This window comes from Panthera onca, chromosome D1 (genome assembly GCF_046562875.1).
Source record: "Panthera onca isolate mPanOnc1 chromosome D1, mPanOnc1 haplotype 2, whole genome shotgun sequence".
NCBI lineage: Eukaryota > Metazoa > Chordata > Mammalia > Carnivora > Felidae > Panthera > Panthera onca.
In genome coordinates, this window is record NC_138348.1 from 110445090 (window position 1) to 110589268 (window position 144179).

General features: G+C 41.9%; 5 long non-coding RNA genes across 10 annotated transcripts; 2 read left to right on the forward strand and 3 right to left on the reverse strand.

Moving 5' to 3' along the window:
- The first annotated feature begins 49953 nt into the window (after positions 1-49953).
- LOC132660803 (uncharacterized) lies at positions 49954-59699 on the forward strand. The gene is made up of 9 exons (XR_009601904.3): positions 49954-50065; positions 50893-50931; positions 51276-51369; positions 53168-53306; positions 55336-55392; positions 56326-56386; positions 56501-56529; positions 56715-56896; positions 59619-59699. It is a non-coding gene; the product is annotated as an uncharacterized LOC132660803 (long non-coding RNA).
- On the reverse strand, positions 51379-97145 carry LOC132660798 (uncharacterized). 5 transcript variants are annotated; one of them, XR_013550000.2, is made up of 11 exons: positions 96743-97145; positions 96526-96650; positions 95596-95699; positions 78081-78341; positions 77523-77639; positions 77226-77412; positions 76941-77010; positions 61127-61205; positions 58402-58544; positions 56665-56830; positions 51379-51708 (listed from the first exon to the last, which is right to left on the reverse strand). It is a non-coding gene; the product is annotated as an uncharacterized LOC132660798 (long non-coding RNA). The 5 variants fall into 5 exon arrangements; XR_013549999.2 differs by having other exon boundaries at positions 58402-58561; XR_013549998.2 differs by having other exon boundaries at positions 58402-58573.
- On the forward strand, positions 60301-74145 carry LOC132660805 (uncharacterized). Its single transcript, XR_009601907.3, has 5 exons — positions 60301-60465; positions 61998-62154; positions 63889-63937; positions 72259-72313; positions 74057-74145. It is a non-coding gene; the product is annotated as an uncharacterized LOC132660805 (long non-coding RNA).
- A 5953-nt stretch (positions 97146-103098) lies between the features above and the next one.
- Positions 103099-107263, reverse strand: LOC144612887 (uncharacterized). Its single transcript, XR_013550004.2, has 4 exons — positions 107125-107263; positions 105515-105669; positions 104808-104884; positions 103099-103219 (listed from the first exon to the last, which is right to left on the reverse strand). It is a non-coding gene; the product is annotated as an uncharacterized LOC144612887 (long non-coding RNA).
- A 918-nt stretch (positions 107264-108181) lies between these two features.
- LOC132675845 (uncharacterized) lies at positions 108182-114521 on the reverse strand. Of its 2 annotated transcripts, XR_009608879.3 has the most exons (5): positions 114420-114521; positions 111874-112724; positions 111582-111759; positions 109047-109151; positions 108182-108343 (listed from the first exon to the last, which is right to left on the reverse strand). It is a non-coding gene; the product is annotated as an uncharacterized LOC132675845 (long non-coding RNA). The 2 variants fall into 2 exon arrangements; XR_009608878.3 differs by having other exon boundaries at positions 111582-112724.
- Positions 114522-144179: the final 29658 nt, after the last annotated feature.

Here is a 144179-nt window from a genome sequence, read left to right on the forward strand (position 1 = left end):
GTGTTAGGTTGTGTCTAGTCTATTTTCCTTATCTATTGAGATGATCATGTGGTTTTGCCTTTCTCTTAATATGAGATACTAATGATTTCCAGATGTTGAACTCAAAATCTTGAGATAAATCCCACTTGGTCATGTATATGTTGTAAACGTTTTTATATGTTGCTAAATTTGGTTTGCTGATGTTTTGTTAAGGATTTTTGCATCTTAGTAGATGAGAGATATTGGTCTGTAGAATTTTTCATTTCTTTAAAAAAAATTTTTTTTTGCAATGTCTTTGGCCTCAGAGAATGAGTTGGGAAGTGTTTGTTTGTATTCATTTTCTGAAAGACTTTGTGTAGGATTGTTACTATTTTTTTTCTTTGAACGTTTGATGACTAGATATTGTTTACATGGTGTATATATATATATATATATATATATATATATATATGTACAATCTTTTCACTTTCAACCTGTGTTTGTCTTTGAACTTGAAGGGTGTTTATTTCAAATAAAGTTGACTTTCACTTTTTTAATACACCCTCATAATCTCCGTCTTTTGACTGGATTGTAGTATATTCACATTTAATGTAATTGTTGACTTGTCTGGAATTACATGTACTGTTTTGTTTTCGATGTGTCTCATGTTTCTTTGTTCCTATGTTCCTATTTCAAAAATAATTCTTTTGTATTAAATGAATATTTTATCATGATACTTAAATTCCTTATTGATTTTACAAATATATTTTAAAATTATTTTATTAGTGGATGCTCTAGAGATTACAATGCATAATCTAGCTTGTTACAAGCTCTTTCAAATTAATACTGCCCTGGTGTTGGTAGACAGTTCTGTTCTTAGATAGTTCCATTCCTTCTCTCCCACTACATTTTGTGGTGTAGTTTATGTGTTATAAACCTAGTTATATGTAATAATTGTGACTATTATGTATAAGATAATAATTACATATAATAATTACAACTGTATGTTTTTTAAAGGAATTAGGAAAAGGAAACAAAACTATATTCCACTGTACTATATACTCTCTATTTTTTTAAGTTTTAATTTAAATTCCAGTTAACAAACAGTATGATATTAGCTTTAAATATACAATATAGTGATTCAACATTTCCATGCATCACCTGGTGCTTATCATGACAAGGGCTCTCCTTCATCCCCATCACCTATTTTACCCTTCCCCCACCCACCTCCCCTGTGCTAAACATCACTTTGTTCTCTATAGTTAAGAGTATGTTTCTTGGTTTGTCTCTCTTTTTTTTCCTGAAAGCTCATTTTTTGTTGTTGTTGTTTCTTAAATTCCACATATGAGTGAAATCATATAGGATTTGTTTTTTCTCTGACTGACTTATTTCACTACCATAATACATTCTGGCTTCATCCATGTTGTTGGAAATGGCAAGATTTATTCTCTTTTATGGATGAGTGATATTCAATTACACACACACATGCACACACACATGCACATATACTTACATATGTATACATATACCATATCTTCTTTATCCATTCATCAGTTGATGGACAGTTGGGTTCTCCATAGTTTTACTATTGTTGATAATGCTGCTATAAACAGTGGAGCAATAACTGAGGGCTGATGGGGGGTGGGAGGGAAGGGAGGGTGGGTGATGGGTATTGAGGAGGGCACATTTTGGGATGAGCACTGGGTGTTGTATGGAAACCAATTTGACAATAAATTTCATATATTTAAAAAAAAAGAGTGGGGCATACAATTTAATTTCTTACTTTCTGTCTTTCTTTGTTTCTCTCTCTCTTTCTTTTTTTAATGAATAAAACTACATATTTTTTTGGCTACTGAAGATTTTTCATCACATTATTTCAGTCTGTTACTGGAATCTTTTTATTAAGTTTTTTATTATGAAATAATTTATACTTTGTACAAAATGCAGATCATGAAAAAAATCTATTTTTATTATTAGTACTTTGAAATAATACTGATAAAATTTTGATATACTTATTTTTACTTTTTCCTATAAATCTTTTTTATATAGTTTTAGATAATTTGATTTAAAAATTGTTTCTCTGATAAAAGAGTAACATGTGCCAATTTAGTCTTTATAGTTTTTTTTTCAGATAGTCATTAGTGCAGTTACTCTTTTGCGTGTCATTTTTTGGTTACTCAGTAACAGTCTAACATACTTTAGCACATCTACTAACTCTATCCCTGTTAGTTCTCATGTAATTGTCTTCTGTGATCTTTCATTTATTCTTCTGTAAAAAATAGTTACAGAGAAACTTCTGCCCAGGAACTTCTGTTCTGCACAAATAAAAGTCTACTCTTTATCAGTCAACACTATTTGCGTATTTCAATATCTCCTACTCTTCTACTTAACTTCATCCTTTTTTATAAATAACATTGGTTGAAATCACAGGTGTATCTCTGGGTATATATATATTTTTATGTGCTTGTGTGGGAACCCAGAAATTGCAGTTGAACCACAAGGCCAGTATGTACCTTTACACATCCTTTTTTTTCTCTGAGCAGCAACTGAACCTGGAAGTTAATTGAATACTCCAAGATCGTTAGACAAACACTATTGACATGTCAGTGTTGTTATGACTAACACAGGATGTGTCTCCTAAGAGAACACACATCAGTTGTCTTGGCAAGCTTCACCCTGTAGTCATCAAAAGAGGGCCACAGAGCCTGCCATTTACTATGTTACCTGTGTGGTGGGAAGGCAGCTTAAGTGGTCCTGCCTTCCTGAAGATTTCAGAGGCATGAAAACACAGTATACTAGATTTTCTTTTCTTCTTTATTCACATTACATCTTTACCCTTCAAGGATTCTGAGAGTTGTTATAATTGAGTTCCAGAACACTGATCATGACTGACTTCTTGACTATGGAGGCAACTTGTAAGCCATTCTTTAAACTATATCTTCTTTATTTTTTCAAGTGGATTTTAGGATAATACATAATGATTCTGATTCTGATTGAAACAATTAGCTCTATATGTGTCTTGTTGGGCATCCTCCTTGAGTAAGCACAGAAGGGGTGTTGAGAGGCAGTATTGTGTGTGATGAAGAATGTCATCTCTACAGCAGAACTTTCCAAGTTTACACTGTCTCTGTCACTTACAGAATGAATATATATTCATTCATTCATGCAAAGCACTCAAAATAGTACCTGGACTATTGAAAGATATTAAGTCCCTTGCATGAAAATATTCATAAGAAAGATGTGGAAACTGCCTTCAAGTATTTGAATAGTTATCAAATAGAAGATACTATTTATGCCACTTTATTTCAGAAGGCAAAGCCGGGATAGAGCTGTAGATTATAAGGGAGTAGATTTGGTTTAGGATTAAGAGGAACCTTTCAATCATTAGATACATTTACAGTGGAGTGAGGTGCCATTTGAGATAATCAGCTGCATAATACTTGGGAATTCAAAAATATATTAAATGATAACCTCTTAGAGATATTTTATCAAAGATTCAGAGAGGGAACCCAAAAATCTTCAGAGGTAAATAATACCACATTGTTTTTAAAATGCTATTTTATGGAATAAGAGTAGTACCTATATTTTTCTTTTTGTCTGTCAGTAACACCAGCTGACATTTGTTGCACTTACCATTTGACGGGTGGCACTCTGCTAAGTTTTTTTTTTCCCTAATTATTTTGAATATGGTTGACACATGATACTATGTTAGTTTCAATGCACAGCATGATGACATGATGAGTTTGAACATACCACCAGCTCACCACAGGTGCAGCTGCCATCTGACTGGAACACTGCTTTAACCCATGCCCTCTACCTGTGTTGCCTACTCCCCTCCCCTCTGGGAACAGGCAGTTTGTTCTCAGGGTTTACATATCTGTTTCTGCTTTATGTTTGTTGATTTAGTTGTTTTGTTTCTTTAGATTCCACATATGAGTGGAATCGTACAGTATCTTTCTCAGTCTGATTTATTTCACTTAGCCAGAGTAGTATATATCTTACAGACATTCTGTGCTCTTATGAAGATAAGCTTTGATACCATTTTATTTGCACTCCTGAACGACTGAAGAATTTGTGAAATAGACATTTTTGTAAAAGCTATAATTCTAGTTATCAATTATTTTTCTTTTATTTTTTAAAATTTTTTTAAAGTTTATTTATTTTGAGGGAGAGAGAGAGAGAGAAAGTATGCAAGTTGGGGGGAGGGGGCAAAGGGAGAAAATCCCAAGCAGCCTCTGCTGTCAGCACAGACCCTGATGAAGGGCTCAAACTCAGGAACCTTGAGATCATAACCCAAGACGAAATCAAGAGTCAGATGCTTAACTGACTAATCCATCCATGCATGCCAACAATCCTTCTCTTTTATAATGTAGTCTACGGTGTCCTTCAAATTTCAACTCACTAAAGTATCTTTGAAATGCCCCCTATATTTGGGCTCCAAGTTTAGCAGCCAGTTTCTACTCCTCAAAATGCAATGAAAATTTGATTTGTATGAGCTATTTTCTTTTTTTTTTTTAATGTTTTTATTTGTTTTCAAAGGGGAGAGAGAGACAGAGCATGAGTGGGGGAGGAACAGAGAGAGAGGGAGACACAGAATCTGAAGCAGGATCCAGGCTCTGAGCTGTCAGCATAGAGCCCAATGCGGGGCTTGAACCCACGAACTGTGAGATCATGACCTGAGCTGAAGTCGGACGCTTAACTGACTGAGCCACCCAGGCACCCCCGTATGACCTATTTTCTATTATGAATAGTAAAACATAGGAAAAGCTACCTTTACAACATTTTCAGCTTACAGGAGCACTGTATAAGAAAGTATTTATTTATGCCTTTTAGTATAAAAATTGAACCTCTAGGAAATCCTGAAATAGTAAATAATTCTTTAGAATATGAGTCTTTAGTAAGTTTTCTTGAGGCTTTTTAGTTATTAGAAAATCACAGTTTTCATTTTCTAATATATTGGTGATTAAAGACTCTGATTTCTTATTAGGTTGATTTTATTCTGTCGTACTTAAAAAATATGAACTAGAGCCCTTGCTCATGTTTAATAGTGTTCCCCTGTTTTGTGAGAGAATGAGTAGAGTTCACCACACTGTGTTTTTCTGAAAAGAATCGAAGTATTTATGTTTGAATCACATGATTGTCTTGGTTTGTTCTTTTCCTTTAAGACAGTGTCTATGTTTTTCATGGAGGCTCAGAGGAGTCCAAACCTGATTTGAGTGCCAGAGACCAGCACATAAACAGAATTGATCTCCAAACTCTGTCCCTTTGGAGGAGACATCTAGAACTGTATTTCTTGTCAAGACAGACTAATCTGTGATGTTGTTTGTCACAGACTGAGTCTGGAGTTCTTCCTTGTCCAGCAAGAGAGTGGATGCAGAATTGAATATGAGAGAGGCTAATGTCCAGGAGGACATGAGAGCCTTGAACAAGGGTTTCATCTCTGTATTTTTTGAGCTCACAAGATATTACCCACGTGGTGAACATGAGGAAAACAAGATCTTACACATGTGAACATAAAGAAAACAATCAGACAGTAACCATTAACTTGTGTGTGTAAGAAGCAAAGGGTCTGGGGGACAAGTGGAGTTTGTGATCAAGGTACATTGATACCAGATGGAAAGTAATTTCCTGCAAGTGATATAATAGGTTACTCATGATCCCAGTACAATATCTCGCTAGCTTGTCTTGGGTGCTTTCACCCATGGTGGCAGCTTTGCACCCCAAGTTTTTTTCCTAATCCATTTATGTAAGTAGAACCTATTTCCCCACAGTTGTTGATGGTTAATATTGAGAATGCTTATGATAACATGTACAACTCCTTAAAAGGATTGAGACTTTAAGTTTTATGTCTCAAAATTATGAGTGAATGAATGGAATAATTCTCTATGGACTGCTGAACACCATCTTCAGACATACTTCTACTTTAGTAAAGATGTCATGGAATCTCTATATATGGAGAATTTATACTATGATTCTAGTACCTTGCATTTCCGTATTTTCTAATTTAGATGATACTAGAAATACGATAAATGGACCTTTAATACTAGAATTTCAGTAAACAAGAGCAAGAAAGTAACTTTTATAAGTAATTTACATTAAAAGGGTTCTGTCCTATTCTGATGCATTTTCTAGGTAGGTTATACATTATTCTATTCTTAAGGTCTTTCTGGAACTATTTATGACAAGTAATTTTCAGTGATTTAATTTCCATTCAACTCTGGTCTGTAGTTTTGTCCATACTATGAGTTTATTATTCTGTGAAATAATTTACACTTTATTTTATACATAATGTTTGTAATTTATGTAAATTCAAAAGGACAAAGTTTTATGAAGTTAGAGTCCTTATTTATTCCTTCCCAATTTACAGAAAGAAATAATATCTAATAAATTATTTACAGGTTCTGTTTTCAGTTTCTCTATAATCTTCTTGATTTTATGGGATTATGTATTTCATAGATTTTACATTGCAGTCTGTCAGTTTTTCCATTCATACTTTTAAAAAAATTTTTTATTGTGGTCAGAACATTTAACATAAGATCAACTCTCTAACAGATTTTTAAGTGTATAATACAATATTGTTAACCACAGGGCAGATCTCTAGAACTTACTGTTCTTGTATTACTGAAGCTTTATTCCCAAGGCTATGCCTTTTTAAACTTGAATCCATATTACTAAATTACAGAAGAGAATGAATAATTTCATCTCTATATGAGAAAAAGGATTCCAATGTTTTGTTTCTGATAGGGATGATTGGACACTATAAAAATGTGTTTGATTTTCTTAAAGAACACTACCTGAAGACATTACATATAGTTTGGTATATTTAACTTTCTTTAGACATTTCTTTGAAGAGATCAGCTCTTCTATAATGAGACCTTGTGAGTGCTGCCAATATTCAATTTATAGGGCTGCTTCTCACCCCTATGATATAACAACTTAAAGTAATTTAATCCCTGGGATGAAATGTTCTTTGTAATTTGAACAAGGGTCTGATCTCATGTTTCCTGGAGAAAAAAAATTTCTCATAAATTTTGAAATGATTTTGTTATTTGTACAAGAATTTACTTCAGCACTTCATTATTTTCCTGTTTTTGCCCTTGATAATTCTTGAGTCATAATACCTAAATTAAATTTACTTTTACCTATCTTAGTATCAAAGGTTTGAGGATTTTGTGTGTTAACTTTTGGATATGTTACTTCAGTCCATCTTTAATTTTTAAAAAATTTTTTTAAATTTTGAAAAATTTTTTAATGTTTACTTTTGAGAGAGAGCATGAATGGCGGAGGGTCACAGAGAGGGGGGAACCACAGAATCCAAAGCAGGCTCCAGGCTCTGAGCTGTCCGCACAGAGCCCAACACAGGGCTTGAACTCATGAACTGAACCGTAAGATCATGACCTGAGCTGAAGTCGGTCACTTAACCAACTGAGCCACCCAGGCACCCTTCCCATCACTCTATCTTAATAGTAATTGCTCTCACCAACAAAAATGATTTATTTAAAACTTTTCAACTTATTTTATTTGAGCTACTCCATTCCCCAATTTGATCTGTTTCCTTTGTCATTGTTTGTATTCAATGGTAGGGTTGGTTTTCTTGGTTTGGCATAGTCGGGTTGACAATGACACTATTTTTACATATTGTAAGTTTGAGTATATTTTTCAAAATCACACTTTATGATAGAGAAGAAGCCTTCTAGTATTGATGGCACTAATGCCAAAAAGTCAGCTATTAGACCAACCATTGATTTACTTGTGAACTATTATGTATCATAGTATAGAAGTTTCTCTTTATTTTTAGTGTAAAGTGTCAAAAATCATTCCAGTCACCCTGTTAAAAATTAGGGTAAACAATTATCTAATTATTTATTCCATTTATTTTCCCAGCAGAATTAATGAACATTATCAGCATATTCTGCTAAGGGAATATCAAACAGTGTATACTTTTTGAGCATTTATTGCAAAAGGGGTTGTTACAGGTACTCATAAGGTTCATATTCTCACAGATCAACTCACAGAGAAATAAGATAAATTTTTACCAAGGTCATAATTAGCACAAAAGATACAGAAAAGTTCTTCAATAACTTAACATCAATCTGAACTTAGAATACTTTCTTTGAGAGGAGCTAATTTTGTTTTTAAATATCACATTTAGGTTATTCTTTTGATTGCCCTAGGAGTATAACTGTAGATGATAACAAATTGTATTATTGTTTTTATTTTTGAGTGGTATGAGCAAATTGTGCTAATTTAAGTTTCTTTCTCATTTGTTATCAAATACAGGAAAATCTAATACTACCTTGATGTATTTACATGATATCCTTAAAGTCTTTTTTTTATTTATTTTTATTTTTTTCCTTAAAATCTTAAGTCTATCATCCCCCTCCCTGTTTTATTCAGTAGAGTTCTGATATATTGTTACCCCCCCCACCATTTCACATTTTAGTAGTTACTAAAATAAAAATTTTTTTAGATGTTGCTTCCCAGTGCATCTTTTTTGTCATATGTTTTTTAGAAAGTTTCTAAAAGTTTGCATTTTCTTCCCATAGTTAATGTCCTCTTGACAATGGCATGTTTAGGCAAATGTGGCTTTGGGACCTCAAAAGTGCTGGCCTGGGACTACATCTGAGCCAGTCACATATGTATGACTGGGCATCATACCTCGTCCTTTAGCTTCACGTGTGAGTCAGGCATGTCGACTTCCATTCGTGACTCCATCCCCAACCTTGAGCCCCTGTCTGGCATGTCACAGGCACTCAGGAAATGTTTGCTGAGGGAGTGATTGAACAATTTTGTAATTCACTCTGTATTGTTAAGGCCAAAGTGTGAGGATACATGTGATGGCATTTTGTAAAGTACTGTTGGATTGGGAGGTACTTTTAGATAAAACCAATTCACTCTTTAACTAGTGGTCATATTTAAACTTTCACTGTTAACATAAAATAATTGGATTAATTAGACAATACTTCTCTAATTTACTTGCCATCACAATATGCCTGGCATAAAATGAAAGGGGAAAAAAAGGATTACAAGTAAAATCTTAAGATTTTCAGTTTCAATCATTGCCTAAAACATAAATAATTCAAGCTTATTATATATTTCCCCTTCTTTGTCTAACATGTTTCTACAATGAATATTCAGAATTTTGACCTTAAGTCCCTCGTCATTTTTCTTTGCCTTCTTTCCTTTCCATTACTGCCTGCATCTCTTCAGTCATGGTTCAGCACAAGACCATTAAGTGAACACTTACTTCATTTCAAGCCTTTGGAAGTACATATCTGAATAAGACACATTTCCATCCCTTAAAGACTCTTATCACTCATTACTCATATTACATATATTTTTTAATTGTTGTCCGTTTCTGTGTGTCTGTCTCTCTCCTTGAATCATGAGTTTAAGAACACAAACTCTATCTTACACACCTGCATTTCTTTAGAACCCCATACAGTGCCTGGCCTAAAATGGGCCCTCAGTCATTGATCAAGTGAATAAGCTCACAGAGAGTTTATCCTTTATTAGAAAGGCCCATGTAAAACCATTTCATGCATAAGCCTCAATTCAAATTCTTCTTTCAGCTCATCAACTTGCAGTAAGAGGGCAGGTCTTTGTTATCACTATTTTATAGTTGAAGAAACAGAGGGCAGATGATAGAAATAATGTACCACGTGCTGTGCTAATCCCAGAATCATTTTCATTAAGAAAGCAACCTATGCAAAAGCTAATTGTTAAGAGTGTAGAGAGTTCAGCGCTTTTCAAACTTTTATGGAATAAATATGTTTTTGGAGATGCACTAATGGGCACCTGATGACAAGATCCTAACTGGAAAAAGAAATGAGCATCTTTCTTAAATTCAGTAACTTGATTAATTCTTGAAAATGTACTGTGTAGTAATCAGCGGGTTGGGCTTGACGTTAAGGACACAGTGATGAATAAGCCATCTGTTGTTAGTGAGTTTCCACCCCTGGAGAAGGGCAAGACCAAATTCAGTGTGGCAAATAGCCAATACATTGTGGTAATCCTTAAATGGAAGGGGTTGGTTTGTTCTTGGCTTGTCTCCTTGGTGACTGTTTATCAAGTTCTTACTATGAGCAAGGCCTTGGCCTAAATGGTTCCAACAGCCCTGTAAGGTCAAACCACTATTCCCATTTTACAGATAAGAAAATTAATTGTGTGAATATTACTTTGTAAGCTCATCAAAGACGGGATAACATGTAGAGGAATTGGAGGAGGCAATTGAGAATAGAAGGATGACATGATTATACTGGTCAAGAAAGACCCCTGGAAGTTACTGAAAGCATATTCTTAATAAAAGAGTGGCAGTTTTACACCAGAATTGTTCTAGTCTTTTAATGATCTTTGAAGCCACGTTTGGATTGCATTTTGTCTTGAGGATCACGTTTCTGGCACGAATCCCTGGGAATATGAGGAAAGGCCATCTTAGAATGTTCCAGTTGGCTGTAAATGTGGAAACATCTGAGGGATTTTTCTGGTCAGGTCCAGTAGGAACAGAAGTCATAATCCAAGTTCGAGTCTTGGAGCATTTCAGGATATGGGTAATTGAGTTCAGTGAACTTGGAAATAATGATGAGAAATCCATAAACAAGGTTTAAAAATAGGTGACTTCCATGCCCTGTCCCTGGCTTTTCCCTTGGTGTCACATAATCACATTACAAGGCACATGGACTATGTAAGACAGGGTAGGTATATCACAGTTGGTCTTATGATACTTTACTGGCTTTAGGACATGTTACATGTATTGAATCGATTATAAAATATGAAAAGAAAAATAAAAATTAGGTTCATCATAGGATTCTGAATATAAGGTACATTTCAGAAAAGTGGAGGCTCCATTTTTTTTTATTACTAGAATGTCATTGTGTTTGGTAGTTAATGAAGCACTGAAGTGTCATTATTTGAGCGTAATTGCAATAAGGACAGTCTGAATAAGAGAACTCATTAAATAGATATATTTTTTAAAAAGGAATGGAATTTTCTTATGCTCAACTTTATTTGGTGTTTGAAAGAAACCACCAGGTTAATGTTTTGCTAGTGAGAGGCATCTTGCAGGACTGTTGGAGCGGCTATAAAAGAGTCCTGTGTAATTATATTATACAAATGGCAAACAATTGGAAATATTTAAGCCATTAAACAGGGTTGAGTTCCTTTTAACAGATTAAAATTGCCCCGAAATAGTAATCCTGTTTATACTTTTAATGTGATTTAATAAACTTACACTTCACCCACACTCAATGATATATATTTTAAATTTTGAATTGGTGCAATGTGGTTTAATGACTTTTTGATTTTATTTCCCAGTGATAGAAATATAGCATTTACTCTGCATTTTTCCATGCTAATTATTCCAGTTCCACTCTAATCCTGGGTTGATCCGTCTGTCTTGAGTTTCTCTTCTTGTCCTGGGTAAATATGGAAGAGCCTGACCTATTCTCAAGTTACCTGTTGAAAGATCATGAAACTAGGTGTAACTGTAACTCATTGGGGGGGGGGATTAATTAAGAATTGTTGATTTTTTAAGTTCTTGCTTGTGTGGTATGATTTTAAGAAGTTGCATCCTCCAGTGTGCTCACCAATGGACAGGCTCTCATTTTGCCACTTGGTCCTTAAATGAATGCCATAGTCTACATGTGGTCTGGCCTGGAAGGATTGGTAGTATTTGAGGTGGAAATGAGGCTTCTTCCATTAATGAAGCTAGTGATTTTTCTCTCTCCCCGTCCCCACCCTGTCCCAGGAAACAGGTGCTTTGGATTGGTAGTCACTTTCCATGCCCAGATCATTTTGTAGCAAATTGTTTTAAATAAGGTCTTCTGTCTGCCCTTGAATTTTGTTTTTGTATAAATTATTTTTCACTGTTCAGTCTCATCATCTTAGCTTTAGGTCATTGCTCTAGTTATTGGGATATTTTTGCAGACTGATTCTGTCATTAGTGTATTATGAATTCCTTCTGGAAGGCTGTGTTTTAGCATGTCTTCAAGAAGAGAAGGGAAATGGGGGAAGACACAATAGGGAAATCCTATTAAAAACCTATCAAGTGATGGCATTATAAAGGTTGTAACAAAAAATTTTGGTATTTTATAGTGTTTACTTCCCATTTCCAACACGGTAAAAATCTCCATTCATATTTGCATGTGCTCTAAGAGGTAATTACTAACAATGCATCACAATTACATGATACATCTATTCAGAATACACACAACATCATTACTAAATATTCTTTCTTCCTACCAAGGTAACATACTTTCCATACTTCAATTATTTATCAATATTTTTAAGTGAATTTAGTAAATGCATTTATGTGATTGTAACCATGATTGACAGTTGAAAGCTCTGGTCTATATTAGTGATGGATTTAACAGTGCTTTTAGTTTTCTTCAAAAAGTGCTCATAAATTGTCAGTATTAAGCAAGAGAGTTACCTTTTTCTCTATAGTCTCTGGTTACATACTCTTGAATTTTTACTATTTATTATTATTACTATTGTCTCCTGTAATTTAGTCCCTAGGGCTTTAATGTCTGTTTCTGTGGTCTCTGAAGTTCCAGGAAAAGGTTTAAACCAAGAAACTGTATTGGATTATGCTCTACCTCCTCCAACCACATAGTGGTGAACTGGTAGCTATTTTTCAATATTCATTATCGCCTCCTCTATGAAACTTTTCCTGACTCAGGTAAAACTAAACAAACACTCCATCTTAAAGTCCCCATATTTCCTACAGAGTACCAATGTAATACTTGATTACATTCCTTAAGTATTCTTGTTATAAAGCAGAGTATAAACATTCTCACGTCTGTTTATGTATAAATTATCCAGTGTCCCTTCACCCAGTGATGAGTTATGTCATAGTCCTCTTTTTATGCCAGTACATAAAAAGGTCACTTTTTATGGTCGCTTTGACTTATTCCTGGTCTACAAGTTTCCCATGTTTCACCACTTTTTAATTCAATTTTACCTCATTTTCCAATAGGAGAAAAATTTATTCTCGCTTTTTCTTGATAAATGTGAGTCAAAAAGAATAAAATAATTCTTGTGCCACTATATATATTTTTTTGTTAAGAAAAATGTTTTTCCTTTTTCTCTTGAAAAGTTTACATTTGCTTTAAAATGTTACTGGATCAATAAAGTTGGCTAAGAGATATTTGTGGACCTGTGTACACTAGGTGCCCCTGGATGGGTCATTTCTTTAGACCTGCCTCTTTTAGCAAGAATGGTTGGTTATGGAACGTATTTTTTAATACTTAATAAAGGAATTTTTCACCTTTAAAATAATGTAAACCTCTTACACTTTGAACAATAAGCATGCTGTACACTTGTTATTTTAAGGAAGGTTTTTAGTTTTCAGGAGAAAATAGGGACTTGTCAGGAGTGGACAGAATAGGGGGGAACAGAATAGCCAGCTGGCAGAATGCACATGGTGAGAAACTGTGTGAGTGACCTTCTAAGGCACACATTTGCCCAATAGGCTGGGCAGGCACTTGGCTGGGAGAAAGGATCCCCAACATGTGGCAGATTTTTGCAGATAGATGTAAAAGTGCTATTTGAACAAGTTCAGCAGCCTGTGGTGAACAGGTGCAACAAACAGGCAATTTTCAGGGAGCCATGAGGACTCAGCCTGAGGCACTATGGGAATGGTCACCAGAGGAGGTTTATGAGTAACCGGTGAAAGTGTGAGCCTTCTCTTCTGCCCAGGACAATCAGCAGCTGTTTGTTTGAGTCAGCTTTGTAACAAGAGGTAGGTAAGTGGAAGGCTGTGACATAAATAGAAAGGAAAGGGACGGAGGGAATGAAATCCCATTAAAGCACTGCCCCCTGCCAGGTCTTTAATTCATTCAATATGTACTAAATAAATCCTCTGGGTCAAGAAATGGTACATATACAAAATGTGACTAATTCTTAAAACATTGGTATGAGGTTTGAAATTTTGTTCTTGGTGAACAAGGAAATTGGAACTCAAGAAACTAATGTCCTTTCTTCAGGCTTCTGAAAACAGTAAACTGTAGAATTAGGTATTAGTGCCCTTCTGCTGAAGCCCTCACTCAAAATTGCAGGATTTATAGGCACTAACACTTATAAGGAATCCTTCTTTAAACTCTAGATGGAAGACGTACTAACAACATGTGTGCTTTACTTTGAAAGCCAGGAAGGCAGCCAAATATAGTCCTGGCTTGGAAGACTCAGAAGTGCTCATGTTCATCATAAGATCTAGAAATACCACCACAAAAGGGAAAAAAAATTGAATAGGTGAACCAGCACACAGAATGAAATCCGAATCAAGTTACATCTAGTTTTCCCTAGAACTCAAACTATGAAGCACTCTATAATCTCTTGATTATGAGGAATACTTCTTTAATATATTGTTGGATCTGGTTGGCTAGTATCTTGTTGAGTATTTTTGCATCCATGGTCATCAGGAAAATTGGTCTGTAGTTCTTCTTTTAAATGGGGTCTTTGTCTGGTTTTGGAATCAAAGTTATGCTGGCTTTGTAGAATGAGTTTGGTAGCTTGCCTTCAATTTCTATTTTTTGGAAAAGCTTCAAGAGAATAGGTTTAACTTTTCTTTAAATATTTGGTATATTTCCCATGGAAAGCCATCTGGCCCTGGATTCTTGTTTTGGGGAGATCTTTGATTAATAATTCACTTTCTTTACTGGTAATGGGCCTGTTCAAATTTTCTATTTCCTCCTATTTCATTTTTGGTAGCTTATAAGTTTCTAGGAATTTCTCCATTTCTTCCAGATTGCCCAATTAAATGACATATAATTGCTTGTAATATTCTCTTAAGACTTTTTTATTTCTGCAGTGTTCATTGTGATCTCTCCTCTTTCATTCTTAATTTTATTTATTTGGACCCTTTCTTTTTTGTTGTGATCAATCTGGCTAGGGGTTTATCAATTTTGTTACTTCTTTCAAAGAACCAGCTCCTGGTTTCATTGATCTGTTCTATTGTTTTCTTGATTTTGATATCATTGGTTCCTCCTGTAATCTTTACTATTTCCCTTTTTATGCATGTTTTGGCCTGTATTTTCTGTTCTTTCTCCAGCTCTTGAAGGTGTAAGGTTAGACTGTGTATTTGAGACCTTTCTTCTTTCTTTAGGCTGGCCTGGATTGCTATATACTTCCCTCTTATGAACACCTTTGCAGCATCCCAGAGGATTGGGGCTGTCATGTTATCATTTTCATTGGCTTCCATGTACTTTTTAATTTCCTCTTTAATTTCTTGGTTAGCCCATTTATTCTTTAGTAGGATGTTATTTAATCAAAGTTTTCGTGGTCTTTCAAAATTTTATCTTGTGGTTTATTTTGAGATTCATAGCATTGTGATCTAAAATTATGCATGGTATGATTTTGATCTTTTTGTACTTGTTAAGGGCTGATTTGTGACCCAGTGTGTTTTCTGTTCTAGAGAATGTTCCATGTGCACTCAAGAAGAATGTGTATTCTTCTGCTTTAGGAAGAAATCTTCTGAATATATCTGTTAAATCCATCTGGTCCAGTGTGTCATTCAAAGCCATTGTTACCAGTTGATTTTCTACTTAGATGATTGGTCCACTCCTCTAAGTGGGGTGTGGAAGTCCCCTACTATTATGGTATTATTATCATGGAGTTTCTTATGTTTGTGGTTAATTGATTTATGTATTTGGGTGTTATCACGTTGGGGGCATAAATGCTTACATTTGTTAGCTCTACTTGGTGGGCAGAGCCCTTAGTTATGATATAATGCCTTTCTTCATCTCTTCTTACAGTGTTTATTTTAAAATATAGTTTGTCTGATATCAGTATGGCTACTCTGGCTTTCTTTCAGCAACCATTAGCATGATAGATCATTCTCCATCCCCTTACTTGCTTTCTTAAAAAAAAAAAAAAAAAAAAAAGGTTTATTTATTCTTGAGAAAGAGAGAGAAAGAGAACATGAGCCAGGGAGGGGCAGAGAGAGAGAGGGAGACACAGAATCCAAAGCAGGCTCCAGGCTCTGAGCTGTCAGCACAGACCCCAATGCAGGTCTCGAACTTGTGAGCTGCGAGATCATGACCTGAGCTGAAGTCAGACGCTCAACAGACTGAACCACCCAGGCACCAATCCTCCCCTTACTTTCAATCTGAGGTGTCTTTAGGTCTAAAATGGGTGTCTTGTAAACAGCATATAGATGGATCTTGTTTTCATATCCATTCTGATACCCTACATCTTTTGATTGGAGCGTTTAATCCATTGACATTTCGAGTGAGTACTAAAAGATACAAATTTGGTGCCGTTGTGTTGCCTGTAGAGTTGGACTTTCTGGTGGTGTTCTCTGGTCCCTTCTAGTCTTTTTTTCTTTTGGTCTTTTTTGTTTTGTTCCATCTTTTCTCCCCTCGGGGAGTCCCCAGTAACATTTCTTGCAAGGCCGGTTTAGTGGTCACAAACTCCTTTAGTTTTTGTTTGTCTGGGAAACACTTTATTTCTCCTTTATTTTGAATGACAACCTTGCTGGATAAAGAGTTCTTGGCTGCATATTTCTCTGATTCAGCACGTTGAATATATTCTGCCACTCTTTTCTGGACTGCCAGGTTTCTGTGTATAGGTCTGATGCCAACCTGATCTGTCTTCACTGGTAGGTTAAGGACTTTTTTCTTTGCTTCTTTCATAATTCTTTCCTTTTCTATGTATTTTTTTAAATTTGACTGTGATATGCCTTGTTGATGGTCAGTCTTTGTTGAATCTAATGGGAGTACTCTGTGCTTATTTGATTTTGATGTCTGTGTCCTTCCCCAGATTAGGAAAGTTTTCCATTATAATTTGCTTACATAAACCTTCTGCAGCTTTTTCTCTCTCTTCATCTTGTGGGACTCCTATTTTTCAGATGTATGCACATGCATGCGAGAGGTGAAAACGGCATCATTCATCTTCCTAGTTTCTGGCACAGGAACTCTGTGTTCTCACCCAACCACATTTAAGCACCCCTCCTTTGTCTGAGGAGTCTGTCCACTCTCTGCTTCTACACTGTCTGTGTCCAAGCTGTCAGCCTGCCAGGCAGCACCTCCCTCTTGAATTTTATCTCAGATGAGGCTGTGTTTCCAAACCCCTCACTTCTGAGAACTCTGCAGCTTGGACCTGCTCCAACCATCTGGGGAAGTCTTGTTGAGCAATGGCCAGGTGCCTGCCTGCCCCAGAAAATGTTCATGCTATCCTTGCAGTGGCAAAGTTTCAGAGATTATGCCACATCACAACACATCACTGGTACCAGGTTTCACCATACTCTGACATTTTTGTTCTAATACCAGCAAACATGGCTGCTCTCTGGGGTCTGCTGGGACCTTTGCCTGTGGAGAGGCTGTATGGCCTCTACCAAATGCCCTCCAAGCAGGGGAACCACTTCTCCCCATGTGGCCCACAGACCCCTCAGACCTCATTTTCTGCTCCTGGGGATTCATTCTTCCTACCAGGTATTGGGCTCTGTGCTCCCCTGTTTTTATAGAGTCATAATAGTATTGAAACCCTCTCTTTTCTCCCCATCAATTATTTTGAGGAACAGATTTCTTGTTCAGTCCCTCGTGGGTGTTTACACTCTTTCTCTTTCTCTTCAGCTGCTTTTGGGAGAGTGTTTTTCCTATACTCTCCCAGTGCACCACACTCTCCTCCAGTTTCTCTGTCCTCTCTCCCCCAAAACAGCTCCCTACCCTCTATGGTTTCACTGTCCCCCACTTCACCTCTCTGCACTCATACCTGCCAAATTCCGTAGCTCAAATCATGCACATTGTTGTGTTAATAACAAGATCAATTTCCTAGGTGTGCATAGTGGTTTGGTGCTGACCTAGCTGCATTTCAAGGATGAGAGAAGCCAGGAAACTCCATGCTGCTCTGCCATCTTGGCCCCACCCGGAGAAGTTTCTCCGTTTCTGTAAATCTTGTTCAGGGTGTTCCCAGTGGGTGAGTTTCAAGGAATATTTGGCCTACCTTTCAGCAACAAGCATGTAAACCTACTGATAAAAATCTTAGAAACCAGGTTGGTAAGTTGGAATAAGTATGTTAAATTCTTCAGCAAACATATAGGGGTCCTCAGTCACTTTAGGAAATGCTTTAACTCTAGTTTGAAATTCAGCTTTAGTCTTATGCACATAAAATACTTGGGGTCTGTTTATTTTGATGAATTTCCAATAGCTTATTTTTGCTTTTGATTCCTTTACCTTAGGAGACGTATCTAGAAATATGTTGCTGTAACAGATGTCAGAGAAATTACTGACTGTGTTTAATTCTAGGATTTTGCTTGGATTTAGGGCTGTAAGCAATTTTGAGTTTATTTTTGTGTATAGTGTTAAAAGTAGTCCAGTTTAATTCTTTTATATGTAGCTGTCTACTTTTCCCAGCGGAATATATTGAAAAGACTATCCTTTCCCTATTGTATGTCCTTGTCTCCTTTGTCATAGATTAATTGATCATCTACATGCGGGTTTATTTCTGGGGTCTCTATTCTGTTCCATTGATCTATGTGTCTGTTTTTCATCTAGTGCCATGCTCTTTTCATTACTACGCCTTATAGTATATTTTCAAATCTGGGATTGTGCTGTCTCCAGCTTTGTCTTCTTTCTCATTATTGCTTTGTATATTTGAGTTCTTCTGTTGTTCCATACATATTTTTGGATTATCCTAGTTTTGAAAAAAAAAATGCTTTTGTTATTAAGATAGGGATTGCATTGAATCTGTAGATTGCTTTGGGTAATATGGACATCACAACAATGCTCATTATTCTAATCCATCAGCATGGAACATCATTCCATTTGTGTTATCTTCAGTTTCATCAGTGTTTTATAATTTTCAGAACACAGGTCTTTCACCTCTCATAAAGAGCTTTTGCACAGCAAAGAATATCATCAACAAAACAAAACAAAACCTACTGAATGGGAGAAGGTATTTGCAAATGAAATATCTGATAGGAGTTACTATCTAAAATACAAAAAGAACTCCTACAACTGAACACCAAAAATACAATCCAATTAAGAAATGGACAGAGGACCTGAAAAGGCATTTTTCCAAAGAAGTAATATAGATGGCCAACAGACACATGAAAAGATAAGATGCTCAACATCACTCATCATCAGGGAAATGCAAATCAAAACTGCAATGTGATATCACCTCATGCCTGTTAGAATGGCTAAAATCAAGAACACAAAAAACAAGTGTTGGTGAGGATGTGGAGAAAGAAGAACCTTGTGCACTGTTGTTGGGAATGTAAATTGGTACAGCCACTGGGGAAAACAGTATGGTATTTACACAAAAAATTAAAAATAGAAATACCATATGGCCCAATAGTACCACTATTGATATTTACCCAGGGAAAAGGAAAACACTAACTAGAAAAGATACACACACCCTTATGTTTATTGCAGCACTGTTTACAATAGCCAAGATATGGAAGCAACCTTAGTGCCCATTAGTAGATGAATGGATAAGGAAAAAGTGGCATACATATATGATGAAATATCATACAGCTTTAAAAAGTGTGAGATCATGACATTTGAGACAACATGAAAGGACCCAGAGAGCATTATACTAAGTGAAATAAGTCACTTATTTGTCCTGAGAAGGACAAATACCATATGATTGCACTCATAAATGGAATCTAAAAAAAATTAATAAGAAAACAAGCAGAATCAGAACTATAAATACAGAGAATAAAATGATGATTGCCAGATGGCCAGGGGGTACAAAATGGGAGAAGGGGAGAGGGAGATATAGCCTCCAGTTGTGAATTGAGTAAGTCATGGGAATAAAAAGCAGAGCATAAGGACTACAGTCAAAGATACTGTAATAGTGATGTAATGGGATAGGTGGTATCTCTCTGGTATCTATCTGGTATGGGATATGGGAATGTGGGAGAGGGCTTCTCAAAACAAAGGAAGGCAGTATGGCCCAATGAACTCCCATACACATATGAATAACTCTGACATAACTCTTATACCCTGCTGCACTCAGGGCTCTGTTTTTCAGGTACAAGCCCACTGAGCCTGTGCAAGCACAACAAATAAAGTTGCTTCCTGGACAAAGAAAGCCTCAGTGTCCTGTTTCTCTGTGCGAGAATCCTGCTATATTTCTTGGGGGCTTGCTTCCAAGATTCGAGGATGGTGCATTCACACTTCGTTTACCACTGGGGTATGAACCTCGGAGCACCAGGGGAAGTGACCTCACCTGGTGCCAGCAGACCACTTGATTCATAGGAGACTAGCCCCTCCCGACGCACTGGGGCAAGGACCCCAGATGCACAACAGAACCAGTGAGGCCCAGGAACCAGCTCAGGGAGCACCAGTGGTCAGACTGGTAAAACCCAGGTTCATTTTGGTAGACCTGCCCCTAAGAGACAGAAGGGGAGCCTGATCACCTCCCAGAGTTACCTGAGTAGTTCCATAAGGAATAAGGAGTGAAGCCACAATTCTAAGGTACTGGGCACTAGGCAGCAGGTTGGAGTCACTCTATGACTGTGTGTGAATGAGACAGACAGTGGAAAGGTTCTGACCTGACCAAGGGACTCAAGCGAGTGTTGAATCCCAATCTACGATTCCATGGTGAGTGACTTCATACAGCTGAAGGCGGTGTCAGACTTCCCTGGGAGTCTTATCCAGGTCAGGGCTTGATACTGGACCTGCCAATGCTAAGAGGAGCCTGAAATATCTCCTGGAGGATGGAGATTCCTGGCCTCCTGAGGGAGACATTCAGTCAGTACTATCTTAAAGTTAGATCTATACTGTAAAAGAGAGGGTAAATGGTTAAAATTTCCTCATGTAAGAGTTGTAAGTTAGGTGCCAAACTTCTGGCCCTTAACAGGAGCAGGGAAAGCAAGTTCTTGCAGGCTTGTCCTCTGAGGGCTCTTCTCAGGAAAAGCCACATAATAGACCCTCATGCCCTCCTTATCCAGGATTATCAGAGATGAAAAGTCATCCCCTTAAAAGGAAGGCACATTCAATGTATCTATTGACTAAAATGCTTCATGGTGAATTTGATCCCATGAAGGTTCCATTTTCCTTGAAAGATTCTAAGCAAATAAAAAGTACCTGGAAAATTTGCAGACAACCCAGATCAATATATAGAAGTATTCCAAAGCCTAACCCAGATTGCTGGGAAACAATAACAACAATACAGGCCATCCCTAACAAAGGGGACTCTAACACTCTTTCTCTGTTTTTCCTAATACATTACAGCGACTCTAACTGTATGTGGGGGCTTCTCCCTCGTTCATTTCCTGGGTCAATGATTATGATGATTAGAGCCAACTGTCTCTAGTTAGTCTACCTCGGGATGGATACTTTAAGGAATATTTTCAAGCAGCTGCTAAAACTCCTTTTGTTTCAGGGAAGATCCCTCTCTTCTCTAGCCTGGCATGGAGTGCCTAATTCTACTTGTTAGTGGACAAAATCTGGCGTCTGCTCATCTGTCCAAGTTGACAGGCTTTAGGACCAGGAGACATCTCTCTTTTCTCTCTGGGCTTTTATCTGCCTTCAGGCTTTTAGGCTGAATCTCACCTCTTCTGCCTTCCTCTCCCCCTCCTGTTTATGTATCACCTTGGGTAAGACCTACAAAACTGGTTCCTATACCATGCTCAGTGCCTGGGGCACCATTGGCTCCTCCTCCCACCCTCTGATGTCAGGGAGCAAAGAGCACTCCCTTGGGACACCCACTTCAGAGCTCCCTACCAGTGTCCCAGGTAAAAACTGACAATAGGGAACAAGTTGATTGCCTTTTAAGCGGATGCAAGAGAAACGTAATATTTAAACTAATGTAAGTTTATTGGTTTAATTAAAAATAGAGTTATTGGCATTAAATAGAAAACTTTTTATTCTATCTAGGTTTACTAAAGGTCAAATAAGCTCATGCTGTCTCTGTTGCAATTTGCTAGCAAAAATGACTTAAAATGATGGTTAATTCTTTCTCAAAGTTTTCGTGGGTAATTGTTAAGATAGCTTTCAAAGTCTTTGACAACCTGAAACTTGTAAGTTTTGCTTGGATGATAAATTGAAATTGAATTCATTGGACATCTAGGTCTTTTCCAAATGAGATAACATGCCACAACATTGATTGCTAAACATAGGTTTGTGCTTTTGACTTCTTATTGCACAGAAACAAAGGATATTTGGATCTTTTGGAAAACATGATTTTGCTTAATTGATAAATTTGCCATCTAAAGAATTCTGCTGTAGCCATTCACAATTGGTTACTGCTTAGTTTTCACTGGAGACTAAGTTTTCTAAGAGTTAAAATTCTGCTAAATGCAATTAATACTGATAAAAATAAGGAAATTTACTATATAGAAAAGTAGGAGATATGTAAGAAAGACATAAACAATGGGAACACATTTTTGTTGAAGGTAAAAGAAAGTAATTTTGTCCAAAATGAGACTGGTTGTTTGGAGAAAAGGGGCTTAGGTCACAATCTGAAAGCAAGGAAAGCCTTGTAGAGGTTTGTGAAGGGAAATCTTTGGAAAGAAATTTTATATGTGGTCAGGACAGACTAAGGTTAAAATAAATGGATTTTAAAAGTACACTGGTATAAGATTAAAATTCTGCCCTACTCTGTTAAAAAGGCAAAGGTTTCTTGGATTGTTGGTATTCTTTTGATTTTAAAAAAAAGGTAAACGAAGGGTTGTTTTTTCCAATTTTATCTGTCCAAAAACATGGGAAAAATATGATTTTAACCAAAAGGGTGGACAGCATGCTCTTTTGAGTTGTTTTACTCAAGCTTTGGTTGAAATTTCTCCTCCTTTGATCCAAAGGCTGGAGAGATGATGATGATGTCCTTGCTGCCAGAAACCAAATGCTCCACATTTGTGTTGTTTCTCTTTAGCACAGGAATGGATGTCTGTGCCATTTAAGGGATAGATGACTATAATACATAAATGGCTTTTACTGGAATACATAGGAGTCATTTTGCTACACTTAGTCCAGTTTATGCCAATTTCTAACAGCCTAGATACTCTAAAATGGATATCCACATAGCTGGAACATATTTCTGTGGGCACTGCTGAAAAAAGCAAGGGAATAGACCTCTACTTTGGCCCTTTTAGCCCTCTCAACAGCCAATTTTGTCCTCACAAAAAATGGTTTTCATAAGCCTTTTAAAATATATTTGTAAAGATGATTACTGTTGGGCCAAAATAAAATTAGTGCATCCTTCTACAACCAGGCAAGTCTTGCTTGGTCACAGTCTATACCCCCAAAGTCCTGCAGGAGGAAAATGGAGGAATAGGAGAAATCAGGGAAGACAAGGTCACCTCTCAGAGGTAGAGTCAAGCCTGGATAAGAGTGACTGCTCCCAGCACCTCATGAGATTGACAAAGCTTTTGGCTGCCAGTTGAATAGCCAGCCAAAATGCAGGACCAGGAGATAAGGCTTCTTCTCCTGTCCAACTATCAGGGTCAGAACATGAGGATTCTCTTGGCCAGCTATGGAAAATTAAGATAAGGGATGCCTCTGCCCCATTTTCCTATAGATGGGCAACTCCCCAAACAAAGCCAATACTCATTTGGAATGCATTCTGAAACGTTGGGATGATTTTGATCCATAAATTCTGAAAGAATAAAATAAAGACAGTTCAGTAATTATCAGGGGCTGGAGGTCCTATAGGGAATGTCCAGTTTCCTACTGGGACCCAGGTAGTTATATCCCAAGATCCTAAATGGGACTGTGACCATCCCATTAAGAAATGGTATTGCCACCACTTCCAAGCTTGTGCTTTAGAGAAATTAAGGAGGTCTAAGGTTAAGCCCTTAAATTATATTAAATTAGCCTCTACTTTACAGACACAAAATAGGAGCCTGAAGGCCTTCCTGGAGAGGTTGAGGGAGGCTCTCATTAAATATATATCTATTTCTGCTGGCACCCCTGAGGCTGAGATGATTTTAAACGACAAATTTGTTACTCAATTGGCCCCAGATATTCAGAGGAAGCTGCAAAAATTGGCTGTTGGCCTGGAAGGGACCCAGGAGGAGCTCTTAGGAGCTGCCAATCAGGGGCATTACAACCTAGATAAAAACAAAACAAAACAAACAAACAAACAAACAAGCAGGAAAGGAGCCTTAAGAAAAATCTGAGACCTTAGTCATGGCCTTACACATTATGTCAGACAGAGGAAGATGGGCACCAGAGGCAGGGTCTGAGGTGTGGCCTGAACACAAGGTGGTTGTCTCCCTTCTGTAGACAGAGAAGGTGGGGGAAGGGAAGAAGAGGACTCAGAAGCCCCTTTTTGTCTTTTTAATCTATGCTTGCATCATTTAGTTTGTAAGTTGTATTTAGAGAGATGTAATTTTTGATTCTTGATAGATTTGGAAGCTTCAAATAGGCATCCCATTCAGTTTTGTCATTTTTAGGACCATGGTTGTCCAGTTTAGCTTTGAGAAAATTAGGTTGGAGATGACCAAAAGCTCCCCATCATGGACATTGAAGTTCTACATTATTTCTGGTTAAGTCAGTCTATTTATTTATCAGTGTGCATACATAGAGGGACCATAGTTTTTAAACATAAAACCATCCAGAGTCCCAGTAGGCAGGATGCCCTCAAACCATTTTGATGTCTGGGATCCCATTTCTTAAAAGGTTTTCAGGGACATCCTGTTTCTAGAAGGAATCAGACCAAAGGCCAGCACAGTTCCAGAGAGAACAGTCAAGCCCCAAACAGATCACAGACTGAGGTTAGCACAGTTCCAACAGGCAGAGTTCCAATGGGAACAGCCCTGTTGCAAAGGGGAATAAGAACAAAGGTCTTCACAATCCCACCTGGCACCATTCCAACTGGAAAGGTCTGATTTTGAAAAAGACTCAGACTGGGGTGCCTGGGTGGCTCAGTCAGTTAAGCATCTGGCTTCAGGTCAGGTCATGATCTCACGGTTTGTGTGTTCAAGCCCCACATCCGGCTCTCTGCTGACAGCTCAGAGCCTGGAGCCTGCTTAGGATTCTGTGTCTCCTTCTCTCTCTGCCCCTCGCCCACTTGTGCTCTGTCTCTTTCTGTCTGTCAAAAATAATTAAACATAAGTTAAAACAATTAAAAAAAAAAGAAAAGGACTTAGACTGAGGGCTAGCCCAGTTCCATTAGGAGCTGTCTCATTCAAAACAGAAATTAGACCAAAGGCTGGTGCAGTTCCTTTAGACTGAAGGCCAAATGAGTACCCTCTGAGATACATTTTTTTTTAATCATAAATAGTTCCCAAATCCTGGAGAAGTGAGACATGAGGTGTGGAGCTTGAAATCCAGGAGAAAAGCCCAGGTGGGCAAGAAAGCAGCTCAAACAGCTCCATGGATACTGTACCTGTTAGCTAGCCAGCTCTGGAGTAGTTGGGGTCTTCTCTGGAGCCCATTTCTGATCACCAAGAAATGTTAACCTTAAAAATAGAAACTGCCAGTTATTTTACCAGAAGAAGATGGTTTTACTCAGGAATGAAAGAGAACTGTAATCTGGGACACACAAGCTGTCACAAAACCATAAGCAAGTACAGAAAATAAAGGGCGGACAAGCTTTTTTAAGGAGAAAGGGGTAAGTAAGAAAGGCTGATTAAAAGTCCATTGGAGAAAAATGGAGGTTTGAAATGTGGTGGCTTCTCATTGTCTGAGCTGTTGCAGAGATGGCGGTGGTGAGGAAAGAATTTCTTCCCTCTGGCTAGAGTAGTAGATTAGTATCCACATGCAATGTCAAGTCTTTGTAAGGTCAAGTCCTTCTCTTCCTATTGTGTCTACAATCAACTTGCCATGGTTGGGTGGGAGAGCTGCCCCTACCATAACATTCTGTGTCCATTTTATAAAGTTTCCCATTACTAATTTTCAAAGTTCATACAAGCTTTTGATGAAATGTGAAAAAAATTTTGAAGGTTTGGGTTTGAGAGAGTGAATGGCTAAGAATTCTTGAGGTGTTTTTGGTGCAAAAAGGTGATTTTATTATAACGCAGGAACAGGACCTGTGGGCAGGAAGAACTGCACTGAGATTTTTTTAAATTTTATTTTAAAGAGAGAGAACACAAGTTTTGGAAAGGGGCAGAGGCAGAGGTGGGGCAGGAGGGAGAACCCCAAGAAGGCCCCATGCTCACCCTGGAGCCTGATTGAGCTCTTCCCAGTCTGGAAGAGCAAACATGAGAGAACCAGTAATGGTTCAAACAAAAGTCATAAAAATCATATTTTTTTTTCAGCTTACTTAGTGTCATGTTACTAATCTTTTGTTCAGTTTGAATTAAACTTTTTAGTTCTAGAAATCTTGTCCATTTCATTTTTATGATTTTAAAGATATCAAAAACCTGTATTTTTTTTTAAAGTTCTTTTTATGAACCTTGTTGAAGATGAAACTCATTTTGCAAATGACAAAAGACTGCAATGCAGTTGACAAGAAAATCCAGTTTTTTTTTTGACACTGAACACTTCAATAATTAGAATATCAAGTGATGACTTTATTATCAAAACATATTAAAACTTCAGGAATTTCGTTTATATATTTGAACAGTGACAACATTAACCCAAGCAATACAACTTAAAGTTCATCATTATTTGTTTGACAGTTCTTTCCATGTAATTTAACATACCAAATAAACAAGCCTAATTAGTCAAAAAGACTTCATTTACAAATCAAATCTTAAGGAAGCTTGTTAAAAGCCTCAAAGTTTTTTTTTTTTTTTTTTTTTTTTTTTTTTTTTTAATATATGAAATTTACTGTCAAATTGGTTTCCATACAACACCCAGTGCTCATCCCAAAAGGTGCCCTCCTCAATACCCATCACCCACCCTGCCCTCCCTCCCACCCCCCATCAACCCTCAGTTTGTTCTCAGTTTTTAACAGTCTCTTATGCTTTGGCTCTCTCCCACTCTAACCTCTTTTTTTTTTTTTTTCCTTCCCCTCCCCCATGGGTTTCTGTTACGTTTCTCAGGATCCACATAAGAGTGAAACCATATGGTATCTGTCTTTCTCTGTATGGCTTATTTCACTTAGCATCACACTCTCCAGTTCCATCCATGTTGCTACAAAAGGCCATATTTCATTTTTTCTCATTGCCACGTAGTATTCCATTGTGTATATAAACCACAATTTCTTTATCCATTCATCAGTTGATGGACATTTAGGCTCTTTCCATAATTTGGCTATTGTTGAGAGTAAAAGCCTCAAAGTTTTAAAGTACATGTCTAAATAGGATTATGGATCATTATAAAACTTGAAACAATTATTTATTTAACCAATGTGCCAATAAGATTTTAAAGGCAAATATGTAGGGTTATATAGCTGTGAGTAAAACTTAGCTCCTTTAATATTGTGAAGTTTTAACCTTTTTTAAGCAACCAAGGACCTGATAAAGACAAAACATAGAAACTTTGGTTCTCTATGGAGACAAAAGAGAAGAAAAAAACAACTTTGTTTACACTTTTTTCATCAAGAGCTGACCAACAATCCAAGAAACCTTTGTCTTCTTTACCAGAGAGAAAAGAATTTCAATCTTCTACCAGTGTACTTTTTAAAATCCATTTATTTCAACTTTGTTCTGACAGCACATAAAATTGCTTTCGAAAGATTTCCCTTTATGAAACTTTTACAACCTTTTTTAAAATTCAGAGTTGCTTTCCGTATTTCCATGAATCTTAATTACATTTAGCAGAAGAATTTTAACTCTTAGAAACCTTAGTCTCCAGTGAAAACTAAGTAGTGGCCAATTGTGAATTGTCTGTTACATCAGAATTCTCTTGGATCTGAAATTTTAAAACATGGGTTTTTCCATAGTACCATCTTTCCATAAAGCACATAGAATATTTACCAACAAATCCAAGTATCCTTAGGTTCTATGAAATAAGAAACCAAAAGCACAAAACTACCTTCAGTAATCATTGCTTTAGTATTTTATCTCATTCGGAAAATACTTAGATACCAATGAATTCAACCCATTTTATCATTTAACTTAGCAAAACTTCAAACTTTCAGGTTACCAAAGCTCTTGATAGCTGTCTTAACATTTACTCATGAAAACTCTGAGACACGAAATTAACCATCATTTCAAGTCTTCCCTTTGCTAACAAATTGCAACAGAGAAAACAGCTTATTTGACCACTTATTTGACCAGGATATTGGTGGGGAATCTGAAGTGGGCAGTGTAAGTCCAAGGTGGTGCTCTTTGTTCTTTGACAGTGAAGGGAGCAGGAGGAGCCAATGGTGCCAGAGGCACCCAGGAGGATATAGGAACCAGTTATGCAGGCAAAATCCAAGGTGGTACAGAAACAGGAGGAGGGGGAGGGGAAGGCAGAGATGGGAGGTTATCTTCCTGCTGCCAGGAAGTCTGGAGGCAAGTCAAAGCCTAGAGGGCAGAGAAAGAGCTTTTCTGGTTCTAAAGCCTGTCATCTCAGAGAGATAACCAGATACAGATGTTTTCTCCCCACCAGCAAGGGGAAAAGGGCAGTCCAAATCTGGCCAGAGAAGACAGGACATTCCGTGAAACAAAAGGAGTTTTGGCAGCTGCCTGAGAATATTCCTTAAAGTCCCTGTCCCCAGGTAGATTCACCAGAGACAACTAGCTCCAATTATCATAGCCATTAACCTGGGAAATGAATGAAGGAGAAGCTTCCACTTAGAGCTAGAGGAACCTGAGTCTATAAGGAGGAACAAAGAGTGTCAGCATCCCCTCTGTTAGGGATGGCCTGTGTTTCCTCCAGCAAGCTGTATTTCTTCAGAGGAGGCATGTTTAGACAATCATCCAATATATCAGGAGGGAGTTCATTAACCTGGTTAGTGGCCAAACATATTCTGCAAGTGGTCCTTAGATCGGGGTCCTGACTTAGGGCCATTCAGGCCTAGACATTGGCTCCTCCTGCTCCCTTCACTGTCAAAGAGCAGTCCATTTTCCCTTTTTCCTGCAGAAGAGATATAACGGAAAGTTTATACTGAAGCTTAGTGTCCCATTATTGGGTGATTTTTCCTCATATCCTAAGGAATAATGAGTCTTTGCAGTGTTACAGAAGACCAGTCCTTTTTTAAAGCTTGCAATCCTAATTGGTTCCAGTGGGTTGAAAGGCATGCCAAAGAAGAGTCCCTAGAACCAAAGAAGCAGCCTAGAGAAGGTCCATTACCAAAAATCCACACCATCCCCACCTTCTGACTCCTGGGTGGTGTCCCACACAGGATATGTCTTTGACACTAGGAACCTGTGACGTACCATGGTTTTCATTTGGGTTCACTCTTGGGTTGTGCATTCTGTGGAACTGGACAAATTTTTGATTACATGTATCCACCATTATAGTATCATACCCACTGGTTTCACTGCCCTAAACATTCTGTGTGCTGCACCTATTCATCCTTCCCCCTCCCTCTGCCCTATGCCCTGACAGTCACTGACCTTTTACTGTCTCCATCATCTTGCCTTTTCTAGAATGTCATATAGTTGGAATCATAGTGTATGTAGCCTTTGCAGATTGGCTTCTTCCCCCTAATAACATCTGTTTAGGCTTTCCTCCATGTCTTGTCATAGCTTGATACCTTCTTTTATTATAGCCCTGAATAATAATCCATCGTCTGAATGTACCACAGTTTTCTTATCCATTCACCTACTGACAGACACGTTGGTTACTTCCTACTGTTGGAAATTGTTATTAAAACTCCTCTAGTGATCCATGTTCAGGGTTTTGTGGGTAAAAGTTTTCAACTTTGTGGACAAATACGGAGGAACACAATTACTGGATTATAGGATAAGAGTTTTGTAAAAACCACCCAACTCTCTTCAAAATGGCTGTACCATTTTTCATTCCCCGCAAGAATGATTGAGTTTCTGTTGCTCAACATCCACAACAGCATTTGGTGTAGTCAGTGTTCTAGATTATGGCCATTCTAACAGGTGTAGTGGTATCTCCTGTTGTTTTAATTTTCATCTACCCTGTGACATATGATGTAGAGCACATTTTCATATGCTTATTTACCATGTGTATATCTTTCTGTTGTGACATCTGTTAAAGTCATTGCCCATCTTTCTATCAGGTTGGTTGATTTCTTACTGTTGAGTTTGAAAGGTACTTGGCATATTTAGATAACAGTCCTTATAGGTGTGTCCTTTACAAATATTTTCTACCAGTCTTCGGTTTCTTTTTTTGTTCTTTTGATGAGGATGACTTCTTACATGTTTTTGTTCCTTAATATTTTATTTGAGTCATTGGAGTCCAAAACTTAATACTAGGGTTGAGAAAAGAAAGCAAAACTGTTTGAGAATTTGCCCTGAAAACATCTTGTGTATTTTAGCTTACTTTATATAATAACTTTGAAGCTATAGTTGTAACTATATGCACATTCCTGGCATAAAGACATACTGAGTCAAGTGTTGATGTAGGAGAGTTTGGATGCAAATTTTCTGAAAAAAATTATATGCCAACTATAATTTAATGTTTTGAAATCCATTCCTACTTGTACAATACTATTGTGAAAATGGTTCTTTTTGAAAATTTTCTTTTGAGAGCTCACATGACCAGGGGTGGAGGAGCAGAGAGGGAGAGAGAGAGAATCTGGTGCATGCTCCATGCTTACTGTGGAGCCCAATGTGGGTCTCCATCCCTTGACCCTGGAATCATGACATGAGCCAAAATGAAGTCAGACGCTCAACCAACTGAGCCACTCAAGCAACCCCAAAATGGTTCTTTTTCAGTGAAAAATATTTGAGGGCTTCAGAAATGTTCTCAGGATGCTGGATCTCCTCGTTATCCTTTTTTCTTAAAGGGCTTATCACATCATTCTTCCCGTTCATTTTCTCTCCTTCAGATGTTTCTGATCTAACTCTCTGACATCATCCTTTGTCATTTTATGAGTGATTTTCATACTTTCCAGCATCAGTACTCTTAGCATCTTGAAATCTTACACCTCATAGACCATTGACAGCAGAGGCCAACATCAAGAATATCACAAGGAGGGTGAGGAATCACCACTTGAATGAATTAGAGAGGAATACTTGAGAACATTACCCAGGACAAAACTTTTTAGGGAAAGAATTTAGTGTGTTTTCAGTTGTACAAGGTTTAGTTGGATCCTGGGGGAAGCATGACTTTGTCATTGCATTTATGTGGAGGTTACATGTGGGTTTAGAAAATGTGTGTGGTGCTGTGCTGGTGCATGACAAAGCCATCACAGTGATCAGTGGTACATGCAGCAGGTTCCTTAGGAAATATCATTGTGTTAGTGGCCAGTGCTAGTTCCCTCAGCATCATCCTACCCCTGGATCCTAATGAGGATCCAGATGACCCCTTCCTGATAGTTCAGTCTGAACCAACTGACTGTTTGAGGGCTAAGATGAAATTTTCTAATGCCCACACCACCAGGGCCACAAGAGTTGCTGCTTTCATCCCTTCTGAGATGGACAAGGCCTCTCAGGACTTTTCTACTCACTTCTGAGGAGGAAGCCTGTTTGAGGGAGCAAGGGAGGATCTCATCAGCCCTCTTTGCTGCATAGCATGTTGGATTAACACCTGACCCTTCTAAGTCATTGCCTTTTTTTTGTCTACTATAAGGGGCTTTAAGAATGGTTAGTGGTCATTCTGGGGGGCATACGAAGTGGGAGAGGCCCTGGGGAGCCATCCAGGTGGCTAAAGGTGTCCTGAGCATCTTGATGTGGTAAGGGGTTCCACAGATGAATGCACATGTAAAAATTTCATTGCAAATTAAATTGTGTATTTTATAAACTCAATTAAAATATTATTTTAAAATAATTTTGATAAGAATGAAGAGTACTTAAGAGCAAGTATATCTAGCAGTGATGGTTGTAGAACCTTATGAATATACTAAAATCCACCATGATAAATTTCATGGTGTGCAAATATCTTTTTCTCTTTTTTTCTAAAAAAAATTTAACTGAAGTATAAAATATCTACATAAAAGTGCTCAATGAATTATCTGATGGTGTGTCGATATCTCAATTAAAATATCCAACCCAGAGTGATTCTGTGATCATTACAAGTTGTTCAGCTTCTCTGGAGCCTCAGATTAATTATCTTAAACTCAGCTTGTTGTCTTACTGTGACAGAGAAGGGGGAATGGATGTTGGCTGACAATTATCATCTTGACTCTAAATGGCCTGGAAGGTCTAGACCAAGCCCACTTCTCAGTGACCCCTGGTATCCAACCCCCGACACTCAATAGTGTGTGCATGACCCTTCTGAGAGTTCCTCTGGTGCGAGCTGTCCCCCCCCCTCCACTTCCAGGATGCCCCCCTTCACCTGGTGATGTCCCATTTGTCCTTCAGATGTCAGGGCAAGTAGGACTTTTTTGGGGAAGGGATCCTTGTTCTCCTAAAATAGGTAATTTCCTTCTAAAATGTATCTTCATGGCCTTATCTGGTCCTTCCCTTAATAGCACTTATTTCAGTTTGTGGCTATATTATTACAACACTGTTATTAGACTAAAATTTTGTTTTTGCTCTGCTGTATCTGATTCCCATGAGGCTGGGCTGTGTGTTCTAGCTCACCACGATGTACTTTGCTTAGAAGAGAATAGGCTTTCCGTTAGTACTCATGGAGTGAGTGAATTAATGAGTGAAAGAATCAGAAACTTGGATACAGAAAAGGATGCAGGGGAATCTTTGCATGTTCCTTAAGTTGTTCCTTAGCACACAGGAAAACTAGGTCTTGGATCTCAACTTCAGAGTATCTCCACATTATTTTAGAAAATACTTGAAAGTATAAGAAATATTGATTTTGTTCATACCTCTGTGTGTTACCTGCCTACACACTGGAATGAGGCATATTTTTTTAAGTTTATTGACTTATTTTGAGAGTGCAGGGAAGGGCACAAAGAGAGGAGGAGAGAGACAATTCCTAGCAGGGTCCACACTCAGCATGGAGCCTGATGTGGGGCTCGATCCTATGAACGTTAAGATCATGACCTAAGCTGAAATCAAGAGTTGGACGTTTAATGGACTGAGCCACCCAGGTGCCCCTAGAGTAAGACATATTAATTAACCTGAAAACTCATAAGCTGAGGTAGTAATGCAATAGGACATATAGGAGATTGCCTTCAACTTCAGATCAGAAAATCTTACTGACTTTGTTACAATTAGAGTCCGTGTGCCAAAAAAAAAACATGCAGCCTGAACAATAGAATGAAACAGGTGATAACTCAACTCTGAGACCCCAACACTAGCTGGTGACATGGGACAAATTATTTCACCATTTGAGTCTGTGTTACCTTAGAGAAACTGGGGAAGTAACTGTGTACTTTCTAATCCTTTATGAAGTGTAAGAGTCATGATGTGTAGAAATGAATCTGCACCATGCTTGCATACTATAACAGCTTAATCTGTGGTAACCTTCTTATCATTATGAGAATGTGAGTTACTGAGAGCAGGGACCCTGTCTGTTTGTTCTCTACTGTGTCCCTAAGACCATGAATCATGTCTGACACATAGCAGATACTTAACATTTGTTGAATGAATATTTGGCAGTCTTGGAGAGAAGGCAGAAGGAGGAATGGGACATATTTGTAAAATAAAGTGATTTTTCTAGGAAAAAGTTTACATTATCCTACAGCACCCCATTTCCATGTATATTTAAACAATAGAGAATCTTTTCTTCTTTTTCCTAAAACATGCTCATATAATGAGGAATAGGATGCAGAATTTGCCTGAAGGTTTCAGATTAAGCCCCAGAGCTCAGGGAAGACTAAACATGTGCCCTCTTCCCTGACCAGAGGCAGTGAGGTAAGAAACTCTGGGGAGCATGTGACTATCATATTTCTTTCTTTTTTAATGATTATTTATTTTTGAGAGGGCATAGAGAGTCAGAGTGTCAGCAGAGAAGAGGCAGAAAGAGAGGGAGACACAGAATCTGAAGCAGGTTCCAGGCTCTGAGCTGTCAGCACAGAGCCCCACACAGGGCTCAAAGTCACAAACTGCTAGATCATGACCGGAGCTGAAGTCGGATGCTTAACCCACCGAGCCACCCAGGTGCCCCGTGACTGTCATATTTCTTACCTGGAGTGCCCATTCTTCATGTTTGGGGCCCAAGAAAGAAGCAGGTCACAGGTATCTGGGCTCACTGAGACAGTTATCCTACATACCAAATTAAGATGTGATACTCAAAAATATGACACTTGATGGCCTGGGTCACCCAGCCCTGCCAGTTGCTCAGAAACTGAGAAGGAGTCATTGATCCTCCAGGTACTGGATCAGGCCAGTGAGGTCAAGAATGCCCTGGTAGAACATCTGGCAGTAGCTGAATCAGCTGTGGTGAGCAACCAGACCCGATTCAAAAGGAGGGAAGGACGAGGACACAGAAGTCATCATGTCTGTGTGTGGGCACCCAGAAGGCAGGAGCTGGAAAAACATTTTCCAGGCCATATCTCCCCAGCCTCCCACCTAGGGTGGAGGAAGGGTAGAGTGCATGTGCATGTGCATTTACACTATGTGGTCACCAGAGGGCACTGTGGCCCTAACTGTGTGCTGACAGAAAATGATGCTTGTGAATGCTGCTCCTGCTGCTGCTGCCAATCTCCTATTGAATGAGCCCTTACTATGTGCAAGCTCATTTCCCCATCACAACAGCCTAATTCATTAAGGATTCTGATACCCTTTTTTAAATAGTAAAGAAGCATAAAGAGATTAAATAACTTGCCTAATCACAAAGCCCTTAAATGGTGGAGGTGGAATGGGAATCTGAGAGGTCTGGCTTCAGAGCATGCATTCATTGATTCAACAAGTTTGTGCTGAGTACTTACTATGTACAAGGTCCTATGTCCCATAACAGGGACATAAATATTCTAAAAAGAGTTAATTACCAACATTTATTTCATGCCCACATCACTCTATCTATAATAATAGTAAAAATAGTGATGATAATGATAGGAATACAAATAATTTAAACTGGCTTCACGTTTTCCATGTATGATCTCAATGAATCTTGACATAAATGCAATGAGGGGTGAAGCTGTGCTATCCCCACATCACAGAGAAGGAAATAAAGGCTGAGAGGTTATTTTCTAAGGCAAAGAGTAGACATTGGAAGTATAGAAACTGGCCCTGTTTTTTCCAAAGGCTCAACTCTCAACTCTCAACTTGTTTTCACATTTATTTAATAAAAATTTACTTTTTAAATTATGCAACTGGTTGCCACTCACCCTGAACTTCCACTCTGGTTCTGCACTGCAGGTGGTGAAGGCATTTATTGTCCTGACCCCAGAATTCCTCTCCCATGGCCAGGACCAGCTCACTCAAGAGCTGCAGCAGCATGTGAAGTCAGTGACATCTCTGTATAAGTACCCAAGGAAGGTGATTGAGGGCAGATGGATGGGATCTGGTACCCTCCAGTGGTTCCTGGGGTTCTGCTGCCCCAAATCCCCTTGGGTGGCTGGGGTGAAGCTTATGGAGCCAACGGAATGAACATTTCCCTAAGCAGAAGAAGCAGTTCAACTTAGGGATTTGGGGGAAGCAACTCAATCAGGTGGAACCTCTGTCCTATGTCAGAAACATGGCTGGCATGTCAACATAAAGAAAAGATGAAGCAAGTGCCCAGAGGTATCAAGATTATTTGTGTGGAGTTAAGATGACAGAGGTGCATGGATATCCTGATCTTGCCTCATCCCTGAAACACAGCCAGATCAGCATGAAACAATTTCTAACACCTAGGAAATTGATCTGAGGACAATAACAATTGGCATAACTTGAGCAACAGAATTCGGCATGTACATGGTGCAGAGAGGTAAACTGGGGGAGAGAAAAAATGAGAAGGGTAGGGAGATGTTTTTCCGGAGAGAGGACAGAGAAAGAGAAGGGGGGAGAGTGTGGTGCAACAGGATCATGCAAGAAAAGCACTCCCCTGAAAGTAGCTGGAGAGAGAGTACAAATGCTCACAGGAGAATGAACAAGATATCAGTTCCGTAAGACCTTTGACAGGAGGACAGGAGAGGGTCAGTGGAGTGCAGAGTCTGAAGTTTTGGAACTCAATGCCTGGCAGTGCTCTGGTGAGGAAGTATGGCAACTCCCCAAGAACAGGCAGTGGGGCCTGAGGGGTCCTTGTGCCACATGGGGAGAAATGATTCCCCTGCTTGGAATGTATTTGGTAGAGGCCATATGACCTCCTCACAGAAAAAGATCTCATGCAGACCCCAGAGAACAGCCACATTTGCTGGTATTGGGACAAAGATGCCAGAGTGAAACCTGGCACCAGCTGTGTGTGTTGTGATTTGCCATAATCTCTGAACCTCTGCTGCCGTGCTATTGCATGAATATTTTCTGGGCAAGCCCTCACCTGGCCATTGCTCAGTGAGACCCTCCCCCAGAGAGTTGGTTCTTGTCCAAGCCACAGGTGTCTCTGAAGTATGGGACTTTGAAACACAACCCTGTCTGAGATAAAACTCTACAGGAAGGTGCTGCCTGGCAGGCAGACAGTGTGGACATGAAAGAGTAGAGGTGGGGAGTGGACAGACGCCTGGGATAAGGGAGAGGTGCTTGATTGTGGGTTGGTGAGAGTATGAAGTTTCTGTGCCAGAGACAAGGGAGCTGGGTGAAGCCATTTCCACTTCTCCCACGCACGCACATGCGCACACCCATGCCAGTAAGCTAAACTACTGGAGAACAGAGCCTTATACCAACACTTGCCCAACTGTCCCCTTCAAGCACATCCCCTAGAAGACCAGCACAAGTCACTTCACTTACTGAGTGTACACACTATAGAGGGCTTCATAGTTTCAATTCTAGGTGAAACTGGATGTAACTTCATTTGGGTTTCATTCTGTTTCCTGGTTCATTTATTTGTACACTTTCTTCTGTTTGGGCTTAAAATATAGACTTTTTTCTTTCTTTCTTTGTTCCTCTTTGGAAACAGAAAGAAAAATGTGTTTTTATTTTTTTGTTTACTTTATTTTTAACTTTTTAAAGTCTTTTATTGTTTCATTTTCTTTATTTCATTCTAATTATATAAATTTTAATGTTTTGTTTTGTGGGTTTTTAAATTTTCTTTCCCTCTTTTCTCTATTCTAACAATATCATAGACAGAATTAATAAAGCACCTTTCTTTTGTTAATCATCTCCACTCTGGGCTGCTACACCTGTAGGTGTAGCAGCAGTATAGTCCAATTTACCTGTTTACCTAACTTGGTCCTTTCCTCTTGTGAAAGCAGATTTTTGTTATAGTATTAAATTGGGGGTGCTTCCACTCTGAATATCTAATCTTGTTTATTTCATATACCTATGTATTGGGCACCTTTGCGCCCTTATTTTGGGCCTTTTTCCCTCCCTCTCTATTCTAGGGGTTCTGCACCCCCTCTCTATTCTGGGGTGCCTTTGCACCTCCCTATTCTTGGTTGCCTTTTCCTGTTTACCCAAACTCGGATGTGAGCATCCTATGGCTTTGTAATTCTTTATGACTTGTTAACCCATTGGTGTAAGCCCAGAGAATTTCTAAGCTTATTCTCCACACAGCAAGTTTCTTTCACAAGGCAACAAAACACGCCTAGGATCTAGCTTCCTTTATTTGAATTTTTTTATTTTCTATTTGACCACTTTTTTCTTACTCCAAAATAACAAGGTGAGGGATTCACCCCAAAAGAAAGAACAGGGAGAAAAATAGGGGCTTAATCAACACAGATATAAGCAAGATGTCTGAACTAGAATTTAGAACCACAATAATAGGCATACTAGCTGGGTGGGAAAAAGCACAAAATCCATTTCTGCAGAGATAGAAGAAATAAAATCTAGTCAGGATGAAATTAAAAATGCTAAAACTGACATGCAATATCGAATGAATGCCACAATGGAATGAATGGACAAAGGAGAGCAGTGAATCAGCAAAATAGAAGATAAAATTATGGGGGGAAATGAAGCAGAAAAAAAGAGGGGAACAGGCAAAAGAGCATGATACAAGAAGTAGAGAACTCAGTGACTTAAAAAAAAAAAAAGGAATAACATCTGAAAAATAGGAGTCCCAGAAGATGAAGAGAGAGAAAAAAGGGCAGAAGGTTTATGTGAACAAATTATAGTGGAAAACTTTCATAATCTGGAGAACAACATAGACATCAAAATCCAAGAAGCACAGAGAACTCCCATTAGATTCAACAGAAAACAACCATCACCAAGGCATATCATAGTCAAATTCAGAAAATACACAGACAAGGAAATAATTATGAAAGCAGCAAGGGAAACAATGTCCTTAATGTACAAGGGAAGACAGATCAGGTTTGCAGCAGACCTGTAAACAGAAACTTGGCAGGTCAGAAAGGAGTCACAGGATATATTCAATGTGCTGAATCAGAGAAATATGCAGCCAAGAATTCTTTATCTAGCAAGGCTGTCATTCAAAATAGAAGGAGAGATAAAGAGTTTTCCAGACATTCAAAAAATGAAGGAGTTCACAGCCACTAAACCAGCCCTGCAAGAAATTTTAAGGGTGAATCTTTGGGGAAAAGACAAAACAAAACAGAAAATACCAAAAGCAACAAAGATTAGAAAGGCCCAGACAACATCATCAGAAACTGCAAATCTACAGGCAACACAATGGTACAAAATCCGTATCTTTGAGTCAATGGACCAAACACTCCAATCAAAAGACATAGGGCATGACAAGGGATAAGAAAACAAGATCTATATGCTGCTTACAAGAGACTCATTGTAGACCTCAAGATACAAATTGAAAATAAGGGGATGGAGGATCATGTATCACGCTAATGGTTGCCAAAAGAAAGCCAGAGTAGCCATACTTTTACCAGGCAAATTAGATTTTAAAGTAAAGACTGTAACAAGAGATGAGGAAGGGCATTATATCATAAATAAAGGGTCTATCCACCAAGAAGATCTACAACTGTAAACATTTGTGCCCCCAACGTGGTGGAACTCAAGTATATAAATCAATTAATCACAAACATAAGGAATAAAAGTGTCAAATACACAACGCAACCTTACACCTAAAGGAGCTGGGGAAAGAATAGCAAATAAAGCCCAAACAGAAGAAGGGAATCATAAGATTAGGGCAGAAATCAAACAAACAAACCAACAAAAAACAAAACAGTAGAACAGTTCAACAAAACCAGAAGCTGGTTTTTTGAAATAATTAAAAAAATTGATAAACCCCTGGCCAGATTGATCAAAAAGAAAAAGGAAATGATGCAAATAATTAAAGTCATGAATAAAAGAGGAGATATCACAGCCAACATCACAGAAATACAAACAATAAAAAGACCATACTATGAGCAATTATATGCCAACAAATTGGGCAATCAGGAAGAAATGGACAAATTCATAGAAATATAAACTACCAAAACTGAAACAGGAGGAAATGGAAACTTTGAAGAAATCCAAAACCACTAAAGAAATTGAATCAGCAATCAAAAATCTCCCAACAAAGAGTCCAGAGCCAGATGGCTTTCCAGAGGAATTCTACCAAACATTTAAAGAAGTTACCACCTATTCTTTTGAAGCAGTTCCAACAAATAGAAATGGATGGAAAATTCCAAACTCATTCTATGAGTCCAGCATTACCTTTAATTCAAAACAAGACAAAGACTGCACTACAAAGGAGAACTACAGACCAATTTCCCTGATGAATCTTGATCCAAAAATTCTTAACAACATACTAGGCAACTGGATCAAGTAATACATTAAAATAACTATTCACCATGATCAAGTGGGATTTATTCCTAGGATGCAGGGCTGATTCAATATCCACAAAATAACCAATGTGATTCATCACATTAGTAAAAGGATATGAACCACATGATCCTCTCAATAGATGTAGAAAAAGCATTTGACAAAATACAGCATCCTTTCATGATAAAAACCCTCAAGAATGGAGGGATAGAAAGATCATACCTCAAGATCATAAAGGCCATATAATAAAGACCCACAGCTAATATTATCCTCAACAGGGAAAAACTGAGGGCTTTCCCTCTAAGGTCTGGACTAGATCAAGGATGTCCATTCTCACCACTATTATACAACATAGTATTGGAGGTCCTAGCCTCAACAATAAGACAATACAAAGAAATAAAAGGCATCCAAATCAGCAGGGAGCAAGTCAAACTTTCACTGTTCATAGATGACATGGTACTCTGTGTGGAAAACACAAATCCTCCACCAAAAAACTGCTATAACTTGTAGATGAATTCAGCCAAGGCACAGGATACAAAATCAGTATACAGAAATCAGTTGCATTTTTATACACAAATAATGAAGCAGCAGAAAGAGAAATCAAGGAATCAATCTCATTTACACTTGCACCAAACACCATAAAATCCCTAGGGATAAACCAAACCAAAGAGGTGAAAAATCTCTAAACTGAAAACTACAGAAAGTGTATGGAAGAAATTGACGAAGACACATAAAAATGAAAAACATTCCATGCTCATGGATAGGAAGAACAGATATTGTTAAAATGTTGATACTACCTAAAGCAATCTACATATTCAATGCAATCCCTATCAAAATAGCACCAGCATTCTTCACAGAGCTAGAACAAACATTCCTAAAATTTGTATGGAATCAGAAAAGACCCCGAATAGCCAAAGCAATCCTGAAAAATAAAACAAGGTCTGGAGGCATCACAATTCCAGACTTCAAGCTGCGTTACAAAGTTGTAATCATCAAGACAGTATGGTACTGCACAAAAACAGACTCTTAGATCAATGGAACAAAATAAAAACCCAGAAATGGACCCACAAACCTATAGCCAACTAATCTTTGACAAAGCAATAAAGAATATGTAATAGAAAAGACAATCTCTTCAGCAAATGGTACTGGGAAAACTGGACTGCGACATGCAGAAGACTGAATGTGGACCACTTTCTTACACCATACACAAAAGCAAACTCAAAATGGATGAAAGACCTAAATGTAAGGTGGGAAGCCACAAAAATCCTAGAGGAGAAAACACTCAACAACCTCTTTGACCTCGGCTGCATCAACTTCTTGTCATGTCTCCGGAGGCAAGAGAAACAAGAGCAAAAATGAACTCTTAGGACCTCATCAGGATAAAAACCTTCTGCACAGCAGAGGAAACAATCAGCAAAGCTAAAAGGCAACCAATGGATTGGGAGAAGATATTTCCAAATGACATATCAGATAAAGGGTTAGTATCCAAAATCTATAAAGAACTTATCAAACTCAACACCTAAAAAGCAAATAATCCAGTGAAGAAATGGGAAAAAGACATGAAAGATACTTTTCCAAAGAGATCCAGATGGCTAACAGACACATGAAAAGATGCTCAACATGACTCATCATGAGGGAAATACAAATCAAAACCACACTGAGATACTCCCTCAAATCTGTCAGAACAGATAAAATTAACAACTAAAGCAATGGCAGATGTTGGCGAGGATGCAGAGAAAGATGAACCCTTTTGCACTGCTGGTGGGAATGCAAACTGGTGCAGCCATCCTGGAAAAGAGTATGAAGGTTCCTAAAAAAAAATTAAAAATAGAACTACACTATGACCCAGAAATTCACTACTAAGTATTTATGCAAAGGGTACAGGACGGCTGATTCAAAGGGGAACATGACCCCAATGTTTATAGCAGCACTATCAACAATTGCTCAAGTATGAAAAGAGCCCAAATGTCTATTGACTAATGAATAGGTAAAGAAGATGTGGTATATATATACAATGTAATATTACTCATCAATCAAAAAGAATGAAATCTTGCCACTTGCAACAATGTAAATGAAACTACAGTGTACTATGCTAAGTTAAACAAGTCAGAGAAAGACAAATATCACATGATTTTACTCATATGTGGAATTTAAGAAACAAAATATATGAACATAAGGGAAGCAAAAATAATATAAAAGCAGAGAGGGAGACAAATCATAAGAGACTCTTAAATAAGGAGAACAAACAGAGGGTCATTGGTGTGGTGTTGGATGGGATGGGCTAAATGAGTAAGGGGCATTAAGGAGAACACTTTTTGGGATGATCCCTGGGTGTTATATGTAAGTGATGAATCACTAAATTCTATTCCTGAAATTTAAAAACATGGATTATTTGTAACCTTTCAGATTTTGAAAAAACTTGAAAACAACTGCCATAGTTTTTAAAAACATTATTTGTGATAAGAAAAACATTGTAAATTGCAACCCAATACATATATAGATACAGAACAAACAAAAGTTAACAAATATTTATTCTAGAAAACAATACATTCTGATAGTTTTTATTTACTTCATTTGTTTTCAGTGCCATGTGCAACCTATGGAAATGTCCAGCAACAGAGAAGTGATTGAATTCTTCATGGTATTTAATGTTGTCCTATAATTTAAAAAGACGATGCAGATCTTTTTATTTGTAACATAAAAATATCACAACAATATCTTATTAAGAGTAGAAAGCAGGGTGTGAAATACGTAACATTATCCTAGTTGTTATAAAACAGTTTGAAAGGCAACATATGCCATAGGCTTAATATTTCCTTCTTTTCTTTTGTAATAGTTGCTGCATTTTCTGAATGCAATCTGGACATAAAGCTATAGAGCTAATATTTATTGAGCATTCACTATGGGTGCCAGGCCCTGGACTCAAAGTTTTATATGTTTTATTATTTCATTTAATCCTCTTCAAACATGAGATGGTGTAACCATCTCCATTTGAGATGCTCCATTTTATGGAGCAGAAATGGAGGCTCAGAGACTCCCAGTAAATTGCCTGGGGTTGGAGTTAATTAAATGATGGAGCTGGAACTCAAACCCATGTGTATCTAACAACAGAGATCATGCTTTGAATGTTAGGCTGTGCTGCCTCGTAGAGTGGAGAATGGAGGGTGCATACCAGTTAGGATGGGCTAGATGTTATTGTGGGAAATAGCCCCAAAGTCTTAATGGCTTATAATAAGGGAATTCTCTTCCTTGCTCATGCCACATGTCCACCATGATCCTCCTGGGACCAGGATAGAAGATCACCCACCATAGGTAACTACCAGGTGCCATGAGAGATGGACAGAGAGGTGGCCAGATGCAGTTGTTCCCAAGTGTTGTGTTCGAGGTGGCACATTTCATTCCCACTCACATTTCACAGGTCAGAGCACATCACAGGGCTGCGTCCAGCTTATGGGGTCAGAGGACAATGTGACATTCTTCGTGGAGCCTAGTGAGGCTACCATATGGTACCAGACTGTCTGGGGGACTGTGCAGGGGCAAAGGAGGGGCATGGGTCATTGGTAGGAAATGACAGCAGGACTCATTGAGGATGGATTTGCTTCATCCTTGAAGAGGTGAAATTTGTCACAGAGCAGCCCAAAAACATCACTGACAAAATTAAAGACGTGAGCTTCAGAAAATGGAGTTTAGTCAGATGTAATCAGCAAAACATTCAGAAACCACTATGTGATCTTGGCCAAATCCCTGACTGCCTCAGTTTCCACACTATGGAGAGGATGAGGAGGGAGTGTTGGGCATTGTTTTGTAAGAGCATCAAGAGTGCACACGATCCAGCATTTTTGTTCTTTTAAATTAATATCAGTTATTCTCACTCCTGAGTGAGTGCTCTGAAAGTGGTCTGGGTAAGAAAACACTGACATCAGCATCCAAGGTGACCTCGTGTTGTGCTTTTATCCTGTGAATGAACTGGCACTAAATGCTGTCCCTCCATAATTCTCCCCAAGTCCCATCAGAGAAGATTCCAGGGCTAAATTCTCCCTCCTGGTTCCAGGGGCCCTGGGTGACTCCTTATGCCCATTCAACAATTAGCACAGAGGTCAGAGGAGACACTTTTATGGCCACAGGTGTCTGTCTCTGCCTGGTTTGCCCATGCCCTGCTGGAGGGTGATGTCAGGGCCAGAGCTAGCAAGGTGGCTGGGGAAGAGGGAAAGGGCCCAGGGCAGCTCAGTGTGGTGATTCCACTTGCTTGCAAGACCATGGCTCACTGCTCCATCTACCATCCCATGGATCTGCTGCCTCTGGATGCTGCTGCTGCTTCCCAGCCCCAGCCTGTACCAGCACAGGTGATTGAGAGATCTGCCCTTTGGGGACTCACAAGTCCTGCAGGACTCCTCCAGCTCTTTTCCGGGGTGCCCAATCCTGCATTCCTTCCATGGGTCCCAGGAGCCCCCAGCCCTCCCTTGGGGCTCCCACTCACTCACCCTTCCCAGGGCCTAGGAATCCCTCAGCGTCACCAGGGGCCCCAAGGCTTCCCCACTCTTTGTGACCTCCAGCTGCCATTTACAGCCCTCCCAGCCCCTGGCCTGTGATCTTATGAGGTGATCCTGCACTCCATCCATCTACACCACAAGGCATCACACCACAAGGGGGGCACTGAAGGATGGGAGAAAAACAGGCAGAGGGAGCTGAGCCTGAGAGGAGGAAGCACATATTGTCTCTTGCTCACCCCCTCCCAGGAGTCACCTTTAAAAGGTCCCCTCTGCAGCTGCTTACTTGTGAGCTGCATGGATACACACGTGCGGAGGAAAAAACAGACACCACAACCACAGAGGCACACAGGCATGGAGCCACCGACAGCCTCATCTGGGGACTCAGGTATGGCGCTCATGGACAGGCTCACACACAGACCCACACAGCATACATAGCCAATGACATCTTGAGGGGAATACACACACACACACAGACACACACACAGGGCCACATGACTAAGCCCCATAAAGCAAACTCTACACATACTAGACACAAGAACAGAAAACCACACACATACCCACAGGTATGATCAAAAACACTCAAAGGGGCCTCAAATCCACACATACAACCAATACACACACAGACATCAAACACAGATACTCCAACAGGGACACATGTACACGAGAGATACAGATAATACAGTCACAGACACAGATTTGCTCAGCAGATATATGCTCATTCAGAGACAGACACAAATACACATGCATACAGATAAACACAAGAGTAAAACATGAAAGCAACCTAAAAACAGGAAACTGATGTCGACAGTCAATATATTCACAGAAAGAGAACTCATACTCACAGGTGCATAATGTAGATTTACACATACACACACACCACATTCCACGTAACTCTGGCACTCCAGTGAAGGCCAGCACAAGCAGATGGGATGCATAGACCCTGGCATGACCTGTTCCAAGTTGTCATGGAAGAGGGTATTTTCCTGGTTCTAACCCTGTGCTGGGCATCTGTCCCATGCCAGTGGCTTATGGAGGGTTGTGCCCAGGCCTGGATTCCAGAAAGTGGCCAGGGTAGGGTGGCCGTGAGGACAGGGCACAGGGTAGGGACAGGATACACTTAGAGTGGGAGTGTTTCATGGGGCCATGTCAAGTGTAGGAGACAGGTAGGCTTCCCCAGAGCCCCTCCTCCTTTTTCTCTACCACCTGGGGTGCCACCTGCATATTAAACTCATATACTATCCTTAGTGCCTCTGGCAGCACTGGCTCCTTCTATCCTCACTGTCAAGGAGCAAAGAGTAACCCCTTGGACTTATTTCAGATTTGCAGGAGCAGCTCCAGGTAAAAATTGACAATGGGGAACAAACTGATGGACTTTTTAGTGGCCCCAGGTGGAATATATTTGGTATTTAAACTATGTTTGTTGGTTTAATGAAAATGGACATGCCTTTGGAGTTGTCAGCATCAAATATAAAACTTTCATTCTACCAAGTTGTGCAGAAAGTCAAATAAGCTTGTGTTATTTATGTTGCAATTTGTTAGCAAAAAGATGACTTAAAGTGATTCTTAATTTTGTCTGTCTCAAAGTTTTCTTGGGTAATTGTTAAGATACTTTCAAAGTCCTTAACTTGAAAGTTTTGCTTGATTGATAAATAGAACTGAATTCGTTGGCCATCTGTGCATTTTCCAAATAGGACTGAGTGCTGTAACATTGATTACTGAACATAGATTTGGGCTTTGGGCTTCTTACTGAAGAGAAGATGAGGATATTTGGGTCTGTTGGGAATATGCTTTGCGATTCCTTAAAAGATTGTTCTAGGGAAAAAGATGTTTTTGAATTATAAAATGCAATTATACATTTTAGATCTAGAAGAATTCTGGTATAACAGACAGTTCACAATTGATTACTACTTAGTTTTTACTGGAGACTTAGGTTTCTAAGAGTTAAAAGTTTTCTGCTAAATGCAATTAAGACTGACAGAAATAAGAAAAGTAACTCTGCATATAAAAAAAGAAGAGATGTGTAAGAAAGATGTGAGGAATGAGAATACATTTCTGTTGAGATAAAAGAAAGTAATTTTATTTACTTTATTATTTAGGTATTTTATTAATGTACAATAGAAGTCGTTGACTTCTTATCTACCATATGTTTAATATTATGTATTTTTCTGTTTTGAGTTGGTTTATAAATTCTCAAGTTAACTATTTAGAAAGTATCTGGAAGTGTTTTTCAGCAAAATAAAATCCCTAAGTGTTGCCTGTTATAGTTTTCCTATAGCTTCAGTGTGGTATAATTTATGTATAATAACACCTTTTTAAAGGAAACAATTTGTTGATATTTATCATATGTAAGGAGTAATGAAGCTATCACCACAGTAAGAGAGTAAACACATTGCATCACTCCCAAAAGTTTGCTCCTGCTCCTTTCTAACCCGTCTGTCCTTCTCCTTTGAGGAGGCATTGGAAAGTCTCCTGGAGATTGTTTGAGGGTTTGTAAAGATGATTCTTTTTGACAGATACATTGTCAGTGTCTGATGGATTCCTCGTTGTCTCCAATATTATTTCGGCTTCTCCATATTTGAGCCTACCATTTCTCTCTTGGCTCTGATGTGTTTGGAATTCTGTGGAAACATAACGTTATTACTGCCTCCCTCGGAATTTATGCATTTCTAATTTACCTCTGGAGAACTGTCCTTGCTGTGAATATACTAAAGTACCTTATATTTTTTAAATCATAAAGAAGCAGAAAATTTTATATTCCCTGTGCCTTTATATGCACTCAGTATTACAAATTTCACTCTAATCTGTTCAATTTTCACTATCATTTAGACTGAACTATTTAAAAATTTCTGTAGAAATGTCTTCTTTCACCCGTTTTTTTTTAAGTTCAAGTATAATGAACATAAAATGTAATATTAGATTCAGGTGTACATTATGATTCTGCAATTCTTTACATTTCTCAGTGCTCATCACCATAAGTATACTCTTGATTCCCTTCACCTCTTTTGCCCATCCCCCCACCAATCTCCCCTCTAACCCATGTGTTCTTTAGAAGCTTATTTAATCTACAAGGTTTTTGTCATTTTCCAGCTCTCTTTCTGTTCGTGAGGTCTAATTTGACTCATTTATGGTCTAAGAACATACTTCCTATGATTTCTGTTATTGTGGTTGTTCAGATGTATCTTATGGCCACAAATATGGCCTATCTCGGTAAACGTTCTATTTGAGCTTGACAGGAATGTATAATCTTCTGTTGGATGAAGTATTCTACAGATGGTAATGGATCCAGTTGATTGGTGATACTGTTCAGTTCATTTGTGATCTTACTGAATGTCTATATGCTGGATCTGTCAGTGACTGATAGAGGGTATTGAATTCTCCAGCTATAGTAATGGATTCAGCTCTTTCTACCAGAAGTTCTGTCAGCATTGGCCTTGTGTATCTAGACTCATCTGTTGTTAATGCATGCACATTAGAAATTGTTGAGTCTTTTTGGAGAACTGACTTCTTTACCATTGAAATAATGCCAGTCATGATCCCTGACAATTTTCCTTACTCTGTAGTGTGTTTGAAGGATAATTTCACTGGCTACAAATAGTTTAATGTTTCTCTTAACACTTGAAATATTTCATTCTTGATTGTGTGGTTTATGAAAAGAGGTCTCAGGTATTTCTTATCCTTGTTCCTCTTAGGTAAGGTGTTCTTGCGCCCCTCTCTCCTTATACCTCCAAACCCTGCTCCAGATTTCCAAAGCTATTTTAATTATCCATAGTTGAATATTATATATTAAGCATAGTTGGTGGGTTTGTTGTTGTTGTTAGTTGTTTGTATGTTTGTTTGGGTATTTGTCCTGCTTTTGATTTTTTGAGTATCCTGGATCTGTGATTTGGTGACCAGTATTCATTTTGGAAAATCCTCAGTCATTATTGCTTCAAGTCTCTCTCCTCCATTGTCATGGTACGCCTAACATGTGTTTCACATTTTGCAATTGTCCCACTGGTCTTGGGTTTGCTGTGCCATATTTTTATTTTTATTTTCTTTGTGTTCCTTTTTGGAAGGTGCTACTGGCATTTCTTTATCCTCAATTATTCTTTCCTCAACTATGTTGAGTCTACTAATGAACCCATCAAAGGCATTTTTTATTTCTGTTATGGTGCTCTTGATATCTCGAATCACTTTAAACTGTTAGAGTTTCATCTCTCTTCTTACATTCACCATCTCTTTTTGCATGATGTCCACTTTTTTCATTATCTGCATTATCATAGGAATGGAAGTGGTTTTAAGTTCCCTGACTGGTAATTCCTACATCTCTGCTCATTCTGCTCATCTCTGTGATTCTAGTGCTTGCTGCCTGTGTTCAAACTGTGTGGTTTTTATTTAACTATGCCTTGTAAGTTGTGTGGAAAGCTAAATGTTATGTGCTGGTAAAGAAACTGAGGTAAATAGAACATGAGTGTGAGGTTTTTATATTTACATGGCTGGGGGTTAGGCTGAATTTACTGCCAGGTGAGACAGGAAGGAGAGAGCCCTGGAGTTGAGTATTTTTCCCTCAGCTGTATCAGTTACTCTTTGGGAAATCCCCAGTTAGGCTCTTAGTTTCTCTTGAGGGCAGATCTTTTCTGGAAGAACAGAATACTTTGGAATTTATTTCTAAATGAGTATTTCCCCCTCTCCCTGCCACTGTAGAAAACTTGCCTTCACAAAGAAACACAAATATTAAGTATTTGGTGAGTTCATCATATTCCTTTTCACTTCCCCTGCCAGTGCTGCTGGATGACAAGGGACAGGGAAGCTCAGAAGTTCCTAAGTGGCTTTTTGATAGCATGATGATATTCTGATGTCCTGGCAAGAGTTTAGGGCTGGCCTTAGCCTCTCATCATCCTTTAAAACTTTAGAATGGGGAAATATGTTAATGGTGTCAAAACTGGGTCATGTCTAGATTTGATTGAGCTAGAATTTATCAGGGGTGACTGAGGTCTGCAGAGCACTTTTTGCTCTTTTTTTAAACATTAGCTGTCATTTCTTTTGTTGCTGTGCTTTAACTCTCGCCATGTTTTATTCTTTCTCTCATTTGGTGGCTTTTATTTCATTTGTAGCAGTCTGGAAAAGCTCATGGCACCTGATGTGCTATAACTCTGTATGAATTCAGCAAACAGCCAATTTCATGTAATATTTCAGAAGAGCTTTCTAGAGAATGAAAGAGACATATCTTAGTTCAAAGGTTTTGCCCACTCTTCCTCCCTTCCTTCCTTCCTGTTTCTTTATTTCAGGATTTAAAAATAATCCTAGTTCTAAACTTCAGTGTGAATACTGGGTTTAAAAAAAAATAAGTGAGGGAAATGACGATTTAGAGCACTTTGTAAATGTCTGTATTATCAATGGTCAAAAGTGAATAGGCTGAATAGGCTGTTTATATTCATTCAATATAAACAGATTTTTGGTTGAAAAAAAGCTATTTACGTTGTGCTCTTTAACAGAAATTGTGAAGTAACATGACTTAAATAGGAAATTCTATTTTTTCTTATTTTCTAATCCTGTGAATTAATTATGCAAAATGTAGGCTTTTACTAATAATATGTTTTGACAACAAATTTGTTTTTTCCCCTCTTAGAGCCTCTAGAATATCATGGTAAGAATTTAAGCTTCAGTTTTCTTTGCAGTATTTTCTCAGTACTGGTGTTTGGTGTGGGTTTGTTTTTTTTTAATGTTTGAGTGAGAGAGACAGAGTATGAGTGGGGGAGGGACAGAGAGAGAAGGAGACACAGAGTCCGAAGCGGGCTACAGGCTCCTACCTGTCACCACAGAGCCTGATAGGACCACAAGCTCATGACCTGAGCCAAAGTCAGACACTCAACCAACTGAGCCACCCAGGCACCCCTCGATGTGCTTTTTAATTCAACTAAGAATAAATATGGTGACGTCTGTTGTCTAATTGATTTGTTAACTCTTGAAATTCATCTTTCTCTTCCCTGTTCAGAGCCTAAGTGACAATGTGGAGGGAGTTACCATCTCTTAAGATAAGACATCAGGAGGAGGAACACATCACCAGAGTAGAGGGAATGAAACAAGTGATGATATGAGCCTGAAGTTTGGAGTGAGTACTTTGCCATGACCTGGCTCTTGCTGAAATGTCACAAAGAGAAAACCCTTTTGGAGTCTATCAAGAAGCCTAAGCTTAGAGAAGAAGCCAGATATTGCCAGGCAGGGTGTGTGTCACAAGAGAGGTTTAAACCATGGTTTTGAGTCTGAAGTGGAGGGAGCCATTTGTGCCAGGAGAGCATGAGTGGAAATGAATTTGTTGCAAATGGGGGTAGACTGTGGTGATTCTGTGGCACTGTTGAGAGCCAGGGTGGCTGCCTGACACTTAGCAAACCCTCCAAGGCTGGTGTTTATCCCTTTGAATGCAGCAGTGGTGGCGGTGAGAAAAGTGATCTCAGGGCACGAGAGCTCTCACACTACGCCAAAAGAAGAGACGTTTGCACTATATGGTCAGATGAGAGAATTAATCCCTGTTAGAGGAGTCTGTTCTAGAGCTTACATGTGTTATCCACATAATCCATAATTGGGTGCTTCGTGTGTGTTGAATAATATCCCTGTAAGGTTGGAGGGTAATGTTCGCATGTTGGAATGAAAAAACTTTGTCTTCTAGGAATTGCCATTAATCCAGATCCTCCAGCCATTAAGTGTAAAGCTGAGATTGTACCCGTATGTTTGATTCCAAAGACCTTGTCCTCCAGGGCCCCCAGCCTCGGGTTCATGAAAGGCAATCTGTGAGCAGCAGGAAGACATCCAAGGCCTTTGAGTAGTCAATCAGTCAGCAGTTTGAGCTTTCCTTGATATTCCAAATAGCACCTGGGGGTGTAAGTAGCTCAAATCGAGACTAAATGATGGTTTTGTTTTTGTTTGTTCCTTTATTTGCAGGGACCTATGTATGTACCTTAATAACTGGAGGAGAGAAATGTAAGTTGATAGGATTTGATTTTTCTGTTTCATCTCTGGTGGTGACGTAAGTATTTGAAGTGATTGAATTTTCCAAGAAGGGTATTTCCAGATGGGAGAGAAATTAGAAGATATTTTATTGTGTTGCTCCATTTTGGACAATACTTTAAATAGGAGTCTCATTGAAATAAGGTTTTCTTAGGTTTAAAATGCTGCTAAAACTTGATTCCTTCAGGCACAACGGGAAAGCTAAAATGTTAGTTACACCCACCTGTCAGATCATGTGTCTGTGCTGCTAATACACTGGGATTATTCGATGTCACTGGTTTGGTAACAAACTTAGAAAATGTTTTCTCTCCTTTTAGTTAGTTTACAGAGAAAAACTGAGAAGATCAATACTTTTAAGAAAGAAAACAGAGAACTTTACTTCCTGAAGAAATATCCATTTGGGAACAGAAGGTAGCATGGCCCTTTCAAATATTTTTTGTGATTTCATTTTGGTTACTTCCACTCTGGTAGATCATCCTACTGACCTACTCTATGTGTTCTATAAGCAGTACCAATTCAAGACAAGCTTCACAAATGTAAAGAGCTACCTCTTTATTTGTGAAAGGAGTCACACATTAGAAGGTAGGTTTATCTAGCACTATGCTTTTTTTTTTTTAATTCTGATTCCTTTTTCGTGTTTTATACAACAATGAATTAAGGAAATGTCTTCAGGAAACTAAGAAAGTAAGTTTCTCTCTGATGAAGCTCTTAAATTGAAGGTGAGAATCCTTTCTTTGCCTGGATTGCATTCTAAAAAACACAAGTAAAAGTAATGAATTATTATTACTCATTCAACACGTTTTGTTGAAGGAGAACATCAAAATAGTTGAGCACTTTAATTAAATTAAAAATATTAGTGTTTATTAATTTTTTGAGAGACAGAGACAGAGCACAAGCAGGAGAGGGGATAGAGAGGGGGAGACACAGAATCCAAAACAGGCTCCAGGGTCTGAACTGTCAGCAAAGAACCTGACACAGGGCTCAAACTCACAAACCACAAAATGACGACCTGAGCTGAAGTCAGATGCTTAACCGACTGAGCCACCCAGGCACCCACTTGAATGAAATTTTAAATGACACCCTTCAAAGTGCACTTGCTACCTTGCAAACTCAGAGCCAGAGAGAGACAGGAATGTGAAGAATCAGGAAGTGGTAAGAGTTGGCTGCTGAGTTTTACTGTAATTTGGCTTTGGAGGCTTTTTGTTCATTGGGTGAAGTAAGCACAGCATATTTGCTTGCCATTTACCACAGTAGAGAGTGGGCCTCTGGGAGCCAAACCTCTTTCTGAACAATGAGCTGGAATTTCAGTAGAATCACCAAGATAAGTTTTGCCGTTTCAAGGACTAGGAGTCCATTTCAAGGACTATCTTTTGTTTTCACAACTAGGTAATTATCACATCATTCAACTCTGCCCTCCAAGATATGTAGAAAATCCCCAAATATAGTTGAGAGAGAAAGGGTGATAGCCACAGTGTATAATCCTTTCCTTTAAAAAAAATATTTTTAAATCATTCTTTATTTTTTTTTTAGTGAGACAAGGCATGTGAGTGGGGGAGAGGGGCAGAGGGAAAGAGAGAGAATCTTAAGCAGGATCCACACTCAGTTTGCAGCCCAACACAGGTCTGGATCGCATGATCCTAGAATCATGACCTGACCCAAAATCAAGAGTCTGATGCTTAACTGACCGAGCCACCCAGGTGCTCTGTAGTCTCTTTCTCTCTTAAGGCTGAACAGTGAATTCTCAACATGAATGGGGGAAGGGGGATACACACACACACACATACACATATACATACATATGTATACCACTAAGAAAGCTATTTATGAGTTGTTAGACGTGAACTATCTTCCACCATCTTTGTCTTCTAGTTATATTTATGCCTCAAGGTCTTTGTTTATTGCAATGCATGATCTTATTGCTGTGCGATCAGTTTTCTGTAAAAGTCTTTTCTCGTATCTGTCTTAACCACAAGATGCAAATGTTGAATTCGAGGATGTGGAGCTAAGAGCCTTGAGGTCCAATAACTGTCAACTGGAAGGTATATTTTCTGTTGGGAAGAAATCTCCATATGATGGCAATGACTGCATTGAAAAGGGAAAGAATACCCTCATGCCTTCAAGGTTCTTGCGTTTTTTCTGTCTCGCCAAAATCAAGACTCAGGTCTTGTGCACCTTTATAAAGAAAACCCCCTTTTTTTCTTTTTTACAGAAAATAAAAAGGCCCTGGAAGACAAGTGTAATGCATTGAGGACTATGAAAGCAACAAAGGAAGCAAAAGTCAAACAGCTGAAGGAGAAAGCATATCACCTAGAAGAATTCTATGAACAAAGAAAAGTGGCTACAGAAGAGTAAGATATTCATGTGAGAACTGTCACAAGTACTGCATTGTAAGAAAGAATGTGGCAGCCAATAGAGATAATTATATTTCTTTTGGAACTGGATCCAGAGTATTTTGCCAAATGCATTCAGTGGAATTGTGCCTGCCCTTCCTACCTTGCTTTCTGTAACCTGCATTTTCCTTTCTGCCCTAAGTGCTTGTCACACATTGTGTCATGAATTTGGGGCCAAAGAGGGAATGTGCCAGCAGTAACGTTGATACCTGGATCCATTGTAGATACACCTACATTGTCCTATGTAGGTTTCAAGCCCATCACACTGTTTTGTCATCCAGCAATTAGGTCATTTTGTTCAGGGCCAGACATGGGTCAAAAATGTGGGGGGGGGGGGGGGGAATTTGAATTATCTTGCTACAGACACAAGAGAAACTGCTTTCTGAAAAGTGGGTAGGAGTACCAGCTGCACTGAATCCCTGAATCCATTCGGCCAGTGAGATTGTTCAGTGCAGGCCCAATCCCTAAGAAAGTCGAATTGTTTTCTGTCCCCTGAGGTTTTAAGTGTAACTCTTCTGAGTCTTGACCAAAGCCTGCAGCTTCACTAGGGCTCATCTTTGCTGGCCACCCCTGAACTACATTTGTTTACTTCTAAGTCTTTGCCCATAAGGTTGTTCAGCTTCTTTGCCATTCAGATGTATGCCCCCCAAATCAGTGATGAGCCCTAGGAAGATTGGGTCCAACTGCCAGGCTGGCTTTGTCCTGGGCTTCCTTCCTATCTTGGTCTTGTGTGTCTTCGTGGGGTTGTTAGATATTTGGTGCATTCACTCACATGCTTCCTCCTTTGTACAGTATTTCCTTTTGTTCTCAGGACATCAGGGACTTTAGAGTCCCTCACTCATGGTGGAAAGTGAACTCCTCCTTTTCTTCCCTGGAGACTCAGCTTTATGTTAGTCCTTTCCACACCTGGGGTTAGGGCCTGCTCTGTCTCACTGGCATCTTGTGTTGTTTTGTTTTGTTTTAATTTGTAGGCTCTTTCTGTGAGTACAGTGCCCTGACCACCTTTCTATCTTCAACCCCTTACAACAGAGCCACTACATTACAACTACGACAGAAAGCATTTGCTGAAGGACTGCCTGAGGCCAGAAGGAAATGCATGTGCCTGTGTCTCATGCTTTTGTGTCCATTTTTAAGAGAATTTCAATTTTGCATGTGATTCTTGAGTACATTAAGTGTCAATGTGAAAGCCTTTAAATGAACACCACAAACAAAATAGTGTGAGGGCAACACAACAAACCAGCCTTTCTAAGCATTGCCTTTTGCTGCCTTCACTATCAATGGAACCAGTCTTGTGAAAGTAGATTGGCTCCATGAAGTTGAGATTTTTCCATCTGAAATCTGTTTCCTGGAAATAAACCCAGACTGTGTGACATTTCATATCAGATTATACTTCAGGAGATGTTGCCCCTCTAAGATTGGCCTTTTTCTCCACTAGGATATGTAAAGGTGGAGGCAGGGGTTGGAGTCCTGAACTCTAGCGATGTCTGGGAGTGAGCTGCAATGTTGGTGAAGCCATAGCCTGGGAGGTCGTCTTTCAGGGTGATTGTCTGTGTCATGGTACAACTTTTGGACTGAGAATCAGGGCTCCCCATGGAGATGTAAGACTAGTGATGATCCCCTGCTTTATCCTAATGGGTACAGTTGGTCAGACATGGTTTTTCACACTGATGAAATGAGTCTTCACCATCTCAAACAAAGACGAACTCTGGGAAGGCACGAAGTGCAATGTTACTTGATGACTTTATGATGAAGGAGAGGAAAAAGAGAACTAGAAAGACAGTTCCGATAGCAGAGATGTAGCAAGAGGTTGAAGTTTCTTTAACTTAAATGGGGTGTTCACCTCCTTTCTCTGATTGTGTTGTCAGTCTGTGCATTTATGGGAGAGGTGGGGGAAGGGATATCTGCATAGGCCTTCAAGAGTGCTGGGAGGTAAAAAGGGAGAATTTCTGGATCTTGGTCCTGACTGTATATATCTTTCCCATCTTAGGAAGCCGAAAATGATAGTGTGAACTGATGGCAAAGAAGAATCAGCTGGCAGCTGCAGGTAAAATTTGAAAATAGCTACAGAAAGGGCTCCTGGGGGGCTCAGTCGGTTAAGTGTCTGACTTCAGCTCAGGTCATAATTTCACAGTCTATGAGTTCGAGCCCCGCGTCAGGGTCTGTACTGACAGCTCCGAGCCTGGAGCCTGCTTCGGATTCTGTTACCTCTCTCTCTGTCCCTCCCCCATTCATTCTCTCTCTCTCTCTCTCTCTCAAAAATGAACATTAAAAAAAAAGGAAAACAGCTACGAAAGAAGTAAGAACAAGTGAGTTCAGCTACTAATTACCAGCAGCTCATGAAACCTCTGTTCATTTTTTTTTGTTTTTAATCTTTTTACAATGTTTAGACTCAACTTAGTAATATAAACAAAAATTCAGATATCATATAGAGTATTAACAGATAAAAAAGGTAAGTTTTAGAAAGAACAAAACAATTAGGTTTTTAAACATTTGCAGATCTCAAGCAATAGCCAGACTGTGTAGAAACTTTGTCCATGCCAACATTCCTTGGGGGTGGTGTCAATTGTCATAATCTATAGGAGAGCAGTGTGTTGTACGATGAATCATAACCATCAACATGGTAGTGCGATTCCATGGCTCTCGTCTTTGCAACCCTGGGAAACCTGGTGAGGATATAAGTTAAAGAAGAATAGAACTTTATCTGAAAGACACTTGTCACATGATGAATTAGGGAAAGATTGAAACTGGGAAGGAATTCTATGAACTCTGAGCCCTACGGGCATGGAATAATGAGTAAGGAAAGGATGTAACAATAGCTTTGATCCTACTGTACATTTATAATCATGTGAAAAGTGTTTCATGTGTAAGAATAAATTGTATCAGGGGACAGATATGAGGTTGTTGGGAACGTGGGAAGATTATTTAAAATCATTCCCAATATTGGGTCTTATCTGACAAGAGCAATTGTAACTCACAGGCAACAAATTGAAGAAACATGGGAACAGCTGCAGCAGGCAGAGCTCACCTTTAGATACCAGGTAACCTGAGTTCTGCCGGACATACTGAACCCTTAGCACCTCATGCGGGTGAGTGTAGCGGCCCTTGGAATCCCTAACCACGGGCTTTTCATTGTTGGCTTTTTCAAATCGCAGCTCATGAGAAGAATGCTCAGGACAACTAGGTAAGTGTTTTCTTGTTTCCTCTTTCTTTGGTGCACAGTCTGGCACGACTGAAGGTGGATGTGTTTTTTCTCCCCCAGATCAAGACTCAGATCTGGGACAGGGAGATGGCGGAGCAGGGCAGGGAGGTCGCTTACTTGAAATACAGATGTGGTCATTTGACTTGCGTTTTTATGGGTGTTTCCAGGGATGATGTGTGCACTGTTTGTTGTCTAGTAGACGACGTGGTGTTGCACCACTTCTTATAGAAGTCCATTATTTTTCTGTATCCAAGACTGGACAGGATGGAAGCAAAGAGGCTGCCTGAGGGATACACGAGGCAGAAACCAATGGCTGCAAGACCAGAGACACAGAACCCTCCATAGAGAGGTAAGGAGCACGTTGTGATGTGCCGCAATCTAACTTCTGCTGTGCAACCTGTTCCTGTGGATGATCATTGTGTGGTCTGGAAAGAATCAGAAGCACTAAGGACGGCAGGTGGTCTGAAGGGGTGACAGAAGGGTGTTCTCCTCTGGTGCCGCAGGCAATGAGGCACTTGTCCCTGTGACTGGTGGAGCTCATGCCCCTCCTCTGTGACCCTCCCACCTCCTCTAGCATCCCCCTGTCTGAAGAGCCTGGAAAGGATGACAGGACATGGGCCTCATCCTTCTTCCCACCCGCACTCAATGTGAAGACTTTATTTGAGGAGAAGGTCATTTATTCACTATTTTAATGGTCTTTATTTTTGTTTGTTTTTGGGAACTGTAGCCCTACATCCCTGAATTCAAGTTCCATAGAGCTTAGCTTAGTCCTCTGATGGTATCAGTGCAACTCTGCAGCATCACTGCTAACTTCTCATAGTTTTCCTTTTCTCAATAGTGTAAAATTAGTCTTTCGTTATATAATAACTGCTCTCATGTGGAAGACAGCTTGTAGATAAGCTGAGAGATTGAACAATTTGCCTGAAGTCTGAAGAAATGCACACTTCTTGAGATTCATTGAGGATATACACCAAACCAGTATTCTCAATTTTATTCTTTTATTTATTTTTTTTAAGTTTATTTATTTTGAGAGAGAGAGTCTGGGAGGCATAGAGTAAGAGGCACAAAGAGAGAATCACACGCAGGCACCACAGTGTCAGTGAGGAACCCAATGCTGGGCTCAAATTCACAAGCTGTGAGATCATGACCTGACCCAAAATCAAGAGTCAGATGCTTAACCGACAAAGCCACCCAAGCGTCCTCATATTTATTCTTAATCTGTAATGAAATCGTGATTTCCCATGATGTATACTGAGAAACCTCTGTTTTACTGATGACTTCTAAATTGCTAGTTGTGCCTGACCGGTTCACAGTTATTTGATTAATTACAAAACAACATAAACTAGGGCACCATGAGGTCTTTATCAAGGTGAGGGATGGTTCTCCCCTTTATCCTTGGGGGGTCACCTGAGGCATGTGGGATACCCTCTGCCTCTGGTCAGGGACCTGAGTGTAGGGAAAAGTTTAAGATATTTGAGGAATGAGATGAGGGATTGTTTTCATTCCACACAGTCCTCTAAAAGCAGAATAAACCTCCATCCCTTCTAGGATCTTTAGTAGATCCAGAAACTGCTGAAACCTCTGTGAATTACAGCAGCTCTGACTATACCAGGAATGCAGACGAGGACAAGGTAAACACTAGGGCCATTCTCAGTGGTAACTCTTTCGGGAAACCCTCATCTTTCTGTACAGCACACCCTCCCGGCCTTGTCTTGTTCTGTGTGTTCTGTGTCTGTTTGTTCTTTGTTTTCCAAATGCATACCCATAACCCAGGAGCCCACAGACTTCTCACTTTTTAGTCTGTCAGCTTTCTGTGGTAAGTTTAGAGACGAAAAGTGCTTAGAGACTGAGTACCTTAAGGTTTTTCCGTGTGGTTCAGGAAATAATAAGAGGAGGATGACCCCACACTCCAAACAGAAGTCTCCTGGGCTGCGTGACCCCTTCCAGACCTCACCTCTGTGGGAACAGTGTGGCTGCTGTGTCTTCCTTTCTTGATTCTGGCTAGGAGATTAACCTGTTAGAAAGTCTGCCATATTGTTTAAAATTCAAAAGTGAAAAATGACATCATGACTCCAACTTTATATTTTGTGCCCTGTACCATTTAGAGTGGTCTTAGATAAAGTCAGTGTCATCACGCATCACCTTCCCATCTTTGTTGGTAAATGAGTTGTCTGGAATCCTTCCAGCTATACCTTAGGTAAAAATAGTTTGAACACTGTGTCCTTCAATTATGTTTATATGAGCAGTTTCTGGTTGTGTCCCCAGTCACTGTTAGAGCTGATACAGTCTCATGACACATACCAGGAGTTTTATACCAAAACACTTGCTTTAAATCTGTTATGTGAATTTCTACCTCTTTTTTCTGTTGGGCATAATTACTCTGTGTCCTGTAGTATGCTTAAAGTCAGAATTCCCTATGAATTAAGATGAACACGTCTGAGCTTTGTAGACATTCATAAGTAACTTATTCGTCACAGAAGACTCTCATTCCCCTGCAAGATTCCAGGCATCCTCCACTCCCCAGAGGTCTCAGAGGCCTTTGACAACACTTCAGGAAGGAAGACTCCTTTCTCAGGGAGAGAAGCAGAGGAGGCAAAGTGAGGGTCCAGCTGCAGAACTTTTCACCAGGAGTGGCTATGATTCCATGAGCAGAATATGAGCCATTTATTCCCACTCATTTTTTTGTGTTCTTAACATACCAAAAACAGAGCATCTGGAGTCACCATAGAGGAGGGATGCAGGGTGAACCTGGACATCGATGGCTGCCTGTCCAAAGAATGCTACTTCATTAGTCTGTAATTACTTCTGTTAACCCTCTAGGACAGGACCCTTGCCATTTTACTTCTGCAGACATGGGCAGTGATGAGTGGTGGCAGTAGGTTAACCTCTTGCATCTACTATCCCAAGCTGTATGTGGTATCCAGTGGCAGGGATGGAGCTTTCAGGTACTGATACTACTCTCTTGGATCCTGGTGGCAGAGAAGGTGGCAGGTGCGAACACATTCTTCTCTGGTTTTGATATTTGTTCTCTTGTCTGGCATATGAATGTAGCTGTCACTTCTGTTCTGCAGGGCAGTCTGGATCCTGGGGACCTCCTCTGTTAACTGGACGATTTTGCATGCCCTACCCTAGAGGCGCCCCGCCCCCATGGACTATTAGGCACATCCACCTCCTGAACCTTGGTGGCCCTGGGGTCACCCCAAACCCCTCCACCACCTGCGACACTTGGTAAGATGATCTGAGCACTAGAAGTTGACTTGTAAAACACACTCATCTTATTTTTGTTGGTGTTAGGTCTTTGGCCAAGGTGCAGTGGCAGTGCCACAGACCATTGTGATACAAGGGGAATGTGTCTGCTTCCATTACCACATTCCTCAAGTTTCTCATGCTCAACATATCATCTTTGTCATTTCCCCCACCATGTGTTGGTACAGGCGTCTCTTGTGGGGAAGGAATAGGGCCGTGTGCAGAAAAGCAGACATAGCGGTTCAGCAGTGATGCCCTACAGTCCTTTTGCTGGGATCTGTGAGGCATGAGGCACAACGTAACGTATGTCCATCTAGTTGTGCCCCCAGCCATCTATAGTTGTTCGATGAGTGAGGAATACATCTGAATCAGGGCTTTTAGGAGTCTTCATTAGGTTATAAGGGATGGTTCTTCAAGTTCTTCTTGGGGATCACCTGAGGCATGTGGGACACCCTGTGCATCTGATTTGGGATCTGACTGGAGCAAAGAGTTTAAGTTGTCAGAAGAATGAAGGGAGGGTTTTTTTTTGTTTTTGTTTTTGATCTCTAAACAGTCTATTCAAATCAAAATAAACCTCCATCCCTTCTAGGGCCTTTAGCAGATCCAGAAGCAGGTGTCACTCCCAAGAGTGACATCAACACTGGCTCTACCAAAACTGCCAAGAACCATAAGGTAAATGCTGTGGCATTTTCAGTTCTATGTCTTTCCAGAGAGCCGCATCTTTCTGTGCAGCACACTCTCCTGCCACTGTCTCTGGTTTGAGTGCCATATGGTATGGGTGCTTTTTTTTCCCCCCAAATGCACAACCTTTACCCCTGAGTCTACAGGCTTCCCTGTTTTCCACCTGGCATCTCTTTGTGGTACCTTTAGAAGCTAAGCGTGCTTAAGGGTGAGGACCATAGGGCTTTTCCAACGTGTTCCCGGAATAAATCAAGGAGGATGACACCACACTCCACTTGGAAGTCTCCTACCTTGCCTCATTGTTTCCAGATCTTCTCAGTGTGAAATCATTGCTTTTGCTGTTTCTTCCTCTCCTGTTTCTTTCTATCAAGGGTTTTCACGTGTTCAGAAAAATCTGTGGGTATCCTTACAGTTTGAAAATGAGAACTGCCTTCACTCCAACTTATATTTATGTATGCGTCATTTAGAATGGTCTTAGACAAAGTAAATTTCATAACAGTCAGCATTCCATCTTTTTTTTGGTAAATGTGCTGTCCAAAATTCTTTCAGGTGTGCCCTGGGTATAAATACTGTAAACTATAAGAGGTGACATATTTGTCATAGAAAACATGCCCTGAAACTTAAGTTGTGAAGAGAAAAAATCCAAAATTACCTGTGTGGCAAGTCCCCACCATGTCCTTCACTTGTGTTCACATGAGCACATTCTCTTGCGCCCTGTGTCACAGGTACAGCTAAAACATAGAAACATACGCCAGAAATCAAAGTGCATTTGTGTTAATTTTGTCATTTAGGATTTCAGCTCACTTTTCCAGAGGACACAATTACCCTGCAAAATGTATTGTACTTAAGCTGAGGAGTACCTCTGAATTCAAATAAATTAGCTGAACCCAACTAACATGTATAGGTTACCTATTTCTCTAAGAGCATGCTTATCCAGGTCCTCTGCAGGACCTCAGGATCCCCATCTCCCCATGTGTCTGTGCCCATGGATAGCACTTCCAGAGAGGAGGAGACCCCACTGTTGGGAGAGAAGTAAATTGGGCACAGGCAAGGGCTTAGAGGCAGAGCTTTGAGCCACGAGGGCTATGATTCCATGTGTGGAGACTGGGATTGTCATTCCTTCTCATTCTGTAGTTCTTCACATATAAATAAGCAGCCTCTGTGGTGGAGGGGGATGAGGGGTAGAGGGTGATCCTGGACATAGATGCCTTCCTATCTGGAATATGCTACGTTGTTAATTTGGTATTAAGTCTACTAATCTTCTAGCAATAGAGCCCTTGATGTTTCTACATTTCCTGACACGTGGAGACACTAGTTTATCCCAATAACATCCGTTCCCCATCCCAAAGCTGTAAGTGGAACCCAAAGTATGGGTAGAGATTTTGGCACTGATGCTGCCCTCTTGGAACCTGGTGGTCAGGAAGCTGGCAGGTTATGAGCACTGCTTCTTTGGGTTTCTGCTCTTTGCTGGTGTTGGTGCTTTGTTCTATCCTATGAACATAGCTTTTATTTCTGTTCTGCAGGCCATTATGTATGCAAGAGGGCCTGTTCCCTTCCCAGGATCGCCTTGCAGGCTCTATCCCATGGACTGCCCTTCACTACCAGTCATGGATTATGGGCCACCTCCCTCTCTTCCACCTACTCTATTTGCTAAGATGACCTGAACTGGATGAGTGGCTGGTAAAGTATATTCATCTTCTTCATGACTGACTTTGTGGCAATGATGTAGAGATGGTTGTGAGTCTTGGCAATCCAACTACAACCTGCCTGAGGACACTGTAGCATATCTCAAGTTTCTCAGGACACACACACAATGGGCAGTGTCATTTCCCTGTAATACAGTGAGCTATATACATCTTTCTTGTCAAAATGAAAGAGGATTTTCTACACAAAAGCAGACGTATCAGCAGCACCGGTGCATATTTTGGAGGCACAATGTTTTGGGTTCTGTAAAGAATGAGGCGCACCCCTAACTTTTAGAGCATCAGGTGTCCTATGTGAAAGAGGGACATGCATTAAGTGACACAGACCTTGTGATCACCATAATGGAGACACCAGTGAAGGATCCAGTGCAGAAAGAAACAGGGGAAACTTGTATCACACAGGAATAGAAGGGAAGTTGAGGACAGTAAGCAGAGTTTGAGGAGGTGCAGAGGGTGCTGGGGTCAGAGAGATGCAGTTGGAGGCCATTCCTGACCACAGCCTGAGCAGGGAGTGTGAGGTTCACACGAAGCTGCTATGTGCGATCACTCTCAGTGCACAATGCAGTGTTCATCTCCGAAATGTCATTTTCGTCAAAGTGCACCTAGGTAATCATCTAAAAAGGCTGTTGTCACCCTGGGTTTTCTGAAGGTTCTGGATATTTGTGGGGGGAAAATGCCCTGGAGACATGGGAAATTTAACTTGGTCTTATGGAAATGCTTGTATGCCCAAGTTCATCTCCCTCAGTGAGACTAAAAGTGGAGACAGGATCTAGATCAGCTGAGGGCCTGCACTGGCCTTCAGCCTGAGTCAAACTCTTAGTGGGTCAACCTATAATTCAGGGTTGGCCAGAAGCCGCCACTGCATCAACCTGATTACAGCTTTGCATCTCCTCAAACTTCTCTCACAATATCCTGAGGCTTTGCCTGTGTTCCTGCTGTCTCAGCCCTAATACCAGTTCTCAGTGGGACCTACACAGAGCCTCAACTGTGTTATCTGTGAAAACAGGGGTAATATTTGTTTCTAAAAACATTATGAAAAGAAGACATTAAATACATAAAGCATCTGCAAAATGTCTGGGAAGTGTCCATTCACCCTTCTCACAGTTTCAATTAAGATATCTCCACACAGGGGCGCCTGGGTGGCTCAGTCGGTTAAGCGTCCGACTTCAGCTCAGGTCACGATCTCACGGTCCGTGAGTTCGAGCCCCGCGTTGGGCTCTGGGCTGATGGCTCGGAGCCTGGAGCCTGCTTCCAGTTCTGTGTCTCCCTCTCTCTCTGCCCCTCCCCCGTTCATGCTCTGTCTGTTTCAAAAATAAATAAACATTAAAAAAAATTAAAAAAAAAAAAAAGATATCTCCACACAGTGATCATCAAAAAAAGATGGTCACAGAAGTTCATTAAACTAAGACTGTTAACATGTCAGCCCAGGGACTGGGAATCGCCGTTTTAAACAATGAGACAAGGTCCCTCATTTTTCTATTAAAATTCGGGCCCTACCAGACAAAGAAAGAAGAGATAATTATGAGAATGTGTACATTCAGAGATCTAGATCTGAAGACAATCATTTTCCATTACATACACTCTCACAGATGCAGCCACACACTAAAATGTTCATCTGAGGCCACAGCCACTGATAAACTACAGAAGACAGAATGCATGTAGGAAAACATAAGATCAGAGGGAAATAAACCAAAATCTCTTTGCCTTATAGGACAACTATTCTGAAATTTGAAGAGGACTGTGCATGGAGACAGACTATGGTGATTACATATACATTTTAAGAAGGTGTCAGATCTGCCTGAATGCTTTCCCTGCCCATCCTGTCCCCTCCACTTTGTCGTTCCTACTGTCCGCTAATCCACCTTTCATCGTTCTATCTCTGTGTCAGCGTCTGCTTCTAGGACCATCTACTCTCACTCCCCATCGAGTGCACACAGTGGGGTTCCTGTACACACAGGTAACAAAGTGTTATCAGAAATGGTGGTGATAGAGGATAGAAGCAAGATCACCCTTTGTGCAGGGGAGCCCGAGGGAGTTTTCTGGGGTGATGGGAACTTCCTATATCTAGATTGATGGGGTGCTTATGCTCATTTATTTTAGAAATATTCACTGGCTTCCTGGTGCCTTGGGGTCAAATAGATAGGTATCTGTCCCTGGGAAATGGTGGAGTTCTAATGGTGGGGAAGGATGAGGGACCAGCAGTGACTGTGGGAGAGGAGTGAGGAGGCCACACATGGAGTCAAACCCTTGCCCAGGATGCCAGGTCTCCACAGACAGCACCATGTGTAGGAGGGCTCTGAGGAACAGAGATTTCTTGATCAGACCCGTGAACTACATAATGTTCTTGCAGTTTCCTCACTGAGGGATGGCCAGAGCAGAGGCCAGGAGCTGGAGGACACCCTGATCATGGCTGGATTGGAGCAGGGGACCTGGGGGATTGAGTCAGAGAAAGGGACAGGCAGAAGGTAGCGACAGGGAGTCTGAGAGACAAAGGGGAGAGAAGAGAAGGTACGTTTCTCTGCTGACTTCACCTACATTTCTGTGTGAACAACAGGGGATTCTTGTCTCCAAGGGAAGGGAAGAGTGCGAGCAAAAAGAGTGACATTCTCAGCTCAAGTGCCCAGGATATCTGCCTTGCTCTTGAGTACCTAACACAGGAAGCCCATGCTTTCTGTCATAATTGGAACTGCAGCTCGTGCCACTTAGTGAAAATCAATCCAATTATGAATCCCTCATCACTCATACCGCAACATCATCATACTGCAACAAAATTAACAGAATGAAAGATACAATACAGGATAAAGTCCAAAGCTAGACCGACTGCAATACTTAACAGGAATACAGGCTATCAGAAAAGGAGGTACCCCCGTGCAGGCATTCAGACACCTGGGCAATATCTGAAAACATAAAAAAATGTAGCCCGTACTTCAAAAGCAACATTAACTTAGACACAAAGGAATCATGATTTAAGGTTTAGAGAGAAACCATATGACTTCATGGTGCTGTACCTATGAGATCAAGTCTCATCAAATCATACCCTTTAACTAGAGGCTATTTGTTATATGTAAATTATACCTCATTAAAGAGAGTTTCAAAACATAAAATACTAGAAGCAAATGTGGGAAAGTTCCTTTCTAATCCTGAGTGCATGGGTGATAGGAGTCTGTCTGACCATGTCTCAAAAATCCAAAAGATGAAGACATTTAAAAAATTAATAATAGCAGAGTAAGAGGACCCTGAGCTCACCCTGTCCCGTGTTTTCAACTGCATAACATCCACATCCAAGTCCATGAACCAGAGAGCGATCCAAAGACTGGCAGAACAAACTCCACAACTAAATAGAAGCTGTACCTGAAAGGTTAGGAAGGTCAGAAAGGTGGAGGGCAGCTGCCTGCAGAGAGGGCAGAGAAAGTGAGCCCTCACACCAGGGAGCTCACACAGGCAAGACTAATCCCCAGAACATTTGGCTTTAAAACCCAGAGGGGCTGAATTCCCTTGAGTTTGGATCCTGGAGCTTTGGAGGTCAGATGACCCAGCACTGGGTGATCCAGGAGGATGCGTGATAGCCAGCTCCCTGCCAGTGTAGAGAGACAACGTAAACGTAGCATTTTACACAACGCCAAGGCAATAGGAGACAGATCTGTTCATGCTGACTTCTGAGTGGTTAGGGGACTTCTCCAACAATGAGGGAGCTTACAGGCACCATTCCCGCCTCTCCCCCACCCCCACCCCCCCCCCCCCCCCCGGCACATACCAGGGAGTGGAGCTGCACAGACACTTGCTACCTAACATAGTAGCCATGTGCCAGTCCTCTGGTGGACTCACCCACTCCAAGCCTGCTGGTCTCAGCGCTGGGCTCAGGGCAAACTTTGTTAAAACCGCATGGGCACCCTGTCTGGCCAGCTGCAGGCAGAGCTACCACCGCATGCTGTGCACCCCTGGCTACCCTCATCTATCTCACCCACCCACATGTCCCAGCCACTGACACACTCTGTGCACAGCCTTGAGCCCCTGGTTGCCCTGGTGCATTGCCCCCAGCCACCAAAGACAGCTACAGATTTGTCAACAGAATCTTGGAAAGACAGAAGGAAGTGACATGACATATTCAAAGCGCTGAATGGAAAAATCAGCAGCCAAGAACACTCTATCCAGCAAGGCTATCATTCAGAATAGAAGGAGACACAGAGTTTCCCAAACAAAAACTAAAGGAGTCTGTACCACTAAACCAATCCAGCCAGAGATACTAAGAGGGACTCTTTGAGTGGAAAGGAGAGAACAAAAGTGACAACAGGGAGGTAGAAAACACAAATCCAGTAAAAATGAATATTTCTGTAAAAAATAAGTCAAGGAGCTCATAATAACATGTACCAAAATATAGGGAGAAGAAAATAATGGGTTCAAAGGTAAATGACCATCAACTTAATATAAATGGCTAAACACAAAGAAATTATGTAAAAACTTAATGGTCACCATACATCAAAAACCACTCATAAATATGCAAAGAATAAGGAGAAAGAAATCAAAATACATCAGTAAAGTAAATCAGCAAAACATGAAAAAGAAAAACAAGAAAGGATAGAGAAAATCATTAGAAACCACAACAAAACAGGTAACAAAATGGCAATACATAGATACAAATCAATAATTACTTTGCATGTAAATGGAATGAATGCTGTAATAAAAAGACATAGGGTATAAAAATGTTTGAAAACACAAAACACATTTATATGCTGCCTACAAATGACCCATTTTAGACCGCAAGACACCTACAGAATGAAAATGAGAGGATGTCAAGAAACATGTAAATGAACGTCAAAAGAAAGCCAGGGTAGCAATACTTGTATCAGAAGAAAAAAAAAGAGAAAGGACTCAAATAAAATCATAAATCAGAGAGGAGAAATCACAACCAACATGTCAGAAACACAATCATAAGATAATATTACAAAAACTTGTAAGTAAAAAATTTGGACAATTTACAAGAAACAGGTAAATTCCTGGAAACATATAAGTTACATTAACTGAAACAGAAATAAATAGAAAACATGAACAGAACAATAGCCAGCAAAGAAACTGAGTCAGTAATCAAAAAACTCTCAACAACCAAAAATCTAGGACCAGATGACTTCACAGGTAAATTCCACCAAACAGTTAAAACAAGGTTAAGACCTCATCTTCTTAAGCTATTCCAAAATATAAAAAAGGATGGAAAACTACCAAATTCATTCTATGAGGCCAGCATTACCCTGCTACCAAAACCAGATAAAGAGTCCACTAGAAAAGAGAACTCCAGGCCAATATCCTTGATGAACATGGATGCAAAAATTCTCAATCAAATACTACCAACCAAATTCAAAAATACCTTCAAAAAATCATTCGCCACAATTAAGTGGATTTGTTCCCAAGCTGCAAGGTGGTTCCATATTCACAAATCAATCACTGTGATGCATTACATCACTGGAAGAAAGGATAAGAACCATATGATCTGGGCTCCTGGGTGGCTCATTTCTTGATTGGCTCAAGTCATGACCATATGGTTCATGGTTCAGGCCCTGCATTAGGCTCTCTGCTGACAGTTCAGAGCCTGGAGCCTGCTTCTTTGTCTCCCTCTCTCTCTGCCCCTACCCCACTCACATTCTGTCTCTGTCTTTCAAAAATGAATAAACATGTAAGAAAAAAAAACATACGGTCATTATCAATACGTACAGAAAAAAGCATTTGACAAAGTACAACATCCTTTCATGATTATAACCCCCCTAAACTAGGTTTACAGGGAACATACATCAACGTAATAAAGGGTTATCTATGCGGTTAACATCAACCTTAATGGGGAAAATCTGAGAGCTTTTCCTCTAAGGTCAGGAAGAAGACAAGGATGTTTACTCACCACTTTTCGTAAACATAGTACTGGAAGTCCAAGCCACAACAATCAGACAAAAAAACAAAACAAAACAAATCCAAATCTGCAAGAAGTGAAACTTTCACACTTTGCAGATTACATGATACTATATATAGAAAACCCTAAAGAGTCTACCCAATAACTGCTAGAACTGATAAATGAATTCAGCAATGTCACAGGATACAAAATCATTGTACAGAAATCTGTTGCATTTCTAGACAACAATAATGAAGCAGTATAAAGAGATATTAAGAAAACAGTCCCATTTACTGTTGCACACCAAATAAGATATCTATGAATAAATCTAACCAAAGTGGTGAGCGACCTATACTCTGAAAAGTGTAAAATGTGATGAAAGAAATTCAAGAGGACACAAAAAAATGGAAGGACATTCCATGCTCATGGATCGCAAGTACAAATATTGTGAAAATGTCTATACTTCCCAAAGCAATTGACACAATTAGTGCAATCTCCATCAAAATACCAACAGCATTTTTCACAGAACTAGAACAGTCCTAAAATTTGTATGGAACCACAAAAGACCCCAATCTTCAGAGTAAACAACCTTTATGTGAAGTGATAATTATGGATGGCATCATGCCTCTGGATCTTCTGCTCCAAAACACATTAACTCTGGCCTAAGCATTTGAACAAACATTAGACATATCCCAACCAAGGATCATGCTACAAAATACATTGTACAAAAGTACCCTCAAAACTTTGCAGATTATGAAAAATATGGAAAATCTAAAAATCATCATGACCAGTTGGAGCCTAAGGAGACAGAATGACTAAATGTAATGTGCCAGCTAGGAGGAGTGTGGAACAGAAGAGGTTAAAACTGAAGAAATCTGAGTTAACATATATTAAATTAAAAAATAACATAAGGTTAATGACACCTACCTACCAGGTTTTCTGTAGTTTTCAATCACTTCACTATGTTGGAAAAATAGCCATTACATTTTTTTTAATATTTTTTTTTTCTGTGTTAATAATTCTTTTTTTAATATATGAAATTTATCGTCAAATTGCTTTCCATACAATACCCAGTGCTCATCCCAAAAGATGCCATCACCTACCCTTCCCTCCCTCCCACCCCCCATCAACCCTCAGTTTGTTCTCAGTTTTTAAGAGTCTCTTATGCATTGGCTCTCTCCCACTCTAACCTCTTTTTTTTTCCTTCCCCTTCCCCATGGGTTTCTGTTAAGTTTCTCAGATCCACATAAGAGTGAAAACATATGGTATCTGTCTTTCTCTGTATGGCTTATTTCACTTAGCATCACACTCTCCAGTTCCATCCACGTTGCTACAAAGGGCCATATTTCATTCTTTCTCATTGCCACGTAGTACTCCATTGTGTATATAAACCACAATTTTTTCATCCATTCATCAGTTGATGGACACTTAGGCTCTTTCCACAATTTGGCTATTGTTGAGAGTGCTGCTATAAACATTGGGGTACAAGTGCCCCTATATATCAGTACTCCTGTATCCCTTGGGTAAATTCCTAGCAGTGCTACTGCTGGGTCATAGGGTAGGTCTATTTTTAATTTTTTGAGCAACCTCCACACTGTTTTCCAGAGTGGCTGCACCAGTTTGCATTCCCACCAACAGTGCAAGAGGGTTCCCGTTTCTCCACATCCTCGCCAGCATCTATAGTCTCCTGATTTGTTCATTTTGGCCACTCTGACTGGCGTGAGGTGATATCTGAGTGTGGTTTTGATTTGTATCTCCCTGATGAGGAGCAACGTTGAGCATCTTTTCATGTGCCTGTTGGCGATCTGGATGTCTTCTTTAGAGAAGTGTCTATTCATGTTTTCTGCCCATTTCTTCATTGGATTATTTGTTTTTCGGGTGTGGAGTTTGGTGAACTCTTTATAGATTTTGGATACTAGCCTTTTGTCCGATATGTCATTTGCAAATATTTTTTCCCATTCCATCACTTGCCTTTTAGTTTTGTTGATTGTTTCCTTTGCTGTGCAGAAGCTTTTTATCTTCATGAGGTCCCAATAGTTCATTTTTGCTTTTAATTCCCTTGCCTTTGGGGATGTGTCAAGTAACAAATTGCTGCGGCTGAGGTCAGAGAGGTCTTTTCCTGCTTTCTCCTCTAGGGTTTTGATGGTTTCCTGTCTCACATTCAGGTCCTTTATCCATTTGAGTTTATTTTTGTGAATGGTGTAAGAAAGTGGTCTAGGTTCATTCTTCTGCATGTTGCTGTCCAGTTCTCCCAGCACCACTTGTTAAAGAGACTCTCTTTTTTCCATTGGATATTCTTTCCTGCTTTGTCAAAGATTAGCTGGCCATACGTTTGTGGGTCTAGTTCTGGAGTCTCTATTCCATTCCATTGGTCTATGTGTCTGTTTTTGTGCCAATACCATGCTGTCTTGATGATGACAGCTTTGTAGTAGAGGCTAAAGTCTGGGATTGTGATGCTTCCTGCTTTGGTCTTCTTCAAAATTACTTTGGCTATTCGGGGCTTTTTGTGGTTCCATATGAATTTTAGGATTGCTCGTTCTAGCTTCAAGAAGAATGCTGGTGCAATTTTGATTGGGATTGCATTGAATGTGTAGATAGCTTTGGGTAAACCATTAAATTTTTAAAAAGCATTTATGATGTGGGGCCCAGTTTGTGCCCTTATCTCGATCTCTGGTTCTAGCATGACTCGGAAAGTGGATCCCAGCTCATTCTTCTAGAAGGTCCCGAGATGAGCATTTCATGCATTCATGTCCTAATGGAATGCAGCTCCCATTTTTCTGAATTTCCGTCAGGATTTCTTCCCGGAAACAAGCCTGAATCTGGAACAAACCATCCACGGCATCTATGATGTGATGTCGTGAGACCCCTGAATCCATGGGTCCTTTAGTAAAATACCTCTTGTTCACATACTGTCCAGGAAGGGGAGGAATGAAACACGGGAACAGCCCAGAAAGTGCAAGGGCCTGTGCTGCTGACCAACCAGCGCGCCCAGGGAAGCCACCCAGTGCCCCCTCCTCAGCACTCAGTGCAACAAGGCAGTTTCTCTCTGGTGACTCAGGAGATGCCAAGTTGCTGCAAAACTCCCAAGGCCTCCCCTGGGACGGGCGGCAGAACCTGCTGGAAACGCAGCCCTGGTCTCTGTCCTGAGGCAGCAGCAGAGGCCCTGAGTCCTCTGGGAGCAACAGAAGCCCTTCCTGTTCTGAGGTGCCCTGGGTCAGAAAAGCCAATGGGGTACCCTCTGCAGGCCTTCACTGTGCACCCAGAGGAACCAGCCCCTCCTGCTTTGTGGTGCTCTAGCTCTCTCTGCTGGCCACCGTGGGAATTCCTGCAATGTGGAAGGCCCTGGTCACTCAGCTGACGGACCCAAGGTACTCTGGGCAACTAAGCCTGTTCTCCACATTGGGAAGGGTCTTACTGACAGGGCCTGGGACACAAAGAAATCTTTTCCTTCTCCTTTCTTGTGAGTGAAGAATCAAACCGAATTTATTAATGTAATGACATCATTTGTAATGCTTTAAGCAATGTTCACAGAAACACAGACCACCAATTTACACATACTGAACAAGAGGTAAATGTGTCTACCACCAAAATACTTAGGTTAGATAAAGAGTTGACACCTTTGAGAGAGAGATACTGGCTTCCAGCTATGGAATGAATGAGTCCTAGGGATACAAGGGACAGCCAATGGAATAGAGTCAATCCTGTAGTAATACTGTTGCATGCTTTCACATGATAGCTACACTTGTAGTTAAGTACAACATAATTTATAGACATATGGAATGACTAAAATGTATGCCTAAAACACAACAAATGTGTGAATATTCAATTAAAAATCGACATCCTTTACACTATCTTTAGTTTCTACTTCTTTGCCAATAAACTATCATTCCTGGGGCACTTGGGTGGCTTAGTTGGTTGAGCATCCGACTTGGACTCAGGTCATGATCTTGCAGTCCATGAGTTTGAGCCCTATGTCAGGCTCAGAGCCTGGAGCCTGCCTCAGATTCTGTGTCTCCCTCTCTATACGTCCTCCCCTGCTCAGGATCTCTCAAAAAAGGAAAAAAAATAAACATTAAAAATGAAAGAAAAAAAATCATTCGTAATTTAGAATCTGTGAAATTCCATTTATACCAGATTCTCTAACATCACCATCTTGATGTTGACAGCTTATCTGAAAAGTCACTAATAATATCTTTGATGGACACATAGGTGACAAGGTCAGAATGCAACTTACAGGGAGCTACACATCTGTTATGAATTTACTGTAAGTATCCTTGGCTAATATTTTCAATGAAATGTGCTTTAGGGATATAGATGAATGAAGCAATGTCTATCAGTCATATAGGTCAATTTCCTATAGGACCACTGTGTCTTCAATTATGAATTGCCATCTCTTCAGAATTAAAAGAAAGCTGGGAGATGAAAATGTCTTTGACTTTGATGTAAGAGAAGACAACGGTGTTTTAAAGGGTTCAGCTACCATCTGGCATCCTCAGGTTGGCAGTGCACTGGAGGATAGCAACCCACTATCTTGAAACACACCGCTAGTTCCAGACGGAGAATATGGACCTTATTGTCAAATACTTTTTATCAATATCAGCAATCCACCTCTGCCAGGTCCAGACTGCAGGACCTGGGGGCAGCACAATGCCTGATGCCTGGGTTCAGAACATGAGGAAGGCCAGCAGGTTTGCGGGGGATGCAGCAGGGCCTGGGGCAGTGAGGGAGATGGCCCAGGGTCACCTCCCCACAGAGAAGGCTCTGGAGTTTACCTGCCAAAGAGCAGCACACTCTCCCTCAAGACATCCCCTCTCCATGACAGGACATGAGGCTGAGCCCCACAATTCCAGGAGAAATGAGGGATACCAGTCTTTTCAAATGCAATGCCCTCTGCAGAGCTTGGCCCCAGGGTCTTGGGAGTCACAGAACTCTGATGCCCATGATACCGGCCTTTTCTGCCCCAGCACTGAGCCACTTCATATACCCCCTCTCCCCTGGCCCATGTCACCCCATCCACATACCTGGACCAGGTCCCTACTTTCCTCCTTGTACTTCTTCTTTGTTTCTCTCTAACCCCATCTCTCTCTGTTTCTTCCTTTCACTCTCTAGGACTTGCCCAATCCCCCATCACTCATCCAGTGTCTCTCTCCCAGTCTCTTTCTCTCCCCAGGCTTCAGGCTATTTGCTCTGTGCATGCAGCCCTGTCCAGGAGCACAGGGCACTCCTGTGTCTCCCTCTCTTCTGTCATATTTGGTCCCAAGCCCTGATCACAATAGAGGAGAATCCCCCTGTACAGCAGCTGCTCATGTTGACATTTACTATAGCAATGCTAGCAGCATGTGGACAGCCAGGCATTCACCCTTGGTGGCTCAGCCATGACCCAAAAGCTGCTGGAGGGCTGGCTGCTTCCCTAAGCTGGGAGGAAAAAGGGGCTCACAGGGTTCAGGGTCCCTGGGGGCAAAGTGGATTGGATTGGCCAATGTAGAAGGAGCCATATGCTTACAACCCAACTCTCCTGGGTGGTGTCGAAGAAACCTATCTCAGACCATGGACCTCTGCCCTCCCCATGCCTCAATAAGGCAACAGGGGAGGTTTATGGGACCTCATGTGACTCACCACAAAAATTGCTGCCATTTGCCCTCTTGGAGGCCACCTGGATTGGTGCCATTGGGGGCAGCTGGTGAGGTACATAAGGGCACAAGTGCTGGATTAATGCAGGGCCTCCTTACTGGTCTCCTGAATCCATTCCCCACCTTCAGAATAGACCCTTTCCTGGAGACAGATACCTGACCTGCTCATCAGCACAAACCCCATAAACTAGCAGGCATGCCATATGCTCATGAGTACCTACCTACAGAATTAACAACCACCACCAGAGCTCCCTAAAGGATGTGTACAACTCCTCAGATGGAACTACAGGTCCCTTCCAGGCAATACAACCCCAAAGAATAGTCTGTCTTCTTCCACCAATACTATACATTCTACCTGTTGGTTTACTGTGTTACAGGAACCCAAAAGTGTACACCTGAGGAGGAAGGAGTGTCGATTTTCCTGGAAGCAGATGCTGACACAGAGACACGACTGTGACAAGTGTATTAGAGGACACTAGGAAGGACAAAGTGGAGGGGACGGGGTGGGCAGGGAAAGCATTCAGACCAAGGGGCAGATTGGACACCATCTCTAAATATATAATAACCACAGCTGGTTTGTAATGGTTCAGTGTCCTCTTCAAATTTCAAACTGATTGCCCTCTATGTCAAAGTGATTTTTAGTAATTGCAAATGGATCTTCTGTTCTCCTTTATGCGTTTTTTCTTCTACAATACATCTGTGGCTTTGGATGAGCACATATTTGTGTGGCTGCATTTGTGTGTCTACCTGTAATGGAAGAGGATTATCTTCAGATCTTAGGTGTAGATCTCTGAATTTACACATTCTCATACTTATATTTTCCTTCTTTGTAAAGTAGGACCCCAATTTTAATAGAAAAAACACACGGGTCTTTGTTGTATCTTTTGAAACAGGAATTGCCAATCTCCCAGCCTCAGGCATTATAGCCTTAGTTTCATGAAATTGAATGAGTATCTGTTGATGACCTTCTGTGTGCAGATACATTCATTTTCCCCCTGAGAAGGGTGAATGCCCACTCATCCCATACATTTTACAAATTCCTTATGTGCTTAACCACCTCTTCATCGCACTGACCTCAGAGACCTACATTGTCCCTGATTCTCAGGTTACAAAGCTGAGGCTCTGAGATGGTCCCACTGAGAGCTAGCATTAGGGCTGAGATAGCAGGATCACAGGCAGTGCCTCTGGAAATTGTGAGGGAAGTTTCAGAGATGCAAACCTTCAGGCAGGGTGGTGACAGTAGGTGCAGGGGTGCGGTGACAAGAGCACAGCAGGGGCATTTCCTGGTCAACCCTGAATTCCCCGCTAAGAGTCTGACTCAGGCTGAAGGCCAAGGAAGCCGCACAGCTGATCTACAACCTTTTGTCCCATCTAGTCTCACAGAGGCACACAAACTTAGGCAGACACACATCCCATAAGAACCAAGTTAAACTACAAATCTCCAGGGCATTCTTTCACACAGATACAGAACCTTCAGAAAACCAAGGGAAACAACAGTCTTTATTTCGATAATGAGCTAGGTGCACTCTGGCCACCGTGACATTTCAGAGATGATACCTGCATGAACTGTCCTTGACCCCATGCAGCAGCTCTGTGTGGACCTCACGCTGAGCTCACTCTCCCTGCCCAGGTTGTGGGCCCTGCCAGAAATGGCCTCCAACTCCATCTCACTGAGTCCAACACCCTCCCCTCTGGACCATCTCAGCTCACCCTTCTCATGCACAGTCTCCAATACATTCCCATGAGATTCACGTCTCTGGCTCTTGTACTTAAGGCCCCATTACCGGAGCTGCCACTATTGTAGATCAGAAGCTCCATGTCTTTTAATGCATGTGACTCTCTCCCCGTTAGGACACTTGAACCCCTGATGGTAGGGGTGTGCCTCATCTCTCACAGAGCCATTAACATGGACTCTGTACAAGGCACATCTGCAGAACTGATATGCCTGCTTTTCTATGAAAAGACTCATTCCTTCTCCACAAGAGACACCTGCAGCCCAGTTCCCCAGTTCAGTAAGGGAAAAGACACAGCCCAACATATGTATGTCCTGAGAAACCTGAGGAATCTTAACAGTGTCCTCAGCCAGCAGCACCCTGGCATTGCCAAGCCTGTGAGGCCATCTCTGTGTCTTCTCAAAGACTCAACAAGACAGAAGCTGAACGTGCTGAACACGTCCACTCATACTGTTCATATCATCTTATAAATAGTTGAGGTGGAGGTGGTGGGTCCTGTGTCCGAGGACACCAAGGAGCTGGAGGAGGCTCATAGAGCCCATGAACAGTGATAAAAGTGGTCTTTGGGGAAGGGCCTGCAGGGTGGACCTGGTAAAGGAGGAGGTCCTCTTGCATCCATAGGGATCTACAGAACAGAAGGGACAGGTATGCTGGTATGACAGACAGAAGCAGAACGCCCGCAGGAGCTGAAACCCAATGAAGCAGGTGTCAGCACCTGGCTGCTTGTTCATTCACAGGCTCTAGAACAGGGCATCAGTGCCAGAAAACTCTACCCTCCCACGAGATCCCACCTACAGCCTGAAGGTACCAGATGCTACAAGGAGAAACCACTGTCGCCACATGTCACTTCCTGTGTTTACAAATGCAGTAGGCCAAGGCGTCCTATTCTAGAAGACTGATGGCAGTAATGCCAGTCTAATAAAGGAGCATATTCCAGAGAGGCAGGCATCTGTGTCCAGGACCCCTCTGGTGTCCTCTTCCACCACATATGCAGACTTTTTATTTGCACATTGAGAACGGACAGAACATGCAGGAAAGAAAAGCCCAGCACCACACAGAGATTAAGACCACCCAGAGTCAGAGCTGAGCCTGCCAGCCCATGCCTGTACTCGCTCTGCTTCCCCCCCTGACAAAGGCATCTTCTCTGCAAGGCCACAGAGACTTCTGAGGAGATGGGGATTCCTGGAGTCCTGCAGGGGGCCTGGAAATGTGTTTTTGGAGAGAAACACATTACCTGTACATATTCATTGGTCTCAGGTATGTTTACCTTAATCCACAGGTAATTCAGCTTTTAAGTACAATATGAGTTGCAGAGCTATTCTGTCTCATTGTAAAAGGGAGGTAGAAATTCTACATAAAAGAATGAACAGAAACATGTCTCGAGTTTCATGTGTCAAACTCCCAAAAGGTATCGTGAGACAAAGTACCAGTTATAACTGCTCCAGGGACACAAGAGAACCTGCTCATATAAACACAACTGAAGGACTCTGTGAGATACGGGCCCTGCAGGTAATCACTGATTCTCTACCTTCACGACTGCAGTTCCATGTACATTTTCGAGTACACGTGCCGCTTCTCATAATTCAGAGTAGTTCCACCTAGGGGACAACTGAGAAATTCTCTATCGCACATTTACCAACACAGAAGGATCAGTAATGAATTCTGAAATTTATCTAAGAACATTCAGCGCTGCACAAAGCACACAATATAAAGCTGGAAAGAGTTTTCATCTTTTCCAGTCACGAGGCTTATCGCAGACATTCTGAACAAGTTCATCGCCTACAATGAAATAGGAAAAAATAAAAATAATAACACCATGTAAAGAAGGTGCGGAAGGAGTCAGCCACTCCAGGAGACTTGAGGGTACAGTGAAGTGTCATCCTCCTCAAGTTATTTCCACAAACACAAAGTGAGAGCCACGTGGTCCTCAGCCTCGACACACTTGTGGCTTCCAGAGGTGCCAGCTACCATGATGATCTTAAACTGGAGAAGCCTGGAGGCTTGTGAGGATGTAAATAAAACAGTAAAGACACCAGAGGACATAGAATATCAGACAAGGCCAGATAAGTTTCCAGAAACCATTACAACTGAAACGGGCGACAGAATTTACCTTGTCTTTCTCTGCATCCTTGGTAGAGACAGAACTGATGTTCCCCATGGGAGCTGTACCACGTCCTGGGTCTCATAAAGGCTGGAGGTGGATGGAGGTGATTCTGACTTGCATAGACTTTGTGGAAGAAAAACAAACCTTCTGCCACATGTTTCATTATATTCAACTCTTTCCCACTCTTGGGTCCCTTACTGGGGGCAGAGGATTTTCAGGTGCCTCAGGTGACCCTTGAGGACAAGAGGGAGATCTGATCCTGTCCCTTGAGGAAGGTTCACAGGGCCCTGGTTCAGGTGTTTTTATAACTAATCAAGCAGCTGTGAACAGCTCAGGTCTCAACTAGCTAGAAATAAAGTTAGGGGTGTGTCTCATCCCTCAGAGAGCCCAGCACATGGTCTCTGTACAAGCTACATTCTAGGGAGTGCTCTGTTTGTCGGCCTGTATAAGGCCTCTTTCCTTCTCTATGAGAGACATATGTTGCCCAGCTCACTATGTGGAAATGACTGTCCATTTCATGCATGTCCTGAGAAACAAAAAACATTACAACGTCCTCAGACTGGCCTGAAAGCCATGTGGTACCATCACTGCATCTTCTCCAAAGACTCAACAAGAAGAAAGACAAAACATGTTTTCTAAGTTAACTCCTACTATTCAGATCATCTTCCCAGATGGTGGAGGTGGAGGATGAGGTCCCAGAGGTCACCAGCTTGGAGAAGGTGGGGGTGGCCCAAAGCCCATGGATGGTGATAAAGGGCAGCCCACAGGGTACAACATGGAGGGCACTTCTGGGAAAGGAAGAAATGCTCTGGCAGCCACGTTGACCTACAGGACAGAAATTAAACTTTTGAGATGTGTTAGGGTAAAAGGTGAAAAATCCAACACCAACACCAACACTAACATAGCTGAACCCCAGCGAAGCAGGAACAGTGCCTGTCTCCTTCCCCTCCACCTGGTTTCAACAGGGCAGCATCGGTGCCACAAAACTCCATCCTTCCCACCAGCTCCCACCTACAGCTTCTAGGAGCTTGAGGAAACAACACAGTGCATTATTGACAGCATGCATGGTACTAGCTGTGTCTGCAAATGTAGGGAAGGAAGTGGCTAGTCTTAGAGGATCAGAGGGATAATTCCAGACTACTAAAGAAAGTCTGTTCCACACACACAGGCTTCTATTTCCAGGACTACTCTCTACCCAGCCCTTCACCACCTCAACAGCTCCGTCTTGGCATAATAAGAGCTGAAATGATGAGGAAGAATTAGGTTTCCCTATAATTCATTTACATCTTTAATCCATTTCAAGTTCATTCTTGTGAGTGGTGTAACATAAGGTTCTAAGCCTTATTCTTATACATATAAATATCCAATTTTCCCAGCACCAGTTATTCAAGAGACTACTTTACTCCACTGTATATTCTTGACTCCCTTGTCAAATACTAGTTGACTGTGCATGCATGGGTTTGGGCTCTCAATTTCTGTTCCATTGTCTTGTGTGTGTCCGTATACCAGCGACATAACTGATTTCTTTAGTGTTAGAATGCAGCTTGAAATCAAGAAGTGTGATGCCTCCTGTTTTGTTCTTTCTGGCTTTGGCAACTTGGGGTATTTGTGTGGTTCCAAATACATTTGAGGATATGTTTTTATAACTATATAAAAATTGCATTGGAGTCTTGATAAAGATTGCACTGAATCTCTAGATGGCTTTGGGTAGTATGGACATTTTATCTATATTAATTCCTTCAAAAGATGGACACGGGATGGCTTTTCACTGACGTGTATTCTTCCGTTTCTTTCATCCAAGTTGAATTTCTTCCATTTCTCCACACAGGTTTAATAGTTTTGTGTAGAGAGATCTTTCACTTCCTTGACCAAACTTATCCCTATATATTTTATTGTTTTTGATGCTTTGGTAAGTGGAATTGTTTTATTTACTTCTTTTTAGATAATCTGGTTAGTGTACAGGAATGCTACAGAATTTGGTATGGTGACTTTCTATTTTGCAACTTTACTGCATTTCTTGATTAGATATTAATAGGCTTTTTGATATTATACTTTTTATTTCATTCTTTTATCTTATTAAAAAAATCATTTTATTTGGGAATAGCTGACACACTATGTTACACTAGTTTCAAATGAACAACATAGTGATTGGACAAGTGTATACATTGTGCTACACTAACACAGGTGTAGCTGTTATCCGTCACCATGCATCGCTATTCCAGTACCATTAACTATGTTCCCCATTCTATATCTTCTATCTGTGATTTATTCATTCCATAACCAGAAGCCTGCATCACCTAATCCCCTTCACATATATAGGGCATCCTTGTCTTGTGCCTGATCTTAGAGGAAAATCTTTCACAATTTCACTATTGAGTATGATGTTAGCTGTGGGCTTCAGAAACATGGGCTTCCTTATGTTGAGATATGTTCCTTCTACACTGAATTTTTAAAGAGATTTTTGTTTGTTTGTTTGTTTTTAGCACAAATGGATACCACATTTTCTCAAGATTTTTTTCTGTGTCTATTGACATGGTCATATGAGATTTCTTTTCAATTTTTAAAATTTATTTATTTTAGTTTAAATTTATTTGTGTATTTAGTATTTATTTTTTCAAGTTTTTACTTAAATTCCAGTTGGTTAACATATAGCATAATATTAGTTTCGGTTATGGAATTTAGTCATCCATCACTAACATACAACACCTGGTATTCCTCGCTACTAGTGCCCTCCTTAGCCCATCACCCTTAACCCATCTCCCTGCCCACCTCCCTTCCAGTAACCCTCAGTTTGCTATTTATAGTTAAGAGTCTGGTTTCTGGTTGATTTTTCTTTCATTCATTTATGTGAGGGGTCACATTTATTGATTTGCATTTCTGAGACATCCTTCCTTTACAGGGAAAAAACCCTTCATCACGGTCAATGATCCTTTTAATGTGCTGCTGAATTTGGTTTGCCTGTATATTATTGGAAAATTTTCATCTATATTCATCATGGGGATACCGGCCTATAGTTTTCTGTTCAGGTAGTATCCTTTACTGGCTTCCTAACAGGGTAACTCCAATCTCATGAAATGAGTTTGGTGGTGTTCATCCCTCTTTAATCGGTGAGAGGACTGCTGTTAGTTTCTTCTACAAACGTTTGGTCAAATTCACCCGTGAATCCACCTGCTCCTGGGCTTTTCTTCACTGGGAGATTTTCAATGACTGATTCAAATTACTTGCATTAGTTATCTTCTGGTATTGATACAGTTTTCCTTTAATTGGTCTGTGAAAACCTTCTATTTCTTCCTGATACAGTCTTGGTAGGTTGTGTGTTTCTAAGAACCTATCCATTTCTTCTAGGTAGGCGGTTTGCTGGCATCTAATTTGGCCATAGTCGCCTCTGTCTCCTTTATGTTTCTGTGATATCAGATGTAATGCCTTCTCTTTTATTTATAATTCTTTTGATTTGGGTCCTCTCTCTGTCTTAGCATAGTCTATGTACAGTCTTGTCAATTTTGTTTAACTTTTCAAAAACCCCACTGTTGGTCTTCTTCATATTTTCTATTAATTTCATGGTCTCAGTTTCATTTGTTTCCACTCTCATATGTATTACTTTCTCCCATCTGAGAACACTGGACTTAGATTGTTGTTTTTTTCTAGTTCTTTGAAGTTAAAGTTAGGTTGTTCATTTGAGTCCCAAATCTATCCTCCATGCATGTAAGTCCAGTGACTCATCAGAGAACCTTCAATAGGTCTTTCCTGTCCTATCTCTCATTCTCAGAACTCTGAGAAAAAGAACTAGAAAATTTGAAGACACAATAGATGAAAACTTCCCTAATGTGGGGAAGGAAACAGATCCAGAAGCAGGAGGCACAAAGAACTCCCAATATATTCAACAGAAGCAGATCCACACCAAGTCATGGAGTAATTAAAACACAAAATGTAGCGATAAAGAAAAATTTTAACAGCAAGAAAACACAAGATGACAGTTACCTACAAGGGAAACCCTGTAAGGTTATCACTGGATTTTTTCAGAAGAAACTTTGAAACCATAAGTGAGCAGCATGGTATGTTAAAGGTACTGAATGGAAAACATCTGCAGCCAAGGAGACTCTATCCAGCACACTATCATTCAGATAGAAGGAGACATCAAGAGTTTCCCAAATAAAAATGAAGTGAGTTCACAAACAACAAACCACCCCAGCAAGAAATGTTAAAGGGGACTCTTTGAGTGGAAAATAAACACCTAAAGTGACAGTATTAAAGTGCAAAACGCAAAAGCAATGAAAATGAGTATTTCCATCAAACATCAGTCAAGGTATTTATGATATAAAATGTCTTGAAACATGATACTATATATCTACAACACTGGGAGGAGAGGAGTAAAGAACTGGTTCAAACTTAACTATCAACTTAATATAGACTTCTATATGCACAAGTGGTTAGGTTACAAACCTAACAATAAGCACAAATCAAACACCACTAATACATATGCAGAGAATAAAGACAAGCAATTTCAAATGTGCTACTAAAGAAACCCAGCAAACCATAAAAAAGAGAAAGGGAAGAAAGGATCAGAAAGATTCATAAACAACCAAAATCAAGTAATAAAATGACAACAAGTACATGTCTATTGATTTGAATGGAAACAGAATAAATGCTCAAATCAAAGGCAGTGGGTGACAGATAGGGGCCCCTGGATGGCTCAATCACTGGAGATTTCAACTACTGATTTCAGCTCAGGCTATGATCCCAGGATCATGGGATTGAGCCCCATGTTGGGCTGTGCACTGAGCATACAACTTGCTTAAGATTCATTTCTCATTCTCTCTCTCTTCCCCCACTCCCCTTACCCCGCCCTCCCACACCTATGCTCTCTCTCTTAATAGTAAAAGGCACTGGGTGAAAGAATGAATAAAAATATAGGACCCATCTATCTTCTACCGACAAGAGACTAATTATAGAAATAAAGTATCAAAAGAAAACAGCAGTAGCAATACCTACATCAGACAAAATAGATTTAAAAATAAAACTGTAACAAGAGACAAAGAAGGATACTATAATAATAAAAGGTACAATCAACAAAAAGAACAATTGTAAACATATATGCGCTCAATGAGAGCATCCAAATACACAAAACAGTCAAAAACAAAAGTAAAGGAACTGATAGTAATATAATCATAATAGGGCATTTTAACATCCAATGACATCAATGGAGAGATCATTCAATCAGAAAATTAACAAGGAAGTAGTAACTTTTTGAATAATAGAGTAGACCAGATGGACTTAACCGATGAACTTAGGACATTCCATCTTAAAATAGCACAATAGACATTCTTTCCAGGCGCACATGCAACATTCCCCACACTAGATAAAATATTAGGTCATAAAACAAGCCAAAATAAATTCAGACAGATCGAACTCATACCATGTGTCTTTTCAGACCACAATGCTATGAAAGTAGAAGTCTACAACAAGAAAAAAAATCTGGAAAAAGCACAAAAACATGGAAGTTAAATAACATGCTCCTAAACAATCAACGGGTCAAATAAGAAATCAAAGAAGAAATCCAAAAAACATGGAAACAAATGAAAATGAAAACACAACAATTCAAACTTTTGTAAAGCAGGAAAAGTGGTTCTAACAGGGAAGTTTATAGCAATACAGGTCTGTCTCAGGGGAAAACAAAAAAGAACCTGAAGTAAACTCCATCACCTTATAACAATAAAAGCTAGACAAAGGACAACAAACAAAACCCCCAAACAGAAGAATGAAGAAAATAATTAAAAGCAGAGGAGAAATAAATGATTAGAAATTAAGACTACAGAACAAGGTAAATGAAATTAGGAGCTGCTTCCATGAAAAGATCAATAAAATTGATAACCCCTAGCCAGACTAATCAGAAAACAGAAATGACGCATATAAATAACAATGACAGAGAAGAACAACCAACACCACAGAAATACAAACAACTGTAAGAGAATATTATGAAGAACTATATGCCAACAAGCTGGACAAACTGGAACATACGGATCAATTCCTAGCAACATGGAACCTACCAAAACTGAAGCAGGATGAAACCGAAAATTTGAACAGATTGTTTACTAGCAAGGAGAGAGACTCAGTAATCAAAAATCACCTAACTGACAAACGTCCAGGACCGGAGGACTTCACAAGCACATTCTTCAACATCTGAAGAAAAGGTGATGCCTATACTTGTCAAACTATTCCAGAAAACAGAACAGGAAGGAAAATACCCAAATCAATTCCATGAGGCCAGCATTACCCTGATACCAAAACCAGATAAAGATACCACAAAAAAACAAAACTATAGGTCCATATCGTTCATGCACACAGATGCAAAAGTCCTCAACCAAGATTTAGCAAAGAGAATCCAACAACACATTCAAAAAATAGTCCACCAGCATAAAGTGGGATATCTTCCAGAATGCAAGGGTAGTTCCATATTCAAAAATCAATCAACCTGCTATATCAAAGTAATAATTGAAAGGATAAAATACATATCATTTCTACAGACACAGAAAAATTATTTGACAAAGTACAACTCCCATTCATGATAAAAGCCCTCTAAAAGCAGGTTTAGAGAGAACATACCTCAGCTTAATATAGTCTATCTATGTAAGCCCACAGCAGGCATCGTACTCAGTGGAGAAAACAGAGAGCTTTCCTCCAAGGTCATTAAAAAGTAAAGATCTCCACTCTTATCACTTCTATTCAACATAGGTACTGGCAGCCCTAGTCACAGCACTTAGCCAACAAAAAGAAATGAAAGGCATTCACATTGGGAAGGAAGAAGTACAATTTCACTACGTGCAGATGACATGATACTCTATATAGAAAATCCAATAGACTCCACCAAAAAGCTACCAGAACTGAAACCTGAATTTAGTAATGTCACAGGACAGAAAATCAATGTGCAGAAATCAGTACCATTTGTATAAAATAATAATAAAGCAATAAAAAGAAACAATCCCAATTACATTTACACACAAAAAATAAGATATCTAGGAATAAACCTAAGCAAATAAGTGCAAGGCCTTTACTCTGACCTTGAAACACTGATGAAAGAAATTGAAGACAACATAAATAAATGGAAAGCCACTCCATGCTCATGCACAGAAGGAACCAGGGGAGCCTGGGTGTCTCAGTCAGTTAAGCGTCTGACTTCAGCTCAGTTCATGATCTCGTGTTCATGGGTTCGAGATCCACTTCAGGCTCTGTAGTGACAGCTCAGAGCCTGAAGCTGGCTTGGGATTCTGTGTCTCCCTCTCTCTCTGACCCTCACCCATTCATGCTCTGTCTCTCTCTCTCTCTCTCAAAAATAAATAAAACGTTAAAAAAAAATGTAACAAAAAAGAAAAGGGGCACCTGGCTGGCTCAGTGGGTTAAGTGTCCAACTTCAGCTTGGGTCATGATCTCACAGTTCGTGCATTCGAGCCCCACATCAGGCCATGTGCTGACAGCCCAGAGCCTGGAACCTGCCTGGGATTCTATGCTTCCATCTCTTCCTGCCCCTCCCCCACTCATGCTTTATTTCCCTCTCTCTCTCTCAAAAATAAATATAAAAAAAATTTAATAAATAAAAAAGAACCAATATTTTTGAAATGTCTACACTACCAAAAAGCAATCTACAGATTTAATGCAATCCCTATCAAAGTACCAACAGCATTTTTTCACACAACTAAAACAAAAATCCTAACAATATATTTGGAACCAGCAAAGATCCCAAATTACCAAAGAAGCTTTGGAAAACAAAAGCAAAGCTGGAGGGATCGCAATTCAAGACTTCAAGTTCTGGTCCAAAGCAGTAGATAGTAAAACAGTACAGTCCTGACACAAAAATAAATACATACGTTGAGGGAACAGAATAAAATATTCATAAATAAACCTACGATTATTTTTTAAAAAATTTTAATGTTTATTTATTTTTGAGAGAGACAGAGAATGCGAGTGGGTTAGGGGCAGAGAGAGAGGGAGACACAGAATCTGAAGTAGGCTCCAGGCTCCAAGCTGTCAGCACAGAGCCTGTCATGGGGCTCGAACCCATGAGCTACAAGATCATGACCTGAGCTGAAGTCGGACACTCAACCGACTGAGCCACCCAGTCGCCCCATAAACCTACAATTTTATGTTCAATTCATCTTCAACAAAGCAGGAAGGAATATACAATGGGAAAAATCAGGCTCTTCAACAAATGGTGCTGGAAAAACTGGTCAGCTATAAGCAAAAGAATAAAATTGGACTGCTTTCTTACACTATACACAAAAGTAAATTCAAAATGGATTAGGGACCTGACGTGATACATGAATCCATAAAAATCCAGAACAGAAAACAGGCAGTAATATCTCTGGTAACTACCATAGCAACATGTTTCTAGATATGTCCCCTGAAGCAAGGGAAATAAAAGCAAAAATAAACTGTTGGGATTTCATCAAAATATAAAGCTTCTGGGGGCGCCTGGGTGGCGCAGTCGGTTAAGCGTCCGACTTCAGCCAGGTCACGATCTCACGGTCCGTGAGTTCGAGCCCCGCGTCGGGCTCTGGGCTGATGGCTCGGAGCCTGGAGCCTGTTTCCGATTCTGTGTCTCCCTCTCTCTCTGTCCCTCCCCCGTTCATGCTCTGTCTCTCTCTGTCCCAAAAATAAAAAAATAAACGTTGAAAAAAAAAAAAAAAAATTTAAAAAAAAAAAAAAATGAAAAAAAAAAATATAAAGCTTCTGCATAGCAAAGAAACAATCAAGCAAAAGAAACAATCAACAAAACTTAAAGCAAACATACTGAATGGGGGAAGATATTTGCAAATGACATATCCAAAACAGGGTTAGTATCCCACATATATAAAGAATTTAAGCAAATCAACCCACACAAAAATATCCAATTAAAAAATGAGCAAAAGAAATGAACAAATCTCTCTCCAAGGAAGAAAGAGATGGCCAACAGACACATGAAAAGATGCTCAACATCTCCCCTCATCAGGGAAATGCAAATCAAAAGTACAAGGAGACATCAATTCATACCTGTCAGAATGGCTACAATCAACAACAGAAGCAACAAGGGTAGAATAGGTTGTGCAGGAAAAGGAGCACTCGTGCACTGTTGGTGGGAATGCCAACTGCTACCACACTGTGGTAACACTATGGAGGTTCCTCCACAAGGTAAAAAATGGAACTACCCAATGATCCAGCAACAGCACTACTGAGTATTTACCCCCAAAATACAAAAACACTCTTTCAAAGGGATACATGCACCCCATGTTTAGGCAGCAATATTTACAAGACAAATTATGCAAGAGCACAAGTGTCCCTAGATAGATGAATACATACATACCTGGAATATATATGTACAATTGAATCCTATCAGCCATAAAAAAGAATGAAATATCCCCATTTGCAATGACATGAATGGAACTACCGAGTATACTTCTAAGTGAAATCAATCAGAGAAAGACAAATACCATATGACTTCACTCACATGTGGCATTTAAGAAACAAACGACTGAAGGAAAGAGAGAAGAGAGACGAGCCTTGAAACAGACTCTTAATTATCGAGAACTGATGGTTACCAGAGGGGGTGGGGTGGGGGATGGGTGGAATCACAGTTGGGGATTAAGGAGTGGACTTATTGTGATGTGCATTGGTGATGTAGAAAATTGTTGAAACTAACACCTGAAACTAACAGAACACTGCATGTTAACTATTCAGCAAATAAAATATACTAAAATAAATAATAGCTTTGAATATAAGTGGACTAAATGCTCCAATCAAAACACACAGGGTGCCTTAATGGATGAAGAAAGCAAGACCCACCTATGTGCTGCCTACAAGAGTCTCATTCCAGAACTAGAGACACATGCAGATCGAAAGTAAAAAGATGGAAACATATTTATCATGCAAATGGAAGTGAAAAGAAAGGTGGGGTAGCAATACTCCAATCAGGCAAAATAGACTTTCAAACAAAGACTACATCAGGAGACCAAGAACCCTACATAGCGATAATGGGAACAATCTACAAGAAGACATACCAATTATGAGTATTCATGCAACCAACATGGGAGCACTGAAATATAACGCAGCTAACAACAGACATAAAAGAAGAAATTCACAGCAATACAATATTAGTATAGGATTTTAACACCACCTTACAACAATGGACAGATCATCCAATCAGAAAATCAAAAAGAGGGGCGCCTGGGTGGCGCAGTCGGTTAAGCGTCCGACTTCAGCCAGGTCACGATCTCGCGGTCCGCGAGTTCGAGCCCCGCGTCGGGCTCTGGGCTGACGGCTCAGAGCCTGGAGCCTGCTTCCGATTCTGTGTCTCCCTCTCTCTCTGCCCCTCCCCCGTTCATGCTCTGTCTCTCTCTGTCCCAAAAATAAATAAAAAACGTTGAAAAAAAAAAATTAAAAAAAAAAAAAGAAAATCAAAAAGAAAACAGTGGCTTTGTATGATACATTGGACTAGATGGATCTAATAATTATCTTCCAAACATTCCATCCCAAAACAGCAAAATACACATTCTTGTCAGGTGCACATGGAACATTCTCCAGAAGAGATCACATGTTAGGCTACAAAACAAGTCTCAACAAATTCAAAAAGATGAATGCATCTCACGCATCTTTTCTGACCACAATGGCAGGAAACCGGAAATCAATCACAGGAAAAGAATCAGGAAATGCAGGATAAATAACATGCTCCTAAGCAATGAATGGGTTAACCAAGAAATCAAAGAGGAAATCTAAAAATATAGGGAGACAAATGAGAAAAGAAACACCAGGGTCCAAAATCCTTGGGATGCCAGGAAAGATCTAAGAGGGATGATTACAACAATCCAGGCCTCCTTCAAGAAGAAAAATCTCAAATAAACCACCTAACCTTACACATAACATAGTTAAAAAAGAAAACCAACAAACCCCAAAGACAGCAGAAGCCTTCAATGAAACCAGAAGCTCATAGTTTCAAAGAATAAGCAAAATTGATGCACCTTTAGCTATACTCATCCCCTTCCCCCCAAAAAGAGGACTAAACTAAAAGCAGAAATGAAAGACGATAAATAATGACAGACATCACAGAAATACAAAGGATTATAACAGAATATCACGAAAAAATATATACCAACCAAATCAAGGACCTGATTGGTTGGTCCTTCATTCTTTTTGGATGCATCAATTCTTAGAAACATCACATCCAAAAGCAAACCTGAAAGAAATAGAAAGTTTGAACAGACTGATGAATAGCAATCAAATTCAACCAGTAATCAAAAAACTCCCAACAAACAAAAGGCCAGGATCCAATGGCTTCAGAGCTGAATCCTTTCAACCATTTAAAGAGTTAACACCTGAGGGGAGGGGCCAACATGGCGAAGTAGGGGGATCCAAATTTCACTCTTCTCCCAAAGACTTTGAATCCCATGAGTCCAGGAGGAAAAGAGATAGTCACGCTTCCAGGGACCCACCGGGACAACCTGACAGGCCATAGGTGCATGATTGTGAACTGGGAGAGATGAAATGAACAGAGGGAGGGATCTGCTTCTTCAGAGAGACAAAGGGAAGAGAAAGAGTGGCTGTGGAAGCATAGGACTGTATCTGGACAAGAGAGAAACGTCAGACCAGGACAGAGAAAGATCCAATCTCTAACTGCGGGGCTTGCTGAGGACTGGGGCCAGCTGCTCATATCAGGAACGTGGGGAAGAGGGGAGCCAGCCCCAGGCTCAGGGGCTAGGTCAGGGGCGCAGTCTGCACTAGGAGAAAAGTGATCCCCTCCCTGGAGTCCTGTGGGACAAGACAAAGCCTGCCTGCACCTGCCAGCCAGGGACCACATATCAGGTGGTGTGGAGAAACGCTTCCCCAGTATTGGGGCTGTGGAGTGAGTCTGAATCCCAGCCAAGTGCCAGGCACGGGAGTTGGGGGAGCAAGACAAACTGCCTCATTTGTATCCATGGCAGAGTGAGGACAGCTTGAACAGAGTGGTCTGCGGAGGAGAGACGGCGGGGGGGGGGGGGGGGGTCGCCATTTTTCTCCCCACAACCACCAAGATGGGGCCACAGGGATCAGACAGGACCCACAGTGGACGCCCCCTCCTCCAGACCTGTGCTGCTACATTGCCTGGTTTAATTCTCAGACATTTCTGATTATATAGATAAATTCTTCCTTCCTTTTCTCCTTCTCATCTCTTCCCTCCTCTATTCTGGTTACTCTGGTTGTTGGTTTGTTTAAGCAGACGTATTTAATCCATTTTCTTGATACATGTTCCAAAACTCCTACTTTATTCTCCATTCTCTCTCTTTGGAGTAAGCCTTATAGTTTCTCTGTCTGCACAACTTTATCTTCTTTCATTCTTCCCCACCTTCTTTTTTATTTTCCTCTCTCTCTCTAGATTAAGCTGTATAGTTTCTCTGGTCCGTTTTTATTCTTTCTTTTCCCCGCCCCTATCCTGTCTCTCTTTGTATGGGATAAGGTCTCTTTTATCAGCACCACCTCCACCCTGTGGTTTACTTATAGCTGATGTGTCTGGTTTTTTGTTTTAGGTTTTTTTGGTTTGTTTGTTTGTGTGTTTTTGTATTCTGTTTGTGTTTTGTTTGTTCATCTGTTGGTTTTCCTTTCCAGGGCTACTTCAATGATCAAAACACACCTGGTGGAGGGTCCAAAACATCACTACAAGTTGGGATATAAAGTACCCAAGGTCACAACAACAAAGAGCAAGCAACGCTCTCCAAAAAAACATCTACTAAAGGGCCAGGCCCTGGACAGTGTGTGGCCCCTCTTTAATCTAGAAGTGCTCGCAGGTGCAGGGCACATAACAACCTTTTAAAACACATAAAAGAAAACTAGCCAAAATGATGAAACAGAAGAGTTTTCCTCAAAAGAAATTCCACGATGAAATGACAGCTAAACAATCAATCAAAACAGATATACCCAATATAACTGCACAAAAATTTAGAATAATACTCGTAAGATGAATGGCTGGGCTTGAGAAAAGCATAGAGGAAGGCAGAGAATCCATTGCTGCAGAGATCAAGGAACTAAAAAATAGTAATGATGAATTAAAACATGCTATAAATGAGGTGCAAAATAAAATAGAGGTGGTCACAGAGAGGATTGAAGAGGCAGAGGGGAGAATAGGTGAATTAGAAGATAAAATTATGGAAAAAGAGGAAACTGAGGAAAAGAGAGATTAAAAAAATTCTGGATCATGAGGGGAGATTTAGAGAACTAAGTGATCCAATTAGATTTAGAGAACTAAGTGATAAAACGGAACAATATCCATATCATAGGAGTTCCAGAAGAAGAGAGAGAAAGGGGCCAATGGTATATTTGAACAAATCATAGCTGAGAACTTCCCCAACCTGGGGAAGGAAACAAACATTGAAATCCAGGAGGCACAGAGAATTCCCTTCAGATGTAACTTGCATCGATCTTCTGCATGACATATCATAGTGAAACTGGCAAAATACAAAGATAAAGAGAGAATTCTGAAAGCAGCTCGGGATACATGGGGCTTAACATACAAAGGGAGACACATAAGGAAAGTAGCTGACCTATCTACTGAAACTTGGCAGGTCAGAAAGGAGTGGCAGGAGAGTGTCAATGTGATTAACAGGAAAAATATGCAGCCAAGAATCCTTTATCCAGAAAGCCTGTCATTCAGAATAGAAGGAGAGATCACGGTTTTCCCAAACAAACAAAAACTGAAGGAATTCATCACCAATAAACCAGCCCTACAAGAGATCCTAAGGGGCACTCTGTGAGTAAAATGGTACAAGGACCACAAAGGACAAGAGACATCACTACAAGCATGAAACCTACAGATAATACAATGACTGTAAACCCATATCTTTCAATAATAACACTGAATGCAAATGAACTAAATGCTCCAATCAAAAGACATAGGGTATTAGAACGGATTAAAAAAAAAAACAAAAAACACAAGACCCATCTATTTGCTGCCTACAAGAGACCCATTTTAGACCTGAGGACACCTTCAGACTGAAACAGAGGGGATGAAGAGCCATCTACCATGCTACTGGAAGTAAAAGGAAAGCTGGAGTAGCCATACTTAAATTAGACAAACTAGATTTTAAACTAAAGGCTGTAACGAGAGATGAAGAAGGGCATTAGGTAATAATTATGAGGTCTCTCCATCAACAAGAGCTAATAATTACAAACGTCTATGCACCACATTCGGGAGCACCCAAATATATGAAACACTTAATCAAAAACATAAGCAACCTTATTGGTACAAATGTGGTAACTGCAGGGGCTTTAACACTCCACTTACAACAATGGACAGGTCATATAGACAGAAAATCAATAAAGAAAAATGGCCCTGAATGATACACTGGACCAGATTGACTTGACAGATATATTTAGAACTTTTCATCCTGCAGCAGCAGAATACACATTCTTCTCAAGTGCACAGGGAACATTCTCCAAGATAGATCATATACTGGGTCACAAAACAGCCCTCAATAAATATAAAAGAATCGAGACCATACCATGCACACTTTCAGATCACAATGCTATGAAACTTGAAATTAATCACAGGAAAATGTTTGGAAACCCTCCAAATGCATGGAGGTTAAAGAACATCTTACTAAAGAACAAATGGGTGAACCAGGCAATTAAAGAAGAAATTTAAAAATATATGGAAATGAGTGAAAATGAAAACACAACAATCCAAACACTTTGGGATGCAGCAAAGGCAGTCCTAAGAGGAAAATACATTGCAATCCAAGCCTATTTCAAAAAAACAAGAAAAATCCCAAGTACAAAATCTAACAGCACATCTAAAGGAACTAGATGCAAAACAGCAAAGAAACCCCAAACCCAAAAGAAGAAAAGGAATAATGAAGAGCAGAGCAGAAACAAACAATACAGAACCCCCCAAAAAAACAGTGGAACAGATCAATGAAACTAAGAGTTGGTTTTTTGAAAAAATAAACTAAACTGATAAACCTCCAGCCAGACTTCTCAAAAAGGAAAGAGAGAGGATCCAAGTAGATAAAATCACAAGAGATTTATTGCAACCAATCCCTCAGAAATATAAGCAATTATCAGAGAATACTATGAAAAATTCTATGCCAACAAACTGGACAACCAGGAAGAAATGGACAAATTCGTAAACACCCACATACTACCAAAACTCAAATGGGAAGGAATAGAAAATTTGAACAAACCCATAACTAGCAAAGAAGTTAATCAGTTATCAAAAATCTCCCAACAAATAAGAGTCCTGGACCACATGGCTTCCTTGGGGAATTCTACCAGACATTTAAAGCAGAGTTAATATCAATCCTTCTCAAGCTGTCCCAAAAATATAGAAATGGAAGGAAAACTTATGGAATCATTCTATGAATCCAGCATTACTTTCATTCCCAAACCAGACAGGGTCCCCACAAAAAAGTAGAACTACAGGCCAATATCCTTGATGAACATGAATGTAAAAATACTCAACAAGATACTAGCAAATCAAATTCAATGACATATACAAAGAATTATTCACCATGATCAAGCGGGATTCATTCCTGGCCTGCAGGGCTGGTTCAATATTCACAAATCAATCAATGTGATTCATCACATTAATAAAATAAAAGATCAGAACCATATGGTCCTGTCAATAGATGCAGAAAAAGCATATAACAAAATACAGCATCCTTTCAAATAAAAACCCTCAAGAAAGCCGGGATGGAAGGAACATACTTAAACATCATAAGGGCCATAGATGAGAAGCCCACAGCTAATATCATCCTGAGTGGGGAAAAACGGAGAGCTTTCCCCCTGAGATCAGGAACAGGACAGGGATGTCCACTCTCTCCACTCTTGCTTAACATAGTGTTGGAAGTCCTAGCATCAGTAGTCAGACAACAAAATGAAATAAAAGGCATCAAACTGGCAAAGAAGCCAAACTTTCACTTTTCACAGACAACATGATACCCTACATGGAAACCCAAGACTCCACCAAAAGACTTCTAGAATTGATACATGAATTCAACAAAGTCACGGGGTACAAAATCAACGTACAAAAATCAGTTGCATTTTTATACACCAATAGTGAAGCAACAGAAAGATAAATATAGAAATGGATCCCATTTACAATTGCACCAAGAATCATAAAATACCTAGGAATAAACCTAACCAGAGATGTAAAAGATCTGTATGCTGAAAACTATAGAAAGCTTATGAAGGAAATTGGAGAAGACACAAAGAAATGGAAAAATATTCCATGCTCATGGATTGGAAGAATAAATATTGTTAAAATGTCAATACTACCCAAAGCTATCTACACATTCAATGCAATCCCAATCAAAATTGCACCAGCATTCTTCTCCAAGCTAGGAGAAAAAATGCTAAAATTTGTATGGAGCCACAAAAGACCCCGATTACCCAACATAATACTGAAAAAGAAAGCCAAAGCTGGAGGAATCACAATCCCAGACTTTAGCCTCTACTACAAAGCTGTAATCATCAAGACGGTATGCTACTGGCAAAAAACAGACACATAGACCAATGAAATAGAATAGAGAACCCAGATGTGGACCCACAAATGGATGGCCAACTAATCTTTGACAAAGCTGGAAAGAGTATCCAATGGGGAAAAAAGGCAAATGGTGCTGGGAGAACTGGACATTAACATGTAGAAGAAGAAAACTAGACCACTTTCTTACACCATACACAAAAATAAAGTCAAAATGGATGAAAGACCTAAATGTGAGACAAGAAGTCATAAAAATCCTCGAGGAGAAAGCAGGCAACAACCTCTTTGACCTCGGCTGCAGCAATTTCTTATTCAACATATCTCCAAAGACCAGGAAATTAGAAACAAAAATGAACTATTGGGACCTCATCAAGATCAAAAGCTTCTGTACTGCCAAGAAAACAACCAACAAAAGTAAAAGGCAATCAACAGAATAGGAAAAGGTATTTGCAAATGACATACCGGATAAAGGACTGGTATCCAAAATCTATAAAGAACTCATCAAGCTCCACACTCAAAAAACAAATAATCCAGTGAAGAAATGGGCAGAAGATATGAATAGACACTTTTCCAAAGAAGACATCCCGATGGCCAACAGACACATGAAATGATGCTCAACATCACTCCTCATCAGGGAAATACAAGTCAAAGATACAATGAGATACCACCTCACACCGGTCAGTGACTACAATGGACAAATCAGGAAATTATAGATGCTGGCAAGGATGTGGATAAATGGGAACCCTCTTGCACTGTTGGTGGGAATGCAAACTAATGCAGCCTCTCTGGAAAACAGAGCGGAGCTTCCTCAAAAAATTAAAACTAGAACTACCCTATGACCCAGCAATAGCACTGCTAGGAATTTACCCAAGGGATACAGGAGTGTTGATGCATAGGGGCACATGTACCCCTATGGTTATGGCAGTGCTTTCAACAATAGCCAAATTATGGAAAGAGCCTAAATGTCCATCAACTGATGAATGGATAAAGAAATTGTGGTTTATATACACAATGGAGTACTATGTGGCAATGAGGAAGAATAAAATCATGCCATTCGGAGCAACGTGGAAGGAACTGAAGGGTGTCATGCTAGGTGAAATAAGTCAGTCAGAGAAAGACAGATATCATATGTTTTCACTCATATGTGCATCTTGAGAAACTTAACAAGACCATGGGGGAAGGAAAGGGGGAAAAAATAGTTACAAACAGAGAGGGAGGGAGGCACACCATAAGAGACACTCAAATACACAGAACAAACTGAGGATGGATGGGAGGGTGGGGGAAAGGGGAAAGTGGGTGATGGGCACTGAGGAGGGCACTTGTTGGGATGAGCAGTGGGTGGTGTATATAAGCCAATCTGAAGATAAATTATATTTAAAAAAATTAACAGTTAATACCTGTTCTTAAAATACTCTAAAATATGAAAGTGGAAGGCAAGTTTCCAAGTTCATTCTACGAGGTCATGAGTACCCTGATACCAAACCAAATAAAGACATTACAAAACAATAACAAAACAACAGGCCAATATCTCCGATGAACATAAATACAGTAATTGTCAAGAAAATATTTTCAACCCAAATCCAACAATGCATTTAAAAAGTCATTCACCTTAGGTGCCTGAGTGGCTCAGTCAGTTAAGCGTCCAACTCTTGGTTTGGGCTCAGGTCATGCTCTCACAGTTCAGGAGTTCAAGCCCCCCATGAGGCTGTACGCTAAAAGAAAAATACCATATGACATCACTTTACATGGAATTTGGGAAACAAAACAAAGAAACAAAGAAAATGGAGAAAAGAAGACAGACCAAAAAAAACCCGACTCTGAAATTTAGAGAGGAAACTGGTGCTTGCCAGAGGGCAGGTAGGTGGGGGGTGGGTGAAAGAGGGGAAGGAGATGAAGAATACATTCATACTGAGGAGCATGGAGTCATAGGAGAAGTGTTAAACCATTATACTGTACACCTTGAAGCAAACATAACCCAATGCTAATTACACTTGAATTTTACAAATTAATACAAAATGGAAATACTGTCATAGCAACAGAAGAAAGAAGTTTTAATTTTATAATCTTGGAATGAAAAGTGATATACGTAGCTTATGAAATCATTAATGAATTGGAAAAATAGGACACTGTCATAAAATTGTTCATAAACACATACGTAATTGAGTAACTCCTGCAGACATGTGAAAACTACACACCATTCTTTTCCCCCTGAAATGGTTTTTCTCCCCTTGCATCTTTCTCAGAAAACAACACTAATTTCACTTGCAAAAAATCTACATTTAGGAATTTAATATGCAAAATGTATAGGATATACATTTCTCTTTCAAATTCAACTACATGTGGGATTTTCTCAGGACTAAAACATCTAATGTATACATATACATAAGATGAAGAACTTCTTACACACATACACATACAATGAAGAAATCCAGTATAATGAAATGAAATCATACTGGTGCACACAGATTACATTTTTTATGGAACTACCCAAGGTGGGATGATATTTTCAACTGGATGGGAAAAGTAACAGAGACCTACACAACAAATCTTGAAGTTACAGAAACTTGCATGTGCATCAGAAGGTCTGTCTTCTTTCTTACAGTGACAGAAAGGAGCCTTGAAAGTATGTGTGGTGAATGTGAAACTCAGGCAGGTCTATGAATCTCTGAATGAGAAAATGAGCAAAAAAGAAAAAAAAAGTCGAAATGTATCAGACAGGGGAATCTAAGCATCAATTTTCATAAAGACAAAATACCATCAGGCTTTTTCTTCTAAAATTGATTCACAGGGGCGCCTGGGTGGCTCAGTCAGTTAGGCGGCCAACTTCGGCTCGGGTCATGATCTCGCGGTCCGTGAGTTTGAGCCCCGCGTCGGGCTCTGTGCTGACAGCTCGGAGCCTGGAGCCTGTTTCAGATTCTGTGTCTCCCTCTCTCTCTGCCCCTCCCCTGTTCATGCTCTGTCTCTCTCTGTCTCAAAAATAAATAAACATTAGGGGCGCCTGGGTGGCTCAGTCGGTTAAGCGGCCGACTTCGGCTCAGGTCATGATCTCGCAGTCCGTGAGTTCGAGCCCAGCGTCGGGCTCTGTGCTGACAGCTCAGAGCCTGGAGCCTGCTTCGGATTCTGTGTCTCCCTCTCTCTGACCCTCCCCTGTTCATGCTCTGTCTCTCCCTGTCTCAAAATAAACGTTAAAAAAAAAATTTTTTTTTTAATAAATAAAAAAAATAAAAAAATAAAATTGATTCACAGTGTTTGCTTAGCACAATCTTACCCACACTGAGAAGTGGCCTTGGTATGTCCTTTGACCAGCAGCAGTCACAGAGGGATCCGGTGATTCAGCTTTTAGTAAAAACCGCAGTCAATTTAAAAGTATTTCAGATGTTCACGAGTTCATGAGAAATCAGAAAACATGCCAAATCTCAACTGAAAAGGGGAAAAGGTAACGAGTATGTTTTTAAGATATTATTGATGAGACTCCTTCCAACGAAGACAACAGAGGACAACCGTAACAAATTCTGTGGCAGGAATAATATTGAACATTCAAATAACGGGAGGTTCCTGACACAACTTACCTGTCAGTTTTTCAGTTGTTGTCAACGACTACAACATTGTTGGGAAAAAATCCCCACTGAACATTATTAAAAGCATGAATGATGTGGAGGGCACATCGCGTTTTTACCTCGGGCTCTGGTTCCGGCGGGACCCGGAGAGTGGTTCCCAGTTCATTCTTCTAGAAGGTTCTGAGAGTCAACATTTGGCTTCTTCACTTCCCAACTGAATGCGGCTCCTGCTCCTCCGAATTTGTGTCAGGATTTCTCCCCCGAAACAAGCCTGAACCTGGAACAAACCAACCCCAGCCTCTCGGACGTGGCGTCCCAGGACCCCCTGAATCCACTGAATCCTGAATCCTGAACCCCCTGGATCCTTGAGTGAAATACATCTTGTTCACAAAGCGGCAGGAGAAATGAGGAACAAACCACAGAACACCCCAGAAAATGCAAGAGACTGTGCCGCTCACTGACCATCCCGCGTTTCTGGGGAAGCCGCCCAGCCCCCTGCCTCGCTACTCAGCCCCACCACTGAGGAGATGCCAAGTGGCTGGAAGCCTCCAGGGTGTCCCCCGGCCTGGTGGAACCTGCTGGAAACGCAGCTCTGGTTCTTTGCCCACACTCAGAGGCACTGGGACCTCAGAAGCAAGGAAGCCTTTCCAGCTCTGAGGTACACTGGATCAGAAAAACCTAACAAGCGCCTTCTCCCGCCATCACTGAGCACGCAGGAGACCAGGCCCTCCCTGGGCGTGGTGCGCACGCGCGCGCATGCGCCCTCTGCTGGCTGCCGGAATTCCTGCAATGCTCAAGGCCATGGCAGCTCAGCTGGAGGTACTGAGGGTGCAGCTGATCCAGTTGGCCTGTTCTCCAGACTGGGAAAGGTCTTAGTGACAGGGCCTGGGACACAAAGAAATCTTTTCCTTCTCCTGTATACTGAGTGAAGAATGAAACAGAATTTATTGATGTCATGATATCATTTGTAATGCTTTAAAAAAAATGTTTTTTTAACATTTATTCATTTTTGAGAACCAGAGAGAGACAGAGTATGAGCGGGGAAGGGGCAGAGAGAGAGGGAGACACAGAATCTGAAGCAGGCTCCAGGCTCTGAGCTGTCAGCACAGAGCCCGTCGCGGGGCTCAAACCCTCGAACTGCGAGATTATGACCTGAGCTGAAGTCAGACGCTCAATCGACTGAGCCAATCAGGCGCCCCTCATTTGTAATGCTTTAAGCAGCACTCCCAGAAATACAGAATGCAAATTGACACATAATGAATGAACCACAGGCAGTGGTGTTTACCACGAAAATACTTGGGTTGAATAAAAAATTGACACCCTTGAGAAAGAGATACAGGCTTCCAGCTATGGAATGAATACGTCATTGGGCTACAAGGTACAGCCTATGGAATATAGTCAATCCTGTAAGAAAGTGTTGCATGCTTTCACATGATAGCTACACTTGTCTAGGTATCTGGAGAGCATAATGTATACACACGGAATCACTATGATATATGCCTGAAACTAATACAACATGGTGTGTCTATTATATTTCAATAAAATTTGACAAAACTTTAAGTTTCTCCTTCACCATTAAAAAATTATTTCTAATTGAGAGCATATGAAATTCCATTTATACCACATTCTCTAATGTCACCATCTTGATGTTGAGAGCTTATTTTTCATGTTGTCAATAATGTGTTTGATGACACAAATGTGACAAGGTCAGAATGCATACCCAGAGGGAGCTACACATCTGTTATGAATATCCTGCCTCTATATTGGTAATATTTTCAATGAAAAATGCTTTCAGGGTGAAGATGGATGAAATAGTGCCCATCAGACTCATAGGTAGATAATTGTGCTTTCAAATAATAATTGCCATGTCTTCACAATCAGAGGAAGGCTGGGTGAGGACATAGGTTTCTCCTTTCATGTAAGAGAAAGCTGTGGTGTTTTAAACTGCTCACTTACAATCCAGAATCCAGAGATCAGCAGTAGATGTAAGAATAGCAATGCACCATCATGTTGCACATAACTCGGTCCAGAAGGAGAATACAGACCTTATTCTCAAAAGCTTTTGTTTGAGATCAATAATCCATCTTTTCAAGTTCCAGGCTGCAGGCTCTGGGGACAGCACAATGCCTGACGCCTGGTTTTGGAACATAGGGAAGGTCGTGCTCAAGCACGGGGGAATGGAGTAGGGACTGGGGACAGTGGGGGAGACAGATGATGGTTACCTCCCCATGGGGCACACTCTGGACTTTACCTGCTAATGACCTGCACACTCTGCCTCAAGCCATTTCTCTCCATGACCGATACTGAGACAGGGCCCCAACACACCAGGCAAAATGAGGGGCACCCATCTTCCCAGGGGCAATGGCCTGTACAGAGATTGCCCCCGTGAGGCTGGAGCCTTGCATTCAGGGAACTGTCATGCCCAGGGTTCCCACACTTTCTGCCTCCAACACTGAGAGTATCGTCACAGAGCCCCTCCTGCATGGCCCATCGCCCCCTCACACACTGTGACGAGCTCCATCCCTTCCTCTTTGACTCCTCTTTGTCTCTGCTTCTCTTTACTCCTGTCTCCCTCTGTTTCTTCCTCTCACTCTCTCGGACATGCCCAATTCCCCCATCACTGACTCAGTGTCTCTTTCTCTGCCTCTCCCCAGGCCCTCAGCCTTCTGCTCTGTGCAGCCCTGTCCAAGAAGCAGGGCACCACATATCCTGTGTCCCCCTCTCTCCTGTCATGTTTTAGCCCAGGCCCTGATCGCAGTGGATGAGAATCCTGTTTACAGAAGCTGCTCATGTTGACCTTTACTGCAGCATTGCTGTTCCAAGCCACTCCTGGGAAGCATGTGGACAGCCAGACCTTGACCCCTGGTGGCCCAGCAATGACTCCAAAGTTGATGGAAGGCTGCTTGCCTCCATAACCTGGGAGGAAGGAGGGCCCAGCAGGAGTCAGGGGCTCGAGGGCATTATGCATGGGCTTTGAGGACCTGGAAAGAGCCAGATGCTTACAACCAACCCCACTTTGGTGGTGAGGGAGCAAAGGGTATCATGTCATTGACCTCTGCCCTGCCCATCCCTCACTGAGAAAACAGTGGGAAGAGGGGCCTATGGGTGGCTCAGTCGGTTAAGTGCCTGACTTCGGCTCAGGTCGTGATCTCATGGGATGTGAGTTTGAGCCTCTTGTCGGGTTCTGGGCTGACAGCTCAGAGACTGAGACTGCTTTGGATTCTGTGTCTCCCTCTCTCTGTCTGCCCTTCTCTCACTTGTTTTCTCTCTCCCGCTCAAAAAATAAACACATTGCAAAAAAATTAAAAGAAAACACTGGGAGGAATACAAGACATCATAAGTGTCACCCCAAAAACTACTACCATAAGTCTACCTCAGCTCCCACCTGGATTGGTGCTACTGTGAGGTAGCTGGTAGGTGGGAAAAGTCCACAACATCTGGATTAATGCAGGGTTTCCTCACTGTTCTACCAGAGACACTGCTGACTCCTCATCCATTTCTTGCAATCAGGAATCAGCCACTTCGTGGGGACTGACAGCTGTCCTGCTGATCACCACACACCACTGTGACTAGCAGGCACCGTGTACTTGCGAGTACCTATTGAGGAGTGAACGCCACCATCACCAGATCTAGAGGAAGGTTGTGTCCACCACCCCAGAAGGAAACAGGGGACATGTGCAGTCAATACAATTCAAACAGTGACTTATCTTCTGCCCCTATTACTGTAGATTCTAACTGTTTGTGACTGTGTATACAGGAGTCACACTGTATACATCAAAATAGAATGACCGTTATGTCCTCCTGGAAGCAGATACTGACACAGACACAGAACTGTGATGGGTTTATCAGGGGAAACGAGCAAAGACAAAATAGAGGGGACAGGATTGGCCAGGGAAAGAATTCAGTCAAATATGTATATCAGACAACTTTTCTAAATATATTACTTGACCACAGCCCATTTGTCGCAGTTCAGGGTTCTCTTCAAACTTCAAATTCTCCTGTAAGTCAAAGAGATTTTGGGTTATTACAATGGGATCTTATATTGTTGAAGACAAAATGCATAGAGGACAACAGATCTGTGGCCTTGGATGAACACTTCATTGTGTGGCCACATCTGTGTGTCTACCTATAAGGGAAGAAGACTGTCTTTAAATCTTAGATATAGATTCCTGAATGTACACAGTATCACAGTTATCTTTTTCTTCTTTGTAAAATAGGACCTGAATTTTCATAGAAAAAACACTGGGGTCTTTGCTGTATCTTTTGAAATAGTGATTGCCAATCTCTCAGCCTCAGGCATTATACTCTCAGTTGCATGAAATTGAATGAACATCTGTAGATGATCTTCTGTGTGCATATACATTTATACCCTGAGAAGGGTGAGTGCTCACTCATCCCATACATTTTACAAATTCCTTATGTGCTTGTCACCTCTTCATCGTGCTGACCTCAGAAACCAACATTGTCCCTGTTTCTCAGATTACAAATCTCAGGCTCTGAGATGGCCCCACTGAGAGCTGGTGTTAGAGCTGAGCCAACAGGAACACAGGCAAAGCCTCAGGAAATTGTGAGGGAAGTTCTGGAGATGCAAACCCACAGGCAGGGTGGTGACAGCAGATGCAGGGGTGTGATGACCGGACTTCAGCAGGGGCGGCTCCTCCTCAACCCTGAATTCCCCAAGAATCTGACTCAGGCTGAAGGCCAAGGAAGCCGTTCAGTTGATCTACAACCTATCTTCGCACTTAGTCTCACTGAGACACACAAACTTAGGCAGACAAGCATTTCCTAAGACCAAGTTTAATTTACCAAATCTCCAGGACATTCTTTCATACATGTGCAGACCCTTCAGAAAACCAAAGGAAACAACAGACTTCTTTTTAGATTATGAACTGGGTGCACTGTGGTAACCTTGACATTCCAGAGATGATGACTGCATTGTACACTGTGCTTGAACCCGTGAAGCAGTTCTTTGCAGATATCCTCATGCTCCCTGCCCAGGCCATGGGCCCTGCCCTGAAAGGCCTCCAAATCCATCCTACTGACCCCAACACCCTCCCTTCTGCAACTCCTCAAACTCTGCTTGCCATCCACAACTTACTTTCTATTCCTGTGTGATTCAAGTTTCCCCCATTCCTTCCCTGCTGCTTCCATTATGGTGACCACAAGTTCTGTGTCATATAATGCATGTGCCCCATTTCACACAGGACACTTGAGGCACCTGAAGTTAGGGGTGCGTCTCATCTGTCACAGAACCCACAACATTGTGTCTGTAAAATACACACCAGTACTGCTGATACGTCTACCGTTGTGTAAAAATCCTCTTTCTTTTTGACAAGAGAAACCTATACCTCACCTCATTTCAGGGAAATGGCAAAGCCCATCGTACCTATGTCCTGAGAAACCTTGGATTTATATTACACTGTCCTCAGGCAGGTTTGCAGTTGAATTGCCAAGCCCTCACAACCATCTCTACGTCATTCCCACCAAGTCTTTCATGAAGAAGATGAATACGCTTTATCAGTCACTCATCCAGTTCAGGTCATCTTAGCAAATTGAGTACTTGGAGGAGCTGGAGGTGGCCCATGGCCCATGACTGGTGATGAAGGGTGATCCATGGGGTACAGCTTGCAAGGCAAACCTAGGAAAGGACCAGGCCCTCTTGCATACATAATGGCCTGCAGAACAGAAATGAAAGCTATGTTCAGAGGACAGAACCAAGTACCAACACTGGCAAAAAGTGGAAGCCTAAAGAACCAGTGCTCATCTCCTGCCAGCTTCCCCACCACCAGGTTCCAAGAGGGCAGCATCGGCATCAAAAGAACTCTACCCATACTTTGGGTTCTATTGAGAGCTTTGGGGGTGGGGAACAGAGGCTATGGGAAGGAACTAGGGTCTCCACATGTCTGCAAATGTAGGACAGCAAGGGCTCTTGTCCTAAAGGATTCATGGAGTGAATATAGAGTAAATTAATAAAATAGCATATTCCCGATATGAAGGCATCTAAGTCAAGGATCAACCACCACCCCTCAACCCCCTCTACCACAGAGACTGCTTATTTGTATGTGAAGAACTACAGAATGAGAAGGAATGACAATCCCAGTCTCCACACATGGAATCATAGCCCTTGTGGCTCAAAGATCTGCCTTTAAGCCCCTGCCTGTGCCCAATCTGCTTCTCTCCCAACAATGGGCTCTTCTCCTCTCTGGAAGTGCTATCCATGGGCACAGAGACACATGGGGTGATGGGGATACTGAGGTCATGCAGAGAACCTGGAAAGTCATGTTCTTAGAGAAACGTGTCACTTATACATGTTAGTTAGGCTTAGGTAATTTATTTTAATGCAATGGTACTTCTCAGTTGAAGTACAGTACAATTTTCATGGTAATTGTGTCCTCTGGAAAAATGAGCTGAAATTCTAAATAACAGAATTAACACAAACACACTTTTGTTTCTGCTGTACATTTCCATGTTTCACCTGTAACACTGACACAGGACACAAGAGAACATGCTCGTGTGAACACAAATGAAGGACACAGTGGGGAATTACGATGCAGGCAATTATGGACTTTCTCTCTTTGCCACTCATGTTCCAATGCACATTTTCTAGGACAAATATGTCACCTCTTATAGTTCAGAGTATTTATACCCAGGGCACATGTGAAGGGATTCCAGATAGCACATTTCCAAAAAAAAAAAAAAAAAAAAAAAAAAAAAAAGAGAGAGAGAGAAAGAAAGAAAGAAAAGGCTAAATGCTGATGGGTATGAAATTTACTTTGTCTAAGACCACTCTAAATGACACATACAAAAATAAAGTTGGAGTGAAGGTATTTTGCATTTTCATACCATAAGGATAACTGTGGATTTTCTGAACACGTTAATCCCCTAGACAGAAACAGAACAGGAAGTAACAGTAAGAGCAATGAGTCCACTTTGAGGAGGTGCAGGAAAAATGAGGCAGGCCAGAAGACTTCCAGGTGGAGTGTGGTGTCATCCTCCTTGGGTTATTTCCAGGAACATACTGGAAAAGCCCTCAGGTCCTCAGCCCTGACCATGTTTGGCTTCTAAACTTACCACAAGGAGTTGACGGGATGAAAATAGAGAAGCCCGTAGACACTTGGGTTAAGGTTGTGCATTTGGAAAATAAGAAAAATAAGCAGATATATTATACAACACACAAAACAGAGACAATGCCAGGAGAGAGTGCTGCACAGAAAAATAAGGGTTTCCACAAAAAGTTACAACTGCAAATGTCCACACACTTACCTTGTCCTTCTTGGTCCTTGTGGTAGAGTCAGTTTTGTTGTCAATCACGGGAGCAAAATCTGGATCTGCAAAAGACCCTAGAAGGGATGGAGGTTTATTTTGATTGGAGTAGATTGTGCAGAGACAAAAAAAAAAAAACAACAAAAAACAAAAAACTAAAAACAAAAACCATCACCTCATTCCTCAAACAACTTAAACTCTTTGGCCCAGTCACATCCCAAATCACATGCAGAGGGTATCCCACATGCTTCAGGTGATCCCAAGGTGAAGGGGAGAACCATCCCTTAAACTTTGATGAAGACCTGTTATAGCCCTGGTTCAGGTGCTTTCATGACTCATCAAACAACTGTGGATGAGTGAGGGCTCAACTGGATAGATATACGTTAGGCTGAGCCTCATGCCTCTACCGCCCAGCACATGGACTGTGTACAGCACACATCTGCTGAAGCGCCATGCCTGCTTTTCTGTATATGGCCCCATTCCATCTCCACAAGAGACATATGTACCAACACAGAGTGGGGGAAATGACACAGAGATGATATGTGGATCATGAGACACTCGAGGAATGTGGTAATGGCGGCAGACACATTTCTCTTGCATCATAATGCCCCATAGTAACACCTCTGCACCTTGTCCAAGACTCAACAACAACAAAAATCAGATGAATGTGCTTTGAAAGTCAACTCATACTGCTCACATCATCTTACCAAGTGGTGCAGGTGGAGGGGTTTAGGGTAGTCCCCAGGGCCACCAAGGTTCAGGAGATGGATGTGCCCAGGAGCCCGTAGGGTGGCCTCTAGGGTAGGTAGGGTGTGCAGAATCTTCCAGTTAACAGAGGAGGTCCCCATGGATCCACACTGTCCTGCAGAACAGAAGTGACAGCTACGTTCAGATGCCAGACAAGAGAACCAACACCCAAAGCAGCTGAAACCCAGAGAAGTATGGGTCAGCACCTGCCACCTTCTCTGCCACTAGGATCCAAGAGAGTAGCATCACTACCTGAAAACTCTATCCTCCCACTGGGTACCACCTACAGCCTAGGCAAATAAATGCAGGAGGCTAAACTACTGACACCACCTATCCCTGCCCATGTCTGAGAATGGAGAACAAAATGATCCCATCTTAGAGGATTAAAAGAAGTAAGTCCAAACAAATGAAGTAGCATATTCCAGACAGGCAGACATCTATGTCCAAGATCACCCTGCATCCCTCCACTACAGTGACTGTAGAAGCTCTGTTTTTAGCATCTTCAGAACACACACACACACACACACACACACACACACACACACACAATTGAGTGCAAATAAACAGCTCACTTTCTGCACAAAAAAAATCACAGCTACTACTGGGGAAAAGTTCTGCCTGTCGGCCCCTCACTTTGCCCCCTCTGTTCCCTCCCTGAGAAAGGGGTCTTCCCCATCTCTGGAAGTGCTGTCAAAGGCCTAAGAGGCCACTGGGGAGTTGGGGATCCCTGGAGTCTTGCAGGGGAACTGAGAAAGTGTTTGCTGTGACAAACACATTATTTACCAGTGTCTACTAAGCTCACATGTGTTTATCTGAATTCATAAGGAATTCTGATTTTGAGCACACTACGAAGACACAGAGTAATACATCATATGGGAAAAAAGAAGAAATTCATGTAACAGAATTAATGTGAACATGTTTTCATTTTGGTATCAATTCCCTGGAATGTGTCGTGAGTGATGGTATCAGCTCTAAAACGGATTGGAGACACAACAGAACCTGCTCGTGTAAACACAAGTGAAGGACCTTGTGTTCAAAACATTTTTACCCAAGGCACAGCTTGAAGGATTCCAAACAGCTCATTTACCAACAAAGATGTGAAGGTGGTGAGTTATGACAATGACCTTTGTCTAAGACCACTCTAAATTGTACAAGGCACACAATATAAAAATAGAGGGGCGTCTTTTCACATTTCCAATTAACAGATAGCTTTAACACTTAATCGCATGACCAGAAAAAGGGAAATAACAACAACACTGATCCCACAGAGAGGCGGTATGGTAGGAGTCAACAAGCCTAGAGACTTTAGTATGGAGCGCAGTGTTATCTTCCTGTGTTATTTCCAGAACACATGGGAAAAGCAATAGGGTCCTCAATCTCTAAGTTCCTTTGGCCACTAAATTTACCAGAAAAAAGGTGACAGGCTGAAAAGAGAGAAGCCTGTAGGCTCTTGGGTTAAGAATGTGCATTTGGCAAATAGAAACAGGCAGACATATCACACAACACAAAAAACAGGGAAAAGGCTGGAGAGCATGCTGTATCACAAATGAGGGTGTCCCGACAGACTTACAACTGAAAATGGCCCCAGCATTTTCCTGGTCTTTCTTGGCATTTTTGGTAGAGTGCTTGTTGTTGTGACTCATGGGAGTGACACCAGCTTCTGGATCGGCTAAAGGCTCCAGAAGGGACGGAAGTGTATTCTGATTTTAGTAGACTGTGCAGAATTCAAACAAACACCACATCTTGTGACATCTTAAACTCTTCCCCACACTCAGGACCATGAAGAAAGGCAGAGAGCAACCCACAAGCCTCAGGTGACCCCGACGATAAGGGGAAGATCCATCCCATCATCTTAATGAAGAAACCATAGGGCCCTGGTTCTTGTTCTTAATTAGTCAAATAACTTTCGACAGGTCAGCTCAAATAGAAATCTGGAAATCGTCACCAAAACAGCCATTTCTTAATATACATTAGGGGTAATAAATCACCATCTCATGATAGATAAGAATTAAAATGAGAATCTCAATTGGTGTATAACATCAATAAATCCTCAACAGAAGAGCATGGGTGTGTTTTGTCTGGCTCCAGGGGAATTGTTCAATCTTTCAGCTTATCTATAAGCTGCCTTCCACATGTCAGCAGGTATTATATAACTATTTCTGACTAGAAATGGACTTAGACTAATATTATAGTCAAGAGAAAAGATCTGACCCTGATCTTTGAGGGAGATTCCACAGGGCCCTGGTTCAGGTGTTTTCATAACTGATCAAGCAACTGTAAACAGCTCAGGTCTCAACTAGCTAGAAATAAATTTAGGGGCATGTCTCATCCCTCAGAGAGCCCAATACGTGGTCTCTGTAACAAGCTACATCCTAAAGGGTGCTATGTCTGTCAACCTGTATAAGGCCTGTTTCTTCTCTATAAGAGACACTTGCTGCTCAGCTGACCATGTGTAAATAACAGCCCATTTCATGCATGTCCCAAGAATGTTACAATGCCCTCAGTCAGGCTGACCTGAAAGCCCTGTGATGCCATCACTGCATCTTCCCCCAAAGACTCAACAAGAAAAAATAGATAAAATGTGTTTTACAAGTCAACTTCTACTATTCAGATCATTTTACCAAATGGTGGAGGTGGAGATGGAGATGGAGGGTGAGGTCCCAAAAGCCACCAGGATGGAGAATATGAGGGTGGCCCAGAGCTCATGAATGGTCATAAAGGGCAGCCCATGGGTACCTCATGGAGGGCACTTCTGGGAAAGAAGGAAATGCTCTGGCAGCCATGTTGACCTGCAGGAAAGATATTAAACTTTTGAGATATGTTAGGGTAAAAGGTGAGAAATCCAACACCAACACTAACATAGATGAACCACAATGAAGCAGGAACAGTGCCTGTCTCCTTCCCTTCCACCTGCTTTCAACAGGGCAGCATCAGTGCCGCAAAACTCCACCCTTCCCACTGGGTCCCACCTAGACCTTACAGGAGTTTGAGAAACCAAGACAGTAAGTTTCTGGCAGCATGCATGGTACTGGCTGTGTCTGCAAATGGAGGAAGGAAGTGGCCGGTCCTAGAGGATCAGATAGATAATTCCAGACTACTAAAGAATGTCTGTTCCACACACACAGGCATCTATTTCCAGGACTATTCTCCACCCAGCTCTTTACCACCTCAACAGCTCCATCTTGGCATATTAAGAGCAGATAGAAGGACAGGGAATTATGGTTTCATAGCATTCATTTAAATCTTTAGTCTGCCTCCAGTTAATTCTTATGAGTGGTTTCACCACGGAGACTCATGAGAGAACCTTCTACAGGCCTTTCATGCCCAAGCTCTGATTCTCAGAACTCTGCAAGGTAAGGATGGCCAGCCACACCCTGCTCTAAATGTAAGGAAACAGGCTCTAAGAGGAATGAAGGTAAAAGGCTTGCAAAAGGTGAAGCAGGAGTTGATACCAGCTCTGCCTGCAAGGTCCTGCTGGCAGCCTCTGCTTACCTGGCTCCCTCTCTGGACCTGCTGTCCGAAGCCACAAAGATCTCTGGGGAGATGACATCCCTAAAGGGGAATTGGGAAAAGTGTTTTCTGCAGGAACAGTGCCACCTACAGGAGTTAGTTAGGAAAAGTTATAGATAACATGTGAATTCACAGGTAATGTCGAATTTTTACATACACTGTGACACACAGACTAATTTTTTCCCAAGGAAAAATATTTTGGAATTTGAAATGACAGAATTAAAATGAATATGTTCTGATATCAAAATGGCAAAGACAGTTAAGGTATGAATAGAAGATGCCAGCTATAACAGCTACAGAGGCCATTAAAGAACCTGGTTACATGAACATGGCTTCAGCTCTTTTCCAGAAACTGGCACATCAGACCTGACTTTCACTCTCTGTTCCTTCAGTTCCAGTGTACATTTTCTACTGCAAATATGTCTTCCCTGAGAATTCATAATATTTTTACTAACTGAACACCTGCAATGACTCTGCAAAAGCACATTTCCCAAAAGAGATGGGAAAACTGATGAATTATGAAATTTAGAAAAAAATAACCTTCGAATAAGAGCATTCAAAATTGCTAAGCACCTCTCAGAAAGTTGGGCTTTTCATGTTTTTCAGTTAGTGAGAATTACAATCAATGTTCTAAACAGGTTGGCGACTAACTCTGGATAGAAAAGAAGTAAAAGAACAACAACACTACTGTTTCAGTTTTCAGGAACATTCCCATGAAAGGAGGTCTGGAAGAAGTGAGCCAGGCCAGGAGATGTAAGTGTGGAGTGAGATGTCATCCTCCTCATGATATTTCCACAAACACACAGTGACTTCCCTGTGGTCCTCAGCCTCTAAACACTTATGGCTGCTGGAGGCACCACCAAAGATGACCAACAAGCTAAGAACAGAGAGGCCCATAGGCTCTTGGGAAAGAGTTTTACTCTTTGTAAAGTAAATAACACCATAGATATATCTCAGAACACACAACCTAAAGACAAGACCAGGAGAAAGTCTGTATAAAGAGAAAAAGATTCCAGGGAGAGAGCTACAACTGAAAATGGTCACATCATTTCCCTTGACCTTCTCTGTATCCATAGTAGGGACAGAATTCTTGTTCCTCACAGAAGCTGCACAAGGTTCTGCATGTGATAGAGGCCAAAGAAGGGATGGAGGTTTATTCTGACTTGCATAGACTGGGTGGAAAAAAACAAAAAAAAAAACCTCTGTGCCTTCCTCCATCTTCCTACAATCAGGTCCCTTCACAGAAACAGAGGGTTTTCCACATGGCCCAGGTGGCTCCTTGGGACTCAGGGGAGCATTGAGGAAGGCACTAGAAGGCTTTGGTTGGATATTTGATAATCAACCAACTGTGGACAGGTCAGGGCTCAATTCATTGGAAATTAACATGAAGAGAAGGGTTTCCTAATACACATCATGGGAAATGACAATTTATCAGATTAAAAATGAAAATAAGAATGGTTTAGTCAGGATAATGTCAGTAAACATCAGCATGAACAGCACACTGTCCTTTTCTACAAGGCATGGGTGGGGTGTTTGAAGTGGTTTACTGTCTACATCGTCTGCCTTATGTATATGACAAGGGATTATGTGAGGATTCATGAACAGAAATTGCCTTGAAGAGACTAATACTATAGTAATGAGGTAGGGAAAGGTTAATTCCATGTGGAATGACTTGCAAAGTTTTAGAGTTACACTAATAAAATAACATTAGAGGAGTGAAATTTCACAAGGATTTACTTTACTAATGGAGTACTATAGTTCAGAATACAAAAAAAACCAAACATCTTTTAAAGAATAAAGGGACCTCCAAACAGAGGTAAATAAATGTCCACTTTCTTTACAGAAAGCGTATTTTCTATGGAGCATTTATCCAAAAGCCAATCAAGAAAGCTCATCAGGACATACAGCCTCCAATTCATGCTGTTGTTCACATTATTCATGTGAAACAAAAGAAACAGCCTTCAACATTGTCTCAAGGTGGAAGGGGGGCTGACCCACATCCGTTCTAGCACCCACTCTCCAGTTAACTGTAACTGGGAGGTTGTAGGGGGGCCCACAGTCATTGGAGGGGCGTGAGCTACACCACTCACAAGGGACAGACCCAAAGAGCCCTGCTGGCTGGCGCATCTGAGGGAAACAGTGTCCTGTCACCACTGTGAGACAACTTTGTCCTCTAGTAACCACCTGGGACTGTTTGCAGGAGACCAAACAATTACACCCACGGTAACAAGAAGCCGATTGTGCGGATGTTGCCACAGAAGTTAAACTACTGCATTTCACAATGTGCTCCATACCCCTCCATGGAGGGATCTCCCTGTCAGGTCCTCTTGCCATTGGTTTGTGCCTCCTGAATTCCTCTGGAAGCCTCTGTCTTTGGATGACTTCCAGTCTTGCAGATCGAGATGAATCAGTTTCACTAAGAGTTACCACACACCCAGGCCTCCACTGGACACCGAACAGTTTAGCCTTTTTAAAAAGTCACAGCACCCTTAAAATAAATATGTCAAAGTCCTGTACCTGCACTTCAAGTAGGCCACCTCCCTGCTCTGCTCCACCACCGCCCTCTCCAGATCACGAGCCCCGAGCCGGGAGAGAGAAACACATCCACGTTCAGCTGTGGCAGGATGTGCACAAGAAGAGGAGAGAAAAACATTCTTACCCAGTTGTCCTGAGTCGCCTTCTCACCAAGAGCCATCTGAAAGAGTCAACACATCAATAAAAACCCATGTGGAGAGATTCAGTGGCCCATTATGATCATCTGCATTAGATGCTGAAGCACTCAAGAACTACTGGGCAGAGTGCAGGCTACCTGGTGTCTGAAGGTGAGCTCTGACTGCTGCAGCTGTTCTTGTGTTTCTTTTACTCTTCTCCTGGGCATGAAATGGCTTTCATCAGATGAAGTACCATGTTGAGGGTGATGTTAATTGGCCCAGGTTCCCATTATAAGAACTGAGTTCTCATACACACGATCCAATCATATAAGACACATTTCACATGAGGAGGAGAGTACAGAAAGCTCAAAGCCATCGCTACATCATCTTGGATTTATTATTTAATGCCTGTGGGGCTCCACGTTGACACGGTCTCCTTACCTGTGGTGACAGTTCCCTAATTCTGCAATGAGGATCTTTCATTGTAAAGTTCAAATCTTCTTTTCCTTATATCTTCATCATTATTTCTCATGGTTACAACAAGTGGGTCTCTTAAATGGGATGGTCATACTTGTCAATGTGATTTGTCCTCCACCAAACTGCTTCCTGAGATTCCTAATCATATCCAGCACCTCCAGAAACATGTTCAGGAACCACATTTCCACATAGTCTGGCCATCACCAGGGATCAGGAAATCTTTAGTGCCTTAACTTGTTTAGATTAATATTTTTAACTTAACATCTGGAAAATGTCACATTTCTCCTGAAGTGTCTATATAAATAAATGTCTCCTGAATATTTGTATAGATTTGTGTGCTCCTTGGGTCTAAACACTGTACAAAGTTTCAAAGTAATACAATGGACATCGTGTGAGCTGCTGGTAGGAGCTGAATTCACTTGTAGATCCATAGCTCTTCTGCAGCTAATTTCAGTTTCTCCTCTGCGGCTAAGAGGAGAAGGGGAGCTGCTTCTCCCCTTCCACCTGCTCCCATTCTTTCAGTCCCAGCTTTCTAGAGGGGAAAGAAACATAGATTACCTGGTAGCCCATGTGAAAGTCTGCCTTTCTTCCCTCCCTGAAATCTGAAGGCAGGACTCAAATGTCCCCTCTCCCCTTGCCCATAAATGCACAGATCCACAAATACAACCAGGGGGAAGCATTGACGCACCCCATTAAGGGACTAAACAAACTCAAACTCCAGCATGCTGGCAAGTCTTTGGCAACTCTGAGTTTCTCTTCACAGCTTTCTATTCCTACTCATCAATACATCACATAAATATAAAAAGCCCACATGAGATGCACTAAGTGCCCTCCCAGTCTCAGACTTGTGCTTGTGATGGGGACGGCATAAGCGTATTTCTTTTCAATGTACAAAACCAAGCCTGGCCAACTCATCACAACTAAACACATAAGGATGACGCAAGGGTTCCTGACTTTCTCCCAAGAGCCCTGAACTTTCAATCAAGGCTCGGGCCATGACACTGCCATAGAGACATCTTTCTTGGACATGGTGTCATTAACACTGTACAATGACCTACTGGACATTTCTACACTTCACGAGGGAACTCCTGCCACCTGACTCAAAGACATCAGTTGAGAAGAATGCAAAATACACTGATGGAAAGAAAATGATGTGAATTGCCCACCTTCAGAGTATTGTCTCCTGGAAAAGGAATGAAGGGAAGGGAAAGAGGGAAAGGAAAGAAAACTGAGTTCACAGGTTTCAGTAATGCTGGCACCCCTGATCTCCTACCAGACATAAACTCCCATATCATCTGCAGCAAGATACCATCACAGTACACCTGAATTCTCCTCCCAATATTTCCTACCCAATGTCTAGAGTTCAACCAAAAATATACGTACATATGGCAGTCATGTTGCCACGATGGGGCTAAAAGGTAAAGGACAATGAAAATGAACCCTGAGGTTTCCACAAAGTGAAGGAAGGTGCAGATCACAGAAATCAAGGCAGAAGGGAGAAACACAATTCTTTACTGATTACTATGGTAAAAGTATGGTTGGTGTTAAATGTGCTCAAAGAAAGAAAATTATCCCCACTGTCTGACACATTCGTTCTTACAACAGTGTTTGTAACAATTAACTCCTGAAAGTCTTACTCTTCTGTGAGCTTCTCTCTTTGTCCACACATTCCAACACGAACGTCTACATTCTTCTTCAGCGTGTCCCATTTGGCGTCTTTTGCCCCTTTCCCACACCTAAGTGCATCACAGTTGTCCCCCAGTTCCCTTTTGCTGCCTATCAAGCATAAAACAGTTTACTGAGTGTGCACACCTGTTCCCACGAGTGTGGCCATGAGGGGGGAGAGGAGAAAGGACAAGATTCCCAAGGCAGGAAGCCACTTTTTACCTTCCCGGAGCAAACTCACTCTACCAAGTGTGGTTTTCTCCCCCCAGTGCAACACCTTTTCCACGTTACATTTATTAGACGTCAAGACTCTCTGCATCGAATCCTTGATGCGTGCAGTATCTCCTGACTTTAAGACAGATTTGAGGAAGGTGGAATGACTATAGAAGAATGTACAGTATAGCGAATGTACTTACCAATACTAAAATGTACACTTAAATGTTTATGATGGGAAAGATTCTAATGCATGTATTTTACCACAGTTAAAGAAGAGAAACTTAAAAAGAAAGTAATGATGTTCAGTTCTCTGATTTATATAACATTTGATAGTAAATTTTGTTACCTGATTCTTTTGGATCTTAAGCTGAGCATTTTCTTTCTGCAGAGGCTGTTCTTCAGACTTTGATTTCACTTCGCTGGTATGAACTTCATTAAGGGAGAAGTGAACCTGAGAAAAACATTCTCTCTAGTGACTTCTTCCCAAGAAGAAGATCACTCAGTAGATAACATATAAATCGAATATTCTAAGACATAAAAGATTTGTTTTTCTTTAAAGCTAAAGTGTACAGTGGAAATCCTGCAGGAAATAGAGGGAATTTACTTCTGAAACTTCTGAAGTGTTTACTAAAATAGCACTTTTCAAGTTCTTTGTAGATTTTTCCTTTCCCTGATTTGCAAGTAAGATAGAAACAAAACGTGTACTAGGCTTTCCAAACAAACACTGGACAACGTGTCACAAAGAAGCATTGTCAATAGAACACACCCCATAGTCAGTCCCTGTATCATTAAAAACAGTCGATCCAGTTTGGGCCAAAGAGAAAAGCCAGACACATAAAGAAATGAAGGATGAAGATAACGGTGGAAGGTGTAAATGTTTCAGAGCAACTATCTTGGTTTCCAGACAATGGAACTGTGACTGGATGACAATGAAAAAGTGAAAACAGTGTAAAATCTTTCAAGCCAAAAAGCTCCAATGAATGATTTTTCGTTATGGAAGAGAAATATTGTCACCAGATTCACTTTCAAAATTTTCTGAATTAAGAGGAACAGAACTATTCAACATGGCGAAGAAACCTCTAGTGTTCTCTCCTGGCAGCACTGAATGATATAAAAATTAACGCAGGGTTATGAAAACAAATTCTGTCTCACTCCTAAATAAAAGAGGTACTATGGTATTACTGCTTGAAACAGCAGTAGACAGCATGGAAGGCTAAGGGGCTCAATTCACCCAATGACCAAAAGGGTGCAAACATCAAATTATGGTAACTCAGGAAGCCCTGATTCTTGACATTCTGATTTCTCTCATATTGCAACGAAGCGTGCACACTTGGAATTATGTCATTAAAAAATTCATTAGTGACCTCAAGCATCTCACTGTTATTCTTCAACAAAAAACATAGTTATCAGGAATACTTTACTCATTACATTTAGTTCCATTTTTAAAGAACAAAGAAGGGATTTTAATACTCTATTTTATTTTTTGAGAGAGAGACAGAGCAAGTGAGCAGGGGAAGGGCAGAGAGAGACAGAGGGAGAGAATCCCAAGCAGGCTCCCCACCGTCAGCACGAAGCCCGATGCAGGGCTCAAACTCATGAACCATGAGACCATGACCTGAGCTGAAACCAAGAGTTGGATGTTTAACTGACTGAGCCACCCAGGCACCCCAGAACAAAGAAGAGATTTCTTTTTAATATGAAATTTATTGTCAAATTGGTTTCCACACAACACCCAGTGCTCATCCCAAAAGGTGCCCTCCTCAATACCCATCACCTACCCACCCCTACCTCCCACCCCCCATCAACCCTCAGTTTGTTCTCAGTTTTTAAGAGTCTCTTATGTTTTGGCTCCCTCCCTATTTTTTTTCCCTTCCCCACCCCCCATGGTCTTCCATTAAGTTTCTCAGGATCCACACAAGAGTGAAACATACAGTATCTGTCTTTCTCTGTATGACTTATTTCACTTAGCATAACACTCTCCAGTTTCATCCACGTTGCTACAAAAGGCCATACTTCATTCTTTCTCATTGCCACCTAGTATTCCATTGTGTATATAAACAACCATTTCTTTATCCATTCATCAATTGATGGACATTTAGGCTGTTTCCATAATTTGGCTATTGTTGAAAGTGCTGCTATAAACATTGGGGTAGAAGTGTCCCTATACATCAGCACTCCTGTATCCCTTGGGTAAATTCTTAACAGTGCTATTGCTGGGTTACAGTGGAGATCTATTTTTAATTTTTTGAGCAACCTCCACACTGTTTTCCAGAGCGGCTGCACCAGTTTGCATTCCCACCAACAGTGCAAGAGGGTTCCCATTTCTCCACATCCTCTCCAGCATCTATAGTCTCCTGATTTGTTCATTTTAGCCACTCTGACTGGCGTGAGGTGGTATCTGAGTGTGGTTTTGATTTGTATCTCCCTGATGAGGAGCGACATTGAGCATCTTTTCATGTGCCTGTTGGCCATCTGGATGTCTTCTTTAGAGAAGTGTCTATTCATGTTTTCTGCCCATTTCTTCACTGGATTATTTGTTTTTCGGGTGTGGAGTTTGGTGAGCTCTTTATAGATTTTGGATACTAGCCCTTTGTCTGATATGTCATTTGCAAATATCTTTTCCCATTCCATTGGTTGCCTTTTAGTTTTGGTTGTTTCTTTTGCAGTGCAGAAGGTTTTTATCTTCATGAGGTCCCAATAGTTCATTTTTGGCTTTTAAATCCCTGGCCTTTGGAGATGTGTCAAGTAAGAAATTACTGCAGCTGAGGTCAGAGAGATTTTTCCCTGCTTTCTCCTTTAGGGTTTGGATGGTTTCCTGTCTCACATTCAGGTCCTTTATCCATTTTGAGTTTATTTTTGTGAATGATGTAAGAACATGGTCTAGTTTCATTCTTCTGCATGTTGCTGTCCAGTTCTCCCAGCACCATTTGTTAAAGACACTGTCTTTTTTCCATTGGATATTCTTTCCTGCTTTGTCAAAGATTAGTTTCCCATACTTTTGTGGGTTCAATTCTGGAGTCTCTATTCTATTCCATTGGTCTATGTGTCTGGTTTTGTACCAATACTATGCTGTCTTGATGATTACAGCTTTGTAGTAGAAGCTAAAGTCTGGGATTGTGATGCCTCCCACTTTGGTCTTCTTCTTCAATATTGCATTGGCTATTTGGGGTCTTTTCTGGTTCCATACAAATTTTAGGATTGCTTGTTCTAGCTTCGAGAAGTATGCTGGTGCAATTTTGATTGGGATTGCATTGAATGTGTAGATTGCTTTGGGTAGTATTGAGATTTTAACAATATTTATTCTTCCAATCCATGAACATGGAATGTTTTTCCATTTCTATCTTCTTCAACTTCCTTCATAAGCTTTCTATGGTTTTCAGCATACAGACCTTTTACCTCGATGTTTAGTTTTATTCCTAGGTATTTTATGATTCTTGGTGCAATTATGAATGGGATCAGTTTCTTTATTTGTCTTTCTGTTGTTTCATTATTAGTGTATAAGAGCGCAACTGGTTTCTGTACATTGATTTTGTATCCTGCGACTTTGCTGAATTCATGTATCAGTTCTAGTAGACTTTTGGTGGAGTCTATCAGGTTTTCCATGTATAATAAAATGTCATCTGCTAAAAGTGAAAGCTTGACTTCATCTTTGCCAATTTTGATGCCTTTGATTTCCTTTTGTTGTCTGATTGCTGATGCTAGCACTTCCAACACTATGTTAAACAACAGCGGTGAGAGTGGACGTCACTGTCGTGTTCCTCATCTCAGGGGGAAAGTTCTTAATTTTTCCCCATTAAGGATGATATTAGCTGTGGGCTTTTCATAAATGGCTTTTATGATGTTTAAGTATGTTTCTTCTAACCTGACTTTCATAAGGGTTTTTATTAAGAAAGGATGCTGAATTTTGTCAAATGCTTTTTCTACATCGATTGACAGGATCATGTGGTTCTTTTCTTTTATTAATCTGCTGTATCACACTGATTGATTTGCAAATGTTGAACCAGCCCCGTAGCCCAGGAATGAATCCCACTTGATCATGGTGAATAATTCTTTTTATATGCTGTTGAATTCAATTTGCTAGTATCTTATTGAGAATTTTTGCATCCATATTCATCAGGGATACTGGCCTGTAGTTCTCTTTTTTTGCTGGCTCTCTGTCTGGTTTAGGAATCTAAGTAATGCTGGCTTCATAGGATGAGTCTGGAAGTTTTCCTTCCCTTTCTATTTTTTGGAACAGCTTGAGAAGGATAGGTGTTATTTCTGCTTTAAATGTCTGGTAGAATTCCCCTGGGAAGCCATTTGGTCCTGGACTCTTATTTGTTGGGAGATTTTTGATAACTGATTCAATTTCTTCACTGGTTATGGGTCTGTTCAAGTTTTCTATTTCTTTCTGAGTTTTGAAAGTATGTGGGTGCTTAGGAATTTGTTCATTTCTTCCAGGTTGTCCAGTTTGTTGGCATATAATTTTTCATACTATTCCCTGATAATTGTTTGTATCTCTGAGGGATTGGTTGTAATAATTCCATTTTCATTCATGATTTTATCTATTTGGGCCATCTCCCTTTTCTTTTTGAGAAACCTGGCTAGAGGTTTCTCAATTTTGTTTATTTTTTCAAAAAACCAACTCTTGGTTTCATTGATCTGCTCTACAGTGTTTTTAGATTCTATATTGTTTATTTCTGCTCTGATCTTTATTATTTCTCTTCTTCTGCTCAGTTTGGGGTGTCTTTGCTGTTTTGCTTCTAGTTCCTTTAGGTGTGCTGTTACATTTTGTATTGGGGATTTTTCTTGTTTCTTGAGATTGGCCTGGATTGCAATGTATTTTCCTCTCAGGACTGCCTTTGCTGCATCCCAAAGCATTTGGATTGTTGTATTTTCATTTTAATTTGCTTGCATATATTTTTTAATTTCTTCTCTAATTGCCTGGTTTACCCATTCATTCTTCATTAGGTTGTTCTTTAACCTCCACGCTTTTGGAGGTTTTCCAGACTTTTTCCTGTGATTGATTTCAAGTTTCATAGCATTGTAGTCTGAAAGTGTGCATGGTATGATCTTAATTCTTTTACACTTATGAAGGCCTGTTGTGTGACCCAATATGTGATCTATCTTGGAGAATGTTTCATGTGCACTCAAGAAGAAAGTATATTCTGTTGCTTTGGGATGCAGAGTTCTAAATATATCTGTCAAGTCCACCTGATCCTATGTATCATTCAGGGCCCTTGTTTCTTTATTGATCCTGTGTCTAGATGATCTATCCATTGTTGTCAGTGGAGTATTAAAGTCCCCTGCAATTACCACATTCTTATCAATAAGATTGCTTATGTTTGTGAGTAATTGTTTTATATATTTGGGGGTTCCCGTATTTGGCACATAGACATTTATAATTGTTAGCTCTTCCTGATGGGTAAACCCTGTAATTATTATATAATGCCCTTCTTTATCTCTTGTTACAGCCTTTAATTTAAAGTCTAGTTTGTCTGATATAAGTATGGCTACTCCAGCTTTCTTTTGACTTCCAGTGGCATGATAAATAGTTCTCCATCCCCTCACTTTAAATCTGAAGGTGTCCTCAGGTCTAAAATGAGTCTCTTGTGGACAGCAGATAGGTGGGTCTTGTTTTTTTATCCATTCTGACACCCTCTGTCTTTTGGTTGGAGCATTTAGTCCATTTACATTCAGTGTTATTATGGAAAGATATTGGTTTAGAGTTATTGTGACGTGTGTAGGTTTCATGCTTGTAGTGATGTCTCTTGTACTTTGTGGTCCTTGCAACATTTCACTCACAGAGTCCCCCTTAGGATCTCTTATAGGACTGGTTTAGTGGTGATTAATTTCTTAAGTTTTTGTTTGTTTGGGAAGACCTTTATCTCTCCTTCTATTCTGAAAGCCAGACTTGCTGGATAAAGGATTCTTGGCTGCATATTTTTTTCTGTTCATCACATTGAAGATTTCCTGCCATTCCTTTCTGGCCTGGCAGACTTCTTTTAAATTAATAACCAATGCACCATTTACTTGCAGTTCTTTTTTGTCAAGTCCAATAGCCATAATAAGGTCCAGAACCACAAATTATTTCAGAGTTTCAGACAAAGCAAAGTAAAATCTTTGGACTAAAAGATGCCTCTGGCTCACCAGAAACACCAGAGAAATGTCTTGTACAGTTGGCTATTTCCTGAATTGACAAACAGTTCTATCAAATCAGGTCCCATGATTTTTCCCACATCACCAACAACAAACGTTTTCAAATCAGAAAGGAACTGGGAGATGGCTAGAGAAAACACACAAGCAACAAAAGAAATGAAAACAAACATTTCCAGAAAGTGCAAATGTGATTCCTTGACCAGAGTCCTTCCCTGAAGACATTATAAAATTAGAGCAGGTACTTGAGACGTTATAGAGAGATCTGAACAAAGGAAATGGAATCATAGGAAGTATGTTCTCAGACCACAAATGACTCAAACTAGACATCAAGAACAAAAAGTTCTTAGTTGGACCATGACAAAAAAATGAGATTAAACAACAACCTTCTCAAAAAGACATGGATTCGAGGGGAGTTAGGTGGGGAGATGGCAGAAATAGGTGAAGTAGATCAAGAGTACACTTGTGATGAGCACGAGAAATGCATGAAATCACTGAATCATGGAACACCTGAAACTGATATTGCACTGTATGTTATAGTTGATTTTTTTTAAAAAGTCCATATAGGTCAAAGAAGACTTTTCTACAGAAATTTTAGCATATTTCAATCTACATGATAATGAAAATTGAACATATTAGAGGGAAATTTGTAATACTGAGTGCATATAAAAGTTCCAGTGACTATAAAATTTTCTGCTTACTTATGATTACAAGTCTATCTATAAGGTACTTGGTATATTCACAGCAAAAAAAGTTCTCCAGATGTAAATTAGACAAACACTAGTTCCCATAGAGGCAATAATAATGTTATGTTTCCACAGAATTTCAAACACATCAGAGCCAAAAGGGAAATGGTCAGGCAAAATATGGACAGGCTGAATTAATATTGGAGATGATGAAGAATCTTAAAGATGTTTACAATCTATCTGTCACAAAGAGTCATCTTTATAAACCATCTACCAGCCTCCAGGAGGTTATAAGCACACCTCTCAAATATCTCCTCATGGAAGAGCGAGAGGACGGATGGCTTATAAAGGAGCAAGAACAAACTTGTGGGGGTGATGACTGTGTTTGCTACCTTACTGTGGTCATGGTTTCATTGCTGCTTACATATGTCAAATATCAGCATACTGTGTTCTTTAAAAAGGTTTTGTTATTCTATACAAATTATATGACACTGAAGCTGCAGGAAAGATGTAATAGGCAACACTGAGAAATTTTATTTTGCTGACAAACATATTGCTTTGTTCGTTTGTTTTATTAATTTTTTTAAATCTTTATTTATTTTTGAGAGAGAGAGAGAGAGAGACAGAGGGAGACACAGAATCCAAAGCAGGCTCCAGGCTCAAACCGCCAGCACAGAGCCCGATGCGGGGCTCCAACCCACAAACCGTGAGATCATGACCTGAGCTGAAGTCAGACGCTCAACCAACTGAGCCACCCAGGTGCCCTGCAGCTGTCTTTCAATAGTAAGAATTTGTAAGCCAATGTAAAATAGAAAAATTAAGAAAATGCAAATTTATAGTAGATAAGAAGTCAATGATTTCTAGTGTACATTCACGAAGTACCTGGATAAAATCCTTTGGACTATCTCCAGACTATGCCCAAAATTCATGGAAGAATGGAAGGAAGTAAAAACACAAAATGTACTAGAGATACAAATGAGATTGTTCTATAGAAAGATGTTTACAGATAACGGATATATCTGAGAGAAACGGGCAACTGCTATTATAATAATATGGGATTATTCTTCCAAAAAAATAAATTATACATGATGGTTCACTTTTTGATGTTTTAATGTTCACTTTGATTCTGGATCACAGCTCAAAATGTCAGATTTCTGAGGCACATAAAGATGTGCATAATCAGGCGACCTTGTATATTTTGATAATATCTGTGGGATTTTAAGTTACCTGAACACACGTCTCCAAATAGCCTATGAAAGGAATTCATGTTTCTCTTTCATGGTATTGTGCCAAAAGCAATCAATAGCAACTCTGAAAACTGATCTCTAAAAGAATACAAAATTCCTGAATATGGTCACCAAAACAACAGAACACATTTCATTCTACAAAAACTGGTCTTAGAAGCATTTTAGGAGTAAAACATTCACAATGCAATTCACACTAATTCACATACCAAGCTTAATTTTGTGCAAATGAACCTGTCTAGAAAGTAGCCTCTGAAATCTATAACATTTTCATCTTCAGCTCTGAGATAAGGTCACAAAAATGTGTAATGGTGGGAAATATACACTGTCTTTGACTAGCCACTGTCTAAAAGAAAGCAGTAGCTTTCAGCACAGTGGTTGTTCATGGGGTTCAAATGCACCAAAGACACAGGCCATCTTGTCACAAAGGTAAAACACCTTCAGCTGTGGGCACTCTTGGTGCATCTGGCAGCTGTCTGGCTGCTGATATCAGTAATTGATGCTGAACTAGATTAGATCCAATGGGGCCAATAACACTAGGTTCTCACAGTCAATGGCCATGAGTATGCAGAGGTGGCAAATGCAAGACAAGTTAGCTAATGGAAGAATTCAGAGATGAGGTATGGCGAGAGAACTGAACCAATCTGTGACAGGCAGCCTAGGTAGAGGGGGGAAATTCTGATAAAGACAATCAAGAATTTTCCTCCTTCATAGTCTCAAAAGAAATAAAGTCGTTTCTATTCAGATTGGAGGTTTCCGTGTGGAATGATTCTGCCTCAATGCAAGGGTTATTCCTGACTACTGGGACTTTTCAGATCCCACTCTAAGGATCTGGTACATGCCAATCTAAAGAAATCTACTTATCTCTATGGTGTCCCTGTCTGTCTGCCTCTCTCACTCTCCTAGGGGTACAAGTTTTGCTTTTCAATGATAGAGTGAAACACTGGGAACTGGGAACCAGGTATTTCATTATATTTGGACCATCCTAAGGACATTCAGAACCCTTCTTGCTTTGAGGAAATCAACACTCTGCACATACTTAGCTAAAGAAGGGACAACAATTCTTTCACTTCCTGATCATGTCGCTCCTCGTGACTTTCCCATCGTAAATGTCCAAGCAAGATGCAGCCACTTAGTTTCTGCTGGGCTTATGAGGCTCCCATCAACACAGTTGGACACAGAGTCCCTGGGGACAGCCTCCAAGACCAGAGGCAAAGGGATGACTCAGAAGTTGCTAAAAGCCCACAAAGCAGGAAGCACAGAGCCCAAAGACATTTCACTTTTTAACACTCTAGTGCCAACACCAATGCTCCAGTTACCACTGTTCCCAAAGCTACCAAACTTCACAAATATGAACAACGTGCTGATAGGAAAATGAACTACATAGAACATGGACCCTAAGCTCACAAAGCGTGAAGCAGGATCTTAACAGGGCTTCCAGGAGCCAGTCTAATACCCATAGTTCCTATTAAATAAGAGTTCTTGACATTTTTAAAGCAACTTTAATGAAATAATTCACACATCATAGAAACACCTATTTCAGTCAGTCAGCTCAATAGCTTTTAGTATCTTCGCAAATCCTTCCTTCTTGACACTATAAACCTACTATAATCGGGTTTACATCCTGTCACCACTGCTCTTTTTGGACCAAGCAGCACAGACAGGACCCAGAACGTGATGTGGACAGCTGTGACCACAACCACTTCAGGCTGGTGGAGAAAACTGCCCTGTGGTCCTCAGTCTTCAGGAAGAAATGAAGTTCTTCTGAAGTTCCCATCAAAAGCCCCATGGAAAAGCTGTTGTGTAACCACAGTGTGAAAGAAGCCAATAGGAAGGAAGAATCCACCGATGGCCCATGTTTACTCACATTTGTGTTTGGGTAACCGGGACACCCAAGCACAATGAGCCAGAAAAACAGCCTCTGCACCTTCCTGTCCTGGTCCTTTAAGGGGACTCTAGGGTTCCAGGCAGGAGGTGGAGACAGGGGGTTAGCAAGGGAGGAGTGGGGGGGGTGGGAAAGGGAGAGGGGTGGTAATTGGGGATGGGGGAGGAGTATAAAAAGGGGATGGGGTTAGGGATTTGTCAGGAGAAGATGGGGGTCAGAGACAGTACCAGGATCAGATCAAGTACGGGGGGTGGGGGGGAGGGTTCACACAGGCTAGTAGGTCAGCAGGTCAGTAAATCACTAGGTGAGCAGGACACAAACAGCAGGTTAAGTGGACTCTCAGGAGCAGATGGAGCAGAGGAAGATCCTTCTTCTTCCAAGTCCTCACCTGTCTGGGTGTTGCCTTAGCAACCCAGAGCCTTGATACTCTCTCTTGACCAATCAGCTGCCCTCACCCCTGGTAGAGTAATATGGACACCCCACGTGATCTCATTTTAAAAAGCCACTTCCCACCTGGTGCACCACCACGTGCCATCCCAACGACAGTTCCTCTCTGGAAACTTGGCTGACCTTCTGGTTTCTGGGCCCTCCCAACCCAGCTCCCCGTCACCTCTTCTGAGTGCTCTCTGCGTCCTTTCTGAACTATCTCCCATGGGCAATAGCTGAACAATCGAGAAAGCAAAGGAGGACACAACTGCAAGAACAATCAAATACGCAAGCAGACAGGAAAGTTTAACCCTCTCTCAGTAAGTCAAAGCAGATAGAGCATCCATAAGGTAGTCATCTTGATAGCAAACCATCTGAATCCCACAGCAATATCCATATATGTGTCCACATGGACATAACACTGTAGAGGACACATTCACTTTAGGCACAGAGGATACAGTTACAAACATTCACCCTATTTATTACAGCCATAAGGGAAATTTCAAAGGAATGAAATGATTTCAGAGAAAGGAAATCACACAAAGCATGTTTTGGTAATAGAATGTGCTAGAAATCACTAATAATGAGGTAACTAGAAACTCCCATATGTTTAGAAATTGAGAAGTTCCTCTAGAAGTAGAATATGAGTCAAGAAATCCCAAAGAAAAAGAGCTATATTTGAACTGAATGATAGGTGCACGATAAAATTGTAATAAAAAATGTCTCCTGGCCTGGAATATCCTGGAATATTGGTGTAAGAAGATTGGTCCCCAAATCATCTCTAGTTGACCTAGACATTTTAACACCACAAACAGTGGTAGATCTGTCACTTATCTGTGTGACCCTCCTACCTATTGGCATGGGCTGTACATTATGAACCATGGGGGGGGGGGGGTGGCTTGTGAGGAGAAATCCAGCTGGCTCACAAGGGATCTCCTGCAATCTCCAGGAATGAGAGCATTGTAAGAGAAATAGTTCATCAGCTTCTCTCCTGGGGGAACTGGGACAATACCCAGATTGTTGGCAGTACCAGGTGTGCTGGGCGAGGAGGGCCAAGCAGGTGGGCATAGGCCAGGGACCCAGGTGACTAGACAAACCTACTGTGATCACCTGTCCTGGGCTCTGTCCTGAGCTGAGCTTCCTAAATAGTTTCTCTACACGATTGACTCAGTGATTCCCCAACTGAAAATCATTGCTCTAAATCCCCTCACTTTTATTTTTATGTAAATTTATTGTAACAGGAACCACTCTGCCACTGCTAAAATAGCAAAGCAAGGGCTCCAACCTAAATATAAAGAAACCATACAAAACAACGAAAACCAAAACAAAGCAGGAGTGAAAAACCAATAGTGTTACATTCCCTTTAGATCCTGCTGCCTGCCTAAAGAGCCCCAGTGTTGGGCTGTCCTGGTGGTACAAGGAGAGGCCAGCTACAGAGGGGGTGGAGTCTGACTGGCCCAAAAGTGAACGGGAGACAGGCCCTGACTATAAGGGGGCCTAGGGAATTCCATGAAGGGTGGCCAGGATCACCCTGATTATAACTGGAGCAGGAACCAGGGAAAGAGGAGGCAGTGAACAGAGTTTGGGGGGCCTTGAACAAGTGAGATCATTCATGGAGGTGAGAAAGTGTCCCCAAGGCCAATGTCAGCCTCCCATCTGGGGAGTCCTTCGTGGCCCCTGGGGGCAGGGCCAGGAGCATGGAGTTTGAGATCCAGTGTGCTGCTTAACAGCTGTGTGAGCCTGGGCTGGTTTCCTACAGTAAAATGGGAGTGTCCATGCCTGTGTCCAGAACTGTGCTGAGGACAAGAGGAAGCCACGTGCTGAGCACTAGTGGATATCAGTGTCACCACCTCCCTGGGGCATGAGTCTTCCCAGTCTGGTGCCTTAAAAGTTGCACAGCTGTTAAAGGCAACAAAGGTGAAAACCTCAGTTCCCTCCAGTTTCAGGCCTGTGCCAAGCCTTTGCCTTTGCAGACATCACCTCAGGACCCAGCGGCAGTACCGTCTCTAACCCCTTGCACAGATGGGGAACCAGGCTCAGAGCCCTCAAGGGGAAGGCTGGACCCAGGCTGAGAAAAGGCTCACTGCTGACTTGGGTCTGGGAGGGGATGTTGGAAGAGTGGGAAGCAGGGGCCTGGGGACTCCAGAGGGAGCAGGGACCACAAAGATGCTTGGCCCCATAGCCCCGCTTTGTTCCAGGTCAGCCTGTACAGAAGCTGAGGCCAAACGAGACAGCAAGGTCACAGCCTTGCTCCTGCACCTCAGGTTGCTGGTCATTCATCTCTGTGGTGATGACAGTGCTGTCATATGCTAGTCCTGATGATGCCATTAGTGCCATTATTGCTGTGGGAGCAGGCACAGCCCACTTTGACACACCCCAAGGATCCTGGAGAGACTCGCCTGTCTCCCTCACCTGACCCGGTCCCATGCAACACCCCCACTCTAAGTATACCCTGTCTCTGCCCTGTGCCCCTGTCCCTGTGGCCACCCTATCCTGGCCACTCTCTGGAATCCAGGCCTGGGCACAACCCTCCATAAGGCAATGACATGGGACACATGCCCAGCACAGGGTTGGAACCAGGAAAACACCCCCTTCCATGACAACTTAAATGGGAAAGGTCATGCCGGGGTCTGTGCACCCCTTCTGCTTGTAGTGGCCTCCACTGGAGTGCCAGAGCCGTCCTGGAGTGTGTGTGTGCGCATGCCCTTGCACATGGGTGTGTAATCTGCATCATGCACCTGTGAGTTGGAGTTCTGTGTCTGTGGTTATATTGACTGTGGACATGAATTGCCTGTTATTTGGCCGTTTTCATGTTTTCTGATGAGGTTTTGGGGTGACAGTGGGGTTCGTGGGGAAAGGATTTTTGAAGTCATCTTTGGTGCAAAAACGTGATTTCATTAAAGCACAGGGACAGGACCAGTGGCCCTGGCTGAAGAGCTGCCCAAGCACCATGAGGAGAGACTAGTTATATACTATGGAGCTGGGGGGAGGGAAGTTTCCAGTGAGACTTTCATATGCTAAATAAGACTCCCAGGATACTGGAGGCCTAGCTTTTGTAGAACTAGGGTTGTTTGCCCTCTAGCAAAGCATTAGCATTAAGACACAGGGAGTTCCTGGAGAAATGTTTCACTCTGTTGGCCTCAAGAATCTGTCAATGGGCTGCAGGTTATAAGGAAATTTAGTCCTATCTGCCATTTCCTTCTGCCTTAGTTTCCTACATCACTATGGAGGGATGTTGCTGGGGTTCTAGGAAACCAAGTCCATAGGTTTCTGGAGATTACCATTGCCTTTTTCTCGTGATTTACTAAGGTATTTGTAAATAGATGGAGACAGGCCCTGCAGGACTATGATCTCTGTTAACCATTTGTTTTTCTTTTCTTTTCCTTTGTTCTTGGGCAGCCAGGAGTGCCCAAGGGATATCACACATATCCCACCTGGGGGTGGGGGCGGGGGGTTTAGGCCTGGCAGCTTGCCTTATGCTCCCTCATCACTTTCCTCTTGTGTTTATCTGTATGCATGTGTATCTGTGTCTGTGTCTCTGAATGAGCATATATCTGCTGTGCAAATCTCTGTGTCTGTGACTGTATTATCTGTATCTCTCAGGTACACGCGTCCCTGTGAGAGTATCCGTGTGTATCTGTGTTTCATGTCTGTGTATTGGTTGTATGTGTGAATTTGCTGTCACTTTGGGTGTTTCTGACCACAACTGTGTGTGTGTTTTCTGTGTGCCCAGTGTGTATAGGGTTTGCTTCATGGGAGTGTTGCACATGTCCCTGAGGATTATCCTACCCGTTTTATGGAGCTAAAAACTGTTCAAGGTCACCTGGTGCATCACTGCAGGGACTGAGATACAAACCTGAGAGTTCAGCCTCGTTCCTCACCCTTTGCTGTAAGCAGAGTCTGAAACTCAAGAAAGCTACAGGAAAGGGAATGTTTGAGGTAAAGAAAGGCCCTCCAAACCTGATTTGCCTTTTTCACTTCTAAACAGGTTCTTCATCATGAGCTTCAGGGGGTCCCTGGACCCAGCGGGTGTTGAGTGGAAATTTTGTCTGTGCATTTTTCTGGAACAAGAAGCCATAGGTTTCACCAGTTTCTCTAAGGAGTCCCCCCCAGAATTCCATGTTATTCAGGCTTTCAAGAGAGTAGCAAAGTAGGTTATCAGGACAGCTACCAAGAACTTGGTCAGCACTACTATCTGCATAACCCCTGGGCTTCTCCGGAGTGCTGAAATTCCTGAAAACCCAGCCCAAAAACCAAGGATGCTTTTCCCCAAGGCAGTCCTTCCCAGGGCATGCAATGGAGATGAGAATTCTTAAGAGGCCTCCATATCCTGGAAAAGCAGTCATCAAAGTAGAGTCCACTCACTCTAAGCACCACATAAAATGACTCTGCATAAGGACAGGAAATGTGAGAACTCCTGTGTATGGTCTTTAGTTGTTAAAGTGAGGAATCAGGGGTGCCTGGGTGGCTCAGCTAAGTGACCAGCTCAGCTCATGATCTCGCGGTTCGTGAGTTCGAGCCCCTCATCAGGCTCTGTGCTGATGCCTCGGAGCCTGGAGCCTGCTTCGGATTCTGTCTCCCCCTCTCTCTGCCCCTCCCCTGCTCATGCTCTGTCTCTGTCTCTAAAAAATAAATAAAATGTTTAAAAAAAATTTTTTAAATAAATAAAGTGAGGAATCAATGCAATATGTGGATGGATGCTGGTACCCTCACTTGAGATGCCCACGTCAGACAGGGAGAATCAGGAAGCTCAGACCAAGAACAGTGACTGGCAGTGGCACCCTCACTGGGGTATGTTGCCCATATTACAGCTATGAGCCCCCCAAAAGGAGATAAGCAGATGCATTATCTAGGGTTAGCAAGGCTAACCATCACTAAGCAGGCACATGGCTTAACCACCCCTCCTCACCCCAGCCCTAACAGAACCACAGGCTGAAGAAAATACTGATAGAGGAGGCACAAGAAAACAATTGCGTCGACTCTCCCTTTCTCTTCAACAGCTAGCTTGTCACAAGGCTAAAAACGATGTCCTATTCAGATCAAAGCAAAGTCAGCCAAGAATAATCAAAACTCTCCTGTACAATATTCAAAATATGGACTGTTTATTAATGGTAAGTTTCTTCCTCAACATATATCATGCTTTGACATTAGCTAATGATTCCACGACATCATCATCCTTACAAACAAATTTTAAAATAACATTGACTGCACCTTCAGCTCAGTTTAAAATGTGTTATTATGTATGCTTTATAATGTACCTAATAACTGTTCACTGGTATTATTAGTACAACAAATGTGTATGGATTAGGGTACATACTAAAAAACATGTGAAAATACGTGTCCATAAAGCTTCATAAATAAGACCATGGAAATCACCAACTGTGTGCTGTAAATCAAACAAAATTCCCAAGGATTTGCCATCTCTTTGTGGCACCTAGTTTGGGTGCTTCTCAAACGATGTGCATTCATGCTACCTAGGGGCCTTGATAAAATGCAGATTCTATTTCAATAAGTCTGAGGCAGGGCATAAGATTCTTCTGCTCAAGCTCCCAGGTCATGAAAATGAGGCTGCTCCACAGGACACACTCTGAGTACTAAGTCCCTAAAAGAACTATAATGGTAACTTTTAAGTGTCCACTTTACTGGGCCACAGGGTGCCCAAATATTTGGTCAAAGGTCATTCTGGATGCGTCTGAGAATGTGCGTTTGGATGAAATGAATGTTGACATTCAACAGACTGAGTAGATTGCCCTCCATTGTTCGGGTAGGCCTCGTCTAATCAGTTGAAGGCATGCACAGAACAAAAGGCCGACCCTCTCCTGAGTAAAGGGGAATTTTCCTGTCTGACAGCCTTCAAATCCATATATGTATATATAAATAGAGTTCTCTTTCTCTGGGGAACCCTAACTAATACAAGTACCTTACTAAAGAAACTATACTTTTCCTTGATATCACTTGTCCCAGTTCAGAACAATTAGGTTGAAACACTGCCATTTTTTGTAGTCATAAATGATTGAATATTGGCAATTTCATAAGGTTCAATTTAGTGTCAATTTCCTTCTAGATGTACTTGTGTGTTACCTGTCTTTGGCCATTTGACTGCATTCTTTGAGTGCAGGGATTGTGTCTGTACTGTCACTACTCTCTTATAGCTCTCAAAATAGTGCTAGGTATGCCGTAGGTGCTCAATAAATATCAATTAAATGAATATGTGAATGGGTGAGTGAATGAATGAATGAATGAATGAATGAAAGAGGAGATACTGTTTTTTGTAAACTGGGATGTCAGAACCCAGAATCTCTTTGTGCCAGATACTGTTCTAGGCACTGAGGATACAACAGTAGAAGAGATTCGCGAAGTGTCCCCGCACTCCTTACTGTGGACAGTAACGTAAAGAGACGGATAATCAAGTAGCAAACCAGGAAATTAACAAGTTAATTTTAGGCTGTAATGTGAAATGAAGCAAGTACCACCAAGCGATGGGCTGGCAGGGGCTGGGGTGGGGGGGCAGTGGTAACTGAGCCTGGGTCGTCAGGGACGACTTCTCAGACAAGGTGACACTGGAGCGGAGATCTCAATGGCAAGGGACCCAGCATGTGAGGTCTGATGGAGGATAATTCAATCCAAGCCAACACAACAGCTCCAAGGTAGCAATGAGCTTGACATATTTGAGGAACAAAAAGAGAATACGGCGTTCCTTCACTTTCCAATTACAGCAAGCAAATAAAAGACCCCAACATTCCCAAACAGAGCTGAGAACCTCCTCATCTTGGTTCAAAGCTTCCAGGAGTCCCGAGGTCTAAACCGTGTTCTGACATTTAAACACTTGACTAGGATTCCGGAGCATTTTCTCTTGTACCAGAAGCATCTTTCAGTCTTTCAAGATCTCAAGGGCTGTGGGCAGGAGGTAACTTTCTGGAGTGGTGGTTACGGGCAAAGCTCCTCAAACCACACTTAAACTTAAAACGTGTGCTTTTGATTGTGTAAAGTATATCCCACTGAAGGGGACTGCTAAAATGCAAGGACTCCATTGCCCAAAGAGAAGTAACCTGCCATGAAAAAGGATATAGACAGACTACTCCATGGGCAAGGAGACGTGCCTGCAAGGGTTTCTCCAAGCTGGGGAGCTGGTCAAAGCCAGAGGGTAACCACAGACATGCAGGGAAAAGGGGAAGCAGGAGGAAGAGAGAAAAGGCAAAAGAAGGGAAGACATTTATCGCTTGATGTCACTTCTTTAGAAGGGACTCCAGCTCTTCTGAAGTGTGTTTGAAAAGCACCCAGGACACTGTGCTGTGTAATGTGCCACTTGGATTTCTGATTGTTTGAAGGTGGGCAAAATAATGGCATGTGTTCCCTCCCGGCCTCAAGTGTATGGAGCGTTAACAGGCATTCCTGCCCCCAAGGTCATTTCTCATCAATGCTTCCTCCAAGGGCACTGGCCCTGGCAGGGGCAGATGCAGGAAACACTCCTCGTCTTGGTCTAACAGCGGCTCCTGGAACTGGCCCCCCTGTACGTGTTGCCATTTGCAGAACAGCAAGCACTTCTTTGTGATCTGAGAGCACAGAAGTCCTGCACGTGTCCGCTCAAAGGCCGTGCAGCCTAGTGGTCAAGGACCTGTGCCCTGGCCTCAGACTGTCCAGGTTGGAAGTCTGACTCCTCCATGCCCCAGGGCCTTGTTCATCCTCACGGAAAGAAATCTGTGCCTCTTCAAAGGCACAGGCACACTGTCCTAAGGCCTGCCTCACTGGGGCAGGACCTGACATTAGAGGAGAATTTATACCCAAGCTCACGGCAAAATAGAAGGCTGGACAAGAGTTCTTTAATATCACCCAGGCCAACACTTTGCAAGGCATTCAGGGTGGCCATACCTGGGTCTTCTCTCCTAGTCTGAACCTGTCACCCTCCGCTGCTTAACTCTGAAGGAGTTAGGAGCCTTGACCAATGTCACACAGCTAAAAAGATACAACAGAGCGAGGGCTAGGTACCCCTTTGGCAGGTAAGGGGTAGAAAATTCCAGTAATAAGGGTGATGGCAAAGGGGTAAAAGTTGCTGAGCAGTGACCATCAAGAGGTCCTGTGCTAAGGGCCTCCCAAGCCCAGTCTCAGTGAAACCCTCACACAAGCCTAGGACATAGGGATCACCATGGTCTCATTTTACAGACAAGAACCTAGAACTCAAAGAGGTGAAGTCACTTTCTCAAGGCCACACAACTCTCAAGTGGCCAGGCTGGATGGAAATCTCCGGCCATCTGACTTGAGATCGGCCTGACTGCGTCTCCAGGCACTGCAGGGACCAGCACTAAGGGAACTGGGTGGGGGTGGAGAAGGAGGTGAACCTGAGAGCTTCCTAAAGAGGGAAGTCACCCCTGGGAGGCAACCAACAGCTTCCCTGGGAAAATGCATGTCAGTTGTTGTCGGTTCTACCAATTTCTCAAGAGAAGTCAGAAATTGGGATTTCTATGTGAAATCTCCTTGGTTCTAAGTTGGGTTTAAAACACAATATATAACAGACACTGAAGAAATTTCACAGCCCAGACGCAGTGAGCCTTGACTGGATCTGAGTTTGGAAGCCCAAGCTCCAGAAGACATTTGTGGCACGACCAGGAAAATGTTACCGTGATTGGCTATTTGATGGTATCACAGAGTTTCTGTCCTTCTTGAGTGTGATCCTGGGACTGTGTTGTGTGGGGGAATGTCCTGGTTCTTAGGCGATCCACGCTGAAGGATTTAGGGATCAAGTGCCACGTCTGCAACTTCTTTTCAAATGTTTCCGCCAAGAAACAAAGGAAAAAGAAATGGAGGGAGAAAGGGAGAGAGAAAATGAAAATGCAGAGTGTGTACTAAAGCAGATATGACAAAATACTCATCATTGTGTGGCCTAGATTAGTAACTCTCAATTGGGGGTGATTCTACCCCCGGATGACATGTGGCTACGACTGAGGACTTTTTTTAACTGTCACAATGCACAAAACAGATTCCCACAACCAAGAATGAGCCACCCCAACGGCAGTCGTACCGGGAGTGAAAAACCCTAAAGACATTTTTATCCTTCTTTCAAGTTTTGTCTTTTGTATGTGTAAAATGTTTCAGTTAAAAAAAAAAGAGAGAGAGAGAGAAACTTAAAAATAAAAATAATACATAAATAGGGGTGCCTGGGTGGCTTGGTTGGTTGCGCATCTGACTTCGGCCTAGGTCATGATCTCGCCGTTCCCGGGTTTGAGCCCTGTGTTGGGCTCTGTGCTGACAGCTTAGAGCCTGGAGCCTGTTTCAGATCTGTGTCTCCCCCACCCCCTCTCTCTCTGCCCCTCCCCTGCTCATGCTCTGTCTCTCTCTCTCTCTCTCAAAAATAAACATTAAAAAATTTTTTTAAAAAGAATACATAAATAGCAATACCTTGCAGACCAAACAAAACATGTCAGTGTGGTTGGGTAACCACAGCTGGCCACTGTTTGCAGTCACTTGTTATGATACAGAGGGGCAGGATATAACGCTGCTGTGGCTGGTGAATGAGGGTCTCTGAAGCTCTGCCTGTATCGTGGGCAAGACCCCCGCAGCTCCTGGAATTAGAGACTTTCTCCTGTTTTCAGGTACCAGTTGGCCCAGAAAGGAGCAGCTGACATGCCCAGGACTCTGGGTCTGAAAACTGACATCACAGAGGCCTCTTCTGGGATACCACAAGTGCACGGGGTCACCAGAAGCAGTTGGTGACATGGGGGTGCCTTCCGATGAAATGAGAATGAACCCTTCATCTCAGTGACCGGCACAGCCCAAGACAAAATAAATTAAGAGGCTGTGGCTGAGATGTTAATTTCACCCGGAAGCTCTCAGGTGGCTGGGTATACGCCACCCAGGTACCCCCTGACCTGTGGCTGGGACTTGAAATGAGTAACTGCATACACAGTGCAACATGCATTTGGATGGTCCTTGGGGCAGCCCCCAGCACCACAAATACACAAAGCAGAAATACGTGCAGAAAACACACAACCAAATGCAAATAAGAGAGTGGCACTGGATTAACGCATCCATTTCCAAGACTGAAATAGTCCCAAACTCAAGAACAGCCTTCCTTAAACGTGTAGGCCACTTTTGAGGCCCCATTCAGGGAGGCTGTTACGTGCAGATTTCTGGGGCACATCCCAGACCTTTACTGACCCGGAATCTTTCCCTTTCCGGACAGAACACGGGAATATGCAACCCCACCCCCACCCAAAACTCACTCAAACTGAAAACACGGTTGAAATCAGGGGGCTGGGGACTGCAGTTTTATAACTAACTGGGTGACCTTGGAGAAGCCACTCAACCTGAGCCATGATTTTCTCATCTATAAGTGGGAACTGGTAGCACCTGTCTCCTAAGGTGGTCACGCACACTAAAGGAGTGTTTGCACACGCATGCACACAAGTGTGTATGTATACATACACACACACACCCCTCTAGTGCAGTGTGCCTGGCAAATGTTCCTTCCTTTTCCGTAATAGTAACTGGCCACACACTGGAAAGCCTAGAGAGCTTTACAGAAGTACACAGACTCAGCAACCCTAGAGATCCTGATCTAAATTGCCTAGGGCGGCCCCTAGCACGGGGTTATTTTGGTTTGGTTTCTTTTTTAAAGCACTCCAGGTGGTCCTAAACAGCAGCTGGGGTTGCAAACCACACTGGGGAAACTGCCAATAAAAATCAACTATCAGGGGCGCCTGGGTGACCCTAACCCTAACCCTAACCCTAACCCTCTGGGGGGGGGGGGGGGTGGGAATCATCGGATACTCTGAGTATAAATAGAAAATAATTACTAGTGAGTTGGTAATGTTCCTTCCCTATTTTGGGTGGGTCTCTGTTCAGGTTTTTTAGGCAGGGGCACGGAGCTCGTGCATCCACGCGAGCACACATGGGCCTCCGCCGGAGGTGTGGGGAGGGTGTGTGTCTGTGTGTTGGGGGGTGGGGGGACATATGGAGACCCCGTTGCCCGCATTCGGCAAGATCGAGCTAGCTAGCGCCCAGCCATCCAGCTGTCCCAAGATGGCCAGTCGATCTCCAACCCCGCCCGCCCAGACCTCAGGCCTGCGTCGCGTCTGGGGGCTGCTTCCCGGTGGCTGTGTCCTCTGCCTCCAAGGTTACTGGATTGTGCGAATCAATTTAGACACTTTTTCAAGGAGCAAAATTAAAATCGCTCCATTAATCCCCAAATGCCTTCTCCCATCTGCTGCAACTCGCTCCCACTAGGACTTGCATAATGAAAGTTGAAGGAAAGTTGAGGAATCAGGGGGCAGGAGGGGGGCTCCCGCCCTTGGAGTCCGCGCCAACCCCTGCAAGGGGCGCAGCGCGGGGCAGAGGCCCTGGCCCCCAACAGGGAGAAGTGGCGACAGGGGAAAGCGGGGAGGGGTCCGGGTGGCGGGGAGGCAACTAAGGTTCTAATTCCAGGGACCTGGTAGCTCAGTGAGAGGCGGCGGCTCCAGGCAAGGCTTTTGTTCTCGCCCTCCCCTCTCTCTCTCCACCTCCTTTTCGCCAGCCTTGTGAGTTGCAGGCTGCACACACCCCTTCCCTCCCTCACACACACCTTCCCTGCAGGGCCCGCCTGCCCTGTTTACCTAGAAACTAGCATCTGGAATCCGAGGGGTAGACCCCTTGCCAAAACCCAAGACTCCGGGGGCCGTGGGCTTCCGGGCTGTGTGTGTCTCAGATCCGCCTCAATCCTAGGCGGGAGGGGGCGGCGAGAGGGTGAAGGGGGGTGGGCAGAGACCACCCCCCACATACACACACGCGCTCAAGTCCACACCCGTGCGGAGCCCAGCGCCCCCTCTCCGCGCTCGGAGCGAAAGTTGGCTTCCCGGGCGACCTCTCCCAGCGGAGGTGCGGGCGGTGGGGGACGCGCCATTGCCCACGGAAAGGTGGAGAAGGAAGAGGAAAGGTGGAGGGAGAGCGGCGCCGGGAGGGGAGGCGGGGGGTGGGGGGAAAGGGTTGAGCCCACCTGGACACGTGCTGCCTTTGCCGCCCGTGCGCTTTCTCCAGCCCCAGCTTGAAGATGCCTACAAGCACAATGACGTCCCACCCCGCAGATGATGAGGGTGGTCTTGTCCTTCGTGGGGTGGTGCAGGGGGTCGTCCTTGCGCGCGGGGGCGGGGGGGGGGGGGGGCTTGCGGGTGTTGAGCCACAGCGGAGTGTCGTGCTTGGTGCAGGTGCTGTGCCTCAGTCCCGCTTCTTAAACAGGCGGCAGAACCGGAAGTCACAAGTCCCGCAGCAGCAGATGAAGTCTCCCGAGTGAACGGCTGGTCCCACTGGCCCATGACATCGAAGTAGCTCCGGCAGAAGTCCGGGGTGGGCGCTCGGGTACGGCGCTCGTCTGAGACCCCCGCGCCCTCGCCGGCCCCTCCCCAGGCGGCCCCGGAGCGGTTGCCACCCCCCCCTCCGCCAGCACTACCACACCGCCCAGCTGCGCCAGCTGCCCGTGCCCCGCTCGCTCCTGCGCCGGGCACCCGCGGGCGCACAGCTCGGTGAGGAAGCAGCCGAGGAGCAGCCGGAGGACGCGACGAACCAAGTCTCCCAGCCTGGGCTCGGCCGCTGGGCCGCCGCGTCTCGCGGCAGGCAGGCAGCTGCGCGGGGCTCAGGCAGCTGCGCGGAGCTCAGCCCTTGTTCGCCTCCCGCGCGCCGCACGCCGAGGGGGAGGGACCGGGCGGGGAGCGGCGCGCCTGGCGGGGCGTGGGGAGGATGAGTGGGGGCAAGCGCTGGGTGCAGCTCCGGGCGGCTACGGGGAGAGGCGGGGGCCAGAGGGCGGCGGAGAGCTGGTCTGGCCGCGGCTCGTCTAGGCCGGCGGCTCCGGACTAGCCGCCCTGCGCCCGCTCTCAGGATCCCTCTCACCTCTCCAGCTCGCCACGTGCCCTGGAGAGAGCCCAGCAACGCTTGTGGAATGAAGGGAGGGCAGGAGGAGAGGGGGAGAGGGGGAGAGGGACGAGCGCGAGCTCGAGTGGGGCGGGTGCGCGGAACAGGTGACTCGGGAGCGCTGGCGGGAGCGAGTTGGGGGGCGTGCGGCGCTGAGCTAGGCTAACGGGCGGGGAGTAGGGAGCTTCGGCAGCCACTGGGGCTGAAGGCAGCGCTCGGGTTTCCCAGCAGGTGGAGGATGGCTGCGGGACCTCCCGCGCCCTCTCCGGGAGGGAGGCGCGGCTCAGACCTGTTCCTGGCTAAGAGGCGGCTCAGCCCGTGGCTTTTTCAGGCGTGAATCTGCAGGAGCTGTGGTTCGAATCTGTCCTCCAGGGAAGGGGGGACTCGCAGGGGTTAGGTGGGGACAGACTAAGTGGTTTCCACTCCAAGGCCGACTGGGGCACAGTTTGATCAGGATCGCCTCTCCATGGTGCCCGGGGCCGCCTCAGCTCGCTTCGCCCTGCCCTTCCCCGGACTGCGCCCTCTAGCCAGGCGCGCGTCCGGGATGGTTCCACTCCCTGGGATTTGCGGAGGACCAAGGCTTAGCTGGGAAGGCGGGGTGGCAAGCCACTGGCCCCGGGGTAAGCACCCCCGGGAGAGGGCGGTGGGAGGAACTGAAGTCAAAGAAGCGCAGGGGGTAGGGAGAGGCAGCAGACCAGGCCCAGGCAGGGGCACGTCTCACGTCCCGGAGGGTCTTTCCTTGGGACTCTGCCAGGCCCCAGGACCTGCCACTTCTGTCCCTCTACGACCTGGCGGTGGCCTTCTCTGCGTTCCTTAGGAGGGCACACCGCCGCGCCGCGTCTGCGCACCCAGATCCGTTGCAGCGGAAGGCCTGGACATCTAGCCTCAGCCACCCTCCCACGCCTGGAGCCCGCATCTGGGTCTCCGGAGTTGGCTGGCCCTGTGCTCACGGAGCCCCCCAGACATCCTCACCCGATGTGGCGCAGTCCGGCCTTGCTTCCCTGGCTTCGAGCCTCCGGTCATCACCCGTCAGCATTTACAAATCTGCTGTCTCCACCCAGCCGATTCCAGCCATCCGTCGGCCCTCTCTCATTTTCTCCCACTTCTTTCCTCTGCTTGAATTTGACTCCAATAGCCCCCAAAACAGGATTTGCACCAAAGCCGCTACACGGAAGTTAGATCTCCCACGCCACTGCGTTGTTGTTTTTTGGTTTTTTGTTTTTTTAATTTCATTAACTAAGTATACACTTTGCAGTCAGCTGGGCGGTTTGCAGGGAAATGATGTCTCCACCATCCCACCCCCTCCATTGGGCTTCAGTCAGGGCCTTCTCAAGGCATTTTCATTTTCAAAGCACCAAAAAGTTGGGCCACATAGAAAATGATATAGTGGGTTCTCTTTAACTGAAACAGCATGGTTGGGGAGGTGGTTATTGGACTCTATTGCAAGCTTTCTCAGAATGACAGGGAGCTTCGGTAATTAATTGTGCCTTCTCTTGGAAGAATGTCACCTCCTGTCTTCCGAAAGACTAGCATAGAATGACCCTGTTCCAGCAAAAATTGAACCAGGCCAACACTGACCCAGCATATCCAGGAGTAGGCCAGCCCTCAGAGACTCTGAATCGCAGGCTGTATTATGTCCCAAACCCACCTGGACAAGGTGTGAGATTGTTTAGTCTAAATTCATCACAGCCTCCGAATGAGGTTCCCGAAATAGGGGAGTGTGGCATGTCTGTCGACCCACAGCCACCACCACTGTGTGAGCCTCTGCAAACACAAGCATTGGTGTGTGAGAGCTAACGATAGCTGACATTTATTTGATGCTTACAACATACCCACTAAGCTCACCTCTTCCAAAGTCACCTCCTCACAGATGCTCAAAGCAGTGCCTAGGATCTCGCAGACAATCTGGGAATAGGTGCTAAACCACTAGAGTGACTGATCTCATTTAACTCTATCTCTAGATAATATTACCAGGCCCACACAACAGAGGGAGAGACTGAGGCTCAAAGCAGTTAAACCAGTTGCCCACCAGAGTAGCGCAGCAAGGACGCTACACAGTTGGCGTTTGACCCAAGAAATGTGACTCCTGGGTCTGTGTTCTAACCATTGCAGGTAGTGCCTTCCTAAAATAGGCCTCTAGACTCCCTGTCCACCTGACATTACATTATATATTTGGTTTTCGCCCGTCTCCGCACATTGAACGGTAAACTCCAGGGTAGAAAGGGGCCTTCACTCCTACAGCATCTCCCAGCACCTACAGCAGCCAGAAGCATGAGAAAAACTATTTACAGCCTGTTTTGATGAACTTACTAAACTCTTATGCAAGATCGTTGGTGTTAAACCAAGGGAGGAAAGGAATGCGTACAACAGGACAGACAATGGAGTTTCTGCTGTAAGGATCACACAGAGGGATTGGGATGTTTCTAGGCACTAAATCAAAATTGGAAAGGACTCTTCCAGCAGGCCTACCAAGGTCTGAGAAGCTGAGGCTCAGAGAGGTTAAGGGCTTTGTCCCAAGGTCACATGGTCAGCAAATGAGAAAGCCAGGGGTGGGTGGAGAGTGCCAGACTCCTAACCTCTGATTTCCTGCCTGCCCACCCCCACCACACCCCACCCAGGCACCTCCCAGCAAGCCTCAAGGCTGGGAGCCTAGGGCAAGAGCCTGGTAGAATAGGTCACAGACACCTTTCCACAAGAGTAGGGGGTGTTGAGCCACTTCTAAGTTTGATTTTAAAAGAGAGAGAGAACAACAACAAAAACCCACCTAAGTGAAAACAGACAAGATCTAGACAGAAAAGTCCTTTTTAGAATCTGTCTCCAATCTCTGTAAAATATTGCTTGTCACCAGAACATTTGAGTCCAGTCCTCAGAGGAGACACCCTGGTTGCTGTTCCTGGCTTTAATTAACAGAGACTGCCCCCTCTTTGTCACAGGAGAGTGCAGGAAACCTGTTTCAGAAAGAAGCCAACCTGACAGACCGACCCTTCATGGCTTATCTGCCAGATCCCAAACTTTAAACCACTATCCCTTCGAACTTCAACTAAACCAAATTCCCTTCCTATTCCCGCCTGCCCCTCTGGAATATCACCCACACCCATTTCCCAAACCTTTGAAAAATATGTATAAGAAGGGAGAATCAGGTTCATTTTACTCTTTAAAGGAAGAAAGCCACTTTCCTCTGGGTATGTCAACTCAGTAAATAGAGTCACTGCCTCCTAATAGATGTGTGATTGTTGAGAACATGCCCCATTTAGAACATGTGGTTGAGAAAGCATTTCTCTCAGAGTTCCTGGTGGGGAGGGGTGCGGTGTGTGGGGGGGGGGGAGGGGGTGTTTATTCACTTCCTAATTGAAACACCTGTCAAGTTCATAGAAAATGAAAAATCATCATCAAAGACCACCCCCTCCACTACCCAAATGAATTTATGCAAATGTGTTGAAATTAAAACGCAGCTCTTCAGGAAAGTGCTTTCTATGAAAGAGTTTATGACATTATTTACAACACAGGCACTTTTAATATCTAAGGAAGAATCTCGTTTGCTGTAGGCTTAATCATCTCAGTCTTCAGCATGATCTGCAAGGAGCCTGCAAACGTACACTCCCCAACAATTAAGGGGAAGGAGCGATGTTACGATGGAGGTTTGCTCACCAGGACTTGCAGCCCACGTCAGTCTATACTCAGCTCTACAAATTAAACTGCCTTGTGGCCCTCACCGGAAGGCGTTGATTGTTAATAGTCCTCATCGGGTGACATTTAGGGTTTCAGAAAGGTTTCTTAGCACCTGTTAGCCTTGAGAAAAAAGAAAAGAGATGACACAGAAGCTGTTGGTTGGAAACCTTAAGAGCTACCTGGGGGCTGGGGGGGGGCGGTGGGGGGATCAAAACTGGACCCCCATATACAGAGGGCAAGGAGAGACCAAAGAAGGAGGCAGATGTCTCCAGATGGGTGGGTGATGGGGTAATAAGCAAGGGAACTTACAAGGCCTGCCCTGGCCCTGCAAGGCAAGTGGATCTCTGTACCTGCCTGCCAGAATCTTACAAGTTTATATTACACACAACCTGCAATAGGGGTCAGTAGTAAATCGTCCAGATGGTCTTAATAGCACTTTGCTCTCTCAAGGCTGCATCCTTGAAGCAGACTCCTAGTGCCAGAACGGTGTTTGGAATATACATTGCAAGGACAGGGGAGCAGGTGATGAGCCTCCGATTCCCTACCTCCAGCTCAGGGGTCAACTGAAGGTCATTTCCCCTCGATGACTTTCTCCAACAGAAGCCAAAATGTGGCCAGCACCTTGCCGTGCTGGGGCAACAGGCTGATTTGATATGGTTTATTCTCTTGTTCTGAAAAGATAAAGGAAACTACAAGAGAAGTGAAGTGGGTCTAAATTTTGGTTCCCCCAGACTACAAGTAGTAGGTGAGATGAGTTTTGGTGGTACCCAAACATGTTTTTTTTAATAATTTTATATTTATTTTTAATGTGTGTCAGAAAAAAATAACATATCAAACACTTGGCTTCATGGGCAGAAACATTTAAGGTGCACATCAATTTAAAGTCCATTTAAGAAGAATGATAAATATGTTATAGTATTTATTAATAAAGTAAAAATGAAGAAAATAAGATGAAGTGTCTTGTGTTTAGGAAAAGTGGGTTTTGGTATGAGGACAGGGTTTCTCAGCTTCAATGCTATTGATTTTTTTTAATGTTTATTTATTTTTGAGAGTGAGAGACAGAGCGTGAGCAGAGCAGGGACAGAGAGAGAGAGAGAGAGAGAGAGAGAGAGAGAGAGAGAGAGAAGACACGGAATCTGAAGCATGCTCCAGGCTCTGAGCTGTCAGGCACAGACCCGAATGAGTGGCTCAAACTCACGGACCATGAGAACATGACCTGAGCCAAAGTCAGTAGCTTAACTGGCTGAGCCACCCAGGTGCCCCAATGCTATTGACATTTTGGAGTGGATCATTCTGTGATGGGGGGAGCTGATGTGGGGGGCTGTCCTGTGCATTGTAGAAGGTTCAGCAGCATCTCTGGACTCTACCCACTAGATGCCAGGAACATCTCCCAGTTGCCACAACTAAACACTGTTGATGAGCAGAGATTGTGAAATCAATTGAGAACTTCCCCATGTTTAAATCCTAGCTCTTTCTCATATGAGGTTTATGACCTCAAATGAGACACTTAACCTCTCTAAGCCTCAGTTTCCCCGTCTATAAGATGTGGATATGAATGGTGCTTTCCCGGGACACAGGGATGGCTCAGTCGGTTAAGCCTCTCTGACTCTTGATTTTAGCTCAGATCATGATCTCATGGTTGGTGAGTTCAAGCCCCATGTTGGGCTCCACACTGACAGTGTGGAGCCTGCTTGGAATTCTTTCTCTCTCTCTACTCCTCCCCATGCCCTCGCGCGCTCTCTCTCTCTCTCTCTCTCTCTCTCTCTCTCTGGGTCTCTAAATAAATAAATACATACCTACCTACCTTAATAAAAGAATGGTGCTTTCCCCAGGAATATTACAAACACTCCATATCTTCTTATATTACAAACACCCCATATCTTCTAAAATTACAAACACTCCATATCTTGCATAAAGTGCTTAGCACAGTGAAATGGAACTTTAATAGTGCTTAGTAAACATTTACTCTTATTACAGGAAACCTGAAGGAGCCTAGCAGGTGTCAGGCACTGCCCTGAGCCCTGGGGAGACAGAAGGCTGAGACAACATCCTTGCTCTCCAGGATCTCAGATCTCCAGGGCAAGACAGAACATAAAGGCAGGGCAAGCATCCTGGGTATGCAGTCTGTACAGCCTTACAGAAACCCATGCTCAGGAGGGCCCCATGCTTCATCTGCTGCTCTGCCATTGCCTTGAATCTCTTAAATGATTTCTGAACATGAGGCCTCACCAATTCTGCAGCTAGTCCTCTATGTAGGGGATGCACCTCTGGCAGAATGAGAGATCAAGCATACGGGAAATTACAGGAGGATGTTTTACTCCGCCTACACAGGCAAAGCCTTCTCTCAAAGGTGTTGACATCCCATAGTCCTAGCTTACATGTATGTAAGCATTCTCAGCAATGTGGCAGGAAGAATTTTTTTTTTTCTAAGTAGGCTTTATGCCTAGTGTGGAGTCCAACGCTGGTCTTGAATTCACAACCCTGAGATCAAGACCTGAGCTGAGATCAAGTTTAACCAATGGAGCCACCCAGGCACCCCCATTAGCAGGAAAAATTTTGGTAGATTTTCTTTAAAAATAGTTCTTGGGGTGCTTGGGTGGCTCAGTCGGTGAAGCATCCAACTCCTGATCTCGGCTCAGGGTATGATCTCACAGTTCCTGAGATCAAACCCCACATGGAGCTCTGCACTGAGAGTGTGGAGACTGCTTGGTATTCTCTCTCTCCCTATCTTTCTGACCCCCCCACAAAAATAAATAATAAACTTAAAAAAAACAGGTAGTTCTCAAATGTCAGTCCCAAGAACAGTACTGAAGTTTTCCATAGTTAAGTTTCCACTGGTCCATAGAAAATTGAGAAAAATTATGAATGATGAAATAGATATTCTATAAGCACCTCTTTTAAAGGTTGTATACTTTATATGTGTCACAATTCACTTTCTAAATTATGTTAGTCTTGGGGCACCTGGGTGGCTCAGTCGGTTACGTGTCTGACTTCGGCTCAGGTCATGATCTTGCAGTCTGTGAGTTCAAGCCCTGCGTCAGACTCTGTGCTGACAGCTCAGAGCCTGGAGCCTGTTTCAGATTCTGTGTCTCCCTCTCTCTCTGACCCTCCCCTATTCATACTCTGTCTCTCTCTGTCTCAAAAATAAATAAATGTTAAAATTTTTTTTTAAAAATTAAAAAAATTAT